This window comes from Gymnodraco acuticeps, unplaced genomic scaffold, assembly GCF_902827175.1.
Source record: "Gymnodraco acuticeps unplaced genomic scaffold, fGymAcu1.1, whole genome shotgun sequence".
Taxonomy (NCBI): domain Eukaryota; kingdom Metazoa; phylum Chordata; class Actinopteri; order Perciformes; family Bathydraconidae; genus Gymnodraco; species Gymnodraco acuticeps.
In genome coordinates this window covers 1,021,519-1,165,697 of record NW_022990454.1, presented here as the reverse complement: position 1 = coordinate 1,165,697, position 144,179 = coordinate 1,021,519, and the positions used below count along the sequence as shown (strand labels likewise).

The following is a 144,179-nucleotide window of genomic DNA, read 5'->3' as shown; positions in this document are numbered from 1 at the left end:
GTCTACTGCAGAGATGCATTTATAAAACAACATGGTGGATGACACAGCAGGCTTCACACCAGTTTACGTGCTGAGACAAAGTGGGTTTTCTTGAGAAGATGAAAACTACATCAGTTTCCTCCAACAATAATGGATTTATTATTCATGATAACAACAGTTTGTCTGATGTTTCCTGCCAGCCTGCACTCTCAGTGGCCTCCGCTGGTGTGAGCAGGCTCCGGATCTTCACCTCCTACTTTGGGTTTGTGTTTACAGTCAGATGATTCCTCTCCAGGGGGCTGGAGAGAAGACTTTCAGTTGTTTTCTTCCTGACTCAGCAGTCCTCTCTGCCAATTAAAAATCATCCTCTCCCTTCCCCTGCTCACAGGAAGCAGAGCTGGAGCTCCGAGTGTAGAGGACCATTTTACCTCGATCTAAAAACACTTTGCAAGAAACTCCAGCCTCCATGTAACTTGTGTAGACAACTCAAATCTAATTAATATAAATAAATGATTGTTTTTGTTGTATTTGATTTTCGTTCAGTCGATGCCCATTACTAAAACAAGTAGAGCTACTATTGACACTATCTATATAAATGATGGTTTAGACCAAGGGTGTCAAACATACAGCCCACGTGGGCCAAAACCAGCCCGCCAGAGACTGCAGGATGACTTTGCAAAGAGTTACAATTGTGTGGAGTTGTGGAAATGAATGTAAAATAATGTCTAGATCTTGAGTTGATCGTAATGTTTAGCAAAAAGATAGTTAATCAAATGAGAACATTTTCAGAATGTACTTTTTGCACTAAAACAAATGAATTGTTGTTATTTATAGGTTATTATGCTGTGATTTTACTGGTCCAGCCCATTTGAGGTCAAATTACTAACTAAAATGAGTTTGAAACTCCTGGTTTAGACACCAAAGCGGTTATCTCCATATACAATGTATGGATTTCAAAAAGGCAAATATTAAAAAAGTTCAAATCTATTATTACTCACTATACTTACTATTATTCCTGTTAAACGACTTATTCACCTCATGATCTGGATTTAATGTTCCTGACGGAGACCTGGGTCCACACCGGCGAGTATGTACCGTTTTCTGAACTTCTTCCTCCCGACTGTACTTTCTTCAGCTCCCGCCGTACCACCGGCCGTGGTGGGGGTATAGCTTCAGTGTTTAGAGCTAATCTCCAATGCCGTTTGCTTCACCCAGTAACTAGCTCAACCCGGTATCACGGTGAGACGTGAACATGTGACGCTTTACCATTGCTGGGAGACGTGAAGATGTCACGGTTTCGTATTTTCAAAACGTGAAAAGCGTGACAGCTACACGGTATTGTTAACCCATGTTAACCAGTGGAGAAATAACCGGAAATACCAAGCAAATGCTACCCCGACGTAATGATTTATTTTTTAATGGTCACACTCGATTACAGCGATTTTCTTGTTGCCCCAGCTGGTCGACACCTCTTTTAGCATCAACAAAGGCTACATTAAATCGATGTTAATCCATGCGTGTGGATGTGGAATTAACGGACGTGACGTTGTGCGATTGAGTTGCCAAGCAACAGCTTCGGTTCATGTTAATTTACAAACTATTCAACTACAACCGTAGTTATATTTAAAAACATGTTAGAAGGCCTCACGAAATACTTTAATGCACATTACAATGTAAATGTGAAGGAATGTGTGTATAACAAAATACATCGGTCATTAAACGAAACCGGAAACAGACGTAGGCAAGATCCTCAGCTCGATGATTGGATGGTTATCCGCAATGCATGCTGGGATTTGGTGTTTATGTGATGTGAAATCTGAAAACGTTTTTTAAAAATACAATAATACTTTATTCCGAGTGTGCTTGCTTTTCTCTTTGAAAGTCATCACATAACGGCATTGTAATACACGGTTCGGCTGCATTAAATATTACATATCTGCCGTAGTTCTCTATTTATAGAGCCCTGATGAGAAGACTTCTAGACAAACATGAGGTACTGAAAACGTGACGTGGATCATAAATATATAAGCAATTAAACAACATCTTACATTTATTTTCACACAATGCGTCTCCTTGCAGTATCAACACTAATTCGGCTGACTTTTATATTTGATCCAATTGGTAGATAGGCTGTATTTACACCATAACCGTGCAGAGCTGATAGAAAGGGACACCTGGTGGTCAAAGCACGTTATTGAATTGTATTATTTTTAGGGCCGGGACTCGATTAAAAAAATTAATCAAATTAATTAGAGGCTTTGTAATTAATTAATCGAAATTAATCGCATTTTTAATCACATATACATATTTGACCTAAGAACAGTGAGAAGCAATTTTTTTCACATGGATTTTAGTATACCATTAGGCGCATTCACACCGCAGTACTTTTCCCACAAAGGTTCATGAGAATTTAGTTCATGAGAACTCTTTGAACCTGGGGGAGGATTAGGCAAATGAAGCCGCTGACGTCACTTCTTCTTCTTCTGCTTTGGGTTTACTGGCAGGCCGCAAACCACTTCACGGCGTATACTGCCGCCCAAAGTCCCCGGCCGGAAGTCCCCGGAGTTGGGGACTGGCTTCAGTAGAAGCTGCTGGGAGTCCCAGCAGCCTTCCGAGTAAATCGCCAGAACGCCGACACCTCCGCATCTCCACCGCTCCCATGTTTTATTTTGTGTTGCCATAAGTTAGTCTCTCTGCGTTTCTGCGCTGGGCTAATGCTAATAATGCTAATGCGAGGATAATAAAATGGCGGCTTCACTTTTTGGGAGTTTTACGGGGCGTGGTTTGCAATCCGCCCAGCCAATCAGACATATAGCTCTTTTCTCACAAGAGAGCCGTACGAAAGTCCCTGCTCTCTAGCAGCTCTCTGCTCTCTAGCAGGGACTTTCGTGCGGGTAAAAAGGTTATCATGAACTCATTTTAGTACCGGCTCTTTTTGGTGTGAACGCGATAAAAGAGGCTAACGTCCACGCTAGCTTCCACGCTAGCTGCTATATGTTTTGCATTGAGGTGATACTTGAGGCTTGATGTGCTGCGGTGATATGCGAATTCCTTTTTGCATAATTTGCACACAACCGTGCTCTTATCGACGCTTCCATCCGTCCGTTTTTTAAAACAACATTACCCACTGTTGTTCACTGTGGTTTGTTGTTGTTTGAAGTCATGAACGTTAGTTGGTGCTCCAGTATAATCGGTACGCCTGAAACTCATCCAGTGAGAAACGTTCCGCGGTGCAAAAATAAGTGCGATTAAAATGCGTTAATTTTTTTAACGCGTTAATTTTTGTGTAATTAATTAATCTTAATTAACGCGTTAAAGTCCCGGCCCTAATTATTTTATTATTAGATATTAATAGGAGGATGTGCAAAACAGACAAACTAATAAGGCTTAATTTAAACATTAAAGAGTACTTTAGGTTAAGGTCTTATTTTGAATAAGAAAAAAGCTTTAAGAAGAATATGGAGGGATGAAACCCTCTTGAAACCGCAGGTCCTTCCTTCCTGCAGCGGTCAGACTTTACAACCAGCACTGCCCCTTGTAGACCCTCCTACACACACCACAACACAGACTATAACACCCCTTACTGCTAAATACAAACCAACTTTGTGCAATATGTGCAATATATATATCGTCACCTTCTTAAACTAATGGCCTAAGTCATATTTTGGAGAAAATGATTTTTTTGCCTAAATCATCTCCTCTTGATGCTGGCCACCTCTGGTAAAATTGCCTACATCCTTATTGAAAAGAAAGTGCTGTTCCTACCCTGATAGTATAATGGCCTATGTCAAGAGTGTGACTTAGGCAATATATTAAACAAATATAATGGCTTAAGTCACATTGTCTTGTGACTTAGGCAATTTTACAAGTTTTACAAAATGGCGGCTGCTTCAAGAAGAAAGAAAAACTACCAGATAAATGAAGTTATTTCCATGGTTCAGGGCTCATCCCCTGTTGGTAAGTGATAATGTTTACTATACTATAGGCTAGGCCAGTGGTTCCCAAACTATTTGTGCCCAAGGCACACCAAAGGACAACTAAAAATCTCAAGGCACATCTATTGTGCAAAATAGCCCTTATAACACGTGTTATCACTCATATCATGTAAAATATCTGTAAATGTGCATAATTATTTACTAATGCCAAATAAAATGTGACAAAGACAACTATATTACTCATGAAATATTTATTAACGAAATATTTCAGAAATTAATTTGAAACTTTATCAAATTAGGTTTCATCAAAGCAGCAACACACTGATTTAAACCAGACAGGTCACAAAATTAACATTTCAGCAATCAGCATTGAAACATGTGCTATTATAAATATTTTGCCGACTTACAAATTAGTGAGATACATGTGCCCGTTGGGGCGCGCAGATTTTTTTAATCCTTGGTGGCACTGAGGAGAGGGCCACTCGCAAGTCCTGTTCAACAGAGAGCCGTGACCTCCTGTTGTTCTTCATGTAAATCAGAGTAGAGAACGCCAACTCCAGAGATGGGGTCGTTACTAATTTGTTTTAATATATTACATATTACTTTTAAAAAAGTAATATATTACACTACTTCGTTACTATCTACATAAAGTAACTCGTTACTTTACTCGTTACTTTACTCGCCGAGCACGTACGAACTTGCGCATGCCTGAGTGGCAATAACTTTCCTTACCAGGAGGCGGCGGTAGTGTGTATTTGTCATTCAAAACAGGCAACAACCGGAAGACAGAGAAGAAGAACAGACGACGTGATATAAACAAACAACAAATAGCTGTGCGGTAGCTTCACCTTAGCATGTGTTCTTTGCAGGTGTGTGTTGAGGTTTGACGTGGTGTTTACAGCAGTGGATAACAGCTTCGGGCCTGGACACAGTTTGCACCTCACCGTCACATTCCTGTCTATTCTTCGGACGAACTCAAAAGTAATGGGCATACCTCCACCCCTCGAAAGTTATCGCTGACTCAGCCATGTTTATGCAGCACTGCACGTGGAGATGTGGACGCGCAAGTCGTGCAGATTACGTACATATAAACCTACAAAGTACTGATATAGTAAATTAAACAATTATTATTTTTTGTGTAGTTGTATATTGCAATAATAACGTATGGTTGTCACAAAATCCCACGGCACAGCCGGACTTGCCTCACGGCACACCAGTGTGCCGCAGCACACCGTTTGGGAACCACTGGGCTAGGCTATACATGTTGTGTAGTTATTTAGCCTTTACTTTCACAATTGATAGTTACTGTAGCTACTATTAGCTACTGAAGCTAATGTAGTTACTATAGTTACTGTAGCTAATGTAGCTACTGTAGCTCCATGCAGCATGAACACATTTCCCTCTGGGACAATAAAGACTAATCTAAAAACTAATCTAATCTTTGAAAAGTAACAGTTACAATTACTGCATAATTAAAATTACAAAATAATGTTTCATAATGATCCCACAATTCTGACTGTACGCCTACTCCTTTTTGGTAGGAGATGCACTTGACTTTTCCGACACCGATCAGGAATCGTCCAATGAAAATGAGACCGTTGTTAAAGAGGTAGAGCAGCATGTACCAGGCCAAGATACTGTATCAGATGGAGCAGACAATAAGTTAAACACTCTCATTGAAAAAGCGAGTGTTGCTGAAGATGCCAAGCAGACCCGTCAACACCATGAAGAAGACACAGATGATGATGATGATGATGTTATCATAGACCCAAACTACAATCCATCCTCTGATGAGTCCTCTCTCCCTGAAAATGAAGACAGTCTGGCAGCAACTTCAGAACATTATGGTCCTCATCTAGAGGATGTGTATGAAAACAATACGTTCAAAAGGAAACGACATAAATACCTCAGCCCAGAAACATGGAAGTAAAATGAATCCAAGAAGAAACGTCTACAAGGCCAAATGTGGCAAAGAAATAGCTGCAAAGGCTATGGGTCCTCCCTGCAATTCGAAGTTCTGTCAACGAGTCATGACTCGAGAATGTCAATCTATTACAGAAGAGCAGAGGCAGTGGATATTTCAGAAAGTTTGGTCAATGGACAACTGGGAAGAACATCGGTTATACGTCACCACTTTGGTCACAAAGGTTGCCAATGAAAGTTGGTGAGGGATCCAGGCGCAGTTCATCATTTTCCTACCAACTGAAACTTCATGATGGAACTAATCTTAAAGTGTGCAAAGCTCTTTTTTCTTCTACACTTGGTATCCCTGAAAGAACCATTACACACTGGCTGAACAAAGACACTATCGACCATGACGAACAAGTGGCAGACCCGCCAACTACATCTGGCCCTAAGAGTGGCAAAAATGCAAAGCTGGAAACTGCTGTGACAGATTTCCTTAAGGACTGGTTGAAGGATCTTCCCACTGTTGATTCACACTACTGCAGAAGCACAGCAACCTACAAAGACAAGAAGTTCCTTCACCCAGGCACAACCATCTCCCAACTACATCGGGAATATCAACAGGCAGCTGCAACTGCTGAAGTGAGAGCTGTTGTGATACAACATTTCACACATGTGTTCCATGAAGGAAAATATTCAGTTTTCATTCCACGAAAAGATCAGTGTGATGTTTGTGTTTCATTCAAGCATGGAAATATCAGTAAGGACGAATATGAGGCGCATGTAAACCAGAAAGATGAAGCGAGGCAAGAAAAATCCCGCGACAAGGATTCTGCAAACAATGAGAAGTCCGTTTGGACAATGGACTTGCAAGCCGTGCTGCTGTGTCCAAAAACCCAAGCCAGCTGCCTGTATTACAAAACGAAGCTGCAGGTCCATAACTTTACCCTCTTTGACTTGAAATCAAAGGAAGGGTACTGCTATATTTGGGAAGAGTCAGAGGGCGACCTCAGAAGCGAAGTATTCGCACACATTCAATATCGCCATTTTGAAGGTGTGATCAAAGACAATCCAGAAATCAAGGAGATAGTAGTGTGGAGCGATGGTTGCGGTTATCAGAACCGCAATGCAAATGTGGCAAATGCGTTTTCTGAGCTTGCCATGAAATATGGGGTACTAATAACACAGAAGTACCTTGTTGCAGGTCACACACAAATGGAATGTGACAGCATGCATAGTACCATTGAACGCAAAATGATAACGGATATCATCGTCCCGAGAGACTACTTGATCATACTCCAGACTGCAAGAATCAGACCCTCACCCTACCATGTGAAGATGGTCAAGCATGATGAATTCCTGAAAATGAATGGCTCTCACTTCTTAAGCATCAGACCAGGCAAAAAAGTTGGAGATCCAACTGTACATTATTTGCGGGCTCTTCAGGTTTAGCAGTGATGGCAAGGTCAATTACAAGCTATCCTTCTTGGAGAACTCTGCGTGGGAAGCACTGCCACAGAGGTTTCAGGTGCCAAAAAGGCCAATTGCATGGATTAGAATGTTTCCACACGCTCTGCCAATCAAGGAGAGGAAGTTTCAGGACCTTCAGAGTCCATGAAACATGTCATGCCTGTCGAGTGTCATCAGTTCTTTGACAATTTGCCACAATAATTAGGAGTCCATCCTCGTCTCTTCGAGAGAGACGAGAGATGAGAGAGAGCTGAGAGAGAGCTCGTAGAAGAGAGAGAGAGAGCGAGCGAGACTGCTCCTATCTCTCTTCCTCTCCTCTCCGCTAGATCTCGTCTCTCTCTCTCTCTCTCTCTCTCTCTTCTCTCTCTCTCTCTCTCTCTTCTCTCTCTCTCTCTCTCTCTCTCTCTTCTTCTCTCTCTCTCTCTCTCTTCTCTCTCTCTCTCTCTCTCTCTCTCTCTCTCTCTCTCGCTCTCTCTCTCTCTCTCTAATATGACTTAGGCCATTAGTTTAAGAAGGTGACGATATGCCATTAATAACTGTGTAATTTATACCTGGCCACTAAATCAATATATATGCCGTTTTGTTTTTGATCTGTATTTTTGAAAATTATGTAACTTTTTATCTTTTTTTTAGCATATTGTTTAATATATTATAACTTAGTACTTTTTAGCATATTGTTTATTTATTCTAACTTAGTACTTTTTTTAACGCATGTAAGATATGCAACACTAAGCTGTCTGTGGCTCTTTCCTGCTGTAACGCTGCACATTTCCCCTCTGTGGAACTAATAAAGGTATTCTGATTCTGATTCTTTAATGGTCACACATGCAGAGCACACAGCACACACAGTGACATTTGTATCTACAGATAAATATTAAGCCTGACAAAGTACTTAACGTCTAATATATTGCTTTCCTGCAATGTTAACTATGTTTAAGCACTTATTTGTTTATTATTTGTTTATTATTAAACTGATATTATACATATGTATTATACTCTTATAAGATGTATGTAGATAGTATAAGAAATGTGCAGAATGACAGTTTAATGGTGGAGTATAAACACATATTGATATATGTCTTGTAATGTACTGTTGAGGAACCTGCGACCCAAGTTTTTCATTCATTGCATAACTACACAGTAGTTGTGTATAATATGATATGTCAATAAACCTTTATAAAATCTTGAAATCTTGAAAGGGATGTTCAAACTAGTCATTATATACAGTCTTTAATGAACTATTAGTAGAGAATAACGAGTAATGAATATACTTTATAGAGATCCTATAGAGAGGCGAAGTCCCTCCCCTTCCGAAAGCCTCCATGGGACCCCGGAAGCGGAAAATTATACATTGAAGTCAATGGAGAGAGAAAGGTTATCTTTTGATCCCGTTTGAATTGTGCCACGAATGACACATATGATGTTTGTCAATTTAAAAGAACATTTTGCAAGTCAAAAAAATTAAAATGTGTCGTAAAACTGTGAAGTTACACATTTGTTCGTGTGAAACCGCTCAGTGAACTACAGGTCTCTGGTCTCGCACAATACGTGTCATCAACATAAAGATGGCCGTCACGTTAGCACATTTCACCACATTCTTTCAGAATGAGAATAAAAGTATTTTACGAGGTGAAAATCACTACAAGTCTGGGCACGTTGAGAGCTGTACCTATATGAAAGGGGAGTTAGTCGGTTCTGTAAGAGCCAGCATGCGGGACCGGCTTTACAAGGTTTCGGTGAGTAATATGAGTGCAATGTGTAACGTTAATGTCAGCTAGCTAACATTAGCTAACAAGGTACACTAACGTGTTTTGTTTTAGCAACTAGTTTTCTCCTTAAGAACTTCGTGGTCTCTGTGTATGCTGTGGATAACATTAGTGTTCACAAGAACAAGGTACACTCCCGTGTTTTGTTTTAGTTGCTCTTCAGATTGAAGCGGCCAGTTTTATATCGACTATACTGTATGTGTGATCTCCTTTTTCTCGTTGTGTCATTTGACTTTATTTGCTGTGTGTAGATTCAAGGATTTTGGTTATCTAGGCACAGCTGTGTGTGACTCCCTCTGGTACACTGGTATGTGTTTTCCTAATGTAGAGAGCATTGATTAATTAATAAACTACACACTGAGTCTAGATCCTGACCAAATCCTTTTTTATTGTTGATCAAATGTTTTTCAAAAATGTATTCATACACATTTAGAAAAATACAATGTACAATCTCAACCAATACAGCACAAATTACAAAAAATACAGAAAAAACAAACAATAACAACAGACAAGAGGACAAAACTATGGAAAAATAAACCCTCCCACCCCCAGATCCTGACCATCCTTGTATTGCTCATTCAATCTATTATAGCATGCTAACAAATGGTACTTACTTTATTTTTACAGATCTGCATGGGAGACGATGGCGCGATGCAGAGCGCTGTCTGTGATTGTGCACAGGAGATGTACAAATGCAGCCACGCTGCAGCATTGGTAATATTTGCCATGTGGCAGATCAGCTCCACAGATGTTGAGTGTCAGTGGAGGAAGCCTGGCACTTCCAAAGTAGTCCAGCCGGTGTCTCAACTTTACCAACAGCGAGAGGAGACATACAACCCACTGGCCAGAGACATCGCCAACTGTCAACTGGGGGGTTGTAAACGAGGCCGAAGGGGTGAAGGCTTTTGTGGAGGCCTATCAAGTGACAGTGTTAGAATCGAGTCTGGTCTCTTTGTGAGTGAGTCGGGTGTTTTGGGAGCATCACCCGATGGACTTGTGCAGCCATCTGCTCTGCTGGAGGTGAAGTGTCCACACAGCCAGAGGAACATGACCATCGCGGAGGCAGTCCAGTTACCATCCTTCTGTCTCCGTGAGGAGGGTGGGTCATATATTCTCAAGGAGAATCACCCATACTGGCACCAGGTCCAAGGGCAGCTGCACATCACAGACCGGAGTCTCTGCTACTTTGTTGTGTGGACCACGAAGGAGGCGATCATCATCCCCATCCCCAAAGACCCTGCATGGCATGGAAATCTCCTCCTCCTGGAACAATTCTACACCCAGCATATGCTCCCTGTGAGTAGAGAGGAGGACATTTCAATAAACATACTCTTAACACCCTCGGACTCTGCGTTGTGTTTCGTATGTGTGATGGGGTGTTATGCAGAGGGGAGGAAAACAGGACACAGCAGATTGGGATTGTGGTGGAGATGCCGAGCAGTTATTTAATTGTTGCAAGTAATTATTATTATACTGCGTGCTTCTGAGTTATTACATCTTTTGCTGTAACATGGATCTGTATGTAACTCTATATTTACTTGTTATCTAACACACTTCCTTCTACATCATACACCATCATTATACATGATGGTGTATATAGGATATATATATTTGTATACATATCTGTAAATTGTATAATTTTATTTAAACGTCTTTTTGATCTCTCAAACTGAGTAAGATTGACAATAAAGTTGACTTTGAAAAATATATATATTCTTTATGAAAATAGTTGACTGTTGTCAAATGAATCCAAATGAAACATTGGATTGAACTACAACTACGCCTTTAAATCTCTACGGACTGTTTTTCAGTGGGATGGCAAGTTCCTATCTTTAAACATTTATTAGTTTTTTCTCAGAACAGATTTGATTTTCTGAAGTTAATTTAACTTTGCCGACCATGTAAGGTCATTATTAAAAGGTACAATCAATTTGTTTAGGGTTGACTAAAATAATGAAAAACATTTAATTTGGATAATTTACTGACAGAATAAGAAACTCAATGATGCTCTACTCACCTGTTCCCTTTTTATAAAGTGAAACAGTTGAAACGATAGATTTTAGTAAACTTAAAAACAACCTTCTCCAAAAGCTATCAAGGAATATACCGAATACTTGTTTTAGAACTTTATTACATATTTTTATATAAATAGTTTGAATGATCCATAATTGACAGAAGCTTGTGTTTACACTGACCTGTTACTCATATATTAATGTCTTTGTAACTTCAGGAAACCACTACCTCACTCATTTCACTTTCATTCATCACGGTTCAGTAAACTAAGTGATACATGAACCAGTTTAATCATTATAATAACGTAGGATTGCAACTCTTTGAAAATGTAGGTGGCTCTTAAAAGAGCTGTTGTGTTTGGGTGTGCTGGTCTCAGGTCAGTCTAAGCCCTCTCTCCGCGGATGCAGCGGGCCAGCTGGATGTCCTTGGGCATGATGGGGACCCTCTTTGCTTGGTTCATCTTACTGGGGGGCAGCTACATGGATGTCGGTGCAGTCCACAATCATTGCGCAGTTGAAGGCAGAATGAATTTATTATTGACTCCGAATGAAGCACAACTTCATGTCATACAATACAATGACTTTATTTGTAATTGTGTAAAAAAATATGAGCATTGATTAGCAAGCAGGACCTGCAGGAACAGAGAATGGTGATGGATGGAGCTGGGAAGAGAGAATAATAAAGAAAACAGATCAACTTTATTATCGGATATTAAAAATTCAATTTCAAAACAAGTTGCCGCTCCTACAGTTTTCTAGTATGTAAAGATGATTTCACATGACCTATGCAAAATATCACACTCAATACATGTGTGTCTTTGGGGGGTGCATTGTGCCTTTGATGTATATAAATAATATACCATAATCAAATACTATTACGTACAGTGGAAATCAGGTTGCCAGAGCAGGTCAGTGTGCATGTTCCTCAACGTCTCAGCAGTTACAGGTGAGGTAAAGAAAATAAAAGAGAAAAAGGTCCGTAACAACACTTAGTTTAAAGTAACAACACTTTGAATAATTATCTCTTCTAACAATTTTCTCTCAATAAGCACACAACGACTGTCTTTCCAACAAACAGATTGTCATCACAATGAAACACGTCCAGAAGAATGTCATGCAAAGCTCCATGCCTGCCTTCGACTCTCCCTGAACTGCTTCCTTAGCACCCGGTGGAGGGCGCAGTAGGCTACTCTTGAAATGTTTCACGAAATACTTACCATCATGTTTGGTTACTGTTTAACATTTTGGTTTACTTCATGTAATAAAATAATAACTTCATGGTAAGGCTACTAAAAATGACAAGGCTAAGTAATGTAATGCTAACTAACGTGCTCGCTACTCGTCGCTACTAGCTAGGTAGCTAACTTGACTATGCACATGAACATGCACAACATGTATATTACCTATGATATTACCTGATATGTCTGATCCAGCGACTCCTGGTCCTTTCATCAGACAGGAATCGATAGAAGGAGCAAGTGGTATGATCACTTTTATGACTACAACCTGGTACAAAGCACACAGGCATCTTGTAAAAGTGAATTTATTTTTAGCGATCTATAATTTATTGGAGGGAATAAATCAGTTATGAGATCTTCTTCTTCTTCGCTTTAATTACGAGTCTTATTATAAATCACCGAGCATGCCTGTGACATCACTTACGCGACCCAGAATGGGATTTGGGATTTGTAGTCTTTGTAGTAGCGTATTTTTCATAGTCTTATATTTCAGCAGTTTTACGACAAAATGTGACTTTTTTGACATGGAAATGATTGTTTAAGATTGACAAACATCATATGTGTAGTTCGTGGCACAATTCAAATGGGATCAAAAGATACGTGTTTTCTCTCCATTGAATTCAATGTAAATTTTTCGCTTCCGGGGTCCCATGGTCCGGAAGTAGATGGGCGTGACTTCGCCTCGCCATTAATATCTAATAATAAAAATAATAAAATTCAATAACGTGCTTTGACCACCAGGTGTCCCTTTCTATCAGCTCTGCACGGTTATGGTTTAAATACAGCCTATCTACCAATTGGATCAAATATAAAAGTCAGCCGAATTAGTGTTGATACTGCAAAGAGACGCATTGTGTGAAAAGAAATGTAAGATGTTGTATAATTGCTTATATATTTATGATCAACGTCACGTATTCAGTTTTGGCGGCAGTTCTCCTGTTTGTCCAGAAGTCTTCTCAGCAGGGCTCTATAAATAGAGAACTACGGCAGATATGTAATATTTAATGCAGCCGAACCGTGTATTACAATGCCGTTATGTGATGACTTTCAAAGAGTAAAGCAAGAACACTCGGAATAAAGTATTATTGTATTTTTAAAAAACGTTTTCAGATTTCACATCACATAAACACCAAATCCCAGCATGCATTACGGATAACCATCCAATCATCGAGCTGAGGATCTTGCCTACGTCTGTTTCCGGTTTCGTTTAATGACCGATGTATTTTGTTATACACACATTCCTTCACATTTACATTGTAATGTGCATTAAAGTATTTCGTGAGGCCTTCTAACATGTTTTTAAATATAACTACGGTTGTAGTTGAATAGTTTGTAAATTAACATGAACCGAAGCTGTTGCTTGGCAACTCAATCGCACAACGTCACGTCCGTTAATTCCACATCCACACGCATGGATTAACATCGATTTAATACATGAATGTAGCCTTTGTTTATGCTAAAAGAGGTGTCGACCAGCTGGGGCAACAAGAAAATCGCTGTAATCGAGTGTGACTATTACAAAATAAATCATTACGTCGGGTTAGCATTTGCTTGGTATTTCCGGTTATTTCTCCACTGGTTAACATGGGTTAACAATACCGTGTAGCTGTCACGCTTTTCACGTTTTGAAAAGACGAAACCGTGACATCTTCACGTCTCCCAGCAATGGTAAAGCGTCACATGTTCACGTCTCACCGTGATACCGGGTTGAACTAGCTATGCTAGCTTTGAGTTGCAGCTTTTTGAATTGAACCTAGCCTCGCCTATACTCTGCGCAGTCGTGTATCGTCCACCAAAGTGCAATAAGGATTTCATAACTGACTTTTCTGACTTTCTGTCCAGGATCATGGTGAAATATGATCGTGTTTTGATCTGCGGAGACTTTAATGTCCATGTGTGCTGCGAGTCTAAACCTCTGGTTAGGGATTTTTTAAATCTCCTAGAGTCTTTCGGTCTCATTCAGTCTGTGGCTGGCCCAACACATGATAAAGGACACACCTTAGACTTAGTATTATCGTTTGGATTGTCTATCTGTGAATGAAATCTGTGCAGGAACGCGTATCTCAGACCATTTACCGGTTCTGTTTACAACCTCGATCCCTTCTGTAGGAGTCGAATCACGTGCTCCTGCGCGTTGTCTGCGTTCAATTAATCCCTTGACTGCCTCACAGTTTTCAGATGCTTTTAATACTTATCCGATTTGTAAATTAGAGGTGAACTGTGCTTTTAGTGCGGATGATCTTATCACTTTGTTTGATTCGACATGCACACTAATACTGGATTCCGTTGCTCCTTTTACGCTTAGACGCAACAAAGTTCTCTCAGAGCCGTGGCTCAATGATTGTAATGATCTGCTCTTAGGCTAGCCCACACTAGTGCTACCCCAGATCCTGCTCCCTTTCTGTGCCCTGCTGTCCTCAACCATTTTGAGCCTGTATCCCTCTCTTCTCTCTCGGATGTAGTCAAGCACCTGCAGCCGACAAACTGCACCTTAGACAGCATTCCCTCTCGCTTCCTTAGAGATGTTTTTGAATCAGTTGGAGCAAGTGTTTTATTGCTTGTAAACACCTCTCTTAGCTCAGGATGTGTCCCAGCTGCCTTCAAACATGCCGTGGTTAAGCCACTACTTAAAAAGAAAAATCTCGATCCCTCCATTCTCGCAAATTTCAGGCCCATCTCCCAGCTACCCTTTTTATCTAAAGCCCTGGAGCGAGTAGTCTACGCCCAGTTGCAGTCATTTTTAACCACGCATGGTATCCATGAAACATTTCAGTCTGGCTTTAAACCTATGCATAGTACTGAAACAGCCCTTTTAAGAGTTTTTAATGATCTGCTCTTAGCCGCCGATTCAGGCAGCCCAGCTGTTTTGGTGCTGTTAGATTTAACGGCTGCCTTTGACACTGTGGATCATAGTATCCTGTTGTCACGGCTTGAACAGTCCGCAGGCATTACAGGCTCTGCCCTTGCATGGTTCAGGTCTTATTTGACGGACCGTAGCTTCTCAGTGCAGTTAGGTGTCTTCTCCTCTGCCAAAGCCCCTCTTACCTGTGGGGTTCCACAAGGCTCGATTCTGGGCCCGATCCTTTTTCTATTGTACATACTGCCCCTAGGTTCAATTCTTACAAAACATAATATCCCCTTCCATTGTTACGCTGATGATGTACAGATCTATCTGCCTCTCAATCAAAATGCCAACTCATTACAGCAGTTGAAGGACTGCTTAACAGAGATTAAATCCTGGCTGAGCCAACACTTCCTCACCCTTAATGAGAGTAAGACCGAGGTCATCTTTTTTGGACCCCAACCAATAGTCTCCCCGGTTGATATGCTGGGCTCCCTCAATAAAATTATCTTCCCCTCTGTTATGAACCTTGGAGTGACCTTCAACAGCGCCTTTAAATTTGATAAGCAGGTTAGCACTGTAGTCAAGACATGCTTTTTCAAAATACGACTATTGGCTAAGACCAAGTCGTTTTTTATCTTTTAAAGACCTAGAAAGGGTTATTAACGCCTTTGTTACCTCGAGACTGGATTACTGCAATGCTCTGTATGTGGGTATGGATCAGGCCTCAATTAGACACCTCCAGCTAGTTCAGAATGCAGCTGCCCGTCTTCTCACTGGCCATAAAAAGCGCGACCATATCACCCCAATTCTGGCTTCATTGCACTGGCTTCCAGTTCGGTTCAGAATAGATTTTAAACTCCTTTTATATGTTTTCAAAGCCCTAAATGGGCTGGCTCCTGCCTATATAGCCGAACTCCTCCATTGCTACACCCCAGGCAGAGCCTTAAGGTCGGCAGTTCAACTGTTGTTGATAGTGCCTAAGACCAGGCTTAAAACCAGAGGGCATCGAGCTTTCGCAGCGGCTCGCCCTAGGCTCTGGAATACTTTGCCCCTCCATGTGAGGTCGGCCCAGACCCTGGGGGTTTTAAATCAACACTTAAAACTCACTTTTTCTCTTTGGCTTTTGTTTAATTATCTATTTATTCATTTATTTCAATATTTATAACATAACATAGGATTTCATAAAGTATTTTTTAAATAGTTTATACATTATTCAAATATAGGAATAGTAGATAGGATTACTTAAAATATAGTACCTTATATTTCATATTTTTTCCCTTTAGACCCTTGCGGTTTATTCTTAAAAATCCTTACCCTTACACACCCCCCATTTTCCCTCTGCTGGTCTATGGCCTTGTAGAGGGTAACAGGGTACAGAGTCGCTTGGATAAGCGGGGGAGTGCATCTGACGAAGAGATAGGTTGTTGTGCTCCCTATCTCTGTTTCTTATCCTATATCTAATAGAACTGCTCGGGTCTTGATAGATTGAGTGGGGAAGTTCATGAGATCTTTCTAGAGGGTTATCAAGAATAACTTTTATCCAATGACCTTTTCCCTCTCTGTCTGTCTGTCTGTCTAACCCATTTTAGACAAAGGCTTATTATATTTACAGCCCTAATAACATTACTGTTTTGGACTCAATATGTGTATTGGCTGTTTTCGTTGTGATCGCTAAATTCACCTTGTTCAAACACTGACCCAGATCGCTGGATCGCTAGAAACACCGCTGTGATCAGGCTGGCAAGGGCTGTTCCATGCTCTGCTCAACCTCCCGCCTTCCCAATGGACTCAGTAGCGCCCCCTGCTGCCGTGGAGCATGTGCCCATAAATATGATATATACAGTGGGGCAAAAAAGTATTTAGTCAGCCACCAATTGTGCAAGTTCTCCCACTTAAAAAGATGAGAGGCCTGTAATTTTCATCCTAGGTATACCTCAACTATGAGAGACAAAATGAGAAAAAAAAAATCCAGAAAATCACATTGTCTGATTTTTAAAGAATTTATTTGCAAATTATGGTGGAAAATAAGTATTTGGTCAATAACAAAAGTTCATCTCAATACTTTGTTATATACCCTTTGTTGGCAATGACAGAGGTCAAATGTTTTCTGTAAGTCTTCACAATATTTTCACACACTGTTGCTGGTATTTTGGCCCATTCCTCCATGCAGATCTCCTCTAGAGCAGTGATGTTTTGGGGCTGTCGCTGGGCAACACAGACTTTCAACTCCCTCCAAAGATTTTCTATGGGGTTGAGATCTGGAGACTGGCTAGGCCACTCCAGGACCTTGAAATGCTTCTTACGAAGCCACTCCTTCGTTGCCCGGGTGGTGTGTTTGGGATCATTGTCATGCTGAAAGACCCAGCCACGTTTCATCTTCAATGCCCTTGCTGATGGAAGGAGGTTGTCACTCAAAATCTCACGATACATGGTCCCATTCATTCTTTCCTTTACACGGATCAGTCGTCCTGGTCCCTTTGCAGAAACACAGCCCCAAAGCATGATGTTTCCACCCCCATGTTTCACAGTAGGTATGGTGTTCTTTGGATGCAACTCAGCATTATTTCTCCTCCAAACACATCTAGTTGAGTTTTTACCAAAAAGTTCTATTTTGGTTTCATCTGACCATATGACATTCTCCCAATCCTCTTCTGGATCATCTAAATGCTCTCTAGCAAACTTCAGACGGGCCTGGACATGTACTGGCTTAAGCAGGGGGACACGTCTGGCACTGCAGGATTTGAGTCCCTGGCGGCGTAGTGTGTTACTGATGGTAGCCTTTGTTACTTTGGTCCCAGCTCTCTGCAGGTCATTGACTAGGTCCCCCCGTGTGGTTCTGGGATTTTTGCTCACCGTTCTTGTGATCATTTTGACCCCACGGGGTGAGATCTTGCGTGGAGCCCCAGATCGAGGGAGATTATCAGTGGTCTTGTATGTCTTCCATTTTCTAATAATTGCTCCCACAGTTGATTTCTTCACACCAAGCTGCTTACCTATTGCAGATTCAGTCTTCCCAGCCTGGTGCAGGTCTACAATTTTGTTTCTGGTGTCCTTTGACAGCTCTTTGGTCTTGGCCATAGTGGAATTTGGAGTGTGACTGTTTGAGGTTGTGGACAAGTGTCTTTTATACTGATAACGAGTTCAAACAGGTGCCATTAATACAGTTAACAAGTGGAGGACAGAGGAGGCTCTTAAAGAAGAAGTTACAGGTCTGTGAGAGCCAGAAATCTTGTTTGTTTGTAGGTGACAAAATACTTATTTTACCAAGGAATTTACCAATTAATTCATTAAAAATCCTACAATGTGATTTCCTGGATTATTTCCCCCCATTCTGTCTCTCATAGTTGAAGTGTACCTAGGATGAAAATTACAGGGGTCTCTCATCTTTTTAAGTGGGAGAACTTGCACAATTGGTGGCTGACTAAATACTTTTTTGCCCCACTCTATATCTATGCATGTGCCGGCCCCTGCGGAATATTACTGCCAAAAGTCACGTGAGTGAGTCACGTGACTTTTAGCAGTAATATTCCGCCGTGAGAAGAAAAAGTTTTGTACTTGTAAAAAAAAGTGTTGTAGTTGTAAAAACAAGTTTTGTACTTGTAAAAAAAAGTGTTGTAGTTGTAAAAAAAAAGCGTGTACTCATGCTGTATTTGTCTCTGAAACATGATTTATCAGAACAATGGTATGTGTTTGTTTGATAGATATGTTTTTTCTTTGCAAAACTAAATGCATTAGTTTGTAGATGGTGTTTTGTGTTTGCAAACCACATTGTGTTTGTTAGTGAATCATGAGGCATTTGTAAAACCTGTTTAGTTTGTTTGTGGAGTTATGGCAGGAAATTAGTTCCATACTTTACCCAACAAAGCTTTATAAATAAACGTGTACCAATGACTGAGCCTTTACAGTAAGTGATGGCAAACCTGCCTTGGCATACAGGGTACAGTGATGAGTAAGTGCTTTACAATTTGTGACAAATCTCAGTGTGCTGTGATAGGCGGCATCTAACTTGTTCAGGCAATAGGCAGGTGCATTCATATACAACAAATCACCATAGTCCAAGCACAGGTAAAAAGGTCACAGTGACTAGCCTTTTCCTGGCCTCAAGCGAGAAACAGGACTTGTTTCTGAAAAAGTAACCTAGCCTAACCCTCAGCTTTTTAAGCAGGTTATTGACCTGAAGTTTAAAAGTGAGACATTCATCAAGCCAGATACCTAGGTATGTATAACAGGTAACCACTTTGAGTACTTGTCCTTGCATAGTAACAATATCCAAAACAGGCTCTGGTGTCTTTTTAGCTTTTGAAAATAGCATTACCTTGGTTTTCTCAACATTGAAAAGAAGCTTAAGCAATAATAATGTATTGAAAGTAGCAAGGTCAGGTGCAGAGACTGAGAGAATACAAAGAGGTAGTCAGAACAGCACATCGCACCGGCCTTGAATTGTATGGGACCCGCTCTCCCCCGCAAAGCTAGGAAGCAAAATTATGGTTTTCCACTATATCTGCAGAAACATTAGCGAAAACAAATGACGTATGATAGAGACAGAGTAGGGAGGGACCTCGCCAGCCGGCCGAATGATGATTGGAGGATCGTGTTGCCAAGAGACTCTTGTCTGAGTCTGTGCACCAACCAAAGAGAACCAAGTCTAAACCGCGGTATCTCTTAATCTATTCTTGACAAATCATAAATGTATGTGCAACGCCCTGTGTAATAAAAATGTATTGTCGCGCGAGGTTCGAGGCTCTTTACGGATTTGGTGGTTATAGATGATAGCTTTGCTAGCTGTGATTTCCAAGACGTGACGAGTCCTTGGCCAAGTGATATATATATTTTGCTCTCTTTACAATAAATAGTTAAACTTAGAAGTTGTCTGTCTTTTCTGGATTTCCTGGTACACTTTCTGGTTTCGCGTTGCACCGTCGAGCTCCCGCTGTATTTTTTCATCCGCAACGAGATGGAGGAACGTCTGTACCTCGTCAAACGACCACAGCGTGTTTTGTTTTGCTGCTATTTCTTTATGGATTTGTTGACGGTAGCTCGTCTGTTTTAAAAATGGTTCTAATGTGACTCTTGAGGATTGTCTGGCTTAAGAATTGTGATGATTCTCTCTGACCAATCAGCGATCGGGAGTGTTTTACGTCACTAGTTTAGCATATGTTCAGATCGCTTGGAACCTCGACCGAGGTTGTTCTAAAAAAGTACCCCTAGTGGAAAAGCAAAAAAGAGCGAGGCGGGTCGAATCGAGGTGAGCCAAGCCAAAACCCTGTTGTGGAAAAGCGCCATTAGTGAGTGTTATGTCCTGATGATAATGTGGCAGATATACTCTGCGTCAGTGCCGTTGCACAAATCCATTTAAAATGGGGTATCCAAAATTCCAATACCTATAGGCGCGTTCACACCGTAGTACTTTTCCCACAATAGTTCATCAGAACTCAGATATATTTGCGTTCACACCAAAAAGCCCCCTGAACTAAATTAGTTCATCAGAACCATTTTTACCCCCTTTTCAGTCCCTGCTAGAGAGCAGTGACTTTCGTGGGAGAAAAAGGTTCATATTTCTGATTGGCTGGGCGGATTGCAAACCACGCCCCGTACATCTCTGAAAAAGTTTTGGAAGCCGCCATTGTATTTGCTCGCATTAAAAGCTCAGCGCACCAACGAAGAGATTACTTTTGTGAAAGCAGTTATGGCAACACCAAATAAATCACCGGGACAATATAATCCCTACATCTGGGACAGTCAATTTTGTATTATTATTATATATATATATGCCACTGTTATTAATACTGACACATAACTTTGTGTGCTGCTGAGCCTACCTATTATTGTTATTATATATATATTGCCACTGTTATTATATTGTTTTGATACTACTGACACTTATTGATCTGCTGCTGATAAATAAAAGAGAACCTACATGGCAATTAAACAGATCCTGTATCTTGCTTATTTCTCCTCTGACACTTTTTCTTTACAGTGACCTGTGTAGCATCCTATATCACATGTAAGTGATTATTCTGATACCATCATGTTTCATCGGTTATAAACTGGCGAAGCTTTATTTATTGTGTCCCACCCCAAATATGTGGCTTTGAAAAAGATAATTTCATTGTATTTCAAAATGGCGTCCATCAACACAAGCACTATTTATAGAAAGATAAATGGTTAAGTTTGTAATTACCAGTGTTGTGAGTTCAATATTTTAATTAATTATAGTAAGGGAACATTGTAGGAGTTAGTGTAGTGAGTTTCAGAGCAGTATAATAATTATTTGACCTAAAACTAAATGTTTTTATGAATGTCCTCTGAGGAGGACATGGGGATTTGCTAACTTTTTATTTCCTCCATTTTACACAACACAAAATGGAGTCCACTATGGGCCAAAACTAACACGTAGGTTTCTGTAGGGTTCATGGCAGACGGATGCGGTTGCTCTCAGGAGGATATATAATAAAGGTGTGTTAACTGCTGAGCCTATTTACTGTGCATACGACACACCTGGCACAGTTTGTTATTATATTGCCACACTGTTTTGATACTGACATGTTATCTTTGCACTAAGGCAGTGGTTCCCAAACTTTTTCTGTCAGGCCCCCCCTTTGGAGAAAAGAAAAATTCGGGCCCCCCGAACACAAGTCAGGCTCAGTGGTGGCGCCATTGATTTATGTTGGGGGTGCTTGACGTTTCATAGTGGGTGCTCAAACATTTAGGGTTTCCCATTAATGTACCGGTCGCTACAGTGGAATGTTCTACTGCAACAATCCCCACGCATATTAAAGTAAACAGATATTGTTCTAAACTGTATTAAAGTAAACAGGTATTATCTTGAACTGTATTGAAGTGAACATGTATTATTTGGGACTGTTTTAAAGTAATCCTATTTATATAAACCTTCTCACTTACACTCAATGACCCAGATACCCTGCTCCACACACATACACCTCCTTCCACCAGCACACACACATATTCTTTTCAAGGTTCTTTCTGGGGCCAATATAATCTCAAGCACCAATATATCTGTGTACAATGTTTGATTGTCTGGGAAGGAATAGTTTGTGTGAAATATTCCTTGGGAAAGTAAAGGAGTGAAGTCAGGTGGAAGATAAAGATTGACTCTGTCCTTGTTTACTTCCGAAGCTGTGACGCTCTGTTCAGAAGTAATGCACCAATATATCTGTGTACAGTGTTTGATTGTCTGGGAAAGAATAGAGTTTGTGTGAAATATTCCTTGGGAAAGTAAAGGAGTGAACTCAGCTGCAAGATAAAAAGTAACTCTGTCCTTGTTTACTTCCGAGGCTCTCACGCTCTGTTCAGAAGAAGAATACTTTTTCCCAGAACTCTGATTCGCTGTATTGGGCCCGAACCAAAGTGAATCCAACCAGTAAGAACACCTAGGGGAGTGAGCAACCGACTCAACTCCTCCCCACAGACTCTCTGATTCGCTTAGGAGTAAAATGGGACGGAAGAGCCGACACACATCTCCGCCCCAAATATGTCTATATATACTGTTCATGCAAAATGCCCCCTGTTTCTGACTGGCTGGTCCCGATATCTGTATCGCACAGCAGTAGAGCGGGGAGCCCGGAGTGCTCTGTTACAGGGCACTCTGTATTTCGTATTGTGTTTTTTACCATTAAAATCAGATTATTGTTATAACTTTTATGCCGGTGTTTTGAACTTCTTTTATTAAATCTGACTAGGCTCATCTAACGGGCGGCACGGAGCGGAGGTGGGCTTTAAGCCACCACTACTGTGTTTGCTCTTACAATATACACAATGTACCCGCAACTGTTACAATGAAGGCTCAATAATCAGCTCACGGCATATAGGTGTAAGCAGGGGTAAAGTGCTATTTTTATAGGTGGTGTGTGGACCTTACATAGGGGGGTCCGGGGGCAAGCTCCCCCCGGGAAGATTTATTTTTAAATATTGAAGTGTTGTAGCAGACGTCATTATTTGGCGGGGGCTCTAAGGTCGCCCTCTGCCTCCGCGCGTCCTTTTGTGAATGGGTCAGATTAACAGAGGAATAATTCACAGTAACCATTGGTAAGGTTATAACAAATACTGATTTAATGGCAAAAGACACAATAACACAACATCACAAAGTAATCCGGATTACCCCGGCCCTGGTTCCTCCCGCTGGGAAATCGTACTTACTTCGTCTTGGCAGCAGGAGGAAAAAGAGACCGAACCAAAGACAGAACAGGCTTACATGCAAAAACAAAACAGGAGGAGCTGTGGTCAGATGCTCCTCCTTTTAGGTTATCTCATTGGGGGATGCAAAAATATGGCATGTCGTAGCGCCAGCGCGAGCCAGCCAGATAATAAACAAGTGTCTCTCCGGTTGTAGCAAAACACATCTGGAGTCCGTTATCTCACATTCTTGCATAGACTTTCCTGACCTGCTGGAGATCTTAAGAAGAATATCCCCTTCCCCCACCTAGTCTCCTGTCCTGCACAACTGCACCCCCCCCCCCCTTTATGCAGAGTAATAAAACATGTTACCTACTCCACAATGTTGTAGCAATTTTAGTCCTCACATTTATGAAATAATAAAACAGAGAAATCAATATAAAACACAAACACCAGTATAATTGAGCAGTTATTATACAGCCTTATGGCTCCTGTAATGCATACACACATGAATATATAAAAACACACTTCTTATATATCAGGGGACATTAAGATGAATATACCAAAAATACGCTGTATCAAACTTTCAAGTTACTTCAATTTTCGCTCAGAAGTTAAAAGCATCAATCTGGTGCACTTTGAGAGCAAAATTCAGAGATCTATGGATACCTCTCTCAACACCCATTTGAAACAGAACTGTAAACAGATTTACTTTTTCTTTATGGATATTTTACAAATCACCCTTTTAAACTTTCGTACCTGTTTTTCATTTATTCTCTTATTTTTTTATAACTATAATGATCATATAAACGTGTGCCCCGGAAATAATTGTTTACATTAATGGTGACCAAAACGTTTGAGACCCACTGAGAGAGTTTTTAAAAAAAAAATTTAATAACCATTTTTCCTCCTCGTCCTCCCTGTCATGCCTCTGCGCCCCCCAGGAGGGCGCGCCCCCCACTTTAGGAACCACAGCACTAAGGTGTGTCTGCACTATTGTAATTTTGTCTGTTGACTGTGGTAAATAAAAGAGAGAACCAAAAGCACTGTACAAAAGATCAGCTTTATTGTCAATTTACAATTGACATGCTGTTCAGATGCCTCATAAGGGCTGTGCGCGTGTCAACTCCATCATGTCTTCTTCTTCTTCTTCTTCTTCTTCTTCTCTAGGTTTTTTGGCGGATTGCAACTTTAAGGTGCATACCGCCACCTACTGTACTCGCCGTGAAGTTGTTTGCGGCCTGCCAGTAAACTCAAAGCAGAAGAAGAAGAAGTGACGTCAGCGGCTTCATTTGGCTAATCCACCCCCAGGAACTCTGCTTTCGTTCATCAGAACTAAAAGAGTTCTCATGAACTGAGTTCTCATAAACTATTGTGGGAACAATTTTTGGTGTGAACGCCCCAAATAAGCCTGTTTCTAGGAGCAGAGGGGCCGGGCTGACCCTGGGTGTTGCTGTCGGTCAGCTGAAGCTCATTCATACAAAGAGTGAGAGCAAGCATCTTCCAGTTGGTGTTTGTGACGCTTTAATTGAGTAGGAGTTTAATTAATAAGATCCCTGATGTTAAGTTGAGCAGAGTGTTTATTTCCACTGTTTACAACATTGTTAGGCTCACGTGGAGTGACTGGAGACTAAAGAGAATCCGCAATGCAAGCACTATGACAGAAACTGTGGTGAAGGGTCAAAATGGGCTTTATTGAGGACCAAGGCTGAGTCTAGGAGTTGGAGCGTTTTTTTAAGGTCTGGAGGACATTTAAAGGTCCCATGTCATGCTTTTCCGGTTATTACGCGTCCCCTTGTGTGTTATGTAGCTTTGTATGCATGTAAACGGTCTGCAAACCCTCAAAGTACACCCTGTAACACAGAAAATACCTGTCTATGCTGCCCCAGAACGCCTCGTTGGAGATTTTTAATTTTCTTGCTGGGTACAGTGACGTGACCATACCCAAATGGACCCATTGCTCTCTCTCAGCGGTGAAACTGTGACGCGCTGGGCGGGGGGGTGCTAGTGGAACCTCGCAGATGGGGGTGCTGCAGCCCCCTCAGTACCCCCCCGTTCCCGCGTTAGGCTGAGTTTCGCCATGTCTCGCTGTCTCGCAGACCCCACGCAGCAACCAGGAAACGACACCAGTAATAGAGCCAGACCCGGCAGCAGACATACGGCTCTGGGCGGGCATTTGATTTACCAGGGCGGGCCCACCCCGAAACTTACATTTCCCGGGAAAACTCCGGGTTTCCGGTCCTGCAACGCTGGTTCTCTTTTTAATAATAATATATTTTATTTCTATAGCGCTTTTCTTGAACCCAAAGATGCTTTACATTTGGGATGGAGGGTAGACAAACAAAACAAAAGCAAAAACAAAGCCAAAAAGAAACAAAACAAAAACAGAAAAGCAGTCAGGAGGAAGTTGATTGAGAGGGGGGGGGGCTTATGGATACAGAGTTGAAGAGGTGGGTTTTGAGGCGGGACTGGAACAGGGTGAGGGACTCAGACTCACGGAGGTATTTGGGGAGGGAGTTCCAGAGCTTCGGGGCTGTCCCCGAAGCTCCGGAGTTTGGCCTTGGGGATGGAAAGCAAACCGGCTGAGGTGGATCTGAGGGACCGGGGTGGTTGGTAGAGGATGAGAAGGTCAGTGAGGTAGGGGAGGGGCCAGATGGTGGAGGGCTTTGAAAGTGAAGACCAGGAGTTTGTAGTGGATGCGGTGAACCGGCTTCGTAGTACAGGCCTCAGGCCTCGGTTAACAGGCTCGAAAATGACATTCCCAGAACAAATAACTTCTCTTCTAATAGGGGTAAATTAATAATCTTTTTTCTCAAATCAATGATAAGTACCCTGTCATCAAGATTGATGCAAAACAAGTGACATTTGACCTTTTTAGAGAGGTTTAGCAAAACAAACACCTCTGGGGAGATTTGGGTGGAAATGGGTGTATCTGCCGTTTCTCTGGAACCCATTGGTCGATTTTGATGATTGACATCTCGTTTGAACTGTTAGAGCCAATACAATCGAAGGGGAATTTCCACATACACACACACTTTACCATTGAGAAGTCAGAGCTATGTACATGCAGTTTGCCCAAATCTTACGCTCTAATATCTGAAAACTAGGTTTATTGCTGATGGATTATCAGAATTCATTTCAAAGTGACAGACACATTGGATACCTATGGATTAACCTTCAGCAGCATGTTTTATCGTTTTAACACTAGAACCGCCAACGGGTAAATTTTACCCGCAGCTGTTTTTTGATTGTATGTAACTTTTTTTCCATAACATATTAAAGTCTCCCAGTCCGTGACTTTTCCTGAAAGTGTGTTATATAGCACCCTCTGTTGTTAAAAATTGTCAATATGAAGTCAGATTGAAAAAATCGCCAAAATAATTGCCATTTATACCCATATCCGCCAGCGGGTAATATTTACCTCATAGAAAATGCAGCGTAAACATGACGTGTTGCTATAGCAACGCCTTTTTGTCTACTGCATTTCCTTATAGAGAGATAGATAGATAGATAGATAGAGAGAGAGAGAGAGATAGATAGTTATAGATAGTGTAACATCTTGGAGAATACAATATCTTGGATGACTGAGCTCACGTTGAGGACGTAATGCATGTGTGCAGGTTACGTGCCAGTTGAATAAAGATGGACTCTCGGAATGAGAGAAGTAGTCCGCGTTGTCTGTTTATGTAGACAAGTATATGTCCATAGAACAGAACATTACAGATGGATCGATAGATAGTTATAGATAGATAGAGAGAGAGATAGAGAGATGTGTACCTAAACAAAACACAAGTCTAACACCAAGGGTTTAAATCAGCACTGGTAGCGATATTTTATACTTCATGCGATCTGCACAAACTATATCATATGAAAAGCTGAGAGTCCACATATTATATTGGTATAAGTTTCATCCCTGTGCGATCAAAACTCACTGTTCTGTATGATAAATAAAGAACATTGTACCTTGCAAATCAATAGCGGGTACATTTTACCCGTTGGCGGTTTTAGATATACAGCGACCTCTGGCGGTTCTAGTGTTAATGCCATTGAAGACAACTTTTGATCAGATCTTGTTTGTGCAGATACGATAAGTAATAAGGGTATTTTCACGTGAGTTCTGTGCTAAGTGTGCTAGCATATTTTCGCTCAGGGCTAATTCAGAGCCTTTGTTATTACCCTTATGTTTCGTTTTGATAAAAATGGTTAATATTGTCTGATAGCTGAGTTTCTTCCCGTTAAGTGGGTATGACACATTAATAGGTTTTTAAATGTTAAGAAGCCCTCAGACGCTGTTTTTTGCAGATGCTGCTATTTTTCCCCTGCCCGCGGGGGAATGGGGCTTAACAGGTTAATACTAGGGCTGTCGTTAGTAACGCGTTAACGCAAAAAAAAATTAACGCCACTAATTATTTTAACGCGATTAATGCATGTGTATTTTTTGTCCTCGGGCGCCCGTAGTGTGAGAGCGCATCGAGTTTAAAATACCATCTACAAGCTGATGCTGACAGCCCCGCTCCTGCCGTCCGCTTGCGGCAGACCACACTTCCACGCTCACCATCAGGCCCTGACTGGCCATCGGGAGGACCGGGAGGGTGTGTGTATGTGTGGCGCGAGCGAGCGAGAGAGAGACCTTACGTGTATTGTTGTTGTTAGCATCTGGTGCTAGCTAGCTGCGCTAACGGATATAAGGAGCTGTTTAAATGAAAACAGAGGAGCGACATTTCGCCGACAACTGCGCCGAGCACTTGACTTTATGCAGGTAGCCAGACAGTGGGTTATTGTACGAACAGTCAGCACACTCAGCACGGATAGTGCGCGCAACATGATGGCAGCGTCCAGGCAGCTCCCGTTCAAGCATATGCCTTGAGTTGCACATAGCTCCAACGATCCATCACACACACATGCATGCACACACACACACACACACACACACACACACACACACACACACACACACACACACACCACACACACACACACACACACACACACACACACACACACACACACACCATGTATACATCACTTCAGGGGACATTACATTGACTTACATGTATTTCCTGGAGACTTATCCTAACCTTAACCATAACCAACACATGCCTAACCCTAACCCTCACTATACTGACCTCCTTAGGGACCTCAGTTCCAGCTTGGCCCCCTTTAGGAGAGAGGCGTTTAACAGGGCCATTATCTGGGCTCGTAAACGTTATCATAGCAAACTCACCCCCTCCTCCATTTCAGCCTTACACTCCCTCCTGAACCCCTCTGATCCTCACCTACCTGCCCCCCCCTTTAGACATCACCACCCCCACCTTGTTTCCACCCTTAATACTGCCCCAGAGATCTAACAGATTTCGCTCCGCCCCCCCTTGCCTTCCCAACACCCTTACCCTCCCTTCTTTGGGCAAAGATGCCCCCCCACCTATCTTAGGACGGCCCCCCCCCCCGTCCTCCCTCCCTTGCACTTATTCCTCCCACCCAGACCCCTCCACTAGCCAGTGGACCGGACCTTCCCCCTCCAACCCCATCTGCCTCTCCACTATCTAGTGGCCTTATTAATCCTAACACTAACCCACGGACCCCCCCCACCAACCTTGGTATCTACCTATCCCCCCTTAGTTGTATCTACCCCTTAACACAGCCCCCTCCACCAATTAGTGGACGGACCCCCCCGTTTTTAGTTACACCCACCCCTCCAACAATTATTGGATCTGGGGGCCCCCCCTTAATTACACCTGTCCCCCCCCTCAGCAAACACCATCCTACCCCGGCAGGTCCTATTAAACGTGGCAGAATCACAAGCCTAGCCATCAGCCACACTTCTGCCTCCAGCCACTCCTCCCCCTCTGACTGGACCCCAGAATCCCTCTATTCCCCTGATTTATTTGGGCTCTCGGAGTTAGGTTTCCCCCATCACAGTCCCCCGGGTTCCCCCCAGCGTATGCGGCCACCATTGGGGGTTGCCTTACTGGTCCCCTTCCCGTGCCCATTGCGTTCCATCCCACCGGGACTAACCAAATCTCTCAGAGTCAGGTTGAAACCCTTAACTTTCGACTCGGACGGGAACCCCATCATCCCAGGACCTGGAGACCGTCCCCAACCCTTGAGTGGACCGCCCCCCCCTCCTTCAGCATCGGCCATTCCAGCAAATGGTGGCCCTGACTGCTTAATCTTTTTAACCCCTCCCCCCAACCATCCTCACATAACCTCACTATCCCCCCCCCCCTAACCTAAGCTTCACACTTCCCTCCCTTCAGGCTAACCCTGCTCTTCCCCCCATCCTAACCATCTAACCCTTCCCCTTCCCCCCATCCTAACCATAACCACTCCCCAATTTCCTGCCTAAACCTAACCTTTTTTCCTTCCCAACCTAACCTCAGAAACTCTCCTGCCCCTTAGCATTAATTTCAACCCCTTTTCTGTTTCCCTCCTCCTTCCTACCCCGGAGTATTAATTGTAACCCTTTTCCTTTCTCCTCCTGCCTACTCCCCCTTATCCAGTATTATTTTTACCCCTTCCAAGTAGTTTTCTAGGTTAAAAAACTCTTAGAAGAATAACAGCATAACAGCATTGGTTTTATTCTATTAAACCAAATATAAAACATGTGCCCGTGCCTTTCCCCTGTCACCACAAGATGGTGACAGGGGACCTCTAATTTCTTACCTAACCCTAATCCTAAACCTAACCAAGTATTCACCCTAAAATTAATGATTCCTCTCATGGGGACCTCCAATTTGTCCCCATAAGGGAGGCGAGTCCCCACACGTAACTACAAAATGGCGCATTTAAAAAAAAAAACAACAATATGGCTTCCAGAGAACTCACAGACTTCCAGGTGCTGTCTAGGACCATTTTTGGTTTTCTGCGAACCTATTACCACCAACAGACCATCAGACAAACCATCCAGGGTTCAGTGAACACTCTCCCACGTCTAATTCAGATGAAAAACCGAATACATTTAAACCCTGCATCCCAACAATAGACACCTCCCACCTCCTACAGGGAAATGCTAACAACTGGCTCCAAACCGGTCTACAAATATCAGACGAACACCGCACCCAAACAATCTCAACTTTACTCTCCAAGCTCAAGAAGATGACGAATGAAGAGGAACAGCGGGCCTGGGAAGTGGCCTGCAGATGGGCTAGATGAAAATATTGTACAATACAGGATTGGATTTTCATCCAAGTGGCCGAGGATCTTGGCCTGATGGGTATCATGATTGCCATTCACAGACCCCCCTTTCTCCCATACACTACTGCTCCGACCCCCCCATCCCGGGAACGTCATAACCCAACATTCAACCAACGAGCAACCCCCCATTGGGGACACCATACCCTTACTAACGCCCGTTGTTTTGCCTACTACCGGCTTTTCCTCTACGATTGAACCACAATCAATAACTGTTGAAGTGGTGTCCCAAGGCCGCGGTCTATCTCCCACCATACCCCGAATCCCAACCATTCGCCGTCCAAGGGACGGGATTTCAATGATACCCCTTCTCACCACCAGAACGCTCTAGGCCTCTTACAATGGAAGACTTAAACTTCCTCCCACCCCTCCAAAAAATCTGGCCACACGCCACGAACATCGTGGAAACAAAAAGGAGAACTGGGCTCTAACCCCTAGCCGGGAAGTCCTGATTATTGGGGCTTCCAATATCTCCCGCCTTCCACCGATCAACAACACGAAAATACAGGTTGACAGTTACCCGGGAGCAGATTTGATCCAGGCTATCTACCTTATTAAACACAAGACCCCAACATCCGGGGATGTCAAAAAAAGTCCTTCGACAACACTGCCATCCTGGAAAACAATCTGGCCCATTTACTGTCTTCGGCTAGAGATACTTTCCCTAACGCGATCATACATACTATACTACGACTATACACTACGACCATACTAGCATCAACTACTCCCCAAAACTGCCACTCGCAACAATCAAGAACATTACAGGTTTGAACACACTCATCGAACGAATCCCGGGTCATATAACAAAACTTAGTGGGAGGGATTTCTTCACTGGAAGGGACCAGATTCACTGGGCCTTGGATACAGCAAGGAATATGTGGGACCATTGGAGTTCTTCCCTGGGTCTTTGAGGCTTTAAACAAGAAAACAGTTGACCTGAGACGAAACCCAAAAAGAAGTACATGACCGATCTTCGGCCTCTAAATTACCATATATATGTTTAGCTGTTTTTTAGCTATATCAATGTTCCTACTTAAAATGTATCTCCTTCTGTTCAAAACGTTTTTCAAATATGGATGTTCAAAAATGTTTAAAATAAAAATGTAAACATTTAAAAAAAAAGAGAGATTTTAGGGAATCAATGAGGATAAACAAGGTTTAAAATCCTACTGTCGACTGACAACGGGATTATACCTAATACTGAAGTCCTTTCTCTTATCTCGTTTGGATTAATATTAAAACATTAATAATAATTGGAGTTTGTCTTTTTTTCTTTTCGAAAAAAATATATTTAGAAAAGGTTTTCGACATACTAAGCAAAGAAGACTAATGCTGAGAACACAAGCAGAAACACGACATTGCTAAAAATGATAACAAATATCTATATATATATACATGACATATATTATGTGACCATTTGCTCCACACATCGTACTCCTGTTTTTAAGCTACTAATTATGAGAGTTGCAACTTTCAGATAAACACAATTTTTGGATCACTTTATTCGAAAAAGAATCTTCTATTTTATTCAGCAGTATATCTAGCACCTGACCTTTAATCTGACCCCTAAACTTAACCAGTTGGACTCAGATACCTAAACATACATTTAATATCCAACAATTAATAGACCACCTCACCCTCAATAAAAATAAAAGGACTATTTTGTTCCCCAAAAACCTCTATTTTGGAGCACAAACAACAACTGACTACCTTTCACTATGGCTATGTGACCATTTGCTCCACATATCGTACTCCTTCTGTTTTTAAGCTATTCATTATGAGAGTTGCAACTTTCAGATAAACACAATTTTCGGATCATTTTATTTGAAAAAGAATCCCCTATTTCATTCAGCATTGGATCGAGCACCTGACCTTCAATCTGACCCCTAAACTTAACCAGTCGGGCTCTCTGCCTAATCCTAAATTAAATATCCATCAATTAATAGACCATCTTTCCCTTAGTTTGACCACTAATCTTAACCACTCTGGCTCCTTGCCTAATCCTAAACCACATTCTCTCCTCACTTTTTCATTCTGCTCTTTTTCCGACCCCTTTCCTGATCGAGCTCCTTTGGGAATGATGAATGGAAACGGGTTAAAAACAGATACGGCCATTGCGGCAAGGGGAGGCATCCGCGGTAACCACCGCTAACCTCCTCCGTGTCTCTGTCCTTCAAGCTTAAATTACCCTGTCTACTTTACACCTTTCATATTTATGACTCAGTCATGATTCCACGCTAAAATAAGAGCCGACACGCAATCTATGAACCGTGCCCTTCCTTGGATCTCTATATAACCATGAAGTCGTTGGGCGACATGGGGAGATCTGGTGGCTTTTACCTAACCCTAAACCTGTCATACTGATATTTTGTACAAACTGTAAAGTCCACTGAGACAAATGTAACATTTGTGATATTGGGCTATATAAATAAACATTGATTGATTGATTGATTGATTGAAACCTAACCTAGTCTTCACCCTAAAATTAATGATTCCCCTCATGGGGACATCCAATTTGTCCCCATAAGGGAGGCGAGTCCCCACACGTGACTGTGTAAACAGATTTTGGTCCCCACAAGTATAGTAATGCTAGGCCACACTCACACACACACATACTTTGTATTGTATTGTTGTATGAGAGAGGTGCAGGTTGAATTGAGACGAATATTTGTAATGTTCAGAGGTTGTTGTGTTTAATATTCATGAGAATATTTGTCATTGTTCAAATGATAATAAACATTTGCATAAAGCATATTTGTCCACTCATATGTTGATAAGAGTATTACAAACTTGAAAAATATTCCTCTAAGGCACATTTAGAACAGATGAAAAATTTGCGATTAATTTGCGATCAATCGCAATTAACTATTGTAATCGACTGACAGCCCTAGTTAATACATTTTGACTTGAATACATTATATGGCAATGTTTGCTAACATTAACACTGAGAAATATTGCTGTCATGAATTACCACACAGTACAATAACACTTGCATGACGAAGACAGTGGTTGCCATGGCAACTGCCTTATTAGCCCAGCTTTGCTGTAACCAAGTGTTAGATGTGACCTATATTCTAGAGTTAGTGTAAGACTTGTGAAATGCTCGGCAGCTTGCTAAATCTCTGACTTCAACACACATACTCACACACACACAATAAGTTACGGGTGTTACCACATGGGAAATACTTGAGATGTTTTTGTAAAAGGCGGTATACATGGACGGATCATGCAAACAGGAGGGCGTTTTTTGTGATCTCTCCAAGATTCCAAGCCCCCAGTTTAAATCTTTGGGTTAATTAGGGAATCTCTCCCTGACTTCTATACCGGTTTGATGCCTGGCTTCAAAACATTCCAGTGTGCTAGTTATGTAATGCAAAACCTTCCAAAGGGTTGTCAAATCACATGTCACCCGCACGCTGTGCAGGAAAACCTGCTGCCCGAAATTGAAAATAGACAAATAAAGACATTCATGATTTCCACATTAGATAGCCTCCTGTTTCACACAGCTGAATTATTCATTTTCTGAATTATTAAACAAAGCGTATTTATCCTTTCCTTGGGTTTTTAATCTTTGCCAGCAATGACTTTGTTTCAATATGAATGAAACCTGCCCTTTAACAAAGACATCACCTCTGGCAGGGCGAAAGGGCACAGCGCTCAAACGAGCAGCATAAGTGAGGATTTGTCCCAACAGTTCACTGCTGCAGAGCTGTGTACAGGCCTGCCAGACTCTGAGCCCTACTGTCAGTTCCTTTATGCTCCTGTAAATCCGTCTTTAAATCTGATTGAAAAGTGTCCACAATTGAGTCATGTAGTGTTAACTACTCAGTTTGTCCCTTCTCTGATAAATCCTCTATCTTAATTAAATTAAAGTAATTAAATTACTGATGTTTTTTGTGCATTGATGACATCAGAGAGGCTTCACCAATTCCGTTGCAGACTAAAAACTTACCTGTTTCGACTGCTCTTTTTAAACAAAGAATGGTTGAATGCACTTATTGTAAGTCGCTTTGGATAAAAGCGTCAGCTAACAGAAATATAATGTCATGTAGTCACTGATATTTTTGTAGTTGGTATTGTCCCAGTTTGTCCCTCCTCTTCCTCCACATTCTCCATTCCCCAGGCTTCCCATCGTCATTTTCCTTAAATCCATTTGATGTCCTCGGACTGCCTCAGCACCTGCAAACACTAACTTCCTCTTCCTTTCTCTGCTTAAGGCTAAAACATGCAAGCTTAGAATCTGCCTTTTGGGGCAATATAATGTATTACAGATGTTCTATGTTACAGGAGCTGTGGTGTTGGAAGGGTGTCCAGTAATGACTGACACGACAGTAAAAACTAAACATATCTATAACTAGTTTAGGTAGTTTGAGAGGTAATTAAAATAGCTACGTGCGATATTCTAACCTGAAGTGTGTATTTTGTTCTGCTCACCGCTGCATGTGATCATGCAGAGCCGCGTGTCGACTCGTCAGCAGCAGCTGATCTCTCTCTCCCGTCAGATTAGACTTCACTCGCGTTTATGTCCATATCGATCAGATCCAGCTAGTTCTAGCTAATGATATGACTACCTGCTTATTAAAAGAGACCTAAACAATAAGTGTCGCTATGCAACCGGGTGAGGCCACAAAGTATAGCGCAGCATTATGCATTTGTTTACATGCCCACCTGAACCCCGAGGCATTACCAACAGATCAACGCACAATCAACCCATACAGGACATCTCTTTCTCCACATTAAGTGTTAGACATTAGAATTGACTATTCTTGTCTGTCACATAAGTGGCGCAACTGAAGCGGTATTGCGCTAAAGGGAAATTATTTTGACCGAAGAGATTTAGATTTGCCGGCTAACGGGAACTCTGACGTCGCCATTTTGTGTGCTTCGCGGATGCGCTCGGCTCCTCTCGACTGCTGCTTGGGTCTGCTCGGTCAGCTTCCGGATGAGAAGGCATTCGTTCGACCAACTTACAGTAGATAACATTACAAACATTTTTAACAGGGGCCATAATAGTGTAAATAATGTTTGTTTTGGCAGTTATAACTGAATGTAATGTTTTCTACTTTTTTACATCTGGGAAGGCATTTTCCTTCATCAGATGGAAAGTGTCTTGACCAACACCTTAAGTATTTCTTATAGCTATGCAGGGCATGCAAGCGAGCAAACACAAACAAGAACAAACAAACAAGTGAAATTAAGAATAAAATTGAAATGGTACAATATAATATTGTGGTGGTTCATCTTATAATTCAGTCTAGAGAATGCACCAGACAGCATCTAAGACCTGCAAAAATCAAAATGTTCTAGTAGGCCATAAGGTGAAACCTGTTATCGTTTCATCCCGCTCCACAGAAGTGGAACTACACAATGTTTGGTTCATAAAAAAGAACGAGTCATGCTTATCCACCAAAAAAAAGTTTGTCGCTAAAATTCCTGTCAATTCTTCTAGGCACGTAATTATTGGCTGAACTAGTCCCTTCAAAGCGTAATAATATCTTGGTCAAAAGTAGTGCCACGGTCCGTCACGTGATCGTGCTACACCAATTGGGTAGCTGCATATACCGGTATCAACGAACAGATTTGGAAAAAATGGCGACCGCCATGGTTTCATCGAGTAGCGGGGACGAGGAAAACGCACCAGAAAGTCTCAAAAAGTCAAAATTATCAACACACAAACATTGTTACATGCATATTACGTCTGTGAAGCACGAAAAGGTTGAGTATTTTACCAATACAAGATGGAATACGTACAGGACAAGTTTACAACGGTGGCTCGGCTTGAAGGGAGACTCTCGGAACGTGGTGGCTGAAAACCACAAGCACTGTCTTGATTTCGAGTTCGAAGATATTCCTGAGGACGCTGGCTTCCACCACACATGCTACATAAGGTTTACCGACACAAAGGCCATGACGAAGGTGGAAAGACGGCTCGCACGTGAGGGAGATCAAGACGTTAGGGAGGACCTCGAGGTCGAGCCCATCCCATCAACGTCTAGCAGCACGTACCGAAGCCAAACAGAGAAGCTACGATCGAGGTCAGGCCTGCCAATCACAGGCTCTGGCCCCGTCCTTCCTGCCCTGTGCATTATATGCAAGATGAAGGAGAAAATGATCATCAAAGCAGGCAAGCGACAAAGGGATCAACTGTGTAAGACTGAAACATTATCAGCAGGTAAGCAAAAATCTAAAATGCAAACCCCCTCCCCCCCACACACACACACACACACACACACACACACACACACACACACACACACACACACACACACACACACACACACACACACACACACACACACACACACACACACACACACACACACACTCTCTCTCTGTGGTTGAACAACTGAAAGGTACAATTATGTGTGAGAGACACATCAACAAACTCATTGAGTTGTCCTTTTTTTCCGTTTAGGCAAATTGCAGAAAGCTGCTGAGAAGAAAGATGACCAAAGCGTTCTTTACATATAAAAGACAAAGACTGTGTGGCTCTGGAGGTGCGGTACCACAAAAGCTGTTACAGTCAGTACACCAAGTTTTTGCTGAGACCTGACAAACCAGAGACAGAACAGTAAGTTATTTCTCCTTGGATTGCTTTACCTATTTGCACTACCACCAGACTGAAGTCCAGGTGTGTGTCGGCGATGGCTATATATATATATATATATATATATATACACATACTTAACATTATATAAGTAAACATCCAATTTCCTTCTGTTATATGTGCACACAATCACAACACTTATTCATTTATCCATTTATGTACTTCTCATTCATGTGTTGTAGGGATGAGCCAATGTTTGATGCCAGTTACAAGCTGTTCTGTGAGAGGATCATCCGCCAGAGGCTGCTTGTCAACAATGAGGTGCTTAGAATGGGCCAGCTGAGGAAGGCCTTCATTGACATGGTGAAAGCAAACAAAGGTGTTGATGCTTCAAACTACAGGTAACTGCAATGTAATACAAGTCTTATTATTTATCATGTGCAAGGCCAGCTTTAAACACAATGTGTATGACAGGCCTGTTTGGAGAAACAGTTTTTAAGTCTTGCTGTTTTCACAGACATGTGCAACTTCCTCAACTACTCAACTTCCTCTTGACTGCCTTTTTTTTGTTTATTTTATTTGACTATATTTACTTATTTGCCTGTCCTTGTTTGTCTACCCTCCCTCTTATTGTAAAGCATCTTTGAGTTGTGAAAAGCGCTATATAAATAACATTTATTATTATTATTATTATTATTATGTACCAGTTGGCAACATGGAGAACAGCTGATGTGTAGTGTGTAGTGTTGTTTGTGATGACGTGGGCCTTTATTTGGCTTCTTTGGTGTTACATGTGCTGTATGGCATATAGGTTCTAGTCTGTAATGTCTTGTATCACCTCCACCACTCTCTGCTTTTGATGGTACTCCTGTGACTCGTAATTGTCACTGTTTTGTTGTGTTACAGACAGGATCTGTTGAAGAAGAGGCTGGCTCAAGATTTCCCTCAGCTAGCGTTTCACATGCCCACCAAGCGCAACGTCTGCGAACTGGTTTTTGCTGAGACTCTGTCAAAGGATGCACTCGTGGACATGCTACCAGATCCATCTGGTACGGAAACAACACAGTCCAGTGAATTGAGCCAGACAGACAGCAACAATGAAACAGGGAGAACAAAGTGCCAAACAACACAGGAGGACACAAGGACACTGTATACAGCAGCGTTGTTTTTGAAAAGACTGCTTAGTGACACTCCTGGCATGTCATGCCCATGGCCTCCCACTTCTGAAAATCTAAATGTCACTGAATCTCAAACTGTTGTCCCCATTTGACTATACAATCTGGTCAGCTGGATTATAGGTGCCACTGAGGAGCCAACACTGGATCATTATGTCAACATTGATGATGACGTACATTTGAAAGTGTTGTCTGTTTGTCAAGACATTGTGTACCTTGCTTCCAAGGGCCGCAAGCAGACACCCAAATCCTTGGCTTTAGGTTTAACATTTAACTGGATTATCACGCATTGTATCACTGCTTAACAGACTGGGACATTGTGCATCATGGGACACAGTTTTGAGTCTAGACACTAGCCTTGCCCAACTGACACTAGTAGAAGGCAGAGACAAAATACCGAAGGGATTCTCAAAGCGGACACCCACAACACTTGTGTGGGATAACATTGACTTTGGTGAGGAGACACTATCGGGTCGTGGAACTACTCACCATACAAATGGAATTATGCTCCAGAGTTTGCCCGTCGAGCCTATGTCCACAGCAATCAGACAGCCACTGAGAAAGGGAGTTACCTCATTCATAGCTCCCCCCCCCCAATGCCTATACAACCTTACCATCAGTCCAAAAGGCAAGGGCCACAGAACTTGTGTCAACCAGTGCAGTCAGTGACATGCAGAATGGACACCCACTTTGCTGCACAAGCTGAAATGGCATATGCTTTTGTGAAGTTCACATGTACGGATAGTTGTACAATCCCAAGCTGGACAGGGTTCCATACACTGCTTCAGGATGAAAACACTCTGCAGAAGTCCGCATTGTATTATCTTCCAGTCATTGAAGCCTCACCAACAGAGATGTCAACAGTCAACACTATCCTGAAGCGAAGTGTCCAGATTGCTGACCAGCTAGAACTGTATCATATAGTTTTAGTGTTTGACCAGGCTATATATGCCAAAGCACAGCAAATACGCTGGAAGGATGTTGAGTTTACAAAGCGTCTAGTGATTAGACTAGGTGAATTCCATACATGCATGTCCTACCTGAGTATTCTAGGCAAAAGGTTTGGAGATGCAGGACTGCAAGATATCCTCATTGAATCTGAAGTTGTTGCCCCAGGATCCATCAATGGGGTACTCAATGGCCATCAATACAATCGCAGCATGAGGGCTCATAAACTTCTATATGAGAGTCTGCAGCGCATCCGGTTTATCACCTTCATGGACTCCTTGCCACCCCAAGAGAGAGCTGCGTGCATGGATGTCATCACTGAGATGGAATGTGCCTTTCCAGACAGATTGATGGATGTTTTGAGTGCAGATCAGAGGTTTGATAATATGTGCTCGAAATATGCAGACTTTGTGCAGAGGAGGAGTACAGAGAATGCAACATTTGCTTTCTGGAGCTCATACATTGACATGATGCAGCTACTCCTCTTGTTTGTGAGAGCAACGCGAGAATCAAACTGGCAGCTTCACCTGTCAACCGTCCGGTTAATGATGCCATGGTTTTTTGCCTACGATCGAGTAAATTACGCTCGATATTTACCTGCATACTGGCTGGAAATGATGAATCTGCCTGTCACACATCCCTCTTGCCACAGTGACATGAATGTGAAAGGCCAGTGGACTGTCCAGCGACAAAGTGTTCATGGATTTGCCTCCATTGCTTGCGACCAGGCTATTGAGCAAACACTTAACAGAGATGCCAAGACCAAAGGTGGCTGGACAGGGATCACACAAAATCGGTCTGCAGTGTATCGCTGGATACTGTCACAGCATGAAAGAGCCGCGATAGCAAGACAGTGTGAATCAATGGCAGGGATATCTCCTGAGCTACGGACAAGAAAAGACCTGGACAAGACACGCATCTCTGCTGATGCAAAGGCTGTGAGTAGAATCTTGGACACTATTGATTCCATGCTCAACCCTTTTGATGTACACCAACACGGCATTGTGTGTCTTAGCTCTGGAACAGTAGCAACAGGAGAAATCACAAAGGAGTTGCTTGTTGCCTCAGAAAAGGGTGAAAATGTTGTAAAGGAGTTTATGGAGCAGAGACTGTTATCCAAAACAGTTGACATATTTGCCCCCATAATATCACAAAAACTCAAGACTCTCAGTGATCAGAAAAAGCCCCCCAAAACATCTGCAGCAGGCAAGGAAGTGATTTTGCGTGCTGACAAGAAGTTATTTTCCAGGCTCCTCATCCTTGGCCAGAGCAGGACAATTGAAATGAGGGAAATGCTGTCATATTCCTTGGGAACTGTGTCATATCCATTAGCAAGTGCTGATGGTTCACTTGCCAAAACAAACAAATCAGCTCTCATGGATCTATTGCAGAGCAAAGGTGGAGAGTGATTGGTTGACAAAGTTCCAATAGGTGGTGCCATTCTTTTTGATGGCATGGCAGTCATGCAGGCCATGCGATCCAGACCAGCAACATTTGGAGAGCTTGCAGAGACCATACTGCAGAGCATACTCCAACTTGCTTTGCATCACAAGTGTACACGCATTTATTTAGTCTCTGACCGGTATCCACCCATCAGCATCAAAAGCCTAGAACGGTCCCGTAAAGCTGATACAGGGTCACAACTAATAACAATCTTCAGCCCAGATCAGAGAACTCCAACCCAGTGGAAGAAGTTTCTCTCTGACGGAAAAAATAAGGAAGCACTGGCCGAATTCCTCAAAACAGTGGGTAAAAACCTCAGCTTGTACATTGCCCATCAAAATCAATGCCACTGTGTAACTGTCATGGAGGGTGTACAGTCTGTTGATGTTGTTGAAGACCTGCAGTGTGATCATGAGGAATGTGACACACGGGTGTTTTTACATGCCCAACATGCTGCACAGGAGCACAAAGCTGTCGTCATCAAGAGCTCTGACACTGATGTGGCAGCCTTGGGTTGTACCCTGTACATGTTAAATGCACTCTTAAAATAAACATGACTTGATTTCATACATAGCTGCGTCCAAGAAGAAGGTTAACTTGTTACGTTAAGTAATTTAGATCAATAAAATGCAGTACTTATACCAATGTCCATTGATTCATTTATTTACTCATTCATCCCTCCACACATTCCTCATGATCACACTGCAGGTCTTCAACAACATCAACAGACTGTACACCCTCCATGACAGTTACACAGTGGCATTGATTATGAAGTTACAAATACAATATTATCATATTACAATAATAATAATAATAATAATAATATATATATTATATATATATATTATATATATCTATAATAATAATCTATATATATCTATAATAATAATCTATAATAATAATAATAATAATGTAATTCATCAAATTATTATATGATGAATGAGTCAATAAATGAATCAATGGCCATTGGTATAAGTACTGCATTTTATTGATCTAAATTACTTAACGTAACAAGTTAACCTTCTTCTTGGACGCAGCTATGTATGAAATCAAGTCATGTTTATTTTAAGAGTGCATTTAACGTGTACAGGGTAACAATAACAACAGACAGACAGACAAAAAGTCCTCAGTCTAATGGAATAATCAACGAGCTCAGCCAATGAACCTAGCGATGCGAACATGGTAGTCCAGGAATGTTGTTGTAGCTGGAGTTGGCTGATAAACGCTGTTAGCCAATGTTGATTCGATGGTCAACTCTGTTCCCAGATAGTAAAACCTCTCACAAATACCGCGTATATAACGCAAATACCTCGGACTTAGTGATGTATTAAGACATATGACAAAACATGACATAAAACAAGCATACAGCACTGTTTAGAATCCATTTGGTCTGGTTTAGCGTAACCATGTAGGCGGCCATCTTTCACTTCTGTTGACAATATGCAGCTACCCAATTGGTGTAGCACGATCACGTGACGAACCGTGGCCCTACTTTTGACCAAGATATTATTACGCTTTGAAGGGACTAGTTCAGCCAATAATTACGTGCCTAGAAGAATTGACAGGAATTTTAGCGACAAACTTTTTTTTGGTGGATAAGCATGACTCGTTCTTTTTTATGAACTAAAGATTATGTAGTTCCACTTCTGTGGAGCGGGATTTATTTTCTAAAGGACTTTTCGAGGTTCACCTTGCGGCCTATAGGGGGAGGCCCCCCAAACCCTTCGTGCCATTTCGTCCGCGCGCATTTTTCAGGGCAATCTCTATTGGGCTCAGGGCCATCTGTAAATTAGCTTAGATGGCCCACAGGGCCATCTCCCAAAATCCTTAATGTCATGCACTGTATGTACATTTATTTAGATTTGATGTGTATAGGTAATATCCTGTGCATGTGTGTGTATTGTAGAGAATGTAAGGCAAGGCAAGGCAAGGCACGTTTATTTATATAGCACTTTTCAACACAAGGCAATTCAAAGTGCTTTACAAAAAATGAAAGAGATTAATAAAATGGCATTTAAAATCAGTCATTAAAAAGAAAAGCTAATAAAATAAACATTAAAAGAAAAATTACAGTGCAGTCAATTAAACATTAAAAGAAAAAATACATGGATAAAAGTTACAGTGCAGTCTAAGATATGAATAGTTCAATTAAAAGCAGCGACAAAAAGAAAAGTCTTCAGCCTGGATTTAAAAGTAGTCAGAGTTGCAGCGGACCTGCAGGTTTCTGGGAGTTTGTTCCAGATATTTGGAGCATAATAACTGAACGCTGCTTTACCATGTTTAGTTCTGACTCTGGGGACAGAAAGCTGACCAGTCCCTGAAGACCTGAGAGATCTGGATGGTTCATAATTTAGCAGGAGGTCAGAAATGTATTTTGGGCCTAAACCATTCAGTGCTTTATAAACCAGCAGCAGTATTTTGAAATCTATTATTTGACACACAGGAAGCCAGTGTAAAGACTTCAGAACAGGAGTGATGTGATCCACTTTCTTAGTGTTAGTCAGGACTCGAGCAGCAGCGTTCTGAATCAGCTGCAGTTTCCTAATAGATTTTTTAGTGAGACCTGTGAAGACACCATTGCAGTAGTCAAGTCTACTGAAGATAAAAGCATGGACAAGTTTTTCGAAATCCTGCTGTGACATTAGTCTTTTAATCCTAGATATATTCTTTAGGTGATAGTAGGCTGATTTAGTAACTGTTTTAATGTGACTGTTGAAACTCAGGTCAGAGTCCATGACTACACCTAGATTTCTGGCTTTATCTGTTGTTTTGAACATTGCAGACTGAAGCTCAGCGCTAACTTTTATACGTTCTGACTTGGCTCCAAAAACCATTACCTCAGTTTTATCTTTGTTTAATTGGAGAAAGTTCTGACACATCCAGTCATTGATTTGTTCAATGCACTTACTCAGTGTTTGAATTGGAGCATAGTCTCCTGGTGAAATTGTTACGTAAATTTGTGTGTCATCTGCATAGCTATGGTAACTTATTTTGTTGTTTTTCATTATCTGAGCCAGTGGTAGCATGTAGATGTTAAAGAGAAGAGGCCCCAAGATGGAGCCTTGAGGAACCCCACATGTCATATTTGTCAACTCAGATGTGTATTTACCTATAGAAACAAAGTTGTTTCTGTCCTTTAAGTAGGATTCAAACCAATTCAGAACTGTTTCCGAAAGTCCTACCCAGTTTTCCAGTCGGTCTAGTAATATGCTGTGGTCAACAGTGTGAAACGCAGCACTGAGATCTAATAATACTAACACTGAAGTTCTGCCACTGTCTGTGTTTAAGTGGATGTCATTAAAGACCTTTACAAGAGCAGTCTCAGTGCTGTGGTTTGGACGAAAGCCTGACTGGAACACATCCAAACAGTTATTTAAATGCAAGAAATTACTCAACTGTTGAAAAACAACTTTTTCAATGATTTTACCTAGAAATGAGAGGTTTGATATGAGCCTGTAATTGTTCATTACTGAAGCATCTAGATTATTCTTTTTTAAGAGCGGTTTAATGACTGCAGTTTTCAGGGCCTGTGGAAAAATACATTATTTCCTCTATGGCTTCCAGCTGAGGCCCCTGTACAAGTGTGCGCGTTGGCCCTGCCCCAACACCGTGGACTGCTGGACACCAGGCCTGGACACCAGGCCCACGGAAAAGACTATTTTTATTATATTTATGCTTGTGGTGGCTTGCGTGTCTCTTTTGCTGAATTTGTTAGAGATCTATCACCTTGGATGGAAGAAAGTTAAACAGGGCATGAGGAAAGATCCGGATTTGCCATCTCTACACTGAATGCACTTTAGTTCAACCATTTGGCCCTTGTTATTGTTGCTCGGACTGACTTTTTCTTTTTTCTCGAACAGGAGGACTTATATGACTTATGTCAGTAGGTTTCCTGCTGCTACCTCAGTTGAAATAAAGCACAGCTATTGTGTATTGTTTTTATTTATAAAGATGTGAGTAACTTAAAGCTTGAAAGAATAAAGATATTTTTGTTATCTAAACATTTGACGCACCATGCGTACTGAGAGGACGGACAGAGTGATGTAATTTTGAGATCGTAGTCTATAGCTGTACTGTTTGTGTGATATGTAAGTGGATATGAAGAGGGGCAGCAGTCCAAGCATAGCGGTATAGATGAGTTTGTACCAGTGCAGTGATCTGCGCATTGATAATGATGTCCAGTTGACTAAAGAGTACAGCGTGCAATAGTGTGTGAGGGGTTTACAGTTGGTTATGAACCTCAGAGCCCCATGGTAGACAGCGTCTAGCAGATGAAGGGAATGAGCTGAGGCGTTCGTACACAACATCCCCGTAGTCCAAGAGCGGCAACAATGTGGCAGCTACAAGCCGTTTCCTCGCACTTGTGGAGAAGCAGGCCTTATTTCTAAAAAATAATCCCAGTTTTAATTTCAAATTCCTTAAGACCTCAATATGTGGTTTGAAGCAGAGATGTTCTTCTATAGTGATGCCTAAGTATCAGTGACGTGCGGTGAGGTTCATGGCTGGTGAGGCACTGACTCTTTCAGAGTCAGATTTACAAATATTATATTTTGACCTTAATCGAAATATTCGGTTATTTTCAAAAGCTTTTTTAGTCTGATGCTTCGATTCATTTTAAACAAACCGTTCAACAAAAGGATACCCAAAATCTAAATATTGGATTGTTCTTTCTTAGTAATGGTGGTCTTACCTTGACTTGAAGATGAAGTCCATGCTATCCTTCTGGACAACAATCTCTATTACTTTTTTGTAAAAGTCCTCCTTATCTTCCTCTAGTTTCAAAAGTCTAGTTTGTTGTTTGCGTTTACCGTCTCTGCGTAGAATAACAATGGCAACAAGAACCTGTGGGCTCACTTGCGCCCCCTTCAGTGCGGCAGAGGTTATGGCTTCCTCTCCAGGTGCTTTTTTCATTGCCGTTGTATGATGAGACCAGCGATCCTAAATATCTATATACGTGAAATAAGTTATTTAGAGACTATGGATGGCGAGGATAAATGTAATAAAGGGATCTACAAACATTACATTGGTGACCTACAGTGAGATGGTGCAGGCATGCGCTTAGGGCCCGCTTTCCAGCCAGTTTCTGTGAGGTGACGCATTCTGAGGTGAGGCAGATCTCATCTGTGCCTCACCTTACCTCACAGTAACTGGCTTGAGCGCGCTCACAAAATAAGTGCCTGCGCTACATTAGTGCCCGCGCTCCAGCCAGTTACTGTGGGCTTACGAGAGGCAGAGCTCGTCCCTGCTTCACTCCTCATCGCTCCCATGTAGTTGTAGCGGAGCTCGGCAAATTTGCTGATTTTGACTATAAAAAGCGATTGGAATCATACATAAATCACATTTACAACACAGATCAGTGGAGACATTTTATTATTATTACTATTTAGTTTTGCTTTAGTTGTTTTTCCGTTACATTGGAGTATGACAGGTGAGGCTCTGCCTCCCCTGACTGCACGTCGCTGCTAAGTATCTGTAGGTGCAGCTTCAATGGGGTTATGCTGTGCAGACATGATGCAGAGAAGAACAGTTGGTAATTTTTTCTTATTGGAAAACAACATGACTTTTGTCTTATCTGAATTTAACACCAACCTAAGGTGGAACAGATGTGACTGAAAAGTGTCAAAAGCAGACTGCAGACGTTCAAATGCAAGGGCAACAGTGCTAACACAACAGTACACAACAGTATCATATGCATATAGATGTACAGAGGCATCAATACTTTGACCCACATCATTTATATAAATAGTAAAAAGGGTCTGTCCCAAGACCGAACCTTGAGGAACACCTCTGGGCACATTAAGAAAGCTTGAGGAGAGACCACTGAATTTTACACATTGCTTACGATTTGAAAGATAGTTTGCAAACCAACCAACAGCTTGGTCAGACAGGCCTATATGAGATGAGTTTCTGGCATAGAATGCCATGGTCCACAGTATCAAATGCCTTGGATAAATCCATAAAAAGGGCAGCACAGTGATGTATCAGATCATGCAGGGGTGTATTTGAGACTTCATTTAGATATACCATCCAAAAGTAGACAAAAGAGACTTAATACCAGCTTGTTGAATGATAGTCAATGTGTACATTTTCCTGAGAAGGAAATTCGGGAATATCTGGAATTCAACAATACTGAGGATATTTCAACAAGTGTTTTATGGGATGCGGCAAAGGCAGTGCTTAGAGGAAAACTAATAATGTGGTCTTCAAAAAGGAAAACAGAGAAACAGAAACAATTGAATGATCTAACGACCAAATTGAAAACATTAGAACAAAAACATGTGGAATTAAACAACCCCCACATTTTAGAACAAGTTAAGGCAACAAAACAAGAACTGAATAAGATAAACAAGTGGAGATTAAACTCAAATATGTCAAACAGACTTACTATGAAAACGGTCCTCGAGCCCAAAAAATGCTCACATGGAAATTAAGGAAACAGCAGTCTGAAAGTTCCACATTCTAACGAAATGTGTTATAAACCAGGAGATATACAACACTCCTTTGAAAGATATTACAAATAGCTATACTCTCAACCTAATGCAGCAGAATCCTCTGTCGTTAAAGCTTTTTTGGATTCCCTAGACTTACCATCAGTTGGTGTGGAGTAAAAATAAATTGGTTACAAAAGAAATTACAAATTTAGAGATCGACAGTGCCATATCAAGACTGAAAACAAGCAAGGTGCCAGGGGGAGACGGGTTTCCAGCAGAATGGTACAAGACATTTAGGGAACTATTAACACCTATGCTATTAAAGTGTTTCAATGATGTCCTTAATGGAGGAGAGACCCCTGCTTCCTGGAAACAGGCTATAATATCTGTGATTCCGAAGATAGGAAAAGACAGAAGTGAATGCAGTTCTTACAGACCTATTTCAGTTTTAAACATAGATTACCGACTATTTTCCTCAATAATTTCAAAAAGACTTGAAAACATAGTTCCTGACTTAATTGACACTGATCAAACAGGATTTATTAAAAACAGGCAGACACAAGATAATGTGAGACGTGCATTGTTTGTGATTGATAAAATGAGTAAAAACAATTCTGAGTCTTTAGCAATTAGCCTCGACGCAGAAAAGGCCTTTGACTCAGTGCGATGGGAGTTTCTGTATTTGGTGTTGCGCCGTTTCGGTTTTAATGAAAAAGTCATAGGATGTCTTAAATCCCTATATAATTTACCAACAGCCAGGATTAAATTAAATGGGAATATCTCAAAGACTGTTGCGTTGGAGAGGGGGTGCCGTCAAGGTTGTCCTTTAAGTCCCACCCTCTTCGCATTATTTATAGACCACTTGATCAATCAATAAGAGAAAATGTTGAAATAACTGGAATTTATATTAAAGAAATAGAGCACAACATAGGTCTGTACGCGGACGACATTCTGTTGATCCTCTCCAACCCAGATTCAAGCCTAACTAAACTTATGTCATGCCTGGTTCAATTCGGTTTTTACTCAGGATATAAATTAAACATAAATAAGACCCGAACTCTTTCTTACCACTACTCACCACAGGGGAACGTATGGGAAATGTACAATTTTAAGTGGAATACCTCCAGTATTAAACACCTCGGTATTACTATACTAAAGACTTTGGCCAATATTTACAACATGAATTACGGTAATATCACAAAGGAACTTCAAAAAGATTTGGATAGATGGAGCCCTCTGACCCTTAACATGCACAATCGGATTGAGATCGTAAAGATGAACATTTTACCACACCTGCTGTTCCTCTTTCAGTCACTGTCTATAGAGATACCAACAAAACAGTTCAACGATTGGAATCGAATAATATCCAGATTTATATGGAAAGGTCAGAAACCCAGAGTGCGACTAAAAACACTGCAGTTATCGAAAGAAAAGGGAGGAATGTCCCTTCCATGCTTTGAAGACTACTATAAAGCAGCACAATTAAGGTATTTAGTTTGCTGGTGCAATTGTGACTATGATGCAAAATGGAAAAACCTTGAACTGAGCCAACTGAACATACCCCTTCAATGTATGTGATACATCCTCAAAGATTGCACTCTGATAAATTAAGCCGCTGGACATTGGTTCCCCTCAATATTTGGTTCAAAATTTGCAAAGATTTAAGACTTGAAAGAAAATCCATGTTATTGAGATGGGTGGCGTTTGATAAAGATGTTAAACCAGCAGAGCTGGATTTTAGATTTAAACAATGGATCCATAAAGGCATTACATCATATTCCCTAATAGCTACCAGTACTGGCTTGAAAAGTTTCCAACAGCTAACAGAAACCTGCAATTTGGAGCCCCAGGATTTCTTCAGGTACTTACGGCTCAGGCATCACTTTGATAGGAATATTAAAATGAAAGGGAACACCGAATTTGACCTGATTGACATTTTTGTGGGCAACACCCAAAATAAACTTTCTAGAATATACTCCTGTCTACAATCTGCCAAGAACTACTCAACCCTATATGTGAAAGCCAAATGGGAAGTAGAAGCTAATATTACTATTACAGAAGAAGAATGGTCTAACACAGGCCTATTCAACTCATTTCATTTCAAACCTTTATTTCATCAGATTGGTCCCATTGAGATCATAGATGTCTTTTTCAAGGGAGACCTGCAGCATATAGGTTCCACATGAAACATAAAACAATAAAGGACATCATACATTATATTTACAGGATACATTTACATAGTTATAGACATTTACAAGTGCCCATAGTATCAACAAGCATTTCATTTAGCCTAGCTTTAAAAACATGCAGAGGAATGAGATTGCTCAGTTTCAATTCTTGCTGAAGATTGTTCCAAGCAAGTGGAGCTGCGCACATAAAAGCTGTCTTACCTAAGACAGTCCTTGCTCTTGGCACATCTAACAATACTACATCATGCGATCTCAGACAATAGCTGCTTGCAACTCTCTGTGTTATCAGAGAGCAGATATAATACGGGAGTTTACCCAACATGGCTTTATAAATAAACGTTAAAGTAACGTGTTATAGCAGAAAGTTTAATACAGCGTATTTCTGGTATATTCATTTTAATGTCACCTGATATATAAGATGTGTGTTACTGAATTGGGTCACACAGTTAGAGAGACAATGGTCGTTCTGAATTATCAATAGATGTATTCATTTTAAGTGAGCTGACTTTGAGGTTGGAGGAAGTTCAGAGAAGGCCTTAGGGTAAAAGAACAGTTAACCTTTGTTAGTTAACTAATCCTAAAGATGTCATGAGACGAGGACGTTTAAACATATACGAGTATAGCTTTCAGAAAGATAAACATGTGACATTTGTGTGGTAGGCTGCATAGGGAAAATGTGTGTGTGTTCATTGCAGTGGCTATATATGCTGTATGATTACTGCTCAACTATACCGGTGTTTGTGTTTTATTGATTCCTCTCTGTTTTATTATTTCATGTTGTGAGTGCTAAATTGCCACAACATTTTGGAGTAGTTGGCTTAAACATATGTGTGTGTTTTATTACTTTGTATAAAGTAGGAGCAGTTTGCATGGCAGGAGACTAGAGATGTGGGAGATGAGACATCCTTATTTGGACACAGCATGTCAAGCATCCGAAAGGCTACATGTCTAAGATGTGTGTGCGTTGAAGATCTTTAAGGGGAATGTGTGTGCATTAAAGGGGAAGGTGCTTTCTGTGAAATGTTTTCCTCGTTACTATTGATTGTTGTACAACGAAATAATCATTGATCAACTATACCTGTTATGTGTAACATATAGTTAAACATCCCTATAAAGACATTGGTTCTTCTTAACACTCAGACACACACACACACACACACACACACACACACACACACACACACACACACACACACACACACACACACACACACACACACACACACACACACACACCACACACACACACACACACACACACACACACACACACACACACACACACACACACACACTGTAAGGCAGTGTTTCTCAAACTTTTTCATACCAAGGACCACTTAACCAATAAAAAAACACTCGCGGACCACCTAACTCCAAAAATATCCAAAATCGCATCGTTTTTCTAGAACAGATTACAAATTGCCTTAAAATGGTACAAACAAGTAACAGCAAGTGTGATGAAGGTGTTTTGCTGGGCTATATCATGCCATCAAAAGTGAAACTTTAACTCGCTCCATTGCGGAGATATTCCCGCGAGAGTGCGGAAAACGTAAATGTATTTATTTATTTCAAATGTGAAATGTTACCAATATACTCGCGGACCACTAGGGGGCGCTCACGGACCACCAGTGGTCCGCGGACCACACTTTGAGAAGCACTGCGTAAGGAGATGGCGCGAACCAGACGGAGTCAACGACTGCCGATTCATTGCCTAGGGTCCCGTCCAGGAGTGAACAACCAATTTGAAGATATGAAGGGAGGCGCAATCAACACTACTCCTCCCCGCTTATGTGTATAATTACTGTAACATTCTGACACTCGGGGCTCTCTTCTGACTGGCCGTTCCTGATACGTCTATCACACGGTAGTAGAATTGAGTCCAGAGTACTCTGTATCTTGTACTGTGGCTTTTACCATTAAATCAGCTCATTGCTTATCTCATACCTCAGTGTTCGAGTCCTTTCCTTGAAAAGACTACTCATCAATGATCGGCGCGGAGCAGAATCGAACCTTCAACCACGCCACTGGGTGGTGCTCCAACAACGTGTACCAATGACTGAGCCTCTTTACAGTAAGTGATGGCAAACCTGCCTTGGCATACAGGGTACAGTGATGAGTAAGTGCTTTACAATTTGTGACAAATCTCAGTGCGCTGTGATAGGCGGCATCTAACTTCTTCAGGCAATAGGCAGGTGCATTCATATACAACAAATCACCATAGTCTAGCACAGGTAAAAAGGTCAACTAGCGGCCCACGGGCTGAATCAGGCCCTTCAGAACTTTTTTCTGGCCAACAAGAGGTTGCCTGCAAATCGAAATGGCATATGTGTAATAGCATAAATACAACTAATGTCTGATCACACTAAATCCGACGATGCGGCGAAAACGCTGGTTTTTCCATTCATTTGAATTATTTTGAATCCATTATTATGGTTATTGCCATATCTGCTCATTAAAAAAAAAACGCACTTTGTCCGCACTTGTCATTGGCTCAGTCAAACTCACGTTACACACTAGGTTTGCGGGCCACAGAGAAAGTACTTTAGTTAACAACAGCTTCAAGATGTCTCTCTCTAAGCCCAAGAAACGTAAAGTTGATTCGGAAAATCGCCAATTCCAGAATGAATGGACGGACAAATATGTATTTACTTTGCCAGCCGCAACAAGTAATAAACCGGTGTGTTTATTGTGCAACGAAAGTATATCCGTGATGAAAGAATACAACGTAAAGGGACACTACAACTCAAATCACGGCTCGTTTTCCTGTGGGCTCAGAGGAACAGAGAAGGAAAGTACAGGGACTGCTAGCATAATTTGAACGGAGTCAAGTGGCCAACAATGAGGACGGTGGCCTTGCTTATACTGACAATGTTTAGATCTACCTATACTTGTGAGTCTAGCTTTTCTCATATGAATGCCATCAAAACAAGGGCACGTTGCTCCATGACCAATGAGAAGTTGCATGAGTGTCTCAGGATTGCTCTTACCCCTTATCAGCCAAACTATGCTGAAATAGCTAAATCAAGGCAGTGTAATTTCTCTCACTGACTCAAACAGGCTAAACATGACAGAAGTCTGATTCATGGTATGTATGCAGATCTGTTTTGATGGTCTGTTACAGCCGCAACTTTCGTTATGCCATTAACTCTGTTTGTGTGTGCATATTGTTAGAAATTAAAATCAATGTTTTGATAGCATAATGTACCTTAAACATACCTTCAGTTTAAATGCTGTTTTATACTGAAAAACCAGAAGTTCTTGTGCACAACCAGTTGTTAAGTATTTTATTCTGAAAATCCTTCATCTCCGGTTAGCAGTTAGCGTGTGGCTAGTTTACCATTTCTTATAGAGGTGAATTTAGTAGCGAAATGACATGGAGTGATGCACACCGAAACCTACTGATTTTAACACTGCAACTATAGACGTATTATTATTGCTGAATATTAAATGAAGGTACAGTTTATTTGAATAAAGTTATTGTTTACAGACGTGGGTAAGATGTGACAACATCCGGAATGACCAGAAACCAAACCAGCCGTGAAGTATTTTCTGTATTTTTTTTAATATTAACTACAACGTTTAGAATGTGTTAAAGGAAAAGTGATGAAAGACAATATGAGGAGAAGAGGCGTGTTTAAGCATATATTGAATGTACAATGCCTGAATCCTCTGTTTAACGTAACAACGGACATTAAGATGTGGAGGGCCGGCCCGCAGGGAGGAGCCAGGAGAAGATATATAACAGTATCACCTGAGCGGTTCGGCCTCTCTCTTTTCTCTGCTAGCGAGAGCCAGGGACAGCTGCTTTTCTGTCTAACAATATCCTGTTTGTGACTTTACCGCACCTTTTTTATTAATTAAGGTACCCAATTTGAACCTCCAGAGACTCCATTTAGTCTCCTTTTTAAGCTTCTCTTTCCTGGACGCGAGAATAAGAACACAGTTAACAATTGGTGACCCTGACGTGATCTTGTTGCACCGGGAGAGCAGTTGCAGTTTTCAAAGGAGCTTGAACAATGCTGGCAGATATACACTCGGGGCCCATACAGAAAGGTAAAGAAGTACCTGTTTATTCTAAATATTCAATAGATTACATAGTGAACAATAGGAGTGTGTGTCTGTCTGGTAAGTTGGACTCGTGAGAAAGACTGCCTAAATTAATGTTAAAACAACCAAATTTATAACAATAAGAATTCCATAACACGTGGCGTTGCATTTTCACAAGCAGGGTGAGTTCAAATTTCTTCTTTTTCTTACATTTAACCCTGCATGCTATTCGTTTGTCTGTTATTACATGTCGGCAAAAGGCTAATCGCTCCAATAAGTGTTTTTTGTTACGTTTTAAGTTAACGTGAATGGTTTTAGGCCATTAAACAGTGGGGACTGTTTGAGATAAAGAACACAATCACAGTGGAAGCTGAGAATATTGGAGTGAGTGTTTGTGTTAAAGACAGTGTGAGGCTGTTTTTCTTTTTAAAAGTCCTTTGTGTGATGGGGCAATCATTTCAAAGTGTTTCTTGTTACGTTTTAATTTAACGTGAATGGTTTTAGGCCATTAAACAGTGGGGACTGTTTGAGACAAGAACAAAGTTGAGTGAGTGTTTTAATTACAATGTGAGGCTTTCTTTTAAAAAAAGTCATTTTCTGGGAAAAGGCCTGAAAAGTTTGAAGCTTTCTGTGGTTGTTTTTTCTGTTTTCAAACAGACATTGCGTGTGGATTACGACGAGAAGTGCGACATTCGTGCGTTAGATAGACGATATTCTGCTGATTGTGTTTTATTAGCGTCTTACTTTGTCCCATGATAGCGTGTTTAAACAGAGGAGATAACCATACTGGCTCTTAAAGTCAAAACATTACGTAGGCTACATGGGTTGAGGGCTGTGACGTAAGGGTATGAGGCCCATTTATAATTGTAAATAACATAGAAATGTTATTTTAAACTGCAGTGTTGTTTTGTATTGAATTTTCTAGAACTAAAAGATCACCCTCATTATTTAAACTCCCCTGTGAGAGACACGAGGTGTTTTCAAATCCCTTTGTTCTTCAGGTCAAAGGTTGGAAAATCAGTTGCCATCTTGTCTTGTCCTCATGCTGAAAATAAGCCACACGGCAGTCGCCATTTCGTGAAATGCTAATTGAAAGTACTCTGTTTTTACACACTCAGTCCCACTCACATGAGGCTAGGCACTCCATCTTGAGAAGGACAAATCATATTTCTTGGCAGAGTTGGAACTATAAAATAGACAGGTTATCTTACCGTGGGAAGTTTGGTATTTGTAGGAGTCTGGTTTTGAAAATATTCTTGTTTGCAAGTGCGTATTGGCGGTTTATTTGAGATATTCTTGTTTGCAAGTGCGTATTGGCGGTTTATTTGAGATATTCTTGTTTGCAAGTGCGTATTGGCGTTTTTTTAATATTCTTGTTTGCAAGTGCGTATTGGCGTTTTTTTGAATATTCTTGTTTGCAAATGTGTTTTGGCGGTTATGTGCTGTGTTGTTTAACCAGATTCTAATTTTCTTCCCATTTTTAAGGAAATAAGCTTCTTCTTGTTAAAAAGAGGTCAGTTTTGCAACAGCTATCCCTAGTGGATTGAGCTGGAAATTACAACAGTGCACTCTGCTGGTAATACAGAATTATTACAAAGATACTATAACATTTTGAAGCTTGATTTTGAGTGTTATGAATGAACACATGCGCCAATCGCCAGGACAGAATTACAAAGTGGTTTCTAATTAAAAGATGAGAAACTTTCAAACTAGACTGTAGAATATTCAAACACCAATTGATTAAAGCTAACACAAATTATGACATTTACATAGTTCCATACATTTCGGTATGCACTGTACACAGTAGATTTCGATTTTCACAAGATTTCGATGTTCATATCTCAAAGACAAAACGATACACTGTACAATTTTTATTTTAACATTTAATTTGCATAATGTTTTATCTTTTAATTTCATTTATTAATATTTTACAAAAAACTTAAATCATAAAAAAAAAAAAAAAAAAAAAAAAAAACTAAAACAAACTTTTCAAAACTAAAAAAAAAAAAAAAAAAAAAACCCTACCCAGATTTAAAGTTAAGTTCGGATGACATAGGATATTATTTATCAGGAACGAAGGTGCTAGTCGGAGGATTAGTGTTTCAATCTTTGATAACTTCATAATATTCATTCGAATAGGAAGAGAGCATGTCACCGAAAGAAACTAAGTTGAGACCAGACGCAGAGCCAGGCTCAACTGCAGATATCAAGGAAAGGGTAATAATCTGATCAGATGCTTTAACCTTTCCAATTAAAAGAACTATATGGAGGGAAGATGAAGAAAGATTTATAAGAGCTACAAGTCTGATACTCCATCTGGAATATGCCAGCCTATTGGCACACAGCATAAATGTGGTCCGAGTAGCAGACCTGCCAGTGAGGGAAGACATAGCAGAAAAAACAAAAGACACCGTAGCTTGTAGGAACAAGACAAGGAGAAGGGAGGGGAAACTTCCAGAGAAGGCAGGGCAGACACCTCCAACAATTCAAGCTCAGGAAGAACCAGAGAATGCAGGGCAGACACCTCAAACTGTTAAATCTCAGATAGTGCCAGCAAATCAGAAGCAGAACCAACAACCAGGAGGTTTCCATGATGACAACGGAGGCAGGAGGTCCCAGAGATGTCAAAGACGAACAGGGGTGCCAAACATGACCCAAATGCCACTGACACCCTGGTATCAATCACAGCAATGAGGAAGCTCAGAGGGCCAGACCAACAGGTGATGCATCCTCAGCCCAAGGGTATTTTGAAACCCAGCTACATTGAGCCATATCTGTCACCACAGGAGGGAGAGGTTTAATGTTTAATGTAAAACAAAATCGAGAGTAGCATTTGCATTTACACATAAAGCATCCACAGAATAAAACATTTAGCAAACTATTTTTGTAATTATGAGAAGGAAAGAGATTACGAGTGATGTTGTTCCCCCACACAGAAAACGATTGTGTCCACACAGCTAGTGAGGTCAAGACTGTGGTGTAAACTTCTGTCTTTCAATGTTCAGTTCAATGAAGGAGACTGGATCGTCGTTAGCCAAAGCACTGCGTTTATTCTAAATACAAACAATTAAACAAACAAACAAACGAACAAACGGCCGGAGGATTGATAAAGTTTCCCTCCTGTCGGGGGAAAACCCATATCAACTCTGCCGGTCAAAGGAACATACAGCGCCAACCCATTCTTTCGGATGGGCGGGACCTCAGGAGCCCGCGCTCATTTCTAATGACTGCCAGATATAAAAACAAGAGCTCTTTGTCTCCAAACTGCAGAGCAATGGGAGCCCTCCCCCATCGGAAAGAAGAGACAGACACAAAGAGAAATAAGGAATCTCACTATCTAAAGTTTTAAGCACAATTAGCTTGGATTAAAATATTCTCTCACAGTCCCTCCTTTTATCAATTTATGATAAAAAATTAACATTAGTCTAAGAATATTTCAGTCAATACTTAAATCAATAAGCATCTTCAGAATTGGGTGAACTCACATGCATCAATTATCAAAAGTAAACAAGATTGAAAACATTCCAATCACCATGATTGAACACAGTCCATCATAATAGAAAAATCATCTCTCTTCAGTGTTTGGCATCTTTTGTCAAAAGGTATAATAATAAACACACATGAAATACAAAAATATAATAGCAAAATAAATGTTTCAAAAATAAGATCTTTTATCATTTGTCACTCAGTTAATCTCATTCATCAAACACAAATTCTAAAATCAGCTTACCTCTCAAAGATTTACTTCAAGGCAATTACTTATTAAAACACAATTAGAATTTAGGATTATAATAAATCCAATTGAGGTATTAAATCAGAATCATGAGAGATCCAGCTAAAATTCCCAGTTTAAGGTATAAATTCACAGTGATGAATCGATCAATCTGTAATCTGTAAAGTTACAGTGTCCTCAATCTTTAACTTTACTTTACGTTTACTTCATTACGCTTTATTCAAGAGTAAGGCATGATAACATAATTACATTACTTCAACCATCAATCATTATGTCATTTCAAAATCTGAAGGGAAAACTAAACAATTCTCAAAATGTTAACAATCTGAAAAGGAAGAATCAGACATTTTATTGTATAACAACCTGAAAAGGAAAAAAATCAAAACATCCGTTCTTTATTCAGAGCATCAACTGTAATCAATTTCAATCGCTGAATTGGGAGCCTTGTAATCTGGTTTCCTCATTGTACATTTTACCTGGTAATGATTAAGGATAGTAACATTGTCTGTTATAATATTAGAAATATCTTATTGTTCAATACCTTATAAATCTGAAAATATCAATTAATTTATTTGGTTAGTGTGAAAGTGTAATCTGATCTGACAAAATATATTTATCACCACTATTTAACACATATTTGGGAATACAAAAACAATCATTAATTGTACATCTGTAATCATCTGGTCATTCAATTCAAATGTTATCTTTGTACCAGAGCTAGAAGAACATGTCCTCCTGACTCGTTCTCCTCCTCTCTTTATGACACAGAATGTCTGGTGTGTAAAGGCATCCTGATACTGTAGATTAGCACTGAGGTGCTGATTGGCTCAAACTCTTCTTCATCAGAGCGCCATATCTCAATCCCCCCCAATTGCTCTGCTTTTGTGGCTCAATTCAGTGAGCACTTTATGATCTCCCAGTGAAATGGAGGCTCATCTGCCTGTATTCCTTCTGCTATCTGCTTGAGAGCAGTGCACCTGCCTATTCCAAGTGGCACATCCAGATGCCTCTGAAACCATCGCTCGTCCTGTAGAGTTGTCTGCCTGAGCCCACCGAGCAGAAAGATGAAGAAGCATCCCATCTCATCAGAAAGTTGAAGATTAGAATCCTCTCATCTCGAACGACCTCGTGCCTCCTTGCCCACGGGCAAGGAGGCACGAGGTCGTTCGAGATGAGAGGATTCTAATCTTCAACTTTCTGCAGCCGCAGAGTGTGATTCTCTCTCTGACCCTTGGCCTTCAGAGCTGTTTAACACTTGATAGGGATGTTTTCCTGAGTGCAGACAACTCAAAGTAATGGATTAGCACATTATCATTCAATTACAAAAATAGGATAGGCCCCTCAGAATGATTTGGGAGCCTTCCTGACACATGCACATTATAAATGTAAGGTTTGTGTTAGTCATTTAACATGCAAGAATCATATACTCATCAGTCCAAAGCAGAGACATTTTATTTTAAGTTAAATGTGAGCTAGTCCCTGTGGATATAACCCTTTCTCAATGATTCTAAATGTTATATCAATTCACCATTCACCATTTGATAAAAGATTAGTTTATCAGAAGTACATTTCCTCTTCCATAAAACATAGGTTTGAGAAATGAATGTTCCAATATTAAATCAATTATTCAATATAATTTGACTCTTCCCTCCCTTTTCTTACATATTGTCACATATGAAATAATAACTTAGGAGTCTATTTAAGCATGGTATTGTCTATATAAGCTGTTAATCGAGAAAACTCAGAGTCAGTATGCAACTCGCAAATATCTCTCCTCCTTCCTATCCCTCTCTTCCACATCTCCCTCTCATCTCCCTCTTTCTCTCTTACTTCTGTTAGATATGAAGTCAAACATACAAGTCCATATAAGCATCTGAGTTACCACTGAAGGCATAGCATAAATGATAGTGGGCGTCTGAGGGTGTCATTACTGAGAAATGTCAAAGAAATAAGAGGTAAGTAAGAGGCCCCTGACATTAGGCCTATTTTTTTCAAATAGTAGGGGCTTTTAACAGCTTGCCAACTTACAGGCATCCTCTGCATAGCAGTATGAATAGCCTTAAAAAACAAACAACCCACTCTGTGGTAACGAGAGTCATGTTTCTGAACCAAATGCCCTAAGCTAAGCCGTTAGTCCCATCTGACTGACCCAAGGGTTGGTGCTGGTGTGACCGGGAGGCTTCCAGGTGTTCAAAGCAGATGTCAAGCTTTCAGTTCATGGCTTGGTGGGGGGAGTCGCCCACGTGAGACAGTATTGTTCAGTTTGAGGAGCGTCATTGTCTCTGGGAGCAGGAAATGGTGTCCATTCTCGGACCAAACCATTAATGTCATGTAGAGCAGCCATAGCATCTCTGTGACTGCACTCAGCCGGACTGTAGCAGGGCAGAACTGGGTGACTCTTAGTGAAGTTGTCCAAAGCCATTAGACAAAATGGAACCACGTGCTAACAAAGGGACACAGGGTCATCAATGTCTCTCTTTACCATTGGCCTAATCATAAACAAATTAGTGGGAAACATGTGGAACACTAATCCATCATGTGGAATGTTGAGGTAATTTAAATAAGTACTTATGGGTCGAAATCAAATTAACATTAATTTTGGAACTAAAGTCAGTTAAAATTGGACATGCACGGATCAGGATCTAATCAATACACCATTTTCCCAGCTCTGTGATGAAAATGATAACAAGCAGGGATGCAAACGTGTCCCCTGTTGGTGAAATTCGCCGTTTTGAATCCAAAATAGGTCGTCTTTATGATTCATGTAGATCTGCAATAAAAATATTATTGGGGTATGGGCAGGGTTGCTAACTTTGGGTACCTGGCTGGAGTGAGATTTTGATATCATGGGTTTAATTACACACATGCGCACGAAATGCCTGCTATCGTGTCAGTAGCGGGACCTTAGCATATATTTAGGATATATATAATATATATACAAATACACAATATTGGACACAGACTATAAAAGGGCACACAGTTTCATTCACTAATGAAAGTCAAACACATGTTTGTTTCCACTGTTTTATTGGGTGCCTGTCGCGATAAGCAATTAATTGACCTATCGGCTCTCAAGTATTTGTGTTGGGTAATCTATGGTAGGGCTAACCCATACAGTGGTGGGGCTCAAATCAGTATTTGAAATGTAATTACATACACGCTATATCGCCCCCTTGACAGTGAAACGCCACGCGTGAGGTTTAGATTATTTCCCTGTCTCAATCCAAATAGAACTGTATGAAATAAAAAGGCACATTTTTCTTGTAGTAAATAAAAAGGGCGACCTGGAGCCAATCCTGCTATTTCCCCACAAGTGAAAAAGTTGACATGCTGAAAACCCAACCCCCGAACTGAAAATGTTTCTGGCTAACGTTAGCTTAGGTACTCAGATCTTGTTCTTGAGTAGAAGTAAGAGTGTAGGAATACTGAGTTACAGTAAAAGTACTGCATTCAAAATGTTACTCAAGTAAAAGTATAAAAGTATTGTCATCAAACTATAGTGAAAATAGCGACAGTAAAAGTAGTCACTGTGCAGATTGGTCCATTTCAGAATAATATATATGATATGTTTTATAATGATTGATCATGACAGTGTTCTCAAAGCTGGTGAAGGTGCAGCTAGTTTGAATGACTTTGTATACTGCAGGGTAGCTTGTGGATTTACTCCAGGTGGAACTAAAGTCTGATTCAACACTTGATTATATTTCACATCATTCATCCAGATCTTAAAGTAACTAAAAGGTATTAAATACATGTAGTGGAGTAGAAATACACCATGTACCACTGAACTGTAGTGGAGTAGAAGAATAAAGTAGCAAAACATTTAAATACTCAAATAAAGTACCAGTATCTCAAAATTGTGCCCAAGTATAGTACTTGTTGAGTTTATGAACTTAGTTACTTTACACCAGTGGCTATGCGGATAGAAAGACTAAGCCATGCACAGAGGCATGAAAATACATTTTGAAAATGCTCAACAGTTCTGGCAAAATTATAAACTGACTGCTGCAATTAGAGACTGCTGTCTTGCGTTTTTTTATTTGCAGCACCAAGCAGAGCAGAGAAAGGGGGAGATTTTGACTAGAAATAATTTGAAACAGTTTAACAAAGAATGTTAAACTATATTTAAAAACTGTAATTGAACTTCAATTTATATAAATTATCTTATTCCAGTGGCCAGTTGGAACAGACAATCAAAAAGTTTTCATTTTGCAGCAACAGTGCAAAAGGTTCCAATCACAATAATGTCTGAGTCTATTCTGCTTATCTGCTTTGTTTCGGAATGTGTTCAATACATTACGTTTTTTTTTTTTTTTCATTATTACCATACAATACATAGATTAAGAATAAATGAAACAAATAATACAACATTGACCTAGTTGAGCAGACAGATTTTTTTTTCAACCCTGATTTACTCAGGCCGGTAGTTATGACCAGTGATGCCTCTGAGGGTCTCGGTTGTAAGACAGATGCAGGATATAAAAACACTCTTTTGCTATTTATTTTCCTTTTGCAGCACCTTTATTACAATGTATAATTTTGCTTTACATTATTTATTTATTTTTCCTCAAGTCATTTACTTTTGGTGAGATAACTAAAGTTTAGTTCATTTTACCCTGGCTATGGACTGATTCGTTGTTAGTTGTTACAAAACATGCACAAGACGGCGGGTAGATAAAACCAATATAGAAACAATTAGACAAACAAACATGTACTCGCAACAAACACCAGCGCGATAGCCAAAATTCCTCCAATTTAATCCGAATTAGGGAGACTTCAACGGGAGCACTGAAATATCTGTTTAATATGGGCTCTTCTCAGCCATATTTACTTGCAATCTGTTGAAGAGCAATAAACTACTTTATTCTCAATCAAAACCACTATGCAAATTGAGTGGTAAACCGCTCTACCGACCGAGAGCAGAGATTTTTAATTAATTCAGTACTCTTTTTTTTTAAAACAGCCAAATGTAACAACTCGTCAGTTATGAAACACAGCTCAATGTCACACTCCACATATCACCCTTCCCATTAATAAGCGTTATGTTTAGTTCCAAAACCATAATGGTGTGATTAAGAGAATATGACACTGTGCTGTATCTCTCCTCGCCTGCAGCTCTCCGCAGGGGGGAGGAGGGAAATCTACACACAATCCCCCGCAGCAACAGGCAGAGTTCGAGGCGAGTTGACTTAACCAGTTTGAAATCTCCAGAATTCGGCGATTCGTTTCAATTACAAATCTTTACATTGCTTTTGAACAGAAGTTCCACCTTACTGATGCTCTCCTTAAGGCAAGGCAAGGAAAGTTTATTTATATAGCACTTTTCAACACAAGGCAATTCAAAGTGCTTTACAAAAAATGAAAGAGATTAAGAAAATGGCATTTAAAATCAGACATTAAAAAGAAAAGCTAATAAAATAAACATTAAAAGAAAAAAAAAAGAAAAAATACATGGATAATAGTTACAGTTCAGTCAATTAAACATTAAAAGAAAAAAGTACATGGATAAAAGTTAAGATATGAATAGTTCAATTAAAAGCAGCGACAAAAAGAAAAGTCTTCAGCCTGGATTTAAAAGTAGTCAGAGTTGCAGTGGACCTGCAGGTTTCTGGGAGTTTGTTCCAGATATTTGGAGCATAATAACTGAACGCTGCTTTACCATGTTTAGTTATGAATCTGGGGACAGAAAGCTGACCAGTCCCTGAAGACCTGAGAGATCTGGATGGTTCATAATTTAGCAGGAGGTCAGAAATGTATTTTGGGCCTAAACCATTCAGTGCTTTATAAACCAGCAGCAGTATTTTTGAAATCTATTCTTTGACACACAGGAAGCCAGTGTAAAGACTTCAGAACTGGAGTGATGTGATCCACTTTATTAGTGTTAGTGAGGACTCGAGCAGCAGCGTTCTGAATTAGCTGCAGCTTTCTAATAGATTTTTTAGTGAGACCTGTGAAGACACCATTGCAGTAGTCAAGTCTACTGAAGATAAAAGCATGGACAAGTTTTTCCAAATCCTGCTGTGACATTAGTCTTTTAATCCTAGATATATTCTTTAGGTGATAGTAGGCTGATTTAGTAACTGTTTTAATGTGACTGTTGAAACTCAGGTCAGAGTCCATGACTACACCTAGATTTCTGGCTTTATCTGTTGTTTTGAACATTGCAGACTGAAGCTCAGTGCTAACTTTTATACGTTCTGACTTGGCTCCAAAAACCATTACCTCAGTTTTATCTTTGTTTAATTGGAGAAAGTTCTGACACATCCAGTCATTGATTTGTTCAATGCACTTACTCAGTGTTTGAATTGGAGCATAGTCTCCTGGTGAAATTGTTACGTAAATTTGTGTGTCATCTGCATAGCTATGTAACTTATTTTGTTGTTCTTCATTATCTGAGCCAGTGGTAGCATGTAGATGTTAAAGAGAAGAGGCCCCAAGATGGAGCCTTGAGGAACCCCACATGTCATATTTGTCAACTCAGATGTGTATTTACCTATAGAAACAAAGTTGTTTCTGTCCTTTAAGTAGGATTCAAACCAATTTAGAACTGTTTCCGAAGTCCCACCCAGTTTTCCAGTCGGTCTAGTAATATGCTGTGGTCAACAGTGTCAAACGCAGCACTGAGATCTAATAATACTAACACTGAAGTTCTGCCACTGTCTGTGTTTAAGTGGATGTCATTAAAGACCTTTACAAGAGCAGTCTCAGTGCTGTGGTTTGGACGAAAGCCTGACTGGAACACATCAAAACAGTTATTTAAATGCAAGAAATTACTCAACTGTTGAAAAAACAACTTTTTCAATGATTTTACCTAGAAATGGGAGGTTTGATATGGGCCTGTAATTGTTCATTACTGAAGCATCTAGATTATTCTTTTTTAAGAGCGGTTTAATGACTGCAGTTTTCAGGGCCTGTGGAAAAATACCTGAGTGAAGAGATTTGTTTACTATATGAAGTAGATCTGAGGCCATGCAAGGCAAAACATCTTTGAAAAATCCTGTTAGAATAATATCAAGGCAGCAAGAGGAGGATTTCTGAAGTTGAATAATGTCCTCTAGGTTTTTATCATTAATCTGATGGAATTGTGTCATGATGTCTGAATTGATGTTAAGTGGAGATAGGGACAACACATTTGCTGTTCCTGATGCAGAGGCACTGACTGCTTGTCTGATGTTCTGAATTTTGTTAGTGAAAAAGGCAAAATCATTGCACGCCCTGGTGGATAGAAATTCAGAGGCTACTGACACTGGGGGGTTAGTTAGTCTGTCGACGGTAGCAAACAAGGCACGTGCGTTGTTTTTGTTTTTGGTAATGATGTCAGAGAAGAACGATTGTCGTGCGTTTTTCAATTCCAAATTATAAAGGCCAAGTCTCTCTTTATAGATTTCAAAGTGAACCTGGAGATTTGATTTTCGCCACCTGCGTTCAGCTTTTCGACATTCTCTTTTTTCTGTTTTCACGGTCATGGCCTTTCTCCATGGAGATATTTTCTTGCCAGACACTTCCTTTAACCTAGTTGGAGCAATGGCATCTATAACATTTTTTATTTTTGAATTAAAATGATCTACTAGCTCATTTACTGAGATGTTGGCAGGGGCAAGTGTGGAAGAGAAATTCTGAGTAAACATTTCCCTAGTATTTTCAGTTAAATATCGCTTTGTGGTCACCTCTTTTTGAACATTCTTGTGAACAGAAATAGAGCTCCCAAAGAAAACACAGGAATGGTCAGAGAGTGCAACATCAGTCACCACAACCTTAGAGATATTCACAATCTTTGAGATAATTAAGTCCAGAGTGTGCCCCTTATTGTGCGTGGGCTCCGTCACATGCTGAGTCAGTCCATAGCTATCAAGAACACAAAATAGTTCTTTAGCCCCTCTGTCCTGGGGGTTGTCAACATGGATGTTAAAATCACCAACAATGACTAGACGGTCAAAGTCAATGCACACTATAGACAGCAGTTCAGTAAAGTCATCAAAAAAGCTTGCACAGTATTTGGGTGGTCTATAGATATTTAGGAACAGAGCTCGAGAGGAGCATTTCAGCCGAAGGGCCACATATTCAAAAGAATCAAAGTTTCCATACGATGTCTTCCTGCATTGAAGGGAATCATTGAACAGAATAGCAACTCCACCCCCTTTCTTATGCATTCTTTCCTGACTCATAAAACTAAAGTTGGGAGGGGTTGATTCGATAAGAACAGCTGCACTGTTATTTTGTTCAATCCAAGTTTCTGTTAAAAACATAAAATCGAGATTGTGCTCAGTGATAAAATCATTGATTAAAAATGTTTTTCCTGCCAAAGACCTGACATTTAATAAAGCTAGTTTAAGTTTGTTAAACACACTATCAGTCATGTTTTTTGTAACAAGCTGTGGCTGACATCACTGCTAAATTAGATACACTCACACAAACGTTTGAGCGCTTCCTGTTTCTATGATTCACCGCTCTTAATCTATTACCTATCAACACAGATATCGGCAAAGCTACTGGCAGGCAGGGCCCCGACATGTCCTGGAAAGAGTTGAGAGTGCCATACGCCCTTGAGCCTGGACCCATCACATATCAGTAAGAGTTTGTTGTGTTTTGTACACACACATCCTTATCAGGCTTCGGAGACTGCAGATGACCCCTCGAAGGGAGGGGAGGTGGTCGACGTAGGCACGGTGATGAAGACGGGCGAGATGGTGCGGGGGTAGAGGACATGCTGCCAGGGGGGGGGAGGTGGTTGACGTAGGCGCGGTGATGAGGACGGGGGAGATGGTGCGTGTCTCCGCGGTGATTTTGGTGGGCGTCGTTGAGGAGCGGGGGTAAAGGACATGGTGCCAGCCCTGCGTATCGCCTTTGTTTGGTCTTTGAACTCCAGGAAGGAATCGGTGCCAACCCTCTGTATCTCCTTTTTGTGTTCATCGGGGGGGGGGGGGGGGGGGGTGACGGGCGACGGGCAGTGGAGACTCCTCCATTTGTCTCATAGGTCTCCCATAATCAGAACATTCCTCAGGCGGGTGCAGCGATAATTCTTCAGGGTTTTCTGCGCGATGTGTTGTGTCTTTCCCTGTTTTTGATTCCTCTTGCCGCTTGTCCTTGGCAGAGGGAACAGAATTGATGACGCAGGCAGTTGAATATGTTAGAGATAAACAATTTCACTCCTGACTTGTTCAGGCAAACTCCATTTGCCTTGAAAAGATGTCTGCGATCCCAGAAAAAGTTAAAATTGTCAATAAAATGAACAGAATGGTCAGTACAGGCCGTTGAAAGCCACGTGTTCAGTGCAAACAATCTGCTGAATCTCTCCACTCCTCTTCTGACTGGCAGTAGAGGGCCACTGATGAACACCTCTGCATTTAGAGAGCTGGCAGTTTCCAACAAACATTTAAAGTCTTCTTTCAGCACTTCTGACTGTTGTTTCACAACATCATTTGTTCCAATGTGCAGTACCACATTCTTCACAGTCGGATGTTCAGCCCCAATATGCAGGATCTTCTCAGCCAAGTCAGAGACCACATCCTTGGGAAAACAGAGTACTTTGGTGTTGTTCTTATTACACAGACCTTTTACATCTCTTACAGCAGAGTCACCCACAATCAGAGTTTCAGGCCCAGTCGTTAGCTTTCCCTCTAGCCTTTTACTTTTAGAGTAGCTATTGGTCCTTACCCTGCTGCGTGAAGAGGACAGGTTATCCAGGTCATCAGATCTCCGGTTCTCGGTCAGCGGAGCGTATCTGTTCTGGATTGGCACACTTGGTGGTTTAGGAGGATTGTTTGTAATTCTCCCTTTAGCAGCTGTCCACTGCTGTTTCCTAGTATGAATAGGGGTTGAAGAGGCGCTCTTCCTGGGTGATAACAATGCAGGCCAGCCGGTCGCATCACAGATTTCGGAGCTCTGGGCTCTGCCTGTTATCCGTCCTCCCAAATCCCATGGAAATGATTTGCTCTTAGGCTTTGCACCCAGAGAGTTCCAGGGAGGACTACCACTTGTAGATTTATTACCCGGTACACAGCCTTCCTGTTCCTTGGAATCCTTGTAGCTGCTAACTAGCTGTGAGTTAGCATACCCTTCTCCATTATTAAGGTCTCTCCGAATATTTGCCGTGTGTAATTGTCTAGTAATTTAATTCCAGGAACCACACACAGAGGAAAATCGGTAAAAGTCGATATTCCGAGGTTATTTATTAGCCCCAAATATTCTTATTGTTCTTTACATGAGCTGTGCTTGCTCCTGTAGGCACTTGCCCCAGTAGCAATCACAGGGAAAATCGGCCAGGACAGAATCCCCATTCGACACCGATTTCCCAGGTTATCATAAAAAAAATTCCACAGATGTAAATAGAGAGACCCAAAAAAATTGCATCTGCTTAGTATCACAGGTAATTTATGATACCGTCAATCACAGAGTCTGGTAAGGCAATGTCCAAATATAGATTTGAAATTACACTTACCAGCTCTGAAAATCTGTTGGTATCCTGTCGTGACGCTAATCTGTGATGTAAACTTCTGTCTTTCAATGTTCAGTTCAATGAAGGAGACTGGATCGTCGTTAGCCAAAGCACTGAGTTTATTCTAAATACAAACAATTAAACAAACAAACAAACAAACGAACAAACGGCCGGAGGATTGATAAAGTTTCCCTCCTGTCGGGGGAAAACCCATATCAACTCTGCCGGTCAAAGGAACATACAGCGCCAACCCATTCTTTCGGATGGGCGGGACCTCAGGAGCCCGCGCTCATTTCTAATGACTGCCAGATGTTAAAACAAGAGCTCTTTGTCTCCAAACTGCAGAGCAATGGGAGCCCTCCCCCATCGGAAAGAAGAGACAGATTCACAGACACAAAGAGAAATAAGGAATCTCACTATCTAAAGTTTTAAGCACAATTAGCTTGGATTAAAATATTCTCTCACAAAGACGACAGGTTTCCACCAAAAAATATGAAGACGGAAACCTAGTACTCGCCCAAGACGGAGGATCCATACCAAATCCTCCTGTTTACACCGACTGCAGTTCAAGGGGCGGCGATACACCTGACGTGGAGCTGTTGAGACCTAAAAACAGATACTCGATTCTGCTGTGGTGAAGTCTGGCTACAAAGGGAGGTGTCCGATAGGGTCGCTTGTCTCAAACCAGTGAAGAAGTCAACAAGAACCCAGCAGAACTAGAGAGTGACTGTTAGCGGGAGAACAGTGACAGAGCGACAGAGACTGGCACAACATTTTCCAGCCAGTACATAGATAGACCCCGTCAGAAGACCGGGGCTATGTTTAAAGGGGAACTTCATTTATTGTTAGTGGAAGTGTCGTTTTTTTAGTCAAACAATTATGTGATTTATGGAGTCAGATTATATTTTTTCTCATAAACACAATTTTATAATCAGTCTGAAGTATCTGTTTTAAGGCATGAGCTGCAGATTAAATAACATAACATTGATTGAGAGCTTGGATGAAGAAGATGTAGGGTTTTTACAACAGTTTCAAGAATCAGTTTTTATTTATTTGAGTAATTTTACTGATTTATAATGTAGTGCGTAAGGCAATATCTAATTTTGAGAGGGGCACCAGCCCTTCATGCATGTCACCCTAGGTGAGAATGGTTCGTATTTTCCCTCTAGTTTAGAGAAATATTATTTTATCATATCTTTGTTAAGCAGTATCAAACAATCCTCTAATCCTAGAATTATTGAGACGCATTAGCGACACCAGGGGTATTGTTTTACGCAGCAACAATGATGCATAATACCAGGACAAAAGCCATTATTGCAACAAGTAAACCATTTTTTGTGCTAATGGCAGATTTTAGTGAATATGTTTTATACCATCAGAAAGCCATACATCATACAATATTTTTGTACGCCTTATGGGTACACGGAGAAGTTATATTTATTTAATGCAACGTTATGGGTTTTACATGTCCTGTTCAGAATAGGGTAATCATTGCAATATTAATTGAGCATGTTCTGCCCAAAGGAGGGAGTGTCATGATTATACAGATATATTGATTTCAGTGACGTTGTAGTTAATAAATAATAACATGTAGTTAATAATAGGTCTCATAACGACAAAAGGTATGCCGACGCTTGGGCCTCCTCCAAGGAGGGAGTGGTCCAGTTTTAGATATTAGACGAATAGAAGTAATGAATATGTCAGAACTCTGAGTAATATTATCCAAGTTTTGTCTACACAGGCTAAGAAAGCTACAGAGATACCAGACGAGACACCAGAAGAGATTCCTGTTCGGCCAGGTGATTGGGTGAGGGTGAAAGTTCACAAAAGACAGTGAGCTGATCCCCGGTGGACGGAACAGTGAGAAGTTGTAACGAACTTCACACGCGCTCCGGTTTAAAGGTAAAGACAAAGGAGCAAATTGACACCACCTCACACATTGTCACCCTTCACTAGCAACTTCCAGAACATTATTGGGAGTTAGGACTGATTTGGCAGAGCTGGAACAAAACAATAAATAGAAATAAGATAAAGATAAAGATAGAAACAGCTCAAAAGACAAATTATCTATAGATTTTTATAGATTGTACACTAAAGTGAAAACCTATTTTTGCTTTACATCTGAAAAAGAGTCACATTTTTGTATATGTTATTATAGTACTCATTATTTAAATTCTGTAACTGACACAACCAGGGAGAAAATAGAGATGATGTCAAGAACAAAGCCAAACCAATTGTGGGGTCCCCTAGGGATAAGAGTCAGAACAGCATTGTTGATTGTGCTCATTACACTTGGCACCATACAATTATTGAAAATTATTACAGTAGAAACAGGCTACTAACCCACAAGTACAGCTTTGTACATACAAACTCTATGAACAAAATTCATCTGCAGATTGTGGCGACATTGCAGATATGTCCAGTCATAAAAGTTACTTATGTTCTAAATAACAGTGAGATTTAAAGTAATGGAGAAAATATGGGGACATTCTTTTATAGTGTGTGAAATATGTGGTGCTTGAAACATGTAGGTATTTATAATTTATAGAAGAAAATGGTTTCCTGAAAGAGTTATTTGGAGTAGCCATGTTGCAGTGGGTGAAAACAATGTTTAGGGATATGGCACAACCATTAGTAGACATTAATTGGGTTTAGATGACATTTAACATCTAAGACAGATAGTAAGATTAGGAAAATAGAGTGGAAAGGATTGGATATGTTTTACCTCAGTGTGTTAGAATTAGCTATAGGTAATGCGGCCCGAGATCTCTCTCTCTCTCTCTCTCTCTCTGCCTGTCAGAACGCTACGACCCCATCTTCAGACAAATTACCTCACCACAGGAGACTCCTCCTCCTCCTCCTCCTCCTCCTCCTCCCTCCTACTCCTCCTCCTCCTCCTCCTCCTCCTCCTCCTCCTCCTCCTCCTCCTCCTCCTCCTCCTCCTCCTCCTCCTCCTCCTCCTCCTCCTCCTCCTCCTCCTCCATCGAACAGACGGAGAACCCGAGCTGAACCAACAACGACCTGAGGCATCCAGAACCATCTCCACCTGAGGCATCCAGAACCAAACCAGCATGCTGACAAAGAGGCAAACTCTCATCGGTCCCTCAAACAGGACATGAAGTTCCAAACTGAGCCACGAGATTTGGCACAAGAGCAGAGTGTGGGACATGAGAGCAGAATACACCACTCCATGCAACAGCGTAGTGACTGAAAAGGAGGAGATGAAATGCAAAGCAGTTGGGCCACTGAAAAGAGTTACAGCGGGAAGATCCAAGTGCGGATGGACTGAGGAGAAGACAGGACTGAGGAGAAGACAGAACCAGAGGAGTTGGCATGGGCCAGCAGAACGTGAGGGGCTCGTGGCTTGACGACCAGAGGGGGAGAGAAGGAACACAGGAGTGAGTGAGTTTACACATAAACACACTTATTAGAAAATAATCCTAAAAACACACTGAGGGTAGAACATATTATTCAATCTTTTCATCATAATAAACAAATTATTCTTATAGAGATTCTTATTCATGTGAGAATTTGGGGAAGATTTAATTTGTTACAATATAGATAGCAGGCAAATCTTTATTTGAATGGAAAATAATACCAAGCCAAAGAAAGTATTCCAATCTAGAGTATTGGTTTCACCATTGTAGCATGGTTATTACGATAGGAGAACTGTTAAGGTGGAAACAACATTTGTTTGTCGTCCAAGATGTAGAGTTTTAAAAAGACACTAGGCAAAGAGCGATTGAAGATTTTAATTTTGAAAAAACTAGTATAATTGGGAGTAATACATGCGGGGCCTTGGTTCACTCATTTTAATGGTGCATATTTTCGACAATAAATATCGTTCAGGGAGAAGGGGTTGCTCAACCCACCCTGCAGATGTTTTAAATCTTACTTGCAGCTTCAGAGGGAGCGCACGGCACCAGAGTATGAGTTTTAAAAGACAAGTGCCACCACCTCCTAATGCTCATCCATTTAATCAGTGATGACCTGACATTTAGAGATGTTATTTAAAAGGAGAAACATATCTGCCATGAGTGAAAATTCCTGAATTGAACTACAAACCATTAATGAAATGACTTCTGTTTTTAAAGTCCTTGTTGAAGGAGGGAGTAATTATCACATGCTCGGGCACCCAAGGTTCCACACACTGTTAAAGAGGGTCAGCATAGTTATTTAAGTAGACCAGAATTGAAAATAAATTAGTGTAATGCGTTAGTGATATTCCACCGGTTTTCACACCATTTCAGGGACTTTATCACTGCATTAGAACAGACCACCCAAAGCTACTGAAGTAGGAACTTTTAAGTGATGAAATTCTACAACTGTTGTAACTGACCAAAATCTTCTCCCAGAAATGACCGTCTAAAATGCCGTACCCCAGAGTAGATGTTTGGTGGTACTCTGGAACTAAAACCTTGTACTCAGTCTTGCCACAGGATTGGGCTGGGACCTGTGCACTAGCACAGCCAGTGATGTTTTTAATCAACATGGCGAAACACCCCAAAGCCAGTAGGGCTAAGAGACCAGTCCCAGGGGGAGTTTAGGCTCCAGGGTACAAGGATAGCATAGGGGCGCCCAGGGCAGGCCTAGATGTTGCATTAATTCCATGTCCTAAAATACCGATTGATCACGACGGCCTCTTCTAGAGAACATATTACTTTCATGCCTTAAATGGTATGAAAGGAGGGAGGGTACATTTCTCATGAGGAGACCGTTACAAATGCTAGTAGAACAAGACAACCCACCCCCGTATACAGATGTTGATGAAAATGATGAGTTAGTTTGAATGATGTTAAACGATATGGATGTTCAGAGATGAGGTTGTTCAATGAATGTCCAGCCGATGTGATTCTTTAAATGATGAAATCATGTGAAGAAGTGAGCAAAATAAAATGCTAAAATGTCAAGCGACTTTGTTACCCACTTTGAAAAAAAGGTTGATGATATTCGCTCTTCTTTTTCTGACTCACCTTTACTCACCGCTGGGTCACCAGACCCTCCTTCCACCAACACACTTACCTCCTTTTCCCCTCTCTCTCCAAGTGAGGTTCTTACCCTCATTACCTTCTGCCCGCCCTACCACCTGTCCTCTGGACCCTATCCCTTCAAACCTCTCAGACTCGCTCCTGATATCTACCGTTCTCACCCATTTCATCAACACTTCTCTAACTTCTGGTCACTTTCCAAACAGTCTCAAGGAGGCAAGAGTAAACCCTCTCCTAAAGAAACCCACTCTCAACCCGTCTGATGTTATAAACTACAGGCCTGTCTCTCTCCTCCCGTTCCTGTCTAAATCACTTGAACGCGCTGTCTTTAAACAACTCTCCTGTTATCTCAATCAGAACAACCTTCTGGATCCGCACCAGTCTGGTTTCAAGGCAGGTCACTCCACAGAAACTGCTCTCATTGCTGTCACGGAGGAACTGCACACTGCCAAAACTGCATCCCTCTCCTCTGTCATCATCCTGTTGGACCTGTCTGCTGCATTCGACACGGTGAATCATCAGATCCTCCTTCGCACTCTCCAAAAACTTGGAGTTTCAGGTTCTGCACTTTCCCTCCTCACCTCATACCTGAAAGACCGTACCTACAGGGTGACTTGGAGAGGGTCTGAGTCCGACCCTTGTCAATTAACTACGGGGGTCCCTCAGGGCTCTGTTCTTGGTCCCCTCCTCTTCTCCCTGTACACAAACTCGCTCGGATCAGTCATTAGCCCGCATGGTTTTTCTTACCACTGCTACGCTGATGACACCCAATTAATTCTGTCCTTTCCCCAGAGACCCAGGTCGTCGCACGCATCTCTGCTTGTCTAGCTGACATCTCTCAGTGGATGTCTGCTCATCACCTCAAACTCAACCTTGACAAGACTGAGCTGCTCTTCCTTCCGGGAAAAGATTGTCCCACTCTTGACCTAACAATCAACATCGGCACCTCAGTTGTTTCCCCGACTCAGACTGCAAGGAATCTGGGTGTGACCCTAGATAACAACCTGTCCTTCACTGCAAACATCGCTGCTACAACCCGTTGCTGCAGATACACGCTTTACAACATCAGGAAGATACGTCCCCAGCTGACACAGAAAGCGACTCAGGTTCTGGTCCAGGCTCTCGTCATCTCACGCCTAGACTACTGCAACTCCCTCCTGGCTGGTCTACCCGCATGTGCCATCCGACCTCTGCAGCTCATCCAGAATGCAGCGGCTCGTCTGGTCTTCAACCTTCCTACATTTTCCCACACTACTCCGCTCCTACGCTCGCTTCACTGGCTTCCGGTAACTGCTAGAATCCACTTCAAGACACTGGTACTTGCTTACCATGCTGCGAATGGATCTGGCCCTTCGTACATCCAGGACATGGTTAAACCGTACACCCCAGCGCGTGCACTACGCTCTGCATCAGCCAAACGACTCGCTGCGCCCTCGCTGCGAGGGGGACCCAAGTTCCCAACGGCGAAAACACGTGGGTTTGCTGTCCTGGCTCCAGGATGGTGGAATGAGCTCCCCATTGACATCAGGACGGCAGATAGCTTGCACATCTTCCGGCGCAAACTGAAAACTCATCTCTTTCGACTCCACTTCGAGCGATAGAACTATTAACGAAGCACTTTTATACTAATAAAGGACTGGCTTTTCTAAAGCCAGTTGAGTAGCACTTGAAATGTTTTTGCTCTATGAAACCTGATGTACTTATATGATTCTGTTTTCTTCAAGTTGTATTTTGTTGGACGAACGCACTTATTGTAAGTCGCTTTGGACAAAAGCGTCAGCTAAATTTAATGTAATGTAATAATATAGCCGGGGGTCAAGTATATCCTCAGGGCAATTATCCTCACTGTAGGGCTCGTAACAGACGTGTTACACGTGCTCATTCTGTTTCTCTCCCAGGTCCCGACACTAAGAGATTGTGTTTCTCTTGTCTTGACCCTGGTCATTTAGTGACGGAGTGTGTGGCTTGGAAACAGTAGGTGGCAGCTTCCAAGCATTCAATAGTATGCTTGTGAACTATGTAATGTGGGTTTGGTAACTGTGGCCAAACACTTGTTTGGTTTTATGGAGGGGGGTGTTACGTGCCGTAGTGGGTGCTGGTGTTTGGGTGTGTGTGTGTGTCTTTCTCTCTCTCCCTCTATATTGTCTCCAGGTGCAGCTTCTCCTCCAGGTGCTCCCAATCACCAATCAGGGCCTCCATAAAGGACCTGAGAAAAGCTGCAGTCGCTCTCCTTTTTTCCTCCTCTGGCTGCATGTGTGCAGACCTGTGTCTTGCCGATTGATAGGAGGGGAGCTCCGTGATATATTGATGCTGTATTATTATGTGCAAGTTGGCTGGTGAGCCCGTGTTCATTAAACGACTTGTTCGTTACTCAGAGATCGGTTTTCTCTCCTTTTTTGTTGTGCTTGGTCATCCTTGTGTGTTGTTACTTCCCTTTGTACCCCCTAGATTTAGAAGGGAACGTAACAGTTGCTATTAATGATCTGGACATGCAGAAGAGGCTAAAATGATCACAAAACATTGTCAACATTCACTTTCCATGTCTCTCTCCTTTCCATAACCTGCAGCCTCTCTTCCATCTTCTTTAGTCTCTCTGTCTTCTTCCTGTTCTTTACTCTCTCTGTCCTCTCCTCTTTCTCTTTGTTCAACCTCTCCCTCGTTGTTCACTTGTCGCTCCCGCCAGTGAATTAAAAGCAATTCAGCCATTTAGTTCATTTCACTTGTTTGTTTGCATTTTTATTTTTATTTAAATCTGTTATGTTTGATTATTATGACATCATAACTGCAATAGATGTATGTTTTAAAATTATGCCTATTGTTATAGATACATAGATAGATAAATAGATGGGCTTATTAAGCCTACATTATTTTGTGTGACTCCAGTTCCTCCCTGACTTCTATCACTTTCTCTCTGCCTGTCCTGTCTCTCTCTCACCAAAGCTGAGCTTCGACTGACGTACTCTTTTCATTATATCTGAGTCAGTGTAAAAAGAAAACAATACAATGTTATATCTTCAATGTTTTACTCAAATTGAAATGAAAGAAAAGCATTACAACGTTTGTTAAAAGGTAATCCTTCTGACATTGGATGAATGTAATTAACTGTAGCTCTCTAGCTAGTTTATTCACGCAATTTAAACCAAAGTATAGCCTAGCTGCAATATAAGTTAGTGTGCATGTTGTCGGACGTCCACTGACTAACGTAGTGCGTTCACACAGGATCTGCTGGTCATATGATGTCCTGATGAACAGAAACACAAGCAGCCCGCTGGACTCAGATCTCTAGATACTTCATCACTCCTCCGCTGCTCCGGTACAAGTCCGGGCTGCGGTGGTTTGTTGATACATGTCGTCTTCTTCTGTTTGCTTTAATCGAGGCTACGTAGTTATGCAGCGCCCCCATGGTCAGTAAATGGAAGTACTACAAAGAACCCCGTTTAGTGCAATTATTTCACAAGTTTTGTTATACACAGCTCGGAAAATATTACCGAGGTCCGGACCTCGGTGACCTCAATGGTAGATACGGCCATGTACCCAAGTAAGGAACAATTAAAACAAACTTGTGGTGCTAGCACACCAGCTGGACTCATGTTGTCCCCACATTAGCCTTCATCGAGCCTCATCACATTTCAATATTTCACTTTAGTGCCTGTGGCGTTTTGAGAAAACAGAGTGATTTAATCGGCCAAATGTTTACTTGAGACTCCTTTAAAGTTCTATGCTGTGGAACGGTATCACATAATGGACTCAGCATTCCCCCCATCCCAGTTTGGGATCCACTGAGTTTAGAACATATATATGGTGGACTGAATATATTTTTCAATATCTTTACTTCAATGGCTGTATTTCAATTTTAGACAATATTGGTACTGTGCTGAAGGTAAAGGAATGAGAGAAAGTAAAGTTTCTTCAACTTCCAATACCTTCTGCACTTTCATGTCAGCCAATTCAACAAAACACTCAGGAGTCCATACCATGTGCGACTCGCAGAGCTCTTTGTTGATGTGGCATTTTGAATGCAATATGGAGAGTAAGAAATAGGGGTCATTTTATGGCTGGCTCAGAATGCATCAGAGTAAAGACTCCGTATGAGAAACTACATTTGTTCTTGTCTGAGCAGCACAACTCAAGTCTGGGAATACAAATGGAGAGGGAGGGCTGAGGAGAATACTGCTCCGCCTCCTCTGATTCCACCAGGATTGGATGTGCCGTGTTTTAAAGTGAAGGGCTCGCTACAACTATTCTCTGCCCTTCGGTTCTTCCCCTGCTATCTCACTTTCAATTATTAGTTTTCTTCCTCTTTTTGCAATGTGGGGGAGGGTCTGTTAAGAAGGGAGAGATGTGGTGACCTGATATGTATCAAATCAGCCCTAACAGAGGACAACTCATCGTCAGATTTCCTTTTGATTAGACTCAGGCACCGGAACAAAAGAAGAGAATAGCTTGAGAGGCCCTGCGGAGCTCACACACCTGATAACAGGCAATCAGTCTTTATACCTTCATGTCAGGGTAATAGTGCTGAGACTGCGGCATACTTCCACTCCAGTTGTTGTCTTCGAAATAAGGCTACACATGCTCACAGAACAAAGACATGCTACACGCAGAATAAGAAAAGAGGAACAATGAGCAGCATGTATGAGCATGCACTCCCTCAATGATTTCTGCAGCATTGTTCATTGTTCAGCTTGTCTTACAATGTTTCACAGCTCCAGTTTCTGAAGCACAGTGTTGTTCCTGTACTGTTACTGGAGAATTCCCATTGTAAGAAAATAAAATCAATATGTGTGTCAAAATATTAAATAAATGCACTGTTTTATTTTTGAAACTTTATTTTGAAGAAACCGGATGTTCACACACTCGACTTCCGGTTTCGCGAGTATAGAGTGGTGAAGTGTCGCCCATCTACTTCCGGTCCATGGGACCTTATTTCGGAAAAATTATGTATTGAAGTCAATGGAGAGAGAAAACTTATCTTTCGATCCCGTTTGAATTGTGCCATGAATTACACATATGATGTTTGTCAATCTTAAAAAATAATTTCCATGTCAAAAAAGTCACAGTTTGTCGTAAAACTGTTCAAATATAATACTATGAAAAATACGCAACTAGAAAGACTACAAATCCCAGAGTCGCGTAAGTCATGTCACAACTGTTTTCCTCCACTAAGAGATAGCTAAGATCTATATGGCGCTGGCTAAGATAAGATAACTTTAACAAGATGCCTGTGTGCTTAGTACCAGGTTGTTATCATACTAGCAATGGGTCTTGCTCGTTCTTTCGCTTCCCGTCTGATGAAAGGACCAGGAGTGGCTGGATCAAGTTAGCTACCTAGCTAGTAGCTAGCACGTTAGTTAGCATTACAGCCTTGTCATTTTTATTAGCCTTCATATGAAGTAACATTAAGTAACCCAAAATGTTAAACAGTAAGAGTAGTAGTCATATTTCGTGAACCCTTTGAAGAGTACTGTCACCGGTGTGATCATTCTATAATACACAATTTAAGCCCGGGGGAGAAATGCTAACGCTAGCATCGGCCATCGGCGATCGCCGATCTTTTCTACTTCATGCTATCTGCATAAATGGTTGACATTAAAAAGATCAGGCAGTTCAGAGAGAATCAAAGGAAGGCAGGCAGGCAGCTTTGCATGGCATTCTTCTGGACGTGTTTCATTGTGGTGATAGTGAGGGTAGTCAATCCTTTTGTTGACAAGACAGTAGCGACGGCCATCTTGGTGACGTGTGTTGTTCTGCGAGACCAGAGATGTAGTTCATTGAGCGATTCACACAAACAAATGTGTTACTTCACAGTTTTACGACACTTTTTCTTTTTTTTTACTTGCAAAATTATCTTTTAAATTGACAAACATCATATGTGTAATTTGTGGCACAATTCAAACGGGATCGAAAGATAATCTTTCTCTCTCCATTGACTTCAATACATAATTTTTTCTAAATAAGGTCCCATGGAGCTCCCCCGGAAGGGGAGGGACTTCGCCACTCTATTTCAGGAAGTTTCTTTGTTTTTAGCCGTTAGAAAGTAGCTAAGAGAATGTTATGAATTAGAATATAAGGAGAAGTGACCTGTCTAATCCTCCTTATTGACGCCATATTAATCACTCGCGGGAGAAATCTAAGGCCACGTCAGCAAGGAGCCAAGAGGAAGACACGCCCCTCGTTGATGCAACCAATGAGAAGAGGACTACTGAATAATATATATAGAGTGTACGGGGAGACGCTCTCTCTCTCTTTCCTGCTCACAGCTGTGAAAACTTTGTAAGATCCACTATAACGCTACTTTATTAAATATTCTTTAAACTTCCTGAGACGTCACCTTGTCTCCTTGTTGTTAACTTACTCCTGGACTTTGAACAAAAGAACATTTACAATCCCCATCATGCCATACAGAGCCTTTAAGCAGGGGCGGCGGGTACTGTAGGCTAGGGAAGGCTAAGCCTTCCCAAATATTTGTGTCACTGCATCCTGGTAAAATAAAAAAATATAATGTAGCCTATAATGTCTGTGTCTTTGACATTAGCGCTCCTATGCAGCCACCTGTGCCCTGTACTACGAAGCCAGTTCAACAGACCCTGGATATGTTTGAGTTATTTTAACTAACTCTAACAAATTAGATCTCGCTAAGCGGTCCTACGACGCTGGTTATCAACTCGGTAAATCAAGCCAGGGTTTCTCTCTCCAGCTGAGAGCGTGTTCACGTGAAAGGGGCGGGGTTAGCTACATTTGACCAATCACAAACAGGGACAAGTGGATAGACAGCGCAGCGTCATACTTCATTAATGAAAAGTAAACTAATATTAGACAAATATTAACTTTAAACATCCATGACTTAAACATATAATCCAGGATACAAGCCACATAGTCGCACCTGCAAGGTGAATACAGAACTGGTTAAAAAATAAATAGTGTTTGAATTATAGGTTTGAATGCGTACAACAGTTTTATGATCACTGCCCCAGACAGGAGTGGATCTGACTTTAATTACATTAAAGTGTTTCGTCAACTGAACCCTGTTGTGAGAGAATATTTTTATCCGATCTTGATTGTATAGGGTTTCTCATCTTTTCTGAGAATCTGTCTTATTGCAAACATGCTTTTCGTTAAAAGTCATATGATCCTCTCTAAGTTGAGGTCACAGGTCAAGAAGCTTCTCTGCTCTTCCTGTGGGGGAGGGTTTCCTGTCCCATGCATTTGCGAGACAAACAGTCCTTTGTCTCGACATCTGGCATTCATTAGAGGAAAGCCCACGTTTTCTAAGGTCCCTCCCTTTCTCATGTATCTTGCAGTGTGTCGTTCCTTTGTGTCAGAGCTGGCTAGGTTTCTTCCTGACAGGGTGAAGCTTTGCTATCTCTCCGGCTGTAATAATTGTACTCTTAAATAAACTCTCAGTGCTTTGGCTAACGACGACCCAGTCTCCATCATTTCACCTCAACATTGATGTACAGAAGTTTTCCTCACACCTATAACGCCAAGTGTATCATATTTGATACATGAGTTTCTGAGACCTCTACGTCATCCAAATGACTAGTACGTTCCTAAAATACCTGGGTTGCGTTCCGATTATCCAAAAATCAGCTCCTAAATTCTAACCCTATCTCCTATTCCTTGACCTCTGAGTGAAAGGTCACGGGGTTAAGGGATAGTGGATAGGAGAATTCAAAAGTATTTAGGAGAAGAGACTGCGGTACTTTAGAGAATCCGAATGCACTTTCACTATCCGACGTGTTTATGATGCGCCAGCGGACGTCATGAATGTGCGTCTGCTGCTGTGGGGAAACTATGGAAACTACTGTTTTCTATACAGCGGACTACAACATGGATGTTTAATAAGAACGAGGGACTACGTAAACTCATCTAGAGACTCTGCACCGTGCTCTGACGCTGTTGCTTTATGCTTTATGAACGTGGACAACAGAGAAACATATTCTTCATGACCAAAGTTGGAATTGAAATAAAAAAGGAAAGTGAAACTTATGCTCGTCACCCTCTCCCTCCGGTCCACATTAATACAAATGATCCCAATACGTATGATTGTATGAAAAGATCTTAAAATCAATACAAATGTATTTATTATAAACATTAGTCCTTACCATCTATCACTGTGTATATCACCATTCAAACATCTTTTAAAAGTTGAACAAACCCCACACAGCTCAGTAAAGACTGAGATGTTGACTTTATTTGATCATTTCAGTAAAAACTAACGTTCATATTTCTCTTTTTGATTATAATACTGATGAACGTTCAGAAAAAAGCACTTTGGCAACTTACCACATACGTTTTAAAATGCTTAATAAGCACCGTAACTTTCATGATAGCATTTCTCGGTCATAATCGGTTGTTTCCGTGAACGGCCGACTGTTGAGTGACGGCAAATGCTGCGGCTGCAATGCATTGTGGGGCAGCATTTTCTCCTCTCCTTTCGGTAAGGGAGGTCCAGTGGTTCCTAAGCTAAAGGAGGTTATAAAGGAAGTTTGAAACCTCCTTTCCTTTCATTTAGAGAATTGGAACGGCACTTATCATGGCTGCCAGTGACGTACTTCCGGGTCATTTCACTCCGTTAGGAAGGTTCCTAAGCTAAATGGACTATTGGAACGCAACCCTGTTGTATGCAATGTGATACATGTCTTCTGCCCTCTGGTGGATCATTCAGGCACTGCCGGCTGTAGATTGCTTTTAATGACCAAATCCAAAATGGCTACCGTCATGTAACGGTTCAGACGCTTTTGGAAGCGTCATCTTTGCCAATATTGAATAAATTACGGTAAGAATTACTTTTATATTGTTACTGATATTTCACTATGAATATTTACTGTATTGAAGCAACTTATAATCAGTTTATATTTTGTAGCTTATTTCATAGAGAAATCGTGTTGAAAATGTATGTATCAAATAGTATACAGCAGGTTTTTGAGTACATTTCTGCGAAAATATGTGACGTGGAAAATATGTGTCATTGTAGTACATTTCATGATGCAATCTGCTTTATGCTTACCACAATGCCAAAAACACTGTTTAGATTATTTAATTAACCTGTTAAACCGAGAGCCCCCTCAGTCGGGGGCTGCAGGGTGTTTTTTCCAACACAGACATCACAACACGTAGCATTACGGAGCAAAAACGGAACATCGTCTCACCTTAGCTGTTATTCTGATCAAAAGTCGATAAAAATTATTAAAAACGCAGCTGAAAGTTAATCCATAGGTTAATCCAATGTGTCTGTCAGTGTCTGTCACTTTGAAAAAATTATTGATAATCCATAATTCCATTTTTATGTAAAAATCGGAGAATAAAAGTTAGCTGCTAATGCAATTCCTATGCATACCTCCTGAAGAATGTCATGCAGTTGATGAAATGATGGTGCCGTTCAACGGAAAAGTCTCATCTTCGTGTTTATATGCCAGCAAAGCCTCACAAATGGGGGTTCAAGATGTGGGGACGTGCTGGACAAAGTGGCTACCTTTATGACTTTGATGTTTGTCAAGGTCCAGAAAATCCAGACAAGGAGAGATCTGATGTTGGTGTTACTGGAGATGTTGTCCTGAAAATGACATCAACCCTTCCAGCAGGAGGAAATCACAAAGTCTTTGCAGACAACTATTTCACATCAGTTCTACTGATCGACCACCTGAAAGAGAGAGGAATCCACTACATAGGCACTGTCCGAATGAACAGGGTCAAAGACTGCAACATGATGGATGAAAAAGAGCTCAAGAAAAAGGGAAGAGGATCAATGGACTTCAGAGTAAATCAGGAAAACATCATCATCGTTAGATGGTTTGACAACAAAGCTGTGAACCTACTCTCCTCTTATGTTGGCATCGAACCAACTAGAAGTGTGAAAAGGTGGGATCGAAAAACCAAGACACACATTATGGTTCCCAGACCAGCCATTGTTGAAGCATACAACAAGTTCATGGGAGGTGTTGACCTCCTTGATATGCTGTCTGCACTCTACAAATTCAGCTTCAAATCCCGAAGATGGTACATGTACATTTGGTGGCACACTGTCACAGTGGCAGTTATCAATGCATGGAACCTCTACAGAAGAAACCAGAAGAAACTTGAGCCCAGGATAAAACCCATGGCCTTGCGAAGGTTTCACGCTTCTGTTGGCACTTCCCTTACAAGTGCAGGAAAGGGCAAAATCAAGCGTGGCAGACCACTATCCTCTCCAGAACCGGACTCAACACCCCCCGTAAAAGGCAACACTCCAGTGTGCCTGCTGATGTGAGAAAGGATGGCATTGATCATTCCCCAACATGGGAAACCCGACAGAGATGCAAGCACTGCACAGGCAATCATTTCACACATGTATACTGTGGGAAATGTAAAGTCCATATGTGCCTCAACAAGGACAGAAACTGCTTTTTGTCCTACCACAAGGCAAAATAGAGCTTGTAAAAGGGCTCCTGTTAAAAAAAAAATTAACAAAATCAGTTGAAATGTTTGACGGCCCCACTCCAGGGTGCCTGCTTGTGTTTGTCTTAGCAGGTTCTTGGAGGTGGGTGGGGCTGTCGTCTAATCAGCCACACGGGTGGCACCTGGGCCAGTGTAGCTGGAACCCCCAAAAGATCAAGGAGCGCAGTTCCCCCACAATACCCCTTACGTTGTGGCACGCATCTCCCTTCTTTGTCGCAGCCTGTTGGTTCGGGTTGTGCAATACATTGCCATAAAGGCCTGACGTATCAAATATGATAAAAAAATATATATATATCATATATGTAAATAATTACCAAATATTTTGTTGTATTTTGTTAAAAGGTTCAGTAAACACCTACATTTAAAACAATTAGAATGTTCTGACTATTATTTGATGTGTTAGGCTTCACAGGGTGTGTTTCTTAAAATAATACTTCTGCATACAGTATATGTGACAATGTAAGTGTTGCACGGCCAGATCCGACTCGAGAAGCTGACTCAGATAAGGAAATATTGTGATATTATATGATCGATGATCTGATTGATGATGTGATATGAATGATAAGTGCGACACGTCGGCGTCTTCTCTGAATATAGGCTACGGCAGTTTAAACTCTATTTCCTTTATCCTGTAATATGACTTGATAGATTTAAACTCTGCACACTGAGCTCTGATTGGTCAGCAGGCGGTGCTTTCATTGAGTTGATCTCTTTTCTATAGACGCCGGAGGCGGGCAGTGTCAGGTAAAAAAAAAGTTATTTAGCCTTCCCAAACCTGAGCCTCACGAGCCGCCTATGCCTTTAAGGCAGTGTTTCTCAAACTTTTTCATACCAAGGACCACTTAACCAATAAAAAAACACTCGCGAACCACCTAACTCCAAAAATATTCAAAAACACATCGTTTTTCTAGAACAGATTACAAATCGCCTGAAAATGGTATAAACAAGTGGCAACATGTGTGATGAAGGTGTTGCGCTCGGCTATATCATGCAATCAAAAACTTAAGCTCGCTCCATTACGGAGATATTCCTGCGAGAGTGCGGAAAACTTTTATTTATTTCAAATGTGAAATTGTACCAATATACTCACGGACCACTAGGGGGCGCTCACGGACCACCAGTGGTCCACGGACCACACTTTGAGAAGCAATGCTTTAAGGCATTGCTCCAACTTTGTAAAGCTTAAATAGTAATCAAGCTTGTGGACAGAATACCACTGCTCCTGCTTTGTAATTAGGTTTCTTTTTAAAACAAAATCCAATCAGAGAATTACCTGTCACAGATCGCTTCCAAATCTAGGTCTTTAGAAAGCACATTTAGTGCTGAAATTCTGAAGCAGAAATCCTTCACTGAGGCTGTTCATATTTTTTAAATCTACTTAGTCACCCCTGTCTTAACGTCATTCTGACCATGAAATAGAAAAGACACGTCCCACATTCAACCATAAACAATACGGAGGCTAAATAAAGTTCTGATTGGTCAATTCAGAACATTTGACACGTTGTAAATCCAGTAGAACAGACCGCTGTCAAGGACTGTAATGACCGTTGCTAGGGAGGATCAAGAAAGCGAAAGGAAAAGAGGCACAAATAAACAAAAATCTTAATAATGAAAATGTTTCCACACAAATCATAATGTATTGCAAATTATTTGGCGGCAAATATTGAATTTACATTTACACCCTTTAATATTTTATTTGGGCTTTTAGATGAAGACCGCACACAGTTAATAAATACAACTATTCTTCTGGCTAAAATACATATTTTTAAAAGTCAATCAAGGAGTAATCTTAATTCAAGGTGTTTGAGGAGTAGATTAAAAATACAATTTATTTTGGAAAAATGTATTGCCACAACAAATCAAAGGGTGGCTCAACACGCCATGAAATGGGAAATAATTAGCTCTAACGAAGAGTGGGATAAAAGGAGCAATACATATGCTTGCCATGTTGTTGTTTTTGTGGTTTTTGGTTGTCAACCTATTTTTGTTTGTGAAACGTTGAAGTGATCCTACTGACTGTTTTTGTTTTGTTGTTGTCTGAGATGGGAATGTCATCTCCTATATGTTATTGTTATGTCCATGTTTGTGTCTTTAGCCTGTACAAAAAAAATGAAAATGAAAGCGGTTCCCAAGACTTTGTCATTCCCTTCTGTTTGGTGTGTTTTATATATTTTTAACTCTTCTAGTTTCAGAGCCTTGGCAGACATTGAAATAGTTGATTCTGAATTTCTCACACTGAGCCGTGGCCTGTGCGACAAAGCCAGTTCAACACACCCTGGAAGGCGGGGTTAGCAACATTTCACCAATCACAAACCTGGAGAAGCGTCATACTTTGTGAATGAAAAGTAAACTATCCTGTTAAACAGATATGAAGAAGTTAAACTGTGACCATCCACATCACATCCAATCAGCCTGGTATGTCAGCTCCTGCCTCACTACGCCTCTGTGCCAGATTGTTTCTTTCTTTTCCGGACTGATTCTTGTTGACTCTCTGCCTGTTTTGGACCTACCTGTTTTCTGGATTCCCCATTGAACGCCTCAGCCTTCTATCCCCGACCTCGATTACAGGCCGTGTGTTTCCTGGTTCCTGTTAGCCTGTTCTGGAGGCTGCTAGGCGTTTCACCGGTTTGTGTTCCAGTGTGAGTTTTTCTCTATTTCCGTGGAAGATCAATTTTAATAAAAGTCCTTAAACTAACTCACTTTCATCACTATATCTGCGGACTACCACCACAGCACTCTGACTGTGACTCTATAAAAACAATTCTATCTAATCACAGCACTCACCTGTCAGAGCAGATTATTGATTACTGTGTGTGTGTGTGTGTGTGTGTGTGTGTGTGTGTGTGTGTGTGTGTGTGTGTGTGTGTGTGTGTGTGTGTGTGTGTGTGTGTGTGTGTGTGTGTGTGTGTGTGTGTGTGTGTGTGTGTGTGTGTGTGTGTGTGTGTGATTGAGCCATGGGAGCCAGTCTCAGGACACCTCCACTCTCAGGACAGGAAGTGCACGCTAAGAATTACAAAATAAAATCGCCACTATCAGTACAGCGACACTTTCCAAACAGGAAATGCACGCAAATACAATACTCAGAATTATTGTATATTCGCGAGAAGATTCTGACGACACCGGCAGTTATAGCCGGTGTCACGTGGGTCACAGGTGACTTTGTTGTTTGTGGTACTCGAGCTGCGCATGCGCGCGATGGACATATCCAGTGCTAAAGCAACGCCTCTGGCGGTCATCCGGGACTCATAGAACCATAGTTACAGGCGTAACTATCGTTTTGATGGGTTGGATAGGAAACTAAGTGAAAAGTCACAAGAAAGTTTAGCTTGCATTAGAAAGTAGCAAGGTCAGGAGCAGACACTGTAAGAGTTGGTCAGAACAGAACATCGCTCCGGACTTGAGATGTGGTTGAGCTTCGCTCCCACGCAAAACTGGGAATCAGTATTATGAAGGATTCAATTTTTTCTGTAGAAACTTTAGCGAAAACAAATGACGTAGGATAGCGAATAGAGTAGGGAGGGAGTTTAGGACTTTGTCTAAGTCTGTGCACCAACCAGAGAGAACCAAAGTCTAAACCACGGCTCTCTCCTTCTAAACCCAACCAATCATAATATAACAACTTTATTCTGTAATAAGTATATGAAATGTCTTTTGCCAGTTTCCGGGGCTCTGGAAGGAAAATGTTAGAGAGTTAACTGCTTGAAGTGAAAACTGCTCGCGGCCTGGGGAACACTGATCTCCAGAGACCTCAGCTGAGCATTTGTATTCCTTATCACAACTGAAATAAATCAGAATGTTGAACATGACAAAAGTAGAAAGTAACATATAACCAGTTGAAATTGGTAAATTTGGAAGTTGTGTAATGAATGAGCTCAATGCAATTGGCCACAAGCAACCATAATCAAAACAAAAGGCCACAAAGTCACTGGTTTAAATAACAAACACAAGGAACCAAGGTAGACTCTTTAAATAAGGGCTTTCACAAGTTAATAAACAAACAAAAACTAATAAACAAAGAAAGAAAACCTCACTTCTAGAGTGGAAAAATGAATAGGGCTAACACAAATATGGCAGTTATGAAACACAGCCTGAGTATAAGTTAACCACAGTTAACGTTGTACTTTAGATAAATGTACCACAACTAGTTAACTTGTTAAGCCCCGAGCCTGTTTTTCAGGTCTCAGGCTCGAAAATGACATTCCCAGAACAAATGACCATATCTTCTCTTCTAAAAGGGTTAAATTAATAATCTTTTTTCTCAAAGTAAGGTTACACCTGTGAGTTGGATGTAGAAGTGTCAGAATCAATATAGATGTTTTTATTTTAAAGTAAATTCAGATTGAACACAGTAAAAAAATGTAAATGATTGTGTCCGTCCAAAAAAAAAAAAAAATGTATAGTGAAAACCACCCTTGAATGATGGGATGGTAGACTAAAAGCTTTAGGAATCCAAACTACAACATATAATAAGTACCCTGTATCAAGATTGATGCAAAACCAGTGAAATTTGACCTTTATAGAGAGATTTAGCAACAAAAATATCTCTGGCCCCCATCGGTCGATGTTGATGATTGACACCTCTTTTTAACCGTTAGAGCCAATAGAATCGAGAGGAAGTTCCTCAAATCCATCTAACCATTGGTGAACTAGAGATGCGTAGCCAGAATGTCCAAAACCGGAAGCTGTCATACACTCTAGTAGCTATCATAGAAGCTATATATGAAAACTCTGTTATTGACATAAATATGAAGATGGATTATCAGTAATAATTTCAGACACATTGGATTAACCTTCAGCAGCGTTTTTATCGTTTTAATGCAATTGAAAAAAAAAAGTGCGTTCTTGTGACACGTAAATACTACGCTTCCTATGTTTTGGTGCGGACTGCGTTCACACCAGCAATGAACCGCTCCAGAGTTCGCAAGCAAGCGCTCGGAGACCACCTATTTTAGCGGATCAGAGTCCGGTTGTTTAGTTCACTTAAGAGGTCTCGGATTGTGTTCACACCGACCCAAATTAACCGCACCAAGCGGCTAAATGCACCAGGGTTCGATTCAACCGGACGATATAAGGCAGGTGTGAACGCACCCCAAAGTGAACTATCTAAACACTCAGAGTCCTTTACCTCACTGAGCTGTAGTTATCAGCCTCTCAGTCTGACTCGAGAGGATTCTCCCTCCACATCATTGTAGAAACATCTTATTCTTATATCCGTTAGAGCAGCTAGCACCAGATGCTAATAACAACAGCGCCGGTACCGGTGCACCTTCCCTTGCTCGCTCCCACGCTCTCACTTTGGCTGTGAGCTGCGGGTGCCAGATAAGCCAACATCCCCCATTTTCATCACTTACAGCGGCCATCGTACGGGGCAAATGAAAAGTGTAACTGGGATGAAAAAGGTGTTACATTTACTTAATTATGAATGTTGTTACATCAAGGCCGAAAATTAGGGTGAGAACCAACGGTCAAAAATGTTTTTTCCCCCCCCAGAACTGGCGCCCTAGGCGAACATCTATAACGCCAGTGCGACGGGCCGGCCCTGGTCTCAGGTTACGCTGTAGGAAGTGTAGATACAATGCTACATTTCCCGCCCGCCGCAGTCATACAGTAGGCTACGGAGAGCGGCGAGAAACATTTCCTCAGGCATCGAAAAGCGGAACCGAAATTCACATTTCTAAATGATGCCGTTGGAATCGAAATGTTGGAACCAGTTCCAAACCGGAACCGGTTCTCGGTACCCAACCCTACTTACAATACATATTCGACACACACTTGCTTGCTTATGGTTGTCCATCGAATTCGATGATGACGTCCACTTCTATCGGTGAGTTCTTTGGTGGCTGAATAGCCCTAATGTGTTACTGTTCAGCTTCAAGTTGAAGGACTGTTTCCCATACATTATTTTATACTTTTATATGTATAGAGTGCCACAGTGACGCATCCTTAAACCCGGAAGTACGCTGCGCATGGGTTCCATCGACAAAAAAGCAATGCAATTTCTACATAGGATTTGGGAAAATAGCTCCAAATAAGGTTTTGTGACTGAACAAAACGTGATCCATCTCTTAAATGTGTGTCAACCACAGACCTTATTTGGAGCTATTTTCCAAAATCCTATGGAGAAATTGCATTGCTTTTTGTCAAAGGAACCGGAAGGAGTTTATTTCCGGGATTTAGGACTCGTCACTCTGGCACTCTATTGTGTGTTTATGGTCTATGTAGTAAATTAAGAATTAGAACCTTTCCTGGTAAAACAAATCTGGATATTTGTCAAGGCCTTAGCACTGTTTAATTTATTTTGTATTTAAAAGTTAGTTATTTGCTATAATTTATATATATTGTTTGGTAAAGTGTGTGTCACTTAATAAAACAGTAATTAGCATTTAAATTGTCAATATTAAAGTGCTTTTGAATGTTTACTCAAAATGTCAACTTACAGTTACCTAAACATTTCTACGGAGCCCCCCTGGTGAGAAAAATATCAATACGTGGCCACGTATTAATAATGCGTGGCCACGAATGAATAATGCGTGGCCACAAATTAGTTATTACGTTCCCACGCATTAGTGATTCGTGGGAACACAATAATTATTACGCAATAACTAAATCTGTGCTAATATAACAAGGGTTACAATACGTAACCCGAAGTTATATCTCTCACAGGCTGTATGTATGCACGCACTGTCGTCCAGCACACCGTTCCACCTCACTGTCCCTGACCGGCTTTAGCAGCCACTGCGCCTCACTCACCTCTCCCTCGGTTGTAACCGTGGAGAAGTCTGGGCTGCGGCCGATAGAGCACACCCTGGAGGTGTAATTTAGCTTCCCTGGCCCCACCATGGGGTGGAAGACTAAATCCCCCCAACTGAATAACCCTCAACCTGAACGCACTCCTTAGGTTCTTGGACACAAAGGAGGGGTTCGGTTTGAGTGTCGCGTGTTAACTGTGATGGTTATTCTCGCGTCCAGGAAAGAGAAGCTTAAAAATGAGACTAAATGGAGTCTCTGAGATGTTTTCAAATTGGTACTTTAATTAATAAAAAAGGCGCGGTAAAGTCACAAACAGGATATTTGTCCGACAGAAAAGCAGCTGCCTCTGGCTCCCCGCTAGCAGAGAAAAGAGGCCGAACCGCTCAGGTGCTGCTGTTATATAGCTTCTGCAGGCTCCTCCCTGCGGGCCGGCCCTCCACATCTTAATGTCCGTTGTTACGCATATCACAGGATACAGACATTGTACATTCAATATATATCTAAACACGCCTTTTCTCCTCCTTAACTCTTTCATGACTTTTCATTTAACACATTTTAAACGCTGTAATCAATACTCCAAAAAATACAGGAAATCCTTCACAGCAATTTGATTTCCGGTCGTTCCGAATGTTGTGACATGCTACCCACATCTGTAAACAATAACAAACTCAAATAAACTGTACCTTCATTTAATATCCAACAATAATAATATCTCGATGTTTATAGTTGTAGTGTTGAAATCAGTAGGTTTCGGTGTGCAACATCATATCATATCGCTGCTAAATTCACCTCTATAGGAAATGGTATATTAGCCTCATGCTAACCGGAGGTGAAAGGTTTTCAGAATAAAAGTCTAACTGGTTGTGCACAAAAACTTCTGGTTTTTCAGTATAAAACAGCATTTAAACTAAAGGTACATTTAAGGTACATTATGCCATCAAAACATTGATTTTAATTTCTAACAGTCCCTCCTTACACACCTAAAAGGTGTGTATAATACTGAAATCAATGAGTTCTTCATCTGAACTCTGCATAGTACATAACTCATATCAAAAACATACAATCAAAATGGAATGGTTCAAATAGCCTCAATTTTACAAAAATACTTTGACTGTGTTCAAACATAAAAGTTTTCCCTTGTGCATAACTTCTAGTGTTAACATTCAATATGGCTCTTTAAAATAGCAGCAATGGCTTGGTATCAGAAAATGTCTTCCTCCCTCCTTTCACAGAAACCGTTCTCATACCACGCTCAGTGTTAAGGCACTTGTTTTTACAAAGTGAAAAGAAACAACCTATTTCAGAATCGCATTGATTTATAAAACATGGGATCCATCATATTAGAACAGTGAAAAATTATAAAAATGAAATAAACTATCTTGGACCAGTGTCATGTAATAATAAGAATATACCATCTTGGAATAGTATATTATAAATTGAAATGGATTCACTCCATTTTAGCATTTTATTTTGCTCACTTCTTCACATGATTTCATCATTTAAAGAATCACATTGGCTGGACATTCATTGAACAACCTGGTCTCTGAACATCCATATAATTTAACATCATTCAAACTAACTCATCATTTTCATTCATCTGTATACAGGGGTGGATCGTCCTGTTCTACTAGCATTTGTAACTGTCCCCCATGAGAAATGTACCCTCCCTCCTTTCATATCATTTAAGGTGTGAAAGTAATATGTTCTCTAGAAGAGGCCGTTGTAATCAATTGGTGTTTTAGGACATGGAATTAGTGCAACATCTAGGCCTCCCCTGGGCGCCCCTATGCTATCCTTGTACCCTGGAGCCTAAACTCCCCCTGGGACTGGTCTCTTAGCCCTACTGGCTTTGGGGTGGTCTGTTCTAATACAGTGATAAAGTCCCTGAAATGGTGTGAAAACCGGTGGAATATCAATAACTCATTATACTAATTTATTTTCATTTCTGGTCTACTTAAATAACTATGCTAACCTCCTTAACAGTGGGTGGAACCTTGGGTGCTTTAACAAGGGCTTTAAAAACAGAAGTAATTTCATTAATGGTTTGTAGTTCAATTCAGGAATTTTCACTCATGGCAGATATGTTTCTCCTTTTAAATAACATCTCTAAATGTCAGGTCATCACTGATTAAATGGATGAGCATTAGGAGGCACTTGTCTTTTAAAACTCATACTCTGGTGCCGTGCGCTCCCTCTGAAGCTGCAAGTAAGATTTAAAACATCTGCAGGGTGGGTTGAGCAACCCCTTCTCCCTGAACGATATTTGTTGTTGAAAATATGCACCATTAAAATGAGTGATCCAAGGCCCCGCATTTATTACTCCCAATTATACTAGTTTTTTCAAAATTAAAATCTTCAATCGCTCTTTGCCTAGTGTCTTTTTAAAACTCTACATCTTGGACGACAAACAAATGTTGTTTCCACCTTAACAGTTCTCCTATGGTAATAAACATGCTACAATGGTGAAACCAATACTCTAAATTGGAATACTTTCTTTGGCTTGGTCCCAGCTCTACCTTTAACATTTTCCATTCAAATAAAGATTTGCCTGCTATCTATATTGTAACAAATTAAATCTTCCCCAAATTCTCACATGAATAAGAATCTCTATAAGAATAATTTGTTTATATTATGAAAAGATTGAATAATATGTTCTACCCTCAGTGTGTTTTTAGGATTATTTTCTAATAAGTGTGTTTATGTGTAAACTCACTCACTCCTGTGTTCCTTCTCTCCCCCTCTGGTCGTCAAGCCACGACCCCCTCACGTTCTGCTGGCCCATGCCAACTCCTCTGATTCTGTCTTCTCCTCCGTCCTGTTCTTCTCCTCAGTCCATCCGCACTTGGATCTTCACGTTGTAACTCTTTTCAGTGGCCCAACTGCTTTGCATTTCATCTCCTCCTTTTCAGTCACTACGCTGTTGCATGGAGTGGTGTATTCTGCTCTCATGTCCCACACTCTGCTATTGTGCCAAATCTCGCGGCTCAGTTTGGAACTTCATGTCCTGTTTGAGGGACCGATGAGAGTTTGCCTCTTTGTCAGCATGCTGGTTTGGTTCTGGATGCCTCAGGTGGAGATGGTTCTGGATGCCTCAGGTCGTTGTTGGTTCAGCTCGGGTAGTCTGTCTGTTTGATGGAGGAGGAGGAGTCTCCTGTGGTGAGGTCATTTGTCTGAAGATGGGGTCGTAGCATTCTGACAGGCAGAGAGAGAGAGAGAGAGAGAGATCTCGGGCCGCATTACCTATAGTTAATTCTAACACACTGAGGTAAAACATATCCAATCCTTTCCACTCTATTTTCCTAATCTTACTATCTGTCTTAGATGTTAAATGTCATCTAAACCCAATTAATGTCTACTAATGGTTGTGCCATATCCCTAAACATTGTTTCCACCCACTGTAACATGGCTACTCCAAATAACTCTTTCAGGAAACCATTTTCTTCTATAAATTAAAAATACCTACATGTTTCAAGCACCACATATTTCACACACTATAAAAGAACGTCCCCATATTTTCTCCATTACTTTAAATCTCACTGTTATTTAGAACATAAGTAACTTTTGTGACTGGACATATCTGCAATGTCGCCACAATCTGCTGGGGAATTTTGTTCATAGAGTTTGTACGTACAAAGCTGTACTTGTGGGTTAGTAGCCTGTTTCTACTGTAATCATTTTCAATAATTGTGCTCTGGTCACCGGTTGGTTGTCCATAAACTTAACAGGGGTGTTTCTGACACAGACTAAAACATGGATCCAGTGTATTTTTAGATTCCCCTAATCTGTAAATTCACCTACATATCCCAATCACTTAAACCCATCTCATCATTTGATACAAGAACTGCATATATGGGGGGTGAATCATCTTGATTGTAATCGCCTCACCTTTGGGACCGAGTATTCCTAACTCCTCCTCTTGTTGCTCAGCTGATCTTTTGGCTCTGGGGATAAGTGAAACTCTCTGAAACACAGCTGGAGTTTTGTTAGTGATGTGGGCATTCTCTATGAGTGGACTAATGGATCCATGTCTTACTTGATATTGTACTCCCCATCCAACCAGAAAGGTGCCAAGTGTAATGAGCACAATCAACAATGCTATTCTGACTCTTATCCCTAGGGGACCCCACAATAGCTTTGGCTTTGTTCTTGACATAATCTCTATTTTCTCCCTTGGTGTCAGTTACATAATTTAAATAATGAGTCCTATAATAACGTATACTAAAATTGGACTCTTTTTCAGATGTAAAGCAAAAATAGGTTTTCACTTTAGTGTACTATCTATAAAAATCTATAGACAATTCGTCTTTTGAGCTGTTTCTATCTTTATCTTATTTCTATTTATTGTTTTGTTCCAGCTCTGCCAAATCAGTCCTAACTCCCAATAATGTTCTGGAAGTTGCCAGTGAAGGGTGACAATGTGTGAGGTGGTGTCAATTTGCTCCTTTTTCTTTACCTTTAAACCGGAGCGCGAGTGAAGCTCGTTACAACTTCTCACTGTTCCGTCCACCGGGGATCAGCTCACTGTCTTTTGTGAACTTTCACCCTCACCCAATCACCTGGCAGAACAGGAGTCTCTTCTGGTGTCTCGTCTGGTATCTCTGTAGCTTTCTTAGCCTGTGTAGACAAAACTTGGATAATATTACTCAGAGTTCTGACATATTCATTACTTCTATTCGTCTAATATCTAAAACTGGACCACTCCCTCCTTGGAGGAGGCCCAAGCGTCGGCATACCTTTTGTCGTTATGAGACCTATTATTAACTACATGTTATTATTTATTAACTACAACGTCACTGAAATCAACATATCTGTATAATCATGACACTCCCTCCTTTGGGCAGAACATGCTCAATTAATATTGCAATGATTACCCTATTCGGAACAGGACATGTAAAACCCATAACGTTGCATTAAATAAATATAACTTCTCCGTGTACCCATAAGGCGTACAAAAAATATCGTATGATGTGTGGCTTTCTGATGGTATAAAACATATTCACTAAAATCTGCCATTAGCACAAAAAATGGTTTACTTGTTGCAATAATGGCTTTTGTCCTGGTATTATGCATCATTGTTGCTGCGTAAAACAATACCCCTGGTGTCGCTAATGCGTCTCAATAATTCTAGGATTAGAGGATTGTTTGATACTGCTGAACAAAGATATAATAAAATAATATTTATCTAAACTAGAGGGAAACATACGAACCATTCTCACAGAGGGTGACATGCATGAAGGGCTGGTGGCACTCACGCAAAATGAGATAGTGCCTTACGCACTACATTATAAATCAGTAAAATTACTCAAGAATAAATAAATAAAAACTGATTCTTGAAACTGTTGTTAAAACCCTACAACTTCTTCATCCAAGCTCTCAATCAGTTAGGTTATTTAATCTGCAGCTCATTGCCTTAAAACAGATACTTCAGACCGATTATAAAATTGTGTTTATGAGAAAAATGTAATCTGACTCCATAAATCACATAATTGTTTGACTAAAAAACTACACTTCCACTAACAATAAATGAAGTTCCCCTTTAAACACAGCCCCGGTCTTCTGACGGGGTCTATCTATGTACTGGCTGGGAAATGTTGTGCCAGTCTCTGTCGCTCTGTCACTGTTCTCCCGCTAACAGTCACTCTAGTTCTGCTGGGTTCTTGTTGACTTCTTCACTGGTTTGAGACAAGCGACCATATCGGACACCTCCCTTTGTAGCCAGACTTCACCACAGCAGAAGCGAGTTTCTGTTTTTAGGTCTCAACAGCTCCACGTCAGGTGTATCACCGCCCCTTGAACTGCAGTCGGTGTAAACAGGAGGACTTGGTTAGGATCCTCCGTCTTGGGCGAGTACTAGGTTTCCGTCTTCATATTTTTGGGTGGAAACCCGTCGTCTTGACCTCACTAGCTGTGTGGACACAATAGTTTTCTGTGTGGGGGAACAACATCACTCTTACTCTCTATCCTTCTCATAATTACAAAAATAGTCTGCTAAATGTTCTACTATGTTTTAATCTTCTACTAATCTGTGGATGCTTTATGTGTAAATGCAATATGCTACTCACTATCTCTTTAAATAACATTCAACTTCTCCCTCCTGTGGTGACAGATATGGCTCAATGTAGCTGGATTTCAAAATACCCTTGGGCTGAGGATGCATCACCTGGTAGTCTGGCCCTCTGAGCTTCCTCATTGTTGTGGTTGATACCAGGGTGTCAGTGGCATTTGGGTCATGTTTGGCAATGCTGTTCGTCTTTTACATCTCTGGGACCCCCTGCCTCCGTTGTCATCATGGAAACCTCCTGGTTGGTTCTGCTTCTGATTTTCTGGCACTATCTGAGATTTAACAGTTTGAGGTGTCTGCCCTGCATTCTCTGGTTCTTCCTGAGCTTGAATTGTTGGAGGTGTCTGCCCTGCCTTCTCTGGAAGTTTCCCCTCCCTTCTCCTTGTCTTGTTTCTACAAGCTACGGTGTCTTGTTTTTTCTGCTATGTCTTCCCTCACTGGCAGGTCTGCTACTCGGACCACATTTATGCTGTGTGCCAATAGGCTGGCATATTCCAGATGGAGTATCAGACTTGTAACTCTTATAAATCTTTCTTCATCTTCACTCCATATAGTTCTTTTAATTCGAAAGGTTAAAGCATCTGATCAGATTATTACCCTTTCCTTGAAATCTGCAGTTGAGCCTGGCTCTGCGTCTAGTCCCAGTTTAGTTTGTTTCGGTGACATGCTCTCTTCCTATTTAAATGAATATTATTAAGTTATCAAAGATTAAGCACCAATCTTCTGACTAGCACCGTCGTTCCTGATCAGTAATATCCTATGTCATCCGAACCTAACTTTAAATCTGGACTTTTTAAGTTTTTTTTCATTTTATAGATTTTTTCATTTATTTTATTTTTTATGATTTTTTAAAATAATAAAGTTAATTAAAAGATACAAATTATGCAAATTTTAAAATCTGAAATGATAAAATAAAAAAATTGTACAGTGTATGGTTATGACTTTAAAATATGAAAATTAGAAAGCTGGTGAAAATCTAAATCTACTGTGTACAGTGCATACCAAAGTGTATGAAATTATGTAAATGTAATAATTTGTGTTAGCTTTAATCAATTGGTGTTTGAATATTCTACAGCCTAGTTTGAAAGTTTCTCATCTTTTAATTAGAAACCACTTTGTAATTCTGTCCTGGCGATTTGCGCATGTGTTCATTCATAATACTCAAAATCAAGCTTCAAAATGTTATAGTATCTTTGTAATAATTCTGTATTACCAGCAGAGTGCGCTGTTGTAATTTCCAGCTCAATCCACTAGGGATAGCTGTTGCAAAACTGACCTCTTTTTAACAAGAAGAAACTTATTTCCTTAAAAATGAGAAGAAAATTAGAATATGGTTAAACACAGCACATAACCGCCAAAACACATTTGCAAACAAGAATATCTCAAATAAACCGCCAATACGCACTTGCAAACAAGAATATCTCAAATACAGACTCCTACAAATACCAAACTTCCCACGGTAAGATAACCTGTCTATTTTATAGTTCCAACTCTGCCAAGAAATATGATTTGTCCTTCTCAATATGGAGTGCCTAGGCTCATGTGAGTAGGACTTAGTACTTTGAAATTAGCATTTCACGAAATGGTGACTGCCATTGTTCATTGTAAACACGAGGACAAGACAAGATGGCAACTGATTTTCCAACCTTTGACCTGAAGAACAAAGGGATTTGAAAACACCTCGTGGCTCTCAGAGCGGAGTTGAAATAATGAGGGTGATCTTTTAATTCTCAACACAAAACAACACTGCAGTTTAAAATAACATTTCTATGTAATTTACAATTATAAATGGGCCTTATACCCTTACGTCACAGCCTTCAACCTGTGTACGTAATGTTTTGACTTTAAGAGCCAGTATGGTTATCTCCTCTGTTTAAACACGCTATCATGGGACAAAGTAAGGCGCCAAGCAAACACAATCAGAAGAATATCGTCTATCTAACGCACGAATGTCGCACTCCTCGTCGTAATCCACGTGCAATGTCTGTTTGAAAACAGAAAAACAACCACTGAAAGCTTCAAACTTTTCAGGCCTTTTCCTCAAAAAGGACTTTTTTAATAAGAAAGCCCCTTGCTGTAATTAAAACACTCACTCAACTGTGTTCTTGTCTCAACCAGTCTCCACTGATTAATGGCCTAGAACCATTCACGTTTAAATTAGGACGTAACAAGAAACACTTTAAATGATTGCCATCATCACACAAAGACCTTGTAAAAAGAAAAACAGCCTCACACTGTCCTTAACACAAACACTCACTCCACTTTGTTCTTGTCTCAACCAGTCCCCACTGATTAATGGCCTAAAACCATTCACGTTTAAATTGAGACGTAACAAGAAACAATTGAAATGATTAGCCTCGCCGACATGTAATAACAGACAAACAAATAGCATGCAGGGTTAAATATAAGAAAAATAAGTAATTTGAACTCACCCTGCTTGTGAAAATGCAACGCCACGTGTTATGATTGTTATTGTTATAAATTTGGTTGTTTTAACATTAATTTCCCAGCTATTTTCAGGAACCGGAAGCAGCCGTCCAACACACAGTCCTAAGATTGTTCTGCATAAACTATTGAATAATTTTGACGTAACAGGCTTCTTCTTTACCGTAGTTTGAGCTCTCTGTGTGTCGAACGGGTTTGCCAGCGGCTCCGGAGAACAGCCAGAATAGTCTCTCCCGGTGCAACGAGAATCACGTCGGGGTCATTCCAATTGTTAACTGTGATGGTTATTCTCGCGTCCAGGAAAGAGAAGCTTAAAAATGAGACTACATGGAGTCTCTGAGATGTTTTCAAATTGGTACTTTAATTAATAAAAAAGGCGCGGTAAAGTCACAAACAGGATATTTGTCCGACAGTAAAGCAGCTGCCTCTGGCTCCCCGCTAGCAGAGAAAAGAGGCCGAACCGCTCAGGTGCTGCTGTTATATAGCTTCTGCAGGCTCCTCCCTGCGGGCCGGCCCTCCACATCTTAATGTCCGTTGTTACGCATATCACAGGATACAGACATTGTACATTCAATATATATCTAAACACGCCTTTTCTCCTCCTTAACTCTTTCATGACTTTTCATTTAACACATTCTAAACGCTGTAATCAATACTCCAAAAAATACAGGAAATCCTTCACAGCAATTTGATTTCCGGTCGTTCCGAATGTTGTGACATGCTACCCACATCTGTAAACAATAACGAACTCAAATAAACTGTACCTTCATTTAATATCCAACAATAATAATATCTCAATGTCTATAGTTGTATTCATTGTCGAGAGCTGCATCTTCACTTGTCACATTGCCATTGAGACAACTGTGGTGTAGAATACACAACAGACACACACACCTAAAATACAAGTAGAATAATTAACATAACCAAAATTGAAAACTGTTTCAAATGACCAATGACCCATTTGAAAACACAGTAGATTGTATTTTCATTTAGAATGATGTTCTTTTCACGGCTTCATACATTTTCCAGCCAAATCAACACTCATGTTTCCACTCTTGTCTGACAAGTAGAAGTCATTGCAATACTAAAGTGTCTAGGAATACCTTTTATGAAACATCAGATGACTCTTTATGCAGTCCAACCACATCTCCCAGATAATATTTTATAGGGACATAGACTTTATCTTTGTGATTGAAACTGTAATATGCAGTGTAATCTACTAAGTTTTCAGCAGATAACAGTTCAGTTGCTTAGGCCATGATTGGTATCTATATTATATGCCATGTAATCTTTATCATAACAAATGGTGTTGTGTTGTTGGAACTCAAAACAATATAATGATGAATTTATAATACAGATATTTCTCAGAAGTCCAAATGCTGGTAAATTATTAGAATTAACAGTATTCACAAGTAATGACTTATCCCGTATATATTTGTTGCCATTTAGATTGATCCATTTAACAGAAACAGCATGGTTTATTTGGTCGTGTCCAAGAAAGGCCTTCATTTTTTCTTTTAAGTATGACATGTCGTCTATTTCAGATGTGGGCCCCAGTGAACACTCACTTGAAAAAATTGGGTGCTCAGACAGACTTACATTTTGACAACATTCATACATTTGGTTATGCCTTATTAAAGACTTTTTAGCATTTTTAAAATTTAGTTTTGAGGCCCATTGTTTGAAAAAGCAATGCTTTGATTCAAATCTCATGCACATATGACAGACCATTGGTCCAAGTAGTTTAATCTGGGATGGAGTATGAATCAAGTAATGTTGTTTTGGTGTTATGTTGTTATCTGGAAACATGTTCTTCATATGCTTTAAATGCTGTTCAATTAGTGTTTTCAAGTTGTTAATTGTCTGTAGACCAATAACAGGAGCAAACAAAATTTGAACAATCTCTATGAGTTGAAGAATGATTGTGTAATATTCATTGCCTTTAACTGTATCAATTATAAATGGCAGTATTTTTAGTAGAACAATCATTTGACCAGAAGACTGCTTCAACTTATTATCATTTGAAGCTCATGTGTTGTAGGATATAGGGCTTGGTTTATCCCTGACATCAAGTGGAGAGTAGGGAAATCCAATTAATGCAGTGTTGAGAACATCCAAGTCTAGCTGTCCTAAAACAACTAAATGTTTTATCACACACTTAATTTCTTGTGGAGCAATGCCTTCAAGAATTATATGCATTATATCTTGGGGTGTTTGTTGGATCAAGTTAAAGGCTGGGAAATATACCAGTTTGCTCCTTCTGTTGATGCCGTATGTAGTTTTTAAGCTGCTCCTGAGAAACTCAGTGTTGGCCTTCTCAATGTCACTGCACTGCCAGACATGTCTCTCTATTGTCCATTCCTCAAAGTTAACCTCATCAAAATGGGATTGCATGTGCTCAAATGAACATTCACACAGCCGGCATTTACTATAAGCAAAACCAACACCCTCTTTAAATCCACACAGCTCATGCTGAGCTGGGGTGTCTCCACATATTGAAACTAATGCTCCAAATATTTCACGTTCACCATTCCCAGTTTGAATTTTAACACCGTCGTAAAGCATTAATAAATCCTCTTACAACCTTTCCAATATACTATCAACTCCACAATAAGAGAGCTCACTCTTCTGTGCAATGGCGAGTAGGCAAATAGCAGCTAGTTTTGATCTATATTTAGGATTCATGTTTCCCAATGTATAATAGAACATTAGCAACTTATTTTTTGAAGCAACAGACCCTAGAGGGTTACATATTTCAATTTCATCAGAGTAAAGGATTATCTGTAAAGCAGAAGGCCAGGAAGTAAAAAAAGGGTGTGTTTCATTAATTCTCCATCTATGATGTCATACAAATTCCCACTTCTAGATTTCTGCTGCTTGTCTATCATTGCCAAGACTTTTGGATGGGACAATAACTGTTCCAAACTTTTGATCAGAGGTATATCATGAAAACATCTGGGTTTGGTAGAGAGGACTCTTTGTGTCCCTTTTTTCAGCAAGCAAGCAGTATACCCAACAGTAACCTCCTCTGACTCCACAAAATTGAAATTCTTCTTAATCACACTGTCCTGCCTGTACATTGTTGAAACAGAGGCAAATGGATCCTCAATCCGATCAAATACTGCTATAGCCTCCTTTTCAAGTTCACATCCTTTATGTCGCTGGAATGCTGTTTGTAGCTGACTCCTCAGATTAGTCACCAACAGGGCTTGGTACTGCTGCATTGCCGCCAAGACGTCATTCACACCACTCTGAAACCCAGACCAGAAAGGACAACAAATTACATTATAATTAGAGATAGGCTACGATTCAGAGTGAGAGGTAGCAAACTCCTATATGTTAACACGCTCCAAGAGCTGCGATAGTTGACAAAATGTAAGTAAAGGGCTAATTAGCATTTTTGCAATTTACAGTAAAAAATTATCAACAGAGGCACTAGTCAAATTACGTTTATAATCGTGAAAGATGGTGTTTTTCTCTTGCAGTCAACACAATAGCAGTAGCTTGTCTGGTCAGAACGTCATAGCCGGAGTCCTCCTTTATGGAAAGAAAAATTAATAGAGAAAGCATTTGTTATGCATCGCTGTTCAGATTAGCACAATTAAGAATTAACTAATTGCATTTGATTGTGTGCTAAAGAATACTATCAATATTTTCACCTCAGATTGATGGGTTGGTGTAGAACCACCTGCAGGCATACTTGGGATATTCAAAGTGGTATTTGAAGAATCATCAGCAGTCCGAGACAGAGCAGGTTGCCGTGAAGAGGTAAGGGGGCTATTGTCAAAGCCAGAGTTCAATGACTCATTGATGTCAAAATCACCAAAATGATCTGGAGCGACAACATTTGGACTGGAGGGCAATGTGATGTTCTCCAAAATGGTGTCATTCTCTGGTGGCACTCTGTTCTCCAGCGTTGAATCCTCTTGTTGCACCATGTTCTCAACCGTTTCATCAGCTGGTCTGTATAAAAGGGCATACAGAGGATGTTAGAGGTGCAGGGCCCAAATTCATAATATATCTTTGCAAATAAATAAATAAAAACATGTCAGAATGACTAAATTGTGAAAGGGCTATTATTATTATTAAAACAAATATGTTGTGGGTTTGTTTAAAAAAATAAACAAGTTTGGTGCTAAAATTGACGGACACATTATATTATGAAACTGAGGCTTGTACAATCTAATAGACTCAAGACAAAATTAAAAAAGCAACATTCAAGGTTCAAATAAGGTGTATTAGAAGCAGCTTTGTATTTGTATTTACTAACTTAAGATAAAGATGTTAGGAGTTAAAAGCAGTAATCACTTCCCTCTATACCCCCCAAAACAGTGAAAGAATGTCTAAATGTGGCATCAACAGAAATATTATGCAGGATCATTTAGTAGTGGTAATTTTATTGTGTTGCTGTTAATTCATTTCAGATGATGCCAATAGGGGTATTGCTACATGAATAGTGCGTTAGCAATGAGAACGTGACATGACATCTCGCGAGAGCAGGTAAGCAAATGAGAATCTGTGTTCACGCTTTGTTATTATACATCCACGAGTTTGCGCCGTTAGGCAAATGTGAACATGAATGTTACTTTTACATTGACCAGAAAAGTTAAAAAATTAAATGTGTAGCACGGGAGTCCTGTGTTACTTTCAAATTTTTACGCCAGATACATATAGAATGAAATTGCGTACACAGTAAATATTCATGTAAATGCCGCTGCATTCAATGTCTAATACGCATATTCACATCTTGAGTTAACTCAAAAAATACATATAAAGAAAGGACTTTTGTTAACTGCTGTTGCCTAATTTTACACATGATACTTTAATGTTTGACATTAACAACATAAATACAATGATACCATCCCTGCTGACTAACAAGAATGTATTCATTTAAAAAAAAAAGAAATACCCTCGAAACGGCATTTTCTCTCTGAGAGGCCAAAGAGCAGGTGAGCCTACCTGTATGCCCCATAGACTGTATATAAATGGACGTAGTGTCCGTGACGTCACCCATAGGATTCTGCAGAGTTGCCGAGAAGCCCTTAGTAGGCGGAGTCGGCCACTAACGGCTCGACTGTGACTTCAGAGTCTAATCCCGCCTGCTCCAAATAAGGGCAAAGAGGCGGAGCCGAGGCGGGACCTGCTGCCTCCGAACTGGAAGTAAACAGAGCTAGCTCAGGCTAAGAAGCTAAGCTAACATGAAATACATGCATACCAAGTTACTGCTAACAGTGTAGTTCCCCTATATAAACGTTACATTCATAATCAAATGAGACAATCTGCAAGATAATTAGCTATATTTTGTTATTCTTAATGCCTGTCATTCACACGTTGAGAAAAGACGGACTCCACCGCCCGGACCTAACGGAGCCGCAGGGGGCTAGCTCCGGGACGCCGGCTGGAGCTAGCCCCCTGCGGCTTATTGCAGTGTTGTGTGCACCGCCTAGTGGTTAAAGCACGTTATTGAATTATTGTTTGTATGTGTTATAATATAACACATAAAAAAAATAATGTACTCTTAATATTTTTTTAATCAAATATTATTTGATTAAAAAAATATTAAGAGTACATACTTTCATAGGGGGAAAGTAGAAGGTCTGTGATAGAAATATAGAATATAAAAAATCAAGAAGATACTGTAAGTGATCTCTACAATAAAACAGTTTAGTGCAGGATGTACAAAGATATTAATAGGAGCAGGTGCAAAACAGAAAAACGAATTAACCTTTATTTAAACATTAAATAACAGATTACGGTCTTCTTTTAAATAAGAAAAAAACTTTGGGGGTATCTATCTACAGATAAATATTAAGCCTGACAAAGTACTTAACGTCTAATATATTGCTTTCCTGCAATGTTAACTATGTTGAAGCACTTATTTTAACTGATATTATACATATTAATTATACTCTTATGTATGTAGATAGAATAAGAAATGTGCAGAATATGACAGTTTAATGGTGGAGGTACACACATATTGATAGATGTCTTGTAATGCACTGTTGAGGAACCTGTGACCCAATATTTTCATTCATTGCATAACTACACCGTAGTTGTGTATATGATATGTCAATAAACCTTTGAAAATCTTGAAAGGGATGTGCAAAATAGACATTATACAGTCTTTAATGAACTATTAGTAGAGAATAACGAGTAATGAATATACTTTATTACTCGTTTCCATTCATGTCAATTGCAGATACATGTTTAGTCTTCTCAAGCACCAACTATCAAATATCTCTCCTGATTGTTGGCACTTGACAATCACCTTACCTGAATTTTACTCAGGTGTAACTAAAGTCTGCTTTAAGGGTTGTTTATATTTCACATCATTAATCAGAATCTGCAAAGTAACTCAAATAAGTGTAGTGGAGTAAAAATACTAGGTTAACCTCTGAATTGTAGTGGAGTAGAATTACAAAGTAACAATGAGCTGTCATGTGGGTATATATTAATGCTGCACATTATGGACACAAGCGATTTTCACCCATTTATTAATTATATGTTTTACATTTGATAACACCAATGTGTTTAATACTGGCAACTTCTAATTGTGGGAAAAACGTTCAGTAGAGACGTCCCATAGAACATTTTGCGAAACACAATAGCCAGCATGTGTAGTTCTGGGGGGGCCGTTCGATTCCAGTTTTGGATAGTCTGGCGTGGTTTCGTTCCATTTCAAACAGCTGTTTGACGCTCGGCGTAACCCTAGACTAGGCGTAACCTTGGCGCACTGCCATTCCAACATCCAATCCCAGAGCTTGAAGATTAATCACGGGGACTGTAGTCCTAAACGATAGCTGGGGATTATGGGTAGTGTAGTGTCTTCGGCCATCCTAAACTCAGAAATGTTGACAATCGCAATGATGCTCGAAATGTCCCTTACGTCTGTTTCCGGTTATTTTTATTTTGAAATTCAGTTCCTGACGGACGCCAAAGAAGCCAGAGATTATGGAATTAAACCAATAAATAAAAGCAAGGATAATTGTGTGTTATTGGTGAGTAAATAACAGTGTGTTATTTTGAAAAGAATAACGAATTAGAAGGAAAAAAAGATTTAAAAATACAGATTACCAGTAGAAATACATTGCTTTTAAAATCGTGCTGTGCAACACGAAAAAAAAGGGGAAAATCGTGTTGGTGAACACGAATCAATAGATTAAAAATCGTGTTGGTGATCACGAAATGCCATGAGACTGGGTTGACACAGTACAGTAGATCGAAGTAAATCAACTCATACATTATCACGTATTATACAGTAATGTGTATTATTAAGTAATATCATACATTAACCCCATTATAGCAGATGCCACATTGAATGGATGAACACATTTATGCATCAATAATTAAAACGGAGTATTTCTAAATATAAGTTGTAAAACTACTTATATGTATTTAATACTAATAACATAATGATTCATTTTACTTTCAGATGATAATACTTTTCACTTGGGCTATTGACAATTTTGAATGCAGGACATTTGCTTCTAACACATCTTTTTACCTCGGTAAATAATCGGAATACTTCTTCCACCTCTGATTTTAACCTGTCACTGTTTTTAAAACTTTAATTAAATGTTCGATATTTCCAGAGATCCTTTCAGACCGGCAATGCTGCCCTGCATGTAATTCCGATAATCCATCGGAATGTGACAAAAGTCAGAGTATGGGAGACTTTCTCCACACCTGTTAACGTGGGGGGGTGGTAGAGCTTTGTCACACCGTTTCAGGGTTAATGAATAGTGGATAGGAGAATTCAAAAGGATTTAGGAGAAGAGACTGCAGTGCTTTGAGAATTCGACTGCACTTACACTATCAACGTATTTATGATGCACCAGCGGACGTCATGAATGTGCGTCTGCTGCTGTGGGGAAACTACAGTTTTCCCGAAAGACAGATCCCGAAACACCTCGTCCTGGTTTCCGCCGCATATAGGCCTAATTGGTGTCAGTTATTTTAAATAAAACGGTGAAAACTGAATTTGAAAATTGTTTCCTCTTTTTATTTTCGGGACGGGGAGACGTGTGTGATTAAAAATTAATTCGCAGAAATGTAAAGTGATCTAACTAAGTTCTATTCATATTCTTGTCGGGAAGAGCAGTGTAAATGGATGGCCTATATGCATTTGAAAAGCAATAGAAATCACACAGTTATTATACATAGGCTTTAAAAGCACCATCGATACTCTTGACGTTAGCTGACTATGGTCTATCTATGTCCTTGGTCTTACGGAAAGTTATGGTACGTTTTTTGCCAGGATCCAATGGGTGAGACATGACATCCAGCAACACCATTCGGTGGTCTGACATGCCAAGCTCAAGAGTGTGGGTTTTGGTAACCGTGACATCACCAGTGATGGCAATATCAAGGGTGTGGCCATGTTTATGAGTAGGCTCTTGTATATGTTGGGTAAGAGGGAGACAGTCCAGGAGGTTGAGGAAGTCTGTGGCCAGTGAGCACTTAGGGGCATCAACATGAATGTTAAAGTCCCCAAGGATAACCAGCCTGGTGAAAGTAGGGCATATAGTTCAGAGCAAGGCAAGGCAAGGCAAGGCAAGGCAAGGCAAGGCAAGGCAAGGCAAGGCAAGGCAAGGCAAGGCAAGGGCAAGGCAAGGCAAGGCAAGGCAAGGCAAGGCAAGGCAAGGCAAGGCAAGGCAAGGCAAGGCAAAGGCAAGGCAAGGCAAGGCAAGGCAAGCAAGGCAAGGCAAGGCAAGGCAAGGCAAGGCAAGGCAGGAAGGCCAAGGCAAGGCAAGGCAAGGCAAGGCAAGGCAAGGCAAGGCAAGGCAAGGCAAGGCAAGGCAAGGCAAGGCAAGGCAAGGCAAGGAAGGCAGGCAAGGCAAGGCAAAGGCAAGCAAGGCAAGGCAAAAGGCAAGGCAAGGCAAGGCAAGGCAAGGCAAGGCAAGGCAAGGCAAGGCAAGGCAGGCAAGGCAAGGCAAGGCAAGGCAAGGCAAGGCAAGGCAAGGCAAGGCAAGGCAAGGCAAGGCAAGGCAAGGCAAGGCAAGGCAAGGCAAGGCAAGGCAAGGCAAGGGCAAGGCAAGGCAAGGCATCAAGGCAAGGCAAGGCAAGGCAAGGCAAGGCAAGGCAAGGCAAGGCAAGGCAAGGCAAGGCAAGGCAAGGCAAGGCAAGGCAAGGCAAGGCAAGGCAAGGCAAGCAAGGCAAGGCAAGGCAAGGCAAGGCAAGGCAAGGCAAGGCAAGGCAAGGCACAGGCAAGGCAAGGCAAGGCAAGGGCAAGGCAAGGCAAGGCAAGGCAAGGCAAGGCAAGCAAGGCAAGGCAAGGCAAGGCAAGGCAAGGCAAGGCAAGGCAAGGCAAGGCAAGGCACAGGCAAGGGCAAGGCAAGGCAACTGCAAGGCAAGGCAAGGCAAGGCAAGGCAAGGCAAGGCAAGGCAAGGCAAGGCAAGGCAAGGCAAGGCAAGGCAAGGCAAGGCAGGCAAGGCAAGGGCAAGGCAGGCAAGGCAAGGCAAGGCAAGGCAAGGCAAGGCAAGGCAAGGCAAGGCAAGGCAAGGCAAGGCAAGGCAAGGCAAGGCAAGGCAAGGCAAGGCAAGGCAAGGCAAGGCAAGGCAAGGCAAGGCAAGGCAAGGCAAGGCAGGCAAGGCAAGGCAAGGCAAGGCAAGGCAAGGCAAGGCAAAGGCAAGGCAAGGCAAGGCAAGGCAAGGCAAGGCAAGGCAAGGCAAGGCAAGGCAAGGCAAGGCAAGGCAAGGCAAGGCAAGGCAAGGCAAGGCAAGGCAAGGCAAGGCAAGGCAAGGCAAGGCAAGGCAAGGCAAGGCAAGGCAAGGCAAGGCAAGGCAAGGCAAGGCAAGGCAAGGCAAGGCAAGGCAAGGCAAGGCAAGGCAAGGCAAGGCAAGGCAAGGCAAGGCAAGGCAAGGGCAAGGCAAGGCAATGCAAGGCAAGGCAAGGCAAGGCAAGGCAAGGCAAGGCAAGGCAAGGCAAGGCAAGGCAAGGCAAGGCAAGGCAAGGCAAGGCAAGGCAAGGCAAGGCAAGGCAAGGCAAGGCAAGGCAAGGCAAGGCAAGGCAAGGCAAGGCAAGGCAAGGCAAGGCAAGGCAAGGCAAGGCAAGGCAAGGCAAGGCAAGGCAAGGCAAGGCAAGGCAAGGCAAGGCAAGGCAAGGCAAGGCAAGGCAAGGCAAGGCAAGGCAAGGCAAGGCAAGGCAGCAAGGCAAGGCAAGGCAAGGCAAGGCAAGGCAAGGCAAGGCAAGGCAAGGCAAGGCAAGGCAAGGCAAGGCAAGGCAAGGCAAGGCAAGGCAAGGCAAGGCAAGGCAAGGCAAGGCAAGGCAAGGCAAGGCCAGGCAAGGCAAGGCAAGGCAAGGCAAGGCAAGGCAAGGCAAGGCAAGGCAAGGCAAGGCAAGGCAAGGCAAGGCCAAGGCAAGGCAAGGCAAGGCAAGGCAAGGCAAGGCAAGGCAAGGCAAGGCAAGGCAAGGCAGGCAAGGCAAGGCAAGGCAAGGCAGGCAAGGCAAGGCAAGGCAAGGCAAGGCAAGGCAAGGCAAGGCAAGGCAAGGCAAGGCAAGGCAAGGCAAGGCAAGGCAAGGCAAGGCAAGGCAAGGCCAAGGCAAGGCAAGGCAAGGCAAGGCAAGGCAAGGCAAGGCAAGGCAAGGCAAGGCAAGGCAAGGCAGGCAAGGCAAGGCAAGGCAAGGCAAGCAAGGCAAGGCAAGGCAAGGCAAGGCAAGGCAAGGCAAGGCAAGGCAAGGCAAGGCAAGGCAAGGCAAGGCAAGGCAAGGCAAGGCAAGGCAAGGCAAGGCAAGGCAAGGCAAGGCAAGGCAAGGCAAGGCAAAGGCAAGGCAAGGCAAGGCAAGGCAAGGCAAGGCAAGGCAGGCAAAGGCAAGGCAAGGCAAGGCAGGCAAGGCAAGGCAAGGCAAGGCAAGGCAGGCAAGGCAAGGCAAGGCAGGCAAGGCAAGGCAAGGCAAGGCAAGGCAAGGGCAAGGCAAGGCAAGGCAAGGCAAGGCAAGGCAAGGCAAGGCAAGGCAAGGCAAGGCCAAGGCAAGGCAAGGCAAGGCAAGGCAGGGCAAGGCAAGGCAGCAAGGCAAGGAAGGCAAGGCAAGGCAAGGCAAGGGAAGGCAAGGCAAGGCAAGGCAAGGCAGGCAAGGGCAAGGCAAGGCAAGGCAAGGCAAGGCAAGGCAAGGCAAGGCCAAGGCAGGCAAGGCAAGGCAAGGCAAGGCAAGGCAAGGCAAGGCACAAGGCAAGGCAAGCAAGGCAAGGCAAAGGCAAGGCAAGGCAAGGCAAGGCAAGGCAAGGCAAGGCAAGGCAAGGCAAGGCAAGGCAAGGCCAAGGCAGCAAGGCAAGGCAAGGCAAAGGCAAGGCAAGGCAAGGCAAGGCAAGGCAAGGCAAGGCAAGGCAAGGCAAGGCAAGGCAAGGCAAGGCAAGGCAAGGCAAGGCAAGGCAAGGCAAGGCAAGGCAAGGCAAGGCAAGGCAAGGCAAGGCAAGGCAAGGCAAGGCAAGGCAAGGCAAGGCAAGGCAAGGCAAGGCAAGGCAGGCAAGGCAAGGCAAGGCAAGGCAAGGCAAGGCAAGGCAAGGGCAAGGCAAGGCCAAGGCAAGCAAGGCAAGGCAAGGCAAGGCAAGCAAGGCAAGGCAAGGCAAGGCAAGCAAGGCAAGGCAAGGCAAGGCAAGGCAAGGCAAGGCAAGGCAAGGCAAGGCAAGGCAAGGCAAGGCAAGGCAAGGCAAGGCAAGGCAAGGCAAGGCAAGGCAAGGCAAGGCAAGGCAAGGCAAGGCAAGGCAAGGCAAGGCAAGGCAAGGCAAGGCAAGGCAAGGCAAGGCAAGGCAAGGCAAGGCAAGGCAAGGAAGGCAAGGCAAGGCAAGGCAAGGCAAGGCAAGGCAAGGCAAGGCAAGGCAAGGCAAGGCAAGGCAAGGCAAGGCAGGCAAGGCAAGGCAAGGCAAGGCAAGGCAAGGCAAGGCAAGGCAAGGCAAGGCAAGGCAAGGCAAGGCAGCAAGGCAAGGCAAGGCAAGGCAAGGCAAGGCAAGGCAAGGCAAGGCAAGGCAAGGCAAGGCAAGGCAAGGCAAGCAAGGCAAGGCAAGGCAAGGCAAGGCAAGGCAAGGCAAGGCAAGGCAGGCAAGGCAAGGCAAGGCAAGGCAAGGCAAGGCAAGGCAAGGCAAGGCAAGGCAAGGCAAGGCAAGGCAAGGCAGGCAAGGCAAGGCAAGGCAAGGCAAGGCAAGGCAGGCCAAGGCAAGGCAAGGCAAGGCAAGGCAAGGCAAGGCAAGGCAAGGCAAGGCAAGGCAAGGCAAGGCAAGGCAGGCAAGGCAAGGCAAGGCAAGGCAAGGCAAGGCAAGGCAAGGCAAGGCAAGGCAAGGCAAGGCAAGGCAAGGCAAGGCAAGGCAAGGCAAGGCAAGGCAAGGCAAGGCAAGGCAAGGCAAGGCAAGGCAAGGCAAGGCAAGGCAAGGCAAGGCAAGGCAAGGCAAGGCAAGGCAAGGCAAGGCAAGGCAAGGCAAGGCAAGGCAAGGCAAGGCAAGGCGCTTTACAAAAAATGAAAGAGATTAAGAAAATGGCATTTAAAATCAGTCATTAAAAAGAAAAGCTAATAAAATAAACATTAAAAGAAAAAAAATACATGGCAGTCAATTAAACATTAAAAGAAAAAAGTATATGGATAAAAGTTACAGTGCAGTCTAAGATATGAATAGTTCAATTAAAAGCAGCGACAAAAAGAAAAGTCTTCAGCCTGGATTTAAAAGTAGTCAGAGTTGTAGCGGACCTGCAGGTTTCTGGGAGTTTGTTCCAGATATTTGGAGCATAATAACTGAACGCTGCTTTACCATGTTTAGTTCTGACTCTAGGGACAGAAAGCTGACCAGTCCCTGAAGACCTGAGAGATCTGGATGGTACATAATTTAGCAGGAGGTCAGAAATGTATTTTGGGCCTAAACCATTCAGTGCTTTATAAACCAGCAGCAGTATTTTGAAATCTATTCTTTGACACACAGGAAGCCAGTGTAAAGACTTCAGAACTGGAGTGATGTGATCCACTTTCTTAGTGTTAGTGAGGACTCGAGCAGCAGCGTTCTGAATTAGCTGCAGCTTTCTAATAGATTTTTTAGTGAGACCTGTGAAGACACCATTGCAGTAGTCGAGTCTACTGAAGATAAAAGCATGGACAAGTTTTTCCAAATCCTGCTGTGACATTAGTCTTTTAATCCTAGATATATTCTTTAGGTGATAGTAGGCTGATTTAGTAACAGTTTTAATGTGACTGTTGAAACTCAGGTCAGAGTCCATGACTACACCTAGATTTCTGGCTTTATCTGTTGTTTTGAACATTGCACACTGAAGCTCAGTGCTAACTTTTATACGTTCTGACTTGGCTCCAAAAACCATTACCTCAGTTTTATCTTTGTTTAATTGGAGAAAGTTCTGACACATCCAGTCATTGATTTGTTCAATGCACTTACTCAGTGTTTGAATTGGAGCATAGTCTCCTGGTGAAATTGTCACGTAAATTTGTGTGTCATCTGCATAGCTATGGTAACTTATTTTGTTGTTCTTCATTATCTGAGCCAGTGGTAGCATGTAGATGTTAAAGAGAAGAGGCCCCAAGATGGAGCCTTGAGGAACCCCACATGTCATATTTGTCAACTCAGATGTGTATTTACCTATAGAAACAAAGTTGTTTCTGTCCTTTAAGTAGGATTCAAACCAATTCAGAACTGTTTCCGAAAGTCCCACCCAGTTTTCCAGTCGGTCTAGTAATATGCTGTGGTCAACAGTGTCAAACGCAGCACTGAGATCTAATAATACTAACACTGAAGTTCTGCCACTGTCTGTGTTTAAGTGGATGTCATTAAAGACCTTTACAAGAGCAGTCTCAGTGCTGTGGTTTGGACGAAAGCCTGACTGGAACACATCCAAACAGTTATTTAAATGCAAGAAATTACTCAACTGTTGAAAAACAACTTTTTCAATGATTTTACCTAGAAATGGCAGGTTTGATATGGGCCTGTAATTGTTCATTACTGAAGCATCTAGATTATTCTTTTTTAAGAGCGGTTTAATGACTGCAGTTTTCAGGGCCTGTGGAAAAATACCTGAGTGAAGAGATTTGTTTACTATATGAAGTAGATCTGAGGCCATGCAAGGCAAAACATCTTTGAAAAATCCTGTTGGAATAATATCAAGGCAGCAAGAGGAGGATTTCAGAAGTTGAATAATGTCCTCTAGGTTTTTATCATTAATCTGATGGAATTGTGTCATGATGTCTGAATTGATGTTAAGTGGAGATAGGGACAACACATTTGCTGTTCCTGATGCAGAGGCACTGACTGCTTGTCTGATTTTCTGAATTTTGTCAGTGAAAAGGAGGCAAAATCATTGCACGCCCTGGTGGATAGAAATTCAGAGGCTACTGACACTGGGGGGTTAGTTAGTCTGTCGACGGTAGCAAACAAGGCACGTGCGTTGTTTTTGTTTTTGGTAATGATGTCAGAGAAAGAACGATTGTCGTGCGTTTTTCAATTCCAAATTATAAAGGCCAAGTCTCTCTTTATAGATTTCAAAGTGAACCTGGAGATTTGTTTTTCGCCACCTGCGTTCAGCTTTTCGACATTCTCTTTTTTCTGTTTTCACGGTCATGGCCTTTCTCCATGGAGATATTTTCTTGACAGACACTTCCTTTAACCTAGTTGGAGCAATGGCATCTATAACATTTTTTATTTTTGAATTAAAATGATCTACTAGCTCATTTACTGAGATGTTGGCAGGGGCAAGTGTGGAAGAGAAATTCTGAGTAAACATTTCCCTAGTATTTTCAGTTAAATATCGCTTTGTGGTTACCTCTTTTTGAACATTTTTGTGAACAGAAATAGAGCTCTCAAAGAAAACACAGGAATGGTCAGAGAGTGTGCAACATCAGTCACCACAACCTTAGAGATATTCACACCCTTTGAGATAATTAAGTCCAGAGTGTGCCCCTTATTGTGCGTGGGCTCCGTCACATGCTGAGTCAGTCCATAGCTATCAAGAACACAAAACAGTTATTTAGCCCCTCTGTCCTGGGGGTTGTCAACATGGATGTTAAAATCACCAACAATGACTAGACGGTCAAAGTCAATACACACTATAGACAGCAGTTCAGTAAAGTCATCAAAAAAGCTTGCACAGTATTTGGGTGGTCTATAGATATTTAGGCACAGAGCTCGAGAGGAGCATTTCAGCCGAAGGGCCACATATTCAAAAGAATCAAAGTTTCCATACGCTGTCTTCCTGCATTGAAGGGAATCATTGAACAGAATAGCAACTCCACCCCCTTTCTTATGCATTCTTTCCTGACTCATAAAACTAAAGTTGGGAGGGGTTGATTCGATAAGAACAGCTGCACTGTTATTTTGTTCAATCCAAGTTTCTGTTAAAAACATAAAATCGAGATTGTGCTCAGTGATAAAATCATTGATTAAAAATGTTTTTCCTGCCAAAGACCTGACATTTAATAAATCTAGTTTAAGTTTGTTAAACACACTATCAGTCATGTTTTTTGTATCAAGCTGTGGCTGACATGGAATCACTGCTAAATTAGATACACTCACACAAACGTTTGAGCGCTTCCTGTTTCTATGATTCACCGCTCTTAATCTATTACCTACCAACACAGATATCGGCAAAGCTACTGGCAGGCAGGGCCCCGACATGTCCTGGAAAGAGTTGAGAGTGCCATACGCCCTTGAGCCTGGACCCATCACATATCAGTAAGAGTTTGTTGTGTTTTGTACACACACATCCTTATCAGGCTTCGGAGACTGCAGATGCCCCCTCGAAGGGAGGGGAGGTGGTCGACGTAGGCACGGTGATGGAGACGGGCGAGATGGTGCGGGGGTAGAGGACATGCTGCCAGGGGGGGGAGGTGGTTGACGTAGGCGCGGTGATGAGGACGGGGGAGATGGTGCGCGTCTCCGCGGTGATTTTGGTGGGCGTCGTTGAGGAGCAGGGGTAAAGGACATGGTGCCAGTCCTGCGTATCGCCTTCGTTTGGTCTTTGAACTCCAGGAAGGAATCGGTGCCAACCCTCTGTATCTCCTTTGTGTGTTCATCGATCTCCAGAAGGGTGGGTGAGGGTGAAAGGGTGAACGGAGTATCCTCAAAGGCGTTGACAGGGGGGGGGGGGGCAGTGGAGACTCCTCCATTTGTCTCATAGGTCTCCCATAATCAGAACATTCCTCAGGCGGGTGCAGTGATAATTCTTCAGGGTTTTCTGCGCGATGTGTTGTGTCTTTCCCCTGTTTTGATTCCTCTTGCCGCTTGTCCTTGGCAGAGGGAACAGATTAATAACGCACGCAGTTGAATATGTTTCAATTTCACTCCTGACTTGTTCAGGCAAACTCCATTTGCCTTGAAAAGATGTCTGCGATCTCAGAAAAAGTTAAAATTGTCAATAAAATTGACAGAATGGTCAGTACAGACAGTTGAAAGCCACGTGTTCAGTGCAAACAATCTGCTGAATCTCTCCACTCCTCTTCTGACTGGCGGTAGAGGGCCACTGATGAACACCTCTGCATTTAGAGAGCTGGCAGTTTCCAACAAACATTTAAAGTCTTCTTTCAGCACTTCTGACTGTTGTTTCACAACATCATTTGTTCCAATGTACAGTACCACATTCTTCACAGTCGGATGTTCAGCCCCAATATGCAGGATCTTCTCAGCCAAGTCAGAGACCACATCCTTGGGAAAACAGAGTACTTTGGTGTTGTTCTTATTACACAGACCTTTTACATCTCTACAGTAGGCTTGAGAAGTCTGAGATGAAGGTTTTATTTGCCTTTGGTGGTCTATAGATAGAGACGATTAGTAGGGATTCTGGAGCTAGGCATTTCGCAGTTAGACACTCAAATGATGGCAGATCAGGAACCTGGATTTCAGCCATGCCAAAAGTTTCCCGATAAATAAGCGCTAGCCCCCCATCACGCCCGGAGTTGCGTGCTTTCTCAAAGTATTTATATCCTAGAGGTGTAGCCTCATTTAAGGAGAGATAGTCACCATTTTGATGCCAAGTTTCACCCCAGACATAAAAAGTCAATGTTATTATCTCCAACAAATTCATTTAAAACAAGTGATTTGTTTGTGAGAGACTGTATGTTTAGGGAGGCAAGTTTGACAGGCTTCAGCTGTTGGGAGGGGAGTGTGTGTTTTTTGAGGAAGCAGAGATTTATATTAGTGGCATCACTCTGATGGGACTGTTTTCAAAACCATAACAATAATTATGTCTTGTGATCAAAGCTCGTGTTCAAGGGAATAAAAACGCTGCTTAAGGTTAATCCAATGTCTATTAGTCACTTTAGAATTGTTCCTGATAATCTATCATTACATTCATGGCAGCAGAGTAGGTAAAAAGTTTTGCAGTCCCGAGCTAATGCTGTCTCACGTGCTGTTTACGCAAACCTCTCTCTACTTGACCTAAGTGTTTAGCGGGACTTACTAACTGTCACTCGATTATATTGGCTCTAACGGTTCAGAAAAGGTGTCAATCACCCAAATCGACCAATGGGTTCCAAAGATATGATCCTGCGTAGTATAAATTACGCCCGCTCCGGCTTCATTACGCATTACGCAGCCAGAAGGGAGAGCTTCACCACCGAGCAGGTGCTAGAGATGCTAGCTGACGATAGCTCATACCAGATGACTCGTCGTCGGATGATGAAGATCTCCTCCAGCCAGACCTGGATCCGGACAGTAGTGACTCGGATGTTGAACTTCCACCACGGGAAAGGAATGTAATCTCTCTGTTTTTATATATTACTTATGTGTTTGGTGGAACTGCGTCACAGTGCTAGCTTAGCCAAGAAGCTACAGGAATGATTAGGCAAAATGCTAAATAGTGTTACTTGTCTTTTTGGAGTTACATTTTCTAAATGAATGGCCAGTGAATGAATATATACATGTGTTTACTTATTTATTTGGTGTAATATTATTCATTTATAGTCCAATATTATCCTTTTTATATATTACTTTTGTGTTTGGTGGAACTGCATCACAGTGTTAGCTTAGCCAACAGGAATGATTAGCCAAAATGCTAAATAGTGTTACTTGTCTTTTTGGAGTTACATTTTCTAATTGAATGGCCAGTGAATTAATTTGTGTTTACTTATTTATTTGGTGTAATATTATTCATTTATAGTCCAATATTATCCTAGAAATATAAGCCAGTGAATTAATCTAATCTCTTTGTTTTTCCACATTTGTTAGATGAGGAGTGACCCCAGCAGGACAAAGCCACACACCCAGAAGACTTTCAGGGAGCAGCTTGCTGCAGAATTGTTGGAGTTTGCTGAAGGCCCTGCTGAAGGCCCTGCACCTCCACCACCACCACCCCCACCCCCTCCTCCACCACTCACATGCATGCCCGAGTATTATGGGGAAGATGCCACCAAGGTCAGGAAGAACTGCAGGAGGTGTCTAGATGCTGGACTCAAAAGGGTGAAGACACCTGTGTACTGCAGGACGTGCCAGGTCCCTCTGTGCTTCACTGTCAAAAAGAACTGTTTCAGGGAGTGGCACGACCTAAATACTGGAACATTCAGGTAGGTATAAAGTTCAGGTAGGTATAACGTTTTGCAAGTGTTTATTTAAAAAAATAATACTTATACTTAAATATTTGTTGTTTTTACAAACCTACTGTGTGGTTTTATTGTATAGTACATTGGTAAAATGTTTGTTTTTACATGCCTATAGTGTGTTGGTAAAATGTTTGAAATAAATCTGCCCCAGTTGGAGTCAAATGTTACCTATGTTTCTGTTTTTTTTTATTGTGCAAGTACACCTTCACACAATGACCTACAGTGTGGTTTTATTGTATAGTGCGTTGGTACAGTTACATACACACAGCTACACTTACACATACACACCTACACATACCCACACAGCTACACACACCTACACATACAGTACCCACACAGCTACACTTACACATACACACCTACACACACACACACACACCTACACTTACACACACCTAGTACACACACTCACACACACACAAATATATTTAAAAAATATATATTTAAAAAAATATATATATATATATATTTTTTGTTTGTTTTTGTTTTGGGTGGAATGAATACCTATAGTGATTATTCAATGTAATACAATAATTTGTATAGTCTGGTACCTGAAAAAGGTCAAATGGCACTGATGGAACCAAATGTGCCCAAAGCTTATTCCGCCTGGACTTTATTTTCATAAACCTCTCTAAAAAGGGCAAATGTCACTTGTTTTGCCTCAATCTTGATACAGGGTACTTATTATATGTTATACTTTGGATTCCTAAAGCTTTTAGGCTACTAACCCATCATTCAAGGTTGGTCTTCACTATAAGTAATGGGTTTTCTTTAGGCGGAGACAGGAATTTACATTTGTTTGCTATGTTCCATCTGAATTTACTCTAACACAGAAAAATCTATATTAATTCTGACACTTCTACATCCAACTCACAGATGTAACCTTGCTTTGATAACAACAATTATTCATATAAACCTTTTAGAAGTGAAGTTATAGTCATTTGTTCTGGGAATGTCATTTTCGAGCCTGAAACCTGAAAAACAGGCTCGGGGTTTAACAGGTTAACTGGTTAATACTCATTAACAGACTGCTGCTAAGGATAACATGACCGTTTCTAAGGAGGATCAGGGGACTATCTGCAGTCAAATAAATCAGCAGAAAGAAAGTCCAGTCAACATCAGGGTTTGAAAACATTTGTTTTATCCATTGGAAAACCCCATGGAACACTTTTAGAACACACATATTTATATTTCATATATTTATATAAATATATATTATATTTACGGGATGTGACGGATAATAGAAACATAGGTACAGTACATGTACTACTGTAGTGTGATTTATCTACCATGCACCATTCAGCCAGCCGAGACCCATCCAGGGTTTCTGTGTGATTCGTGTCAGAGGGGCTCGGGTCCTTGGAATAGAATGAAGATTAATTTGTCAGGCGTCAGTGGCCGCTGTCAGCAGGCAGGGTGGCAAAGCAGGAAACAGCACATTCGGCAACAACCTTCTTTCACATGACACACACTCCCCTCGGAGACAGTATGAAGGCAAATGACATCTGCTTGTGTGTGTGACAGAGTGTGTTTATGCATGAAGCTGTGAAGAAGTCTGACAAATGAGCAACAGATACAAAAGTGCTGTATAGCCAGGGGCGCCGCCAGGGATTTTGGGCCCCATGAAAATATATCACATTGGTTACTTAAACATTTTTTTCTTAATGTTCTAAAATAGTTTGTAGAAATGCGTGTGTGCACCACGACAAAGGAGCCTCATTCACTTTACATTGGCGTTGTTTGCGTGGTGCAGACATGTAAATGTAGCAAAGTTCGTGACTCCACCACGCAATGCAGTGTTAAGGAGTCGTGGTGGAGTCACGCATTCTGGTGAGATCAGGTTGTTCCCGACATGTTGTTGCAGTAAATTAAAGGGTGTTTCATGTTGTCGTTGCTGTGGACCTTCTTAATCTTTTTATGTTTTTTTATTTTTTTAAATTGTTACGTTTATTCTGGTTTGTTTTGTGTTTGTATCTTTTATTTAAAATGTATTTATTTATTTTATGTTTTGTGAGCTGAGCTGTGTGATTTTATATGTTATGTATCTCTCTGTACAGCACTTTGGTCTGGAGGTTTTAAAGTGCTATATAAATAAAGTTGGATTGGATTGGATTAATCTACCTTATTTGGGGGCCCCCTACTGGTCCAAGAACTTTCGGTAAACGGTGCCCCTGTATACACACACACATTCAATACATACATACAGTATGATGGCTTGAACTAGTGGCACTGTTTGTCTGTAGCCAATGCCTTGAACCTCGGCAAAAATGGCATTAGAAGCATTAGAAAGTCAAGGTAAACTTGCGGTTAACTTGCGGTCTGCAATGCGTGTCACGCTCGCGCACACAAGTAAATATATATGCACGTTCATTCTCACAACGCGTCAGACACAAGAACATATATATTAAAGGGGACCTATCATGCAAAATGCACTTTGTGATGTCGTTTATACATAAATATGTGTCCCCGGTGCGTCGGGGAACTCACGCGGTCAGAAAATAAAACCCTCTCTCTTTTCCTCTGTACCCAAATCTTTTAAAAACAGGGCTACAACGAGCGGATACAGATTTGACGTCAAATCGGAAGCGGACCCACAGAAAGTTGCTATCAGAAACAATGCCTGACGTGTTTTGGACGTAATCTCGTCTTTGTTTACATTAGCAAGCCTCACTAACACTCAGAGCTAACCTGTACTGGAGAGCACATGTGTTTAAAAAGCAGAAAATAAAAAAAGGAACTCACCTTGTGATAAACCCAGTGGCGGCGGGTCATTAGGGGCACAGCCCCACCTAGTGTCAGAAGAAAGTATTACGAATAATGATTACAAAAAAATTCTAAAAAATAAATAAAAAAACATATAAAATATATTTTAAGGTCATGTTTAATAATCTGATTCGTCTGTACATTTCTGTTTTAGTCTGTGTTCTTCTAATTAGTGTCTAGAGTGCCGTTTTGAGCTGTTTAGAGCCATGTGGGACAAAACCCGATCCTGCCCCTCCCTCTCACAGTCTAAGTGAACGGTGATTGTAAAAACTACACTGCGCATGCTCAGAGTATTTTTCTATTTAATGTGTGTGGCAAAAAAATAATGACCGTAGGGGCATAGTGCTCCCATCCCCACCATACGTCATCTCACATAATTCAGAATTGATTGGCTGTAAGTACTCACGTGTGCAGTGCTGCGAAACGTCACGTGTAGTTTGAAGAGGAGACGAGAGAGCAGCATATAGCTAACATCACCAGCGATTAAAAGAAGTAAAAAACTGAAAGAAAATGAATGAAGTTGACCATTTACTGGAGCACACATTTGAGACACTTAGTCTCGGAGAGAAACTGGAGGTAAAGCGCCTCGGTGCCCACCATCCACCGGATTTCCAAATGGTCCAGACTGCGGGCAAAGTTAAACGTGGGTTTAACGCTGAATGGTTTGCTAAAAAGAAATGGCTAACGGCGAGCATCCAGAAGAATTCCCTCTTTTGCTTTCCTTGCCTGCTTTTTGATGAAGATCAAGGTACTTGGTCGAGGACAGGTTACAAGGACTTAAAGCATCTTTCGGAGAGGACAATGAAGCATGAGAGCAGCAACAGTCATTTGGAATTTGCCGTAAAATTGGGATTACTTGGAAGGGTGAATGTTGCAGCTCAGATTGACAGCGCCTACAGACGCGGCATTGATTCTCATAATAGGAAGGTGGAAGAAAACAGGTACGTGCTTGGTCGGATCATCACCTGTATTAAACTGTGTGGGAAATGTGAGACAGCACTGCGGGGCCACAACGAGTCGGCGGACTCTCTGAATCCAGGGATATTCAGGTCAATTTTCGAGACAATGTGTGAGGGCGATTCCAGGCTTCAACGGCACTACGAAGCTCAGCTTGTTTTCAAAGGGACATCAAGCACCATACAGAATGAACTCTTGGACTGCATGTATGATGTGTACATGGAGGAAATAGCCAAGCAAGTGGACAACACATCATTTGTTGCCGTTCAGGCCGACGAGACAACCGATGTCTCCTGTAAATCGCAAATGGTGATTGTGCTGCGATACATTATGCCTGACCTCACAGTTACAGAGCGTTTTTTGGAGTTTGTGGAAGTAAAGGACAAAACTGGTGTAGGTCTCTCTAACAGCATCAAGGCTGTTCTGGAACCCCTGAAGCTGAAAGAAAAGCTAATCGCTCAGACCTATGACGGGGCGGCCGTCATGAGCGGTAACGTGCGCGGGGTACAGACGGTGATGAAGGAGACGTACCCAAACGCTACGCCCACCAACTGAACCTGACCCTGCAGCAACTGTGTTCAGCAAGGATGAGCATCCTGAAGGTGTTTTTTGCAGATCTAACTGCTTTTTCCACTTTTTTCTCCGGTGCTCCAAAACGTGTTGCAGCTCTTGCAGAGGCAACACAGAGACGCATCCCACGGCCACCGGCTGTGAGATGGAACTTTAAAAGCAGAACTGTGAACGCGGTTTGGGAGACCCGAGATGCACTACTTCAGTGTATGAAGCATATACGCGCACAACCAGGATGGGATGCGGTCACCATAAGTGAGGCATACGGCCTGTCAAAGAAACTGCGGGACCGAGCATTTATGCAGCTCCTGGAGTTTTTTTCGTTGGTTATGCCAGAAGTGGATGTTCTATACAACACTCTGCAAAAACGAAGCATCGATGCACCTGGGATCAACAGCGCGCTCTGCCGTTTCAAGGAAAATGTTCAGAAAATGAGGCAGAAAACTGATGCATTGGCCGCCACTGCTCATGATGGAACAGACGAGCCAGGCCGACGAGTCAGCAGCACAGCGCCGGTGATGAAGGAGGCTTGTGACACAGTCATCTCACAGGTGGAACAGAGGTTCTCACAGAGTGACCATTTGATCGCTGCAAAGCTTGTTGACAGCTCATTCTTCCCACAGCATGTCCTGTCATTTCCTACACCTGAGCTTGACTGCGCCGTGAAACTGTGGCCTGCGTTGGGAAACAAGGAGAAGTTGAAGTCTGAGCTGACCACGCTCTACCGCCACAGTGAGCTTCACACTGGAAACACTGCCCTGTCTCTGTTGAAATCCATTCACGAGAACAGCTTGGAGGAAACGTTTGCTGAGACTGTTATTTTGGTCAAAATAATAGTGACAACTCCGATGACGACATCCGAGTCAGAGAGGAACTTGTCCACCCTCAAAAGGATAAAGACTTTCACTCGCAACACCATGGGACAGCCGCGACTTAACGCATTGGCCATGCTTTCAATTGAAAGCCAGTTGATCCAGCAACTACAGGACTTCATCCCCAAAGTGATAGACACATTCTGTCAGAGGAAGGACCGCCGTGCCGCTTTTCTTTTCAAGTGAGCCTTCAGCTTTGGTAAGTTCATTTATGTCATATATTTTGTTGATCTTCTGTGTTTTGCCTCTGCTGGATCGATTGATATTGTAACCTCGATGATGAGTGTCTGTGTTTTCCTTATATTTACAGTCTATGGTGTTTTAATGCTAAAGCATTACGGTTGTTGTTATTGTTAAGAATTACTTTGTGATGGAGACCTTTACTCCATGTATGAAGGTGCATTACTATGACATCCCCACGCTGTGTACGTAAATGTATGCGCTCACAGTGTTGCTCCTGTGGTCTTCAGTATGTAATTTGACACTCCCCCCTCTCTCTCTCCTCCCCCCCCTCTCTCTGTCCTCCCTCTCTCTCTCCTCCCTCTCTCTGTCCCCCCCCCTCTCTCTCTCTCTCTCTCCCCCGACCTCTTTCTGCCCCCCCAGTTTTGTACACCTAGAAACGCCACTGGATAAACCTGCAAGAGAAAAAGCATTTGAGCTCCATACTGTTTCAGAAATAATCTTTGATGTGGTTTAGAACAGGATGGCGTTTTATCACAGCAGAATTTAACTTTCTCTCCGGTATAATTCTAATCAGGCATTAGCTCCACCTCCACCCAAAATCCGCGTTTCTCTAACAGGGCTGAAAAAGAGGGGTATGAGCAGTATGAGGCAGAGATGGAGTACTCGAGTCCTGGACTCGGACTCGAGTGCCGATTTTCTGGACTCGTGACTCGACTCGGACTCGGGCACTGATCGACGTGACTCTGACTTGGACTCGTGAATTCTCGCGCACGATGACTTGGACTCGGACTCGTGAATTATCGCGTACGCTGACTTGGACTCGGACTCGTGAATTTCCCCCTCCCACGATGACTCGGACTCGACTTGTTCATTGAAGCTCCGAATTGGACTCGGGCACATTTTCTCTGGAGTCTGATGTCCTCTATCCTGGCGTGTGCACCTGCGAGGCGATTTCACGTACTGAGCCGCACTATTCCAGTCTAAAGATGTCTAGAGACACACCCCGCATTGTGCTGTATGCTTTCACACATTCTGCTTCCACATTGGAAAAGAGCAGCGCAAAATGCTCGTTATCTGAAAACAATATTGAAGAGAAGGCTCCGTAACACATTACTCTAAGGCAGGGGTGCCCAACCTTTTTTGAACCGAGAGCTACTTTTAAAGTTGCCAGTCTGCCGAGATCTACCAGTCCAAATAGAGAGGCGTAGTTACTGACAGCCTACTACCAGGTGAATACACACTTCTACTTGTATAAAACTGACCTTTGTATGATTAATACTTCATAAAATACTGCAGATCCTTTATCTTAACTCTTTCTAATCTACACACATACAAGTATTTAACTGAAGCTACACAACAGTGTTGTTGATACAGAGTTGGAGTTTATTCACACGTCACATACTACAGTGGGTAATGTTTTCAAGAAACATTGAACAGTGCTGCCACATATGACACAGGGAAAAAAGAAAAGACACTGAACCCTTTCTTTGCCATTATATAAAAATAGTGTTGCTACAAAAGTATAAATTATGCTTACTAATAAGACAACTCAGATCTGAAGCTACACAGGAATCTGCTGCCAAAGTGCAATAAAAAAGACACAATTAATAGAATCAAACCCTTTTTTTGTTGCATTTTAGTAGAGTATAAAAATAAATGCCTTTAAAATAGGATGCAAGCAACACTAGTTTCTTAACCTGAATTGATAATAGACTATAATCAATTTAAACAGAACAGATCTTAATGTTTGCATTCTTATACCATTTTGTACAATAATTATAATGAATAAGTTCAAACAAACTACAACTTACAGCTGATTAATAACGGTATCTAACTTGAGTTTTTATTATATCAAAAACCTGTTGAAATGCTACTGTTATTTTTACTGTCCCCAAAAAGCGCGTCGGCAGCCTCCAGGAAAGCTTCTTTCACAACTTCGCCGTCTTTGAAAGACTTCATGACACGATAAGATGCTCTGGTAGCAGCCTTGCTCTTGTTGTTGGGCCTGGTGAAAATGGACTGCTGTGCATTTAGCGGTCCTTTCAGGTCCCTCCCCTTTTGGGAGCGTAGGGCAGAATTAGGAGGGAATTCCGTCTCGTAGCGTTTGTGCACTGTTTTGAAATGCCGCTCCTAAATTACCATTCTTCGATAAAGCCACGCTCGCATTGCAGATGAGACAGATGGACTTTGAATTGGAATAGATAAAAAAATAATCATCCTCCCACTCGGAGTGAAAATTATATATTTTGGGATTTTTTGCTTCTGCCATAATTGCGGTCTTGTGTGTGTGCGGACTGTCACTCCTGTTGTTGAGTGTTGACACGGACAATGTCAGCGAAATAGTGCCCACTGCCCACCAGCCACGCCCCGACACATGGGGTCACGCCGGCCAATCACAAAGCTTTGATGCGTTCAAGTGCATTATTCTGGCACAGGAAAATTATGTTATAGGACATTAACGATAAAACAGAATATTGTTGTTCTATTTTTAGGCACATCTCGCGATCGACTGGGAATCTCCCCGCGATCGACCGGTCGATCGCGATCGACTGGTTGGGCACCCCTGCTCTAAGGATAGAGTTCAGACATATAGGCTGTCTTGAACACTATCATCAGACAACCCAGTCTCACGGCATTTCGTGTTATAGTCACGACATGTAATCTATTGATTCGTGTTCACCAACACGATTTTCTCATTTTTTTCGTGTCACACAGAACGATTTTAAAAGCAATGTACTTCTATTGGTAGTGTGTTTTGTGCCTGCAGCACGTCTTTTTGTCCGTTCGGGTCTTGGAAGACCGGAAACTGTGGAGTTCATAAAAACATGTTCTTACTCAATATCATGCCACGATATTGTCTCTACAATTCCATAATCTCTGGCTTTTTTGGCGTCCGTCAGGAACTGAATTTCAAAATAAAAATAACCGGAAATAGACGTAGGCCTATAACGGACATTTCGAGCATCATTGCGATACACAGCCACTGAACTGATTACCCAAGATCCTCAGCTATGGTTTAAGCTCGCTGATTGGATGTTTTAGCCGCAATGCATGTAGGGATATGGTGTTAATGCCATATCAAAGCCGAAAAACTTTTCTGAGTTTAGGATGGCCGAAGACTCCAATCTACTGTTTCACCATAACATCTAGAGGGGCGCTGTTTCACTCTTTCTAAAATACTCAATGAGAATGGGGGAGAGACGGGCTGGCAGCAACACAAAACAAAGAATTTCCGAAACTAAACGAAGTGTTTTTATTTATTTATTAAAATTATAACTACAATCCGAAAAAACAGGGGAAGCCTGGCTTCCCTTGGCCTCCAGGAGAAAACGACACTGGTAGTGAGAGCCGGGCTGCATTTCCTCCCGTCGGATGTGATACAAAAACAAACCGATTATTTTTGTAGTTGTAAACTATTAGGGTATTCGTTATTCTCGCGTCCAGGAGAGAAGCTTTAAAAGTAAGAGACAATGGAGTCTCTGAGAAAGGTTCAAATGGGTACTTTAATTAAAATGGCGCGGCAATGTTACAGGCAGAAGATGGTTCTGAGAGAAAACAGCTGTCTCGAGACCGAAGGAGAGAGAGCCCAAACATGCACGTCAGCTCCTTAAGTATCATCCGATGGCCCCTCCTCGTGAGCCGGTTGGCGCTGTAGGGGGTGCGCCCGCCTCTGGTCTTCAATGTCCGTTGTTGCGCAAAACAGAGGATTCAGACATTGTACATTCAATACATAACTAAACACGCCTTTTCTCCTCATATTCTCTTTCATGACTTTTCATTTATTGCATTTTAACGGCTGTAATTCATTACTTTAATAATACTGGAAATACTTTACGGCAGTTATCATTCACAGTAGTTCCGGATGTTGTCATACCAACACGTCTGTAAACAAAACTTATTAAAATAACTGTACCTTCATTTAATATTCAGCAATAGTAATATCTCGATGTCTATAGATGTAGTGTTAAAGTCAGTAGGCTTTGGTGTGAAATACTCCATGTACATTTTAACTTTACATTCACAATTCTAAGAAAAGGAATATTAGCCACATGCTAAATGCTAACCGGAGATGAAGGATTTTCAGAATAAAAGCTTGGCATTAAGATTGTGCGAGAACTTCTGTTTTTTCAGAATAAAACAGCATTTAAGCTGATGGTATGTTTAAACTAAATTATGCCATAAAACATTGATTTTAATTTCTAACAATCCCTCCTTACAGACCCTTTAGGGCAGGGGTGCCCACACTTTTTTGACTGGTGAGCTACTTTTGAAATGACCAGCTCACCGAGGTCTACCAACCAAAAATAAAATCCCAAATTGCAAGGGTTGCTGAATAACACGTTTTATTTATACATGGGATAATAGGGCTGCAACAAAAGACTAATTTGATAATCGATTCATCTATCGATTAATGAAACGATTAATCGACTATTCGGACTATTACTGTATGCCTTGCACAATTTCTCAAACGCTCTTATTTAGCCATCAACTTTTAGATTTAGCTTGAGGTTGTTTTAGGCATGTGGAAACTAACAATGAAGACAATAAAAGATGAATACTTGATTCAAAAATACATATATTATTAAATTAACTAAACACATTTTGAACAAAATTAACATTGCTTTTTATTTAAATAAAATCAATAATATTTCACATCAAAAGAAACAACAGTGTTTTAACAAATCGTATTAAATAATCTGATGACAGAACTGTAAACAGAATAGCTGAAACTTTAACAAACTAAATAACTCAGTTTCCTCTAATCATTAACCCATGTTTGTATAATGTAATGTAATGTCTGTGTGTTGCTGCTAGCATACATAACACCTGACGTGGAAACGTTACTCGTGGACGGGGCTACAGAGCTACTAGAAAGACAGTGGAACCCGGTGCATTCCTCCATCTGAATGTGGTGCACTTTTGCTAAATGTTTGGACACATTGCTCGTGTTACCGCCCTTACATGCTAAACACTCTTGGCAACGAGCATTGTCCACCTCAAGACGGGTAACATTTAACCACACCTTGGAGCGCTTCTCTCCGCCATCCCCGCCGTGTGTGTGCTGCTGCATGTACAACACACTCTCACTCCATAATCGTCAAGGAGCGACGTTTGGTCAGGGTCCCGTGGCGTGCAGTTGTGACGTTCCTAGGCTCCTTCAGCTTCATAAAGGGACGCAAATAGCTTTCAACTGATTGCAATGTATTCCCATCTGCGGCGGGATTTGACGCTCATAGAAGCACGGCATTCATTTGTGTCGGCTGCCCTTAAAGGCAATGTGAGCGTCCATTCCCATTGGATAACGGATAATTGTACACCCGGAAGTAAGTATTCCCCTTACTGTCGATTGATTTTACAGTGATATCTGCACTACTCATCGACTAAAAAACACCAGATTATCCTTGTTAATTACACAACATTGATTGGTTTAAATTGTGTGGAATGCTTTTGTATTTTTTCCCCTTTGATTCGGAGAAACAAATATTTTTTCGGAGTAAAGGATGGCAGAAGACACTACACTACCCAGAATCCACAACTGTCTCTGGACTCTGAGCAAATTATACTTTTCATATGTATTATCTGTGTTATCTGTGTTATCTGCGAGACATCGCCACAACGGAACGAGTCAAAATGATCCGCTATGTCCATAGACTGCAAACAGCGCTCTGCATGTCCTGTTCCACTGTCTGTGTGTGTCTGTAAACGCATTGGTCCAATCACATTCAGCATCCCGTCAGCGTTTTTCCCCCCAAACAATCTGCGAATCAGAGGCACAGTAGGGCGGGTCTTCACGGAATGCGGGTGGGAAAAATGTGTGTGTCTCTTTCAACCTGTCTGAGTCAGAGCGAGAGTTTAAAAAAAAAGAAATTCAGAGTGAGAGTCAACAACTCATCTAGTTCCATCTGTACTGTAGCTAGTAGCCTAGTTTCACCTACCGGGGTGGCTATTGACACCCTAAAAATAGGCCTTGCCACCCCAGCTGCCACCCTAGTTGGCAGCTTTGTTTTGAAAGAAAAGTTGTGGCTCATCGGACATTTATGAGAGAAAGTCTCTAATGTCCGAGTGCAAGTGAATGCAGCACAAGATGCACGTCATGTAACCCCTCCCCCGGTCCTGGCGCGAGCGTGGACATATGATTGGCGGTGATTTCATTTGAACGGGACAGCGCAAAACGAGAAGCATTCGGACCCAAGCACTGAAGGAACGAGGTATTTGCGGTCTACAATGACAGAGAAGAGACTGTCAGTTTGGCTGTACTCAGCATTGAATCAAAACGCACTAAAGCTGTTGATCTTAATACGTTTGTGAGGCGTTTTGCTGAACAAAATGGCATTCAGCTGTAATAGACATGTCAACTTGATGCTCTGCTCACGGATGAGCATACAAAACTATTAAGACGATGACCTTACGTGTGTAAATATTTTTTTTTCTTTGAGGGCGTCTGCCCCCAAAAAACAGTTTTAAGTCCTGAGAAAGTCAAATAAGACGGTGTGTAAAACTACACTGCCCAGCCAAAAAGAAGTAACCACTTTGATTTAACTAGGCCAGTAGGTAAGGACGCAATACGTCAAATCAAGACGTGTGCGTTATTGGATCATTGTCACAAGACGACTTTAGCGCTCAAAAATGTCAGCTCATGCTAAAAAAAAGAAAGGTAGATGCCGAATGTAGGGTTTTCAACAAAAATTGGACTGCTAAGTATTTATTTACCGAAGTCGGAGGTAAAGCCGTGTGTTTAGTTTTTGGGGAGAAGATCGCCGTGTTCAAGGACTACAATTTGAGTCGGCATTACGAGACGAAACACGCGGAGAAATACAAAAAATTGACTGATGCTGAAAGGGCGCGCACATCGAATGCTTTGCTAGCTAAGCTGCAAAAGCAGCAAGGCTTTTTTACCAAGCTTCACATATCCAAGACCAGCTTTGTGATATCCCACAAAATAGCTAAACACAGTAAGCCATTCTCAGAGGGGGAGTTTGTCAAAGAGTGCTTAGTGGACTCTGCAGCACTAATATGCCCTGAAAAAAAAGAAGCCTTTGAGCAAGTCCCGCTGTCCAGGCGAACCGTGACGAGAAGGATCGAGGACATTGCGGGGAATCTGGAGCTTCAGCTGCAACATGAAGTGGCAAGTTTTGACTTTATCTCCTTGGCTTTGGACGAGAGCTGTGATGTCCACGACACAGCGCAGTTACGCGTATTTGGCCGTGGGATAACGCCGGACTTCAAGATTACGGAGGAGCTGGCAGCAATGCGGCCGATGAAAGGGACGACAACAGGGAGCGATCTGTTCACGGAGGTAAATGCGTGCATGGACACGCTGGGACTGAAATGGGACAGACTGGCAGGTGTCACAACAGACGGTTGTCCAAATCTTACAGGTAAAAATGTTGGACTTTTGAAACGTATGCAAGATAAGTGACGCAGATCAGAAATTGGTATTTTTGCATTGTATTATACATCAACATGTGTTGTGCAAGTCAGTGCTAAAAATTCACCATGTTATTGATGTTGTTACTAAAATAGTAAACTTCATCAGGGCACGGGCATTGAATCACAGACAGTTTGTTGCACTTTTGGAGGAGCATGAAACTGAGCATAGTGACATCGGCTACCACACAGCTGTCAGATGGCTCAGCCTGGGCAAAGTGCTAAAAAGAGTTTGGGACCTAAAAGCAGAGATTCAAGAGTTTTGTGAGAAGAAAGGCAAAGACATCCCAGAGCTCTCAGATGAGGACTGGATGGCAGATTTTGCATTTGCTGTTGATGTGACTGCACTGATGAATGAACTGAACACCAAACTGCAAGGCAAATGCCTTTTTGTTCATGAAATGCACAGCCTGGTGAAGGCTTTCATGACAAAGATGCAGTTTCTTTCAAGCCAACTGGAGAGCAACACTCTCACTCACATGCAAACCCTGAAAGAAGTCACACCATCAGCTGATTACCTCCGCAGGTACTCATCCATATTAGGAGCATTGCATGGTGAGTTTTCAAGGCGATTTGAAGATCTCCGAACAATCGAGGATGAAATGCCCATGATTTCCTCTCCCTTTACCTGCAGTGTGGATAATGCACCCAGTGATGTTCATCTGGAACTCATTGACCTGCAGTCTGATGCAGTACTGGTAGAGCACTTTAAGTCAGGATCTCTGCTGGATTTCTACTCTTCTCTCGAGGAGGAGAACTTTCCAAACATGAGGAGACATGATCAGAAGATGTTGGTTCTCTTTGGCTCTACCTACATATGTGAACAAACATTTTCAAAGATGAAGTTTATGAAATCCAGGTATAGATCCTCTCTCACTGATGATCATCTGTCAGCTGTGCTTCTTATCTCCACCTCAGACATTCAACCTGACTTCGATGCACTCGTTAAAGCCCAGCAGAGACTAGATGTATCTCACTGAACAAGAAAAGAGAACTTAAAAACACCAAATGAGGTGGTTAGACTACACATGTAGGCATGTAAAGGTACCAACTAGCAGTGAACTGGGACACTTTCTTTGGAAGCCTTTTTCTCAAAATCACAGTTCAGTGATGTTCAGTGACAGTTCAATATGATGTATCTTGCTGAATGTTTGGAGCACAAAGACAATGTTGTGATGTCTTAACCTGTTAAACCCCGAGCCTGTTTTTCAGGTTTCAGGCTCGAAAATGACATTCCCAGAACAAATGACTATAACTTCACTTCTAAAAGGTTTATATGAATAATTGTTGTTATCAAAGCAAGGTTACATCTGTGAGTTGGATGTAGAAGTGTCAGAATCAATATAGATGTTTCTGTGTCAGAGTAAATTCAGATGGAACATAGCAAAAAAATGTAAATTCCTGTCTCCGCCTAAATAAAACCCATTACTTATAGTGAAGACCAACCTTGAATGATGGGTTAGTAGTCTAAAATCTTTAGGAATCCAAAGTATAACATATAATAAGTACCCTGTATCAAGATTGAGGCAAAACAAGTGACATTTGCCCTTTTTAGAGAGGTTTATGAAAATAAAGTCCAGGCGGAATAAGCTTTGGGCACATTTGGTTCCATCAGTGTCATTTGACCTTTTTCAGGTACCAGACTATAACAATTATTGTATTACATTGAATAATCACTATAGGTATTCATTCCACCCAAAAAAAACAAAAACAAAAAAAATATATATATTTTTTTTTAAATAATTGTTTTTAAAATATATTTTTGTGTGTGTGAGTGTGTGTACTAGGTGTGTGTAAGTGTAGGTGTGTGTGTGTGTAGGTGTAAGTGTAGCTGTGTGGGTACTGTATGCAGGGTTTCCCACACATAGACTATACTTGGGCGGGCCGCCCAGGTATATTAACGGCCGCCCAAGTATATTTCGCGACCCATTTAGTTTTTTTTTTTTTTTTTTTATAACATTTTTTTTTTATTATATATATATTTTTTATTCGTCCGTGACCACGACGCCATCTGCGATCGATTAACTTGTAGACAATGATCCCTCGCTCCCTTGCTCTGATCTCGCCTCCTTCTGGCCTGTTAAGTGGCCTGCCTCACACAGGGTGACTGGCTGTCCACATGATGTGGCCTGCCGACATGGCCACTGTCATACAGATCATAAATCAAAGCCCTTGATTGGTCTCTGTGTGTTATTCAAGCTCGGGATAACCTCAGCTCAGGTGAGGTGAAGGACTCTCTGAGTGTTTAGATAGTTAACTTAGTCTAAGTTCTCAGTGGGTCTCAAACGGTGTGGTCACCATTTATGTAAACACATATTTCCATTTGAGAGGGTAGTGATTGGTCTAATGGATAGTGAGGTGGGCTGAAGATCGGAAGGCTGAAGATCGGAAGGCTGTGAGTTCAAATCCCGCCAGGAACACCACCACTAGTGTGCCCTTGAGTAAGGCACTTAGCCCTTAGTTACTCCAGGGAGAATGTCCCTGTAATCGGTCATTATAAGTTGCTTTGGATAAAAGCGTCAGCTAAATGAAATGTAATGTGATTAGTAAAATATGCATGAATAAATAAATAAAAAGTTAACTAGGTGAAAAAAGGTAAGATACACTTTTAAAACTTGTTGAGAGAAAACTAGTCTTTGCTGCTGCCTCAAAGAGGAGCAGGGGGAGAGGAGGGAGACAGGAGAGGCTGGTTCAGGAGCACAGACACACTCACAACTATAAATGAACCAAAACTAAATTAATAAACAAGTTTCAGTGTTTTTTTCATATTGGAAATGGTATGTTATTGGTTATGGCCTTGATTTTATGATTATTGAAATGTATACAGTTCTGTTAAATATAGGTGTTTCCATAGATCTAGTCTCTTTATTTTCCCCTCAAAATGCACCAGATTGACTCCAAAATAAAAAATAAAATCTTACCGGGGACCCCCCTGGGTCCCCCTGGGTCCCCCCTGCCCCTGGACCCCCCTAGAGGATTTGAGGTCGACCCCCACTAAAAATCACATGGATAGGTTCCTAAATACATTAATAAATACATTTATTTTTTTAAATAGTAACCCATTTCCATATGTTCATGTGTGGGTAGTAGATTTAAACTATAGGGCTATCATTATGGACCCTGCCTGTACCTGTACCTGTTCGCTCTGCCATCGCGTGAAGGGTCTGCTAACAAGCGACCAACAGAAAGGTTAATGTTGTTGCACGTCACCTCAACCCCCCCCGCTACCACCACCCCCCAAAGTATATTTCAGATCTGTGGGAAACACTGGCAGTTAATGGACCAGCACCAGAGGCATTCCCATACACACAGGTGTTGGAGCTGTTCTTCATGAAATCCCAGAAGGATGAAGTGCTCTGACAAACAGTGCCATCTTTGCGCAAAATGATTATACCGGAATGAAAAGTCAATAAATAATGTTGTTAAAACTTTTTTTTTTTTTTCGCGCCCCCCCTTAGGTGATTGACACCTTTTCTGAACCGTTAGAGCCAATATAATCGAGTGACAGTTAGTAAGTCCCGCTAAACACTTAGGTCAAGTAGAGAGAGGTTTGCGTAAACAGCACGTGAGACAGCATTAGCTCGGGACTGCGAAACTTTTTACCTACTCTGCTGCCATGAATGTAATGATAGATTATCAGGAACAATTCTAAAGTGACTAATAGACATTGGATTAACCTTAAGCAGCGTTTTTATTCCCTTGAACACGAGCTTTGATCACAAAACAGCAACGGTAAGACATAATTATTGTTATGGTTTTGAAAACAGTTGTTTTTTTTCTTCTCTGTTCTGGCTGATATCTCAGTGAGTTTGTGTCCTACAGTGATGATACTTATAACAAAATAATCTGTGGAGTATCAGCTTTCAGATGATATGTAGTTTGTGCAGAAAATATTAAGTTTTAAAGATCGTTTTTGCTAGTTAGCACCGGAAGTAGCATCTGCCCGTTTTAGCTAAGGGCTAATGCTAACGCTTCTTGTGAGACTTGTGTTTTGTTTCGGTAAAAAAGGTTCGTATAGTCAGTTAGCTGAGATTCTTCTCGTTAATCTGGTATAACACATAAATAGGTTTTTAAATATTAAGATACCCTGAGACACAGTGTCGTGAAAAAAAAACCAGGGTCCCCGCTTCGGGTTTAACAGGTTAAGAATGCTAAGAACCTTTACACAACTTTCCAATAGTATATTAAACTCAAAATGTGTTTTGTAGTGAATGTGACTGAAAATGTTCACTAATATGAGTCAGAAATGGTGAAAAACGTTCACATTTTGTTTACCATTGTTTTGGGAAATTTGATTGAATAAATTACATTTTTTGTAAGGCAACCTCACTTTTTCATTGCTCAACTATAACATATACTCTTACCAGCTTGTCAAAACAATGCTATTTACTGCTTTTTATAAAGAAATACAATTTAATATTATGCAGAATTGAGTTCAGCCTTTTGGCCCGACCCTCCACAACATTTTTTGTTTCTCATGTGGCCCCATGGAAAAAATAATTGCCCACCCCTGCCGTAGAGGATGCTATTGCAGTAGTCGAGTCGTGAAGTGATGAATGCATGAATCAGGGTTTCAGCAGCAGAGGAGGAGAGTGATGTCAATATGTCAATAAACCTTAGAAAATCTTGAAATCTTGAAAGGGATGTGCAAAATAGTCATTATATAGTCTTTAATTAACTATTAGTAGAGAATAACGAGTAATGAATATACTTTATAGGGATCCTATTAATATCTAATAATAAAAATAATGAAATTCAATAACGTGCTTTAACCACTAGGTGTCCCTTTATATCTGCTGTGCACCTTTATGGTGTAAATACAGCCTATCTACCAATTGGATCAAATATAAAAGTCAGCCGAATTAGTGTTGATACTGCAAGGAGACGTATTGTGTGAAAAGAAATGTAAGATGTTGTTTAATTGCTGATATATTTATGATCCACGTCACGTTTTCAGTTCCTCATGTTTGTCTAGAAGTCTTCTCATCAGGGCTCTATAAATAGAGAACTACGGCAGATATGTAATATTTAATGCAACTGAACCGTGTATTACAATGCCGTTATATGATGACTTTCAAAGAGAAAAGCAAGCACACTCGGAAAAAAGTATTATTTAATTTGTTTTAAATGTTTTCGGTCTGTTTCCGGTATTTGTTAATGACGATGTGCTGTGAGATGTGAGACTGGAATTGCACAGGAGAAAATAACGTATCTTTAGATGCGGAGTTTGTTAAACTAATACGTTTGCGCTGTGGACCAACACTATATATTGACGGGGAAGGGGGTAGCAATAAAGAACGAAAAAAAACGGGGTTTGTCAAACAGAGCACATGGTGTAGTCCTAAACGATAGCTGGGGATTCTGGGTAGTGTAGTGTCTTCTGCCATCCTTTACTCCGAAAAAATATTTGTTTCTCCGAATCGAAGGGGAAAAATACAAAAGCATTGCACACAATTTAAACCAATCAATGTTGTGTAATTAACAAGGATAATCTGGTGTTTTTTAGTCGATGAGTAGTGCAGATATCACTGTAAAATCAAACGACAGTAAGAGGAATACTTACTTCCGGGTGTACAATTCTCCGTTATCCAATGGAAATGGACGCTCACATTGCCTTTAACGGCAGCCGACACAAACGAATGCCGTGCTTCCATGAGCGTCAAATCCCGCCGCAGATGGGAATACATTGCAATCAGTTGAAAGCTATTTGCGTCCCTTTATGAAGCTGAAGGAGCCTAGGAGCGTCACAACTGCACGCCACGGGACCCTGACCAAACGTCGCTCCTGGACGATTATGGAGTGAGAGTGTGTTGGCATGTAGCAGCCACGTGTGTGTAAACTGCCCCGCCCCCTCGCACACAGACGGGAGAGAGAGATCTCGTCTGGATTGGAAACGCATTTTTTTGTCTTTTTGCATGTCAGAAACGAGTTGGCGACACTAAGACTGCAAGATAATGTTTTTGTAGCAATAATACATGACCTTTCTCAACTCGCTACTCGGAGGGAAGTCGCTGTCATGTGCCTTGTGAACACTCCGATAATGCCTCTCCACGTTACCTTTCTTTGGCAGAGCGACGCTTGCTTTACAAATAAGGCAAATAACCTTTGAATGTGACATCACAAAAAAATATTCTTCCTCCCATTCTGTGTGGAAGTGGTATGTTTTTAGCTTTTTGCTCGGTCCCGCACTCATTTTGTTCAGCGCCATATAGATAGAAGAGTTGCGACAACAGAAGTCCAAAATGCTTGATCGTCACGTGGTTCAGGGAGACTCAATAGTTCCCCGGAAGTTCGTGGCAGGCCATTTGAATCATGATTTGAATGCATTAATACCAGGATAGAAATGCAATTTTTGGTAATTAGTGGTCAATAAAGGTTTTTATTTGCAATATTTATACAACATATCGATATGTGTATGTAGTCACATCAATGTTTTTTTTAAGTAACATTTGCTAATATTTGAGGATTAAGATAAAATAAGAAGTACTTTATTGATACCAATTGGGGAAATGTTTACGCTGCAGCAGCACATTTAGGCATTGTACATAAGACAGTTAAAAGACTAGAATAAACAATCGAAAATGTAAACATCTTAAATAAAAATAAAATAGCATTACAAAAAGTAGAAAATATACATAGTGTGAACAGCTATCTTACCTGTTAACATATACATGTTAGGCTAACGTTGCCTTGGTTAAAGAGCCTGTTGTTTATTGCTTTGAATTCTTTAAAACAAATATTATCTTCTTAAACCTGTATGGTAGTCAGGAGCATCACGTCCTAATTGATATATTTAGAGGGAGGGGAGGAAGGTTTCAAAACTCAGATTAGATACATTTCTACCATTTCTTTAATTCATGGTGGTTTCAGTAATCCCATGGTAATTGAGGACATAAGTAATCTAAATGACTAATGTAATCTTTATGACTTTCAGAAAGGACAGGTGACTATCAAAGGACTAGCAGCAGCGTGATGATGATGATGTTAAATGTGTTGTTTTAGGAACATCCATTGTAAATAAATGGAATTCAATAAACATTGAATAGCATATCATGCCGTTTGTCTGTGCCTTTTCCTCTGTGTTGTCCTGGCATATAGTCTCCCCCATGGTTTGCTGTGCTGCCTAGGGATGCTCCAAGCGCTCAGATGCAGGAGTACACATGTAAAGTTTCCCCACTGACACAGAGAGGAAGAAAGAATGTCTGGCTCAAGTCAGCAGGAGCAATTTAACTATCACAGAAGACAACAACAGCAACAACATATGTGAGGTAATCATATTTTTCACAAAACGAAGACCACACCATTGGGAAGCTTAACGTCTGTTTAATCAAAAATAAGGACCAGGGAGAGGCTTGCAAAGCTCTGGAAGTTGAGACTCAGGTGCAAGGTGAGGGTCTCATTGCAGGTCTTCAGGCTTCATTGAATCCCCCTGGGGTTATTGTGCTGAGAGAGGGAGACAGGAGAAAGGGTTAGATACATCTAGCAACCTATAGGATGGGAAATTGCTGACATTACCTTGAAACTTACCTTGTCCTCTGCTCCGCGCCGTCCTTTAGATGAGCCTGGTCAGATTTAATAAAAGGAGTTCAAAACACCGGCATAAAAGTTATAACAATAATCTAATTTTAATACAGTAAAAAACAATACGAAATACAGAGTACCCTGAAACAGAGCACTCCGGGCTCCCCGCTCTACTGCCGTGCGATACAGATATCGGGACCAGCCAGTCAGAAACAGGGGGCATTTTGCATGAAGAAACAACAGTATATATGGACATATTTGGGGCGGAGATGTGTGTCGGCTCTTCCATCCCATTTTACTCCTAAGCGAATCAGAGAGTCCGTGGGGAGGAGTTTGGGTCGGTTGCTCACTCCCCTAGGTGTTCTTACTGGTTGGATTCACTTTGGGTAGGGCCCAATACAGCGAATCAGAGTTATGGGAAAAAGTATTTTTCTTCTGAACAGAGCGTGACAGCCTCGGAACTATACAAGGTCAGAATCACTTTTTATCTTATACCTGGGTTAACTCCTTTACTTTCCCAAGAAAGATTTCACAAAAACTATTCCTTCCCAAATATTGTACACAGATATATTGGTGCTTGGGATTATATTGGCCCCAAAAAGAACCTTGAAAAAGAACATGTGTGTGTGTTAGTGAGGGGAAGTGTATGTGTGTGTGTGCTGCATGGAAACAGGAGGTGTGTGTGTGTGTGTCTGCTGATGGGAGGAAGTGTATGTGTGTGTGTGTCAGGGTCTCTGGGTCATGGAGTGTAAGTAAGAAGGTTTATATATATAGGATTACTTTAAAACAGTCCCAAATAATACATGTTCACTTCAATACAGTTCAAGATAATACCTGTTTACTTTAATACAGTTTAGAACAATATCGGTTTGCTTTAGTTTTCACTCTCACTTAAGTCCCTCTCCCTTTGCCATCAATCCAACATCAGCTGAGCTGCAACATAATACAGACAGGTAATAATCAACAGAATCACAAGGACATTATATGGCTCTGCTAAAAACACTCACCCATACATTACGTTTTTGTTTACTGTTTGGAAGTCTCAAATATCCACTCTAAATCCATATCAATAGCGATGTATCACAAAAATAGCTCTCTTCCTTATTATTGTGTAACGTGAACTATAATATACTAGCTTGAACTCCAAAATGGATATCCTCATTTCACCACCTCCACCCACTACAATCACACGCCCCAATGTTATATTTAACTAATATTTAACTCCCTCCACCCCGGATAAAAGCACGTTAAGAAGCCCCTTTTCTCTAATTCCACAACGTTGGGTTGAAATAACATTAAGAGAACGGATTAATAGGCTGTTCATGGTTAACGTGTGTTGCTAACGTTATCCGGAATCCTAGCCTAATCTGTTATCTGTAAACGTTCCCTAAATCTACTGATTTAGGGATAATCTTCACAGAATCCACTAACATCCTTTAATACACATGTTAATTTGACTCAGATGTGCTGATAATATCCGCAATATACATCTTTAAACGTCTTCTTACCTTTCAAAGTCCAACACGAACGGTATGCTGCAACTCTACTGTGCTGCTAGCCGCAGATAGCCCCGCAAGTCAGCGGCAAGCTAACTTCCGGGGAACTATTGAGAGCTCCACGATCCGCCATTGCTGTAAAAAAAACTGGTCCATTGGAGTGAACAGAGATGTCGTAACTCTTCTATCTATATGGCGCTGATTTTGTTGTTTGTCTCTTTAACTTAAAGGGATAGTGGAAATCCGCAAATTTTGGGTTTAACTTATGTATTTTTATTAAAAATAAGCATAATAAACAATTGTTTTTAATTTCATGCGCCTAGTTTCATTTTATTTTCAATTTTACTGCGCCCTCTCAATGAAACGAAATACTTCGGGAATCATCGAGAGCATAGGAAGACGGGCACAAACAATGGCGGACATTCAATAGCATTTGCATGTGAATAGCCAACCTTTATTATGGTGAATAGATGTGTTTTGTATGGCTGTAGTGCAACAGCAAATGCAGAGAATGGCGTATCGACGCATGCGTTTCCAAGAAACCCAGCCATTCGTCGTCAGTGGGTGAAATTTGTTCAGATAACACGGGCAAACTTCACGGAGCCGAAGGTAATCAAAAAAGGTAAGACGTAATTATTGTAATATTTTTGGAACCGGATGTTGTTTACTTTCTCTTTTCTGGCTGATAGCTCCAGGAATTCGAGGTCTTACAGTGATGACATTACATGTGTGGAATCTGTGGAGTCTCAGCTTTAAATCGTATATCTTGTTTGTGCAGTTAAGATAGTAATAAGGGCATTTCTACCGTGTGTTGTGTGTAAAAAAGCGTTAGCATTAGTTAGCATTGTTTCGCTCAATGCTAATTCAAAGGCTTGATATTACTCTTGTGTTTTTTCTAGCTAACAATTGTTCTTATTGTCAGTTAGCGGAGTTTCTTACCTTTAAAAGGGTATGAAACATTAATAGTTTCATAAATGTTAAGAAGCCCTGAGACATGTGAGAGAAAAAAAACTGTGGGAGGGGTCCACTGGGGGGACCTTCGGGCTTAACTGGTTAACAATGATTAATATTTGTAAAGGCTACAGGTGATCTTAAGATGCGTGAGCTATGCTTAGGGACCTACCAGTCAAGATTATTTGTGCGTAGGGGTGCATCATCTGGCGCCTGGTCCTGGTCATCCTCGCCATTGCCCATGCCGTGAACCATCACCTCGGGCTCGGGCTCGAACAAATAAGGACGTAATGGTCCATCGTCTGGCTCAATATTGTCACCATCGTCGCTTACTGAACCGGATTCAGATTCAGTTCCTAAAACGACATTTTCGTAGGAAAGCCGAGAGGATGTTTCTGACTCGCTATCATCACTGGATACCTCGTACAATCCTTCTTCTTTGTCTGGTATATTTGCCCTTCCACGTTCATTCTGCATAGACGCCATAGTTTGTTATCGTATCGTCTTCCTAAGTTTTCGTCACTTCCGGTTTGGCTGAGTCGAACATTTCGTTTCTAAAAAACTTCGGGGAAGCTGCAATAAAGTGCTTCTAAGATGCGTAAGGCAATTATTATATTTTTTTAATCAGGTGTGATTGTTTTGGTACGTAATTATGCTTGTATATAAGTTAAAACGAAACTATTTGAGGTTCCATTTCCACTATCCCTTTAATTTGAGTTTTCCCGGCACTTGACTGATTTTGTATCGCTTTGCATTCTGGGTTAACAGACTGGAAAGCGATAGTCGCTTTTTCTGTCAATCAAGTAAACTCCTGAATTAAGTGGCAGGGAGGCCAAGGGAGGAGGGATCAAAACCTGTTTTGTCTATTTTAACGGAGCTGGATTTTTTTTTTTATGAATGACTCGCGATCTACCAGCATTGCCCCCGCGGTCGACCGGTCGACGTACTGGGCACCTCTGCTTTAGGGTATGTAAATAATACTGAAATCAATGAGTTCTTCATCTGAACTCTGCACAGTACATAACTCATATAAAAAACATACAATCAAAATGGAATGGTTCAATATCAGTCATCAAAAATACAAAGAATATTTTGGTTGGTCTTCAACATAAAAGTTTTCCCTTGTGCATAACTTATCAGATCATTTGGACATTCTTTGAACAATCTCATCATTGAACATCCATATCATTTTAAACAATCTCATCATTTACATCCATCTCTGTCTTGAGAAGTGACATTTACTTAGAAAAACCTCGGTAACAATATTCCACACAGAAATTCTAAGTAAATTTAACAACCTACATTTCAAGTAAATGCTACTTACAGTTCAGAAGTGTCTCTAACAATAGGTACACAAGTAAACTTTACTGTGCTTTCTGTTTTTCTTATTTAATTGTACTCACTATTGCATAGTATTTTTTACTTAAATATACAAGTAATATTTACATAATATTTCTTCTATTTAATTGTACTCACTATTGCATAGTATTTACATAATATTTCTTCTATTTAATTGTACTCACTATTGCATAGTATTTTTTACTTAAATATATAAGTAATATTTACATAATATTTCTTCTATTTAATTGTACTCACTATTGCATAGTATTTTTTACTTAAATATATAAGTAATATTTCTTCTTCTATTTAATTGTACTCACTATTGCATAGTATTTTTTACTTAAATATACAAGTAATATTTACATAATATGTATTCTACCTTTAACAGCACTACCCTGTTAAATATGGGCATACAAAACATGAAACAATGTACTCTTTAAAACAGCAACTTTATGTTTTGAAACACTGGTAGAATTCTGACTTAAAAAATAATAATTACATGTGGCCCTTATCATATTCAGCACATGACTTTGCAAGAAAACTAAGTGCAATCACTCATCCCTGACATCCCTTGCTTTTAGTGTTATAGAGAATAATTACACAATATGTAGTTGTACAGTGGCCCTGAGAATTCAACGCACTCAAGAAAACATACAAAACACAATCAAATGAAGAAAAAATCGTCACCAATTTGACATGTGCCGCATTGAGCTGCAAATACTCAAAGCACAACAAATGAAACTGTTTCCAGGGGAAACTAAAAAGTGCTGTGTCAAGAACCCCCTCAACAAGGTTTTGAAACATTATCTTAACAATATACAAAACATGTAGTTGTACAAAGTGGGCTCAGGCAAAACATTATGAAAAAGGTCACTGTTACGGTGGCCCTGAGAGGCCAGGGTGCTGTACATAAAAGAATGCTGCAAATAAAAAAAACGCTGCAAATAAAAAGAAACAAAAACGCTGCGATGCAAATAAAAAAGCCACAACGGAAGTGAATTACCGGGGACTATTATTGCTGATGCACATGCGGTTTTTTAATGCGAGAGAAGAAGAAGGCTGGGGGATCTCCAGGAAACATCTCTTGGGTAAGTTTATAATGTTAAAGTTACACAGGATGTAGATAATATCTGTCGCTGCCGTATTTATGACTTTAAATTACGTTATTTTGGGTGTGGGAGCAGATTATGTGTGTAGTGTATAATGTTAGTAGAACATAGCTACTTTTATCTGCTAACGTTAGCTGTTTTCTAAACAAACGGATCTGAGCCGACCGGGACTTAAAGATGATGCTAAGACACACAAAGTAAGTTGAATATGCCTTTATACAGACGAGCTCGGGTCCTGTCCTCAACATGCTCTGAAGGAACAACTTTTACTGAATTAGGGCTGGGCAAGTTAACGCGTTATTAGCGCGTTAATCGCAGGAAACGCGATTAAAACTTTTAATCGTTGCCCAGCCCTATATTGAATACATACAAGTATAGATCTTCACTAACATCCTGTAGTCAATCTTGACTCCATCAACATGTCATCTAAATGTGCCTGTCTAGAGATAAATGAGGGTCTCTTATCCTGCTTAGAGATAGAGAAGGGTCTCTATCCTGTCCAAGACGTGCTTCCTTTGGGAAGTTTACTGGCTTTAAATCTTTTTCTTTTTTTTAATGTATTTTGACATTGTAGATGGATGCATGGTTCAGATATTAAGTGATTGCAGAACAGTGACCTGCAAACAGCTGACACTAATTTAACAGCAGATATCAGCTCTGATATCTGCTGTTAAATTAGTGTCAGCTGTTTGCAGGTAACATTACCTGCTGCAATAGCTTACCAAGTAGCTGTTACTTCATTGCAAATGAATAACATTCACATTGCTCCTTTTCCACAGGCAATGTATTGTCCATATTGTGGGACTGGTGGGTGTTTTGTGAGGTTTTGCGGCTCCTGTGGCAGCAACATTGAATGTTTGGCTCCCTTTCTCGAAGATGGTAAGCTCCTCCTTAAAAGTCAAGAATTTCACCAGTACAGTGATAATGTCTTATTTGTATATGATTTGTTGCTATTTTAATATATGCTATACACATATTATTGTCAGTCATGGCAATTTCAACATGATTTAGAACTACTGATAAAAAAAAATGCCAACAGGTAAAAAAATCAGGTGAAATACCAAAGTTGACCAATTATGTGCTCCTTCATGTGAGGGTTGAGCCTTCTGATGCGTTTATGCACAAATACAGGCATTAAAAGGGTACCTTTTTGTTCGCTACCTCTAGATTGATATGTATTTTTATCCTTACCAATTATGTAAGTATCCCAATATTTTGTCCTTTGCCTGTTTATTTCTCTTATTTTTTGCTCCTCATGTCTGGAATTGTTCACGCATTGAACATACTGAAAACATACACTTATACATCAAACAGTTCATGTATTTTCCTCATTACTGATACATTTTCATTTTTTTCTTAATAGGTTTTTTGTTATTAAGTTTCATTCCTAATGACACTGTTGTCTTTTCCCTTCAGTCACAGAATCTAATGAAGGAATCGAGGCAGGCCTCATCCACAAGTAATTCCCGGAGGGACACGCTTATGAAGTGATACTTGATTTTCTAGAAAAAAGACACAACATTTTTCTTAGTCTGAGGACCTTAAAGAGTAGGCTACAGAACGCTGGCTTAAAGATCAAATGCAAAGCTTTTTGTATAATTGCCAGTACAATCGAAATCATATAGCTACAACACTATCTAAGATATTGCAGTATTAAAATCGGAGATAATATGAGTCTGGCATTGCGCAATATTAATTTTGTTCAACCCCCAACACCAAGTCCGACGATTTATTTTCTCCGCCACACCTCCGCAAGATGGCGGCGCGTGACGTCAGATGTGCCAAACATATTTCCACCTGGCTTATCAATCACAGCGGCTTCCGCCGATAGTACAACTAGTTTCGTCTATCATGTCTGATTCTGAGTAGACTATAGACTAAAAGCTTTAGGAATCCAAACTATAACATATAATAAGTACCCTGTATCAAGATTGATGCAAAACAAGTGAAATTTGACCTTTTTAGAGAGGTTTAGACAAATAAAGTCCAGGCGGACTCACCTCACAAGGACGAGGTGGATGGGAATTTGTTCAATGCCTAACATATTTCCACCCGGCTTATCATGTCTGATTCTGAGTCGGAGGCCACCCAATATATGGAGTATGTTGTCGACATCCAACCCTATCTCTACGAGCCTCTGATGTCGAAGAGGAAATACAAGGAAACGTCACCTGATATCACCGATGAAAGTGCTGATGGTGATGATTCAAGTTCGCCATCTGAGGAAGAGGCCGAGGGTGCTGAGAATTGGTGTAGATGTGGAAACTGCCAGACCATGCCTACAAGCCGAGAAAACAAGTGCTGCCACAACTACGGGAAAGTGAAGGAAGAGATGGGAGAAGAAGTCTGCATCGCCGACTGTAGGACG

At 41.2% G+C, this 144,179-nt stretch overlaps 1 protein-coding gene across 1 annotated transcript; it reads left to right on the top strand.

The window, feature by feature from the left end:
• Window positions 1-36,944: 36,944 nt before the first annotated feature.
• Window positions 36,945-130,359, top strand: LOC117552392 (general transcription factor II-I repeat domain-containing protein 2-like). Its single transcript, XM_034225764.1, is given in 7 exon segments — window positions 36,945-37,045; window positions 37,264-37,422; window positions 37,928-38,070; window positions 128,910-129,381; window positions 129,383-129,919; window positions 130,028-130,091; window positions 130,312-130,359. Coding segments are annotated over 6 exon segments (1,413 nt in total). The 5' UTR covers window positions 36,945-37,045; window positions 37,264-37,273.
• Window positions 130,360-144,179: the final 13,820 nt, after the last annotated feature.